Genomic DNA, 119,887 nt, shown 5'->3' on the forward strand with positions numbered 1-119,887 from the left:
GCTTGGGAAGTACGGTTCGGCAACGGACGGAGACGATCCCTGCCCGACGGCGGGCTCACGGGCTAGAAGGGGGAGACGGACAACTAAACAAGTAGACGGGCGGCAACCGCATCAGTAAAGAATCGTCAAGCGCTTACTAGGTGCCGGGCGCCGTACTGAGCGCCGGGGCGGACCCAGGCGTGGGACGCGGTCCCCGGCCCACACGGGGCTCACCGTCTCCATCCCCCTCCTGCTACCCTCCCCGCCCTGCCCCGTGCAGAGAAGCGGCCTAGCGGAAAGATCCCGGGGCTGGAAGTCAGGGGACCTGGGTTCATTCATTCATTCGATAGTATTTATTGAGCGCTTACTAGGTGCAGAGCACTGTACTAAGCACTTGGAATGTACAAATCGGTACCAGACAGAGACAGTCCCCGCCCTCTGACGGGCTTACGGTCTAATCGGGGGAGACGGACAGACAAGAACAATAGCAATAAAGAGAATCAAGGGGATAATTTTTATTTTACGCTATACGATAAGCCTGGCACCTAATAATACACGCTTACTATGTACTATGCGCTGGGGCGGAAAAAAGCAAATATCTAAGTACCTAGGAAGCGCTTCCAAATGCCATAATGATAATGATATCTGTGAGGTGCTTACTATCTGCCAGGCATTATCCTCAGCGCTAGGGTAGGATACAAGCTAATACTAATAATGATGGTATTTGTTCAACGCTTACTACGCGCCAGGCACTGCTCTAAGCACTGGGGCGGATACAAGTAAATCAGGGTGGACCCAGTCCCTCTCCCATTTGGGGCTCGCGGTCTTCATCCCCATTTTCCAGTCGAGGGAACGGAGGCCCAGAGGGGCGAAGCGACTTGCCCAGCGTCACCCAAGCTGACGGGAGGCAGAGCCGGGATTAGAACCCACGACGCCGGGCTCTTGCCACTAAGCCCCGCACCCGGCACACGGTCGGCGCTGGGCTGACGGCCCGACGGGGACCTTACCTTCTCGATGGAGCTGATGGTGACCCCGGCGGCACAGGACACCACGATGTGGCGTTCCTCGATGTCCCCGCCGATCTCGTCCAGGATGAAGGGGATGATGTGGGGCTTCACGGCCAGGAAGAGCACGTCGCTGTGCTGCACCGTCTCCTTGTTATTCGGGGTGAGGTTCACCCCCATTTTCTGCGGGAAGGGACCCCCCCCCCCGGAGAACTCAGAGAACATCCCCTCCGCCCCCACCGGGACGAGCCCCCTCCTCCAGGAGGCCGTCCCCGCTTCACGCTCGTTCCCCCGCCTTCGGTCGTTCACCCGAGCGCTTACGGGGCGCAGAGCGCTGTACGACGATATCACCGACGCGTTCCCTGCCCACGACGAGCTTACAGGGCACCGGGGTGGGCGCCTCCCAAGGACTCGGGACACTTCCGTACACTTCCGAGAAGCAGCGTGACCTAGTAGACGAAGCCCGGGGCCCGGCGCCGGAGCAGCCGGGTTCTCCTCCCGGCTCCGCCACTCGCCTGCTGCGTGACCTCGGGCCGGTCGCTTCCCTTCTCCCCTCCGAGGGAAACTGGGACCGCGAGCCCCAAGGCGGACGGGGACCGTGCCCGGCCCGATCTGCTGGTCTCCGCCCCAGCGCTCAGTACAGTGCCTGGCACCTCGTAAGCGCTTACCAGATACCACCGTTATCATTCTATTCGGCCGCATTTATCTGGCGCTTACTGTTTGCAGAGCACTGTACTAAACGCTTGCTTGAGAAAGTAGAGAAGCAGCGTGGCTTAGTGGAAAGAGCACGGGCTTGGGAGGCAGAGGTCGTGGGTTCTAATCCCAGCTCCGCCACTTGTCTGCTGTGTGACCTTGGGCAAGTCACTTCCCTTCCTCTGTGCCTCAGTTACCTCATCTGTAAAAATGGGGATTTAAAAAAAATGTGAGCCCACGTGGGACAATCTGATTCCCCTGTATCTCCCCCAGCGCTTAGAACAGTGCTCTGCGCATAGTAAGCGCTTAACAAATGCCATAATTATTATTAAGGAAGCAGCGTGGCTCAGTGGAAAGAGCCCGGGCTTGGGAGTCCGAGGTCATGGGTTCGAATGCCGGCTCCGCCACTTGTCAGCTGTGTGACTGCGGACGAGTCATTTAACTTCTCTGTGCCTCAGTTCCCTCATCTGTAAAACGGGGATTAAAACTGTGAGCCCCACCTGATCACCCTGTATCTACCCCGGCGCTTAGAACAGTATTCGGCACATAGTAAGCGCTTAACAAATACCACCGTTATTATCACAGTACAACGATGAAGAGTGGCAATCCCATATTTCCGATCTCTGCCTCGGTGCGGCCCCGTGGAAAGAGCACGGGCCTGGGAAACGGCAGACCTGGGTTCTACTCCCGACTTCACCTCCCACGCCCCCCGCCCCGAGAAGCGAAGGGACTCACCCAAGGTCACGTGGCAGACGGGCGGCAGGGCCGGGATTCGAACCGAGGACCCTTCTGCCTCCGAGGCCCGGGCTCTATCCGCCAGGCCTCGCTGCCTCTGTTTACTCAAACCGCTTTGGGCGGAGCAGAGTGACCCGCGAGCAGATCGGGGCCGGTGACCTGTCCTCCCGCTAACCTCCCGGCTGGTGGACTCTGCCCTTCGGGCTTTAGGAAGCCAAGCGACCCTCACAAACGCCGGTCCACCCAAGCCCCTCGGCGTCAAAACAGGCTTTCCTCCACCTCTCCCCACGCCTATTAATCAATCTATCCATTTATTTCGTAGAGTGCAGCGCTTTGCACCCAGGAAGGGCTCCGTAAATACGACTGAATTGCATATCTATTGAGCGCTTACTATGGGCGGGGCACAGGACTGAGCGGTCGGGAGAGTCCGATACGGCAAATAGGTAATTTATCCTATTTCGGCCCCGTTCTACTGATGTGGTAACTGAGGCGCGGAGAAGGGCAGTCAGTGGATTCACTCATAATAATGACGATAATAATAACGATGGTATTTGTTAAGCGCTTACTATGGGCCGGCCACTGTACTAAGCGCTGGGGTGGACACGAGCAGATGGGGTCGGACACGGTCGGAGGGAACCGAGGCCCAGCGAAGCGAAGCGACCTGCCCCAGGTCACACAACGGACAGGTGGTGGAGCGAGGATTAGAACCCAGGACCTTCCGATTCCCAGCCCCGGGCTCTATCCACTCCGCCACGCTGCTTCTCGATTCATTCACCCGATCGTCTTTACTGAGCGCTTACTGTGTGCAGAGCACTGTAGTAAGCGCCCGAACGCCACTGTAAAGACCCATCATCATCCTGGAAGGGACTGTTCCAGAAAAATCATCATCAACCTAGTAACGATGGTACTTGTTAAGCGCTTACTATGTGCCAAGCATTCCTCAAAGCGCTGGGGGAGATCCAAGTTAATTCAGATACCGTCTCTGCCAGTCAAGCGTAGTTATTGAGCGCTTACTGCGCGAGGAGGACTGTACTATACGCTCGGGAGAGTACGATATAACCATAAAGAGACGCGTTCCCTGCCCACGACGAGCCGACGGTCTAGAGGGGGAGACGGACGTCAACGGAAAATCAATCGATCGATCGATGAATCCATCACCTACCCGGAGAGCAGAGACCGTGGGTAGATCCATGTCAGGAGAGCTGGCTGTGATCTTGTGGGAGGCCAAGATGCCTAAAATAATAATAATTGTGGTACCTGTTAAGCGCTTATTAGGTGCCGGGCACTGTACTAAGCGCCGGGGTGGATGCAGACCCGGCTTGGGCAGGGCTTGTCTCTCTCTGCTGCCGAACTGTACCTTCCCAGCGCTTAGCACAGTGCTCTGCACCCGATAAGCGCTCAGTAAATCCGACTGAATGAACGAAAGTAAACTGCGCCCCGATTCTTTCCCATTCCCATCAAGGACGGCCGGTTCTCTTTCACAAGTCAGTCGATCGATTGATTCAATTCAGTCATATCTGTTGAGCGCTTACTATGTGCGGAGCACTCTACTGAGCGCTTGGAATGGTGTGGAATGGAAGGGTCGATGGTATTTATTGAGCGTTCGGTGTGTGCAGGGCACTGTACACCGTGAAGACCCACCACCATCCTAATGACAATAATAATAATAATGTTGATGGTATTTGTTAAAGGTTTACTATGTAATAATAATAACGATGACGGCATCTGTTAAGCGCTTACTATGTGCTGAGCGCTGTTCTAAGCGCCGGGCTAGATACAGGGTGATGGGGTTGTCCCACGTGGGGCTCACAGTCCTCATCCCCATTTTACAGATGAGGTAACCGAGGCCCAGAGAAGAGAAGCGGCTTCCCCCGGGGTCACACAGCAGACCCGGGGCGGAGCCGGGATTCGAACCCACGACCCCTGGCTCCCAAGCCCGGGCTCTTGCCGCTGAGCCACGCTGCTTGACCCTGTGCTAAGCACCGCTCTGGGTGCTGGGCCAGATACCAGGCCATCAGGTTGTCCCACGTGGGGCTCCTAGTCTTCATCCTCATTTTCCAGATGAGGTCACTGAGGCCCAGAGAGGTGACTTGTCCAAAGTCACACAGTTGACAAGTGGGGGGATTAGAACCCACGACCCCCGAGCCCCCCTGGGGGGTCTCCCCCCCACCCCCGTCGCCCCCCGAGGCCTACCTGCGGCCGTGAAGCCCCGGGCCAGGGCAAAGGCCAGTTGTCCGGCCCCGATGAAGCCGACGCTCATGATGCCCGCCGCTCTGCCCGGGCCACGGCTCGATCGATGGGGGCCCGGGAGGAGGCCGCCTCCGCTCCCTGCGCCTCTCCCGCCTTCACTTACCCGCTCTGGAAAATGGGGATGAAGACCCTCAGCCCCACGGCCGGCGGGGGCCCTGCCCACCCCCATTACCAAGGATCCACCCCGGCGCTCACCACAGGGCCTGGCACAATCTAAGCGCTGAGCAAATACCGTAAACAAAAAGGGGCTGGGGACAACCGGATCGGCTTCGATCTGCCCCGGCGTTCAGTACAGTGGCTGGCACATCGGTCAGCGCCAAAAAATTTCCATTAAAAGAAAGGGACCGGATCCAACCGGATCATCTTGGATCTCCCCCAGCGCTCAGTACAGCGCCTGGCACATTGGTCGGCGCCTAAAAAATTCCACGAAAAGAAAGGGACCGGGTCCAACCGGATCATCTTGGATCTCCCCCAGCGTTCAGTACAGCGCCCGGCCCATTGGTCAGCGCCTAAAAATTCCATTAAAAGAAAGGGATTGGGTCCAAACGGATCACCTGGGATCTCTCCCAGCGTTCAGTACAGTGCCTGGCCCGTTGGTCAGCGCCTAAAAAATCCCATTAAAAGAAAGGGACTGGGTCCAACCGGATTAGCCTGGATGTCCCCCCCAGCGCTCAGTACAGTGCTTGGCACGTTGTAAGCGCTTAAAAAAATCCCATGAAAAGCAAGGGACCGGGTCCGACTCGGATGTTTCCCCCAGCGCTCAGTACAGTGGCCGGCACGTTGTAAGCGCCCAAAGAACAGAAAGGCGCCGGGTCCGAGGGGACTAGCGTGGACGTGGCCCAGCGCTCCGCACAGCGCTCGGCACGTGGTGAGCGGGGACGAGGCGTTGCGGGGGTCCCCGCCTTACCGGGCTCCCGCGGGGATCGCGCGGCTCCGTGTGGCCCGGGCCCCTCCCCTCCCCCCGCCTCGGGCGCCGCGGCCCACGTGGGCTCGCCCCGCCCCCCCGCCGCCGCCTCGGCCAATGGGAGCCCGCGGCGCCGCGGACCGGCCAATCGGAGGGCGGCGTCCTCCCCCCGCCGCCCCCCCCCGCCCAGGGCGCTTGCATCATCCGCGCGGACGCCGCGCGGGCGGGGCCGGCAGACGGACGGACGGTCCTTCATTCATTCGTTCGTCTACTCATTCACTCACTCGCATTTACTGAGCGCCTAGTCACTCATTCACTCACTCCTATACGCCTATCTATGGGGCGTTTGTTCACTCATTCACGCGCATTTACTGAGCGCTTGTTCATTCATTCACCCGTCGTTATGGAATGCTTATTCATTCATTCGCTCCTATTTATCCAGCGCTTAGTCATTCACTCGTTCACTCGTACTCGTATTTGTGGAGCGCTCATTCATTCGTGTATTCCAGTTTATGGAGTGCCTATTCATTCATTCGTCTACTCGTATTTATCGAGCACTTATTCATTCACTCGTACTCATATTTATTGAGCACTCACTCATTCATTCATGTATTCCAATTTATTGACTGCCTATTCATTCATTCATTCATTCAGGTACTCGTATTTATCGAGTGCGTATTCATTCACTCATTCACTCGTACTCGTATTTATTGAGCATTCATTCATTCATTAATGTATTCCAATTTATTGACTGCTTTTCATTCATTCGTGTACTCGTATTTATTGAGAGCTTATTCATTCACTCATCATTCGTTCATTCATAATTACTGAGTGCTTATTCATTCAATCACCATTCCTTCACTCGTCTTTATTGAGCACTTCTTCATTCATTCATTCATAATTCATTCACTTGTATTTATTGAGGGCTTATTCATTCATTCAATTGTACTTGTTGAGTGCTCATTCATTCATTCACTTGTATTTACTGAGTGCTTAGTCATTCACTCACTCATTTATTGAGCACTCATTCATTCATTCATATTTCTTGAGAGCTCCTTCATTCATTTAATCATATTTATTGAGCACTTACTGTGCCCAGAGCACTGGACTAAGCGCTTGGAAAGTACAACTCGGCAATAGAGACACATTCCCTGCCCAGGACGAGCTGTCGGTCTTGAAGGGGGAGACGGACCTGAATAGAAGTCAATAAAATGACGGATGTGGACATAAGTGGTGTGGGGCTGGGAGCGGTGAGGAATGAAGGGAACAAGTCGGGGCAAAGCAGGAGGGAGCGGGAGAAGAGGAAAAGTGGGGTTTAGTCAGGGAAGGCCTCTAGGAGGAGGTGGGCCTTCAGGGAGGCTTTGAAGCGGGGAGGGGAGATTTATTGTCGTGGGATTTGAGGAGGGGCGGCCGAGGACGGATCCCTCAGCCCAACCCGGACCCCAAGACCCCAGACGTCAGTCATCACTCAGTCCATCCATCGGTCGATCGATCGGTCGTATTCACTGAGAGCCTCATTGAAGGCCCACCTCCTCCGAGAGGCCTTCCCTGACTAAGCCCCCCTTTCGTCTTCTCCCGCTCCCTTTGGTGTCACCCGGACTCGCTCCCTTCATTCATCTCCCCATCCCTGCCCCATTCTGCTTAGGTCCGAATCCATCATTTATTCATTATTTCTATTAATAATGATGTCTAATAATTAGACGTCTCCACGTCTAGACTGGAAGCTCACTGGGGGCAGGAAAGGTGTCTATTATCATACCGTCCTCTCCCAAGAGCTTAATTCAATGCTCTGCACATGGTAGGTCGGTTTATTGTTACATTGTTCTCTCCCGAGCGCTTAGTACACCCTTGATTGCCCACAGGGACCTTCAAGTCTAGAAGGGAAGAGAGACATTAATATAAAAAATGACGCTTATGTACATTAGAGCTGTGGGCACGAGGATGGGGTTAATAGTAAGTCAATCATTCATTGCCGAATTGGACACTCCAAGCGCCTAGTACAGTGCTCCGCACGTAGTAAGCGCTCAATAAATACGATTGAACTGAGCTCTTTCGAGCGACTCGAATATCTTGTTCCCGACGGGATCTCTGGGAGCCGGGGTCGGAGAGGGGCGAGGAGGGTCGGGGGAGCGGAGACCACCCCTCGCTCTTCTCTCTTCCTCTCAGTCCTACGTAGTCATCCTTGGGCTGAGGGAGCAAAGTGTCACTTTTTTAAAAAATGGTATTGGTTAAGTGCTTACTATGTGCCAGGCACTCTACTAAGCGCTGGGGTAGCTACAAGCTAATCAAATCGGACACATTCCCTGTCCCACATGGGGCTCACAGTCTTCATCCCCATTTCACAAAGGTGGGACCTGAGGCATGGATAATAATAATAATGATGATGGAATTTAAGCGCTTACTATGTGCCAAGCACTGTTCTACAAGGTGATCAGGTTGTCTCACGTGGGGTTCACAGTCTTCATCCCCATTTTACAGAGGGGGGGAACTGAGGCCCGGAGAAGTGAATTAGAACCCAGGTCCTCTGGCTCCCAGGTCCAAGCTCTTGCCACTAGGTGGTGCTGTTTCTCTCACTTTCAGTGCATTCAATTCCCCCAGCTCCCATCCTCTCCTTCCTGGAATTTACTGTACTGGCCGCCTCTCCCGACAGGATTTTAAACTCCTCCGGGGCAAGGATCCTATCTGCTGACTCAGTTGGACTCCCCCAGTAGACTTCAAACTCTTTGAGGCCAGGGATCCTGTCCACTCACTAAACTGTCCTCTCCCAAAGCGCTTAGTACAGTGCTCTGCACACGACTAGCGCTGCCTAAATACCATCGACGGAGCAGTTGCTTTCCTCTACCTCAGGCTAAGACCTCCCTCCCTCCCGAGTCGTTCCCCCAGCCTTTTTCCCCATGGTTTTTTTTTCTTTTTGGTATTTAAGCTCTTACTCTGTGCCAGCCACTGTACTAAGCGCTGGGATGGATATAAGCAAATCAAGTTGAACACAGTCCCTGTCCCCCGTGGGGCTCCCAGTCTTAACCCCCATTTTACAGAGGAGGTCACTGAGGCCCAAAGAAGTGAAGTGACTTACCCGAAGTACCCAGCAGACGTGGCGGAGCCAGGATTAAAACCCAAGACCTTCAGACTCCCAGGCCCGGGTTCTAGCCACGACGACATCCTGCTTTTCTAAGTGGAGTGACTCGACCAAGGTCACGCAGCAGACAAGTGGCGGAGCCGGGATCAGGACCTAGGTCTTCCGACTCCCAGCCCCGGGCTCTTGCCGCTAGGCCGTGCTGTCCCCCGCTGATATCCTGGGAGCAGGGGAGCTCGGACTTCTGGCTCCCCCCAGGAAAGGCGGGAATTCGGGGGCAGAGGTGACTTTTGGGAGAGAAAGACGGAGCCGGGTGGTGGGGGGAGAGGCCGAGAGGCAGCGTAAAATAAACACTTCCGCAGGATGAGGTTCGTTGGTTTGGTTTTTTTTTTCATTATTTAAAAAAAATAGGTTACAAAACAATATCATTCATCTTATATTTCTTGCTTATTTTCCTTTTTTAAAAAAATTAATAAAAAAGTCACTTTATAAAATAATAATAGAAAAGGAAAGGCTCGAGGGTGGCGCTGTCGGGGGCGGGGTGGGGAAAAGGCCGGCGGGAGGGGCTTCCGGTGGGATTAAGGGAATCCAGTGCTTTAAACTCCCCCAGAGAGAGGGAGGCTCTAGACTGCTCCCAAACGCTCAGTACAGTGCTCTGCACACAGGAAGCGCTCAATAAATACGACTGCCTGAATGAATGAATGATTGTAAGCTCGTCGTGGGCAGGGAACGGGTCTGTTTATTGTTCTACTGTCTTCTCCCAAGCGCTCGGTACAGTGCTCTGCACACGGGAAGCGCTCAATAAATACGATTGAGTGAACGAACGAATGGGGAGACGCAGGGGGAGACGGGCGGGCCTCGGCCCGGGCCGCTCCGGGGGGCAACGCGGGGGCCGGGGGAGGAAGGGGAAGGGTCGGGCAGGGGGCGGGTCGTCCCGGGAGGGGAGCGGAGCGGGGCGTCTCCGCTCAGCTCCCGCTGCTCAGCATCCCCAGCAGCTTGGCGGGCTCCAGCCCTTGCTGCTGCGCCATCTTCTGCACGTCGAAGCCCATGTGCAGCAGGAACTGGATCACGTTCATCTCCTGGCCCGTGAACTGGTCTCGCAGGGTGGGGCACGACGGGTTGCAGTGGGGCCAGGGGCAGCTGTCGATCAGGTGGATGGGGCAGCCTTTCACCGGGCCCTTGCCGTTCTTGTTGCCGTCGTGGAGGCTGCGGTCCCAGCAGTGCAGGGCACGGGGCAGCGAGGTGCCCTTCACCTGGATGTCCGTCCAGTGGCTGGCGGTGGCGGGGAGGGGGCGAGGCCGCCGAGTTAGTGGAATGAGGCGGGGCGGCAAGGCTGCCGAGGTAGCAGAGTAGGCGGGACGGCGAGAGAGCCAAGTTAAGAGAATGGGGCCGGGGGGCTCAAGGCCGCCGAGTGAGCGGAATGGGGCGGGGAGGGGGGGCAAGGTCGCCGAGTTGTGGGAGGTGGGGGGGGGGGCAAGCTGCCGAGTTAGCAGAATAAGCGGGGCGGCGAGAGCGCCGAGCTAGCGGAACGGGGCGGGGCTTCTTGGGGTGAGCCGGACCGTCCGCCGGCAGGAGTGGCTGAGCGCCCACGTGGGCGCCGTTCCACCGGGTGGGGCGATGGAGGAATGCTACTTGATAGCCCCTCGGGCAACCAGCGGGAACGGTTGGGCATCCCCCGTGGGCGCAGCCCTGCCGCGTCCCTATCGGTTGGCCGGCCGGACCGACCGCCGGCGGGACGGGCTGCGCGCCCACCACGGGCAGAACTGAGGTCCGGCCGACGGGTGGAAACGGGTAGACCCTCAGTTTGCCGCGTGGGGGCGGGCGGCGACGGAGAGAGATCCCCTTGGGGGTTGGGGTGGGGGACAGATGGGGGTCCCGCCCCCAAATCTGCGCCGCCCCGGCCAACAGTTGTTCGGGTCCCAGCTTCGCTAGGCTGGGACGCTTCTGCGTCTCCGAGCGTGGCTGAAAAGCCCCCCCACCGATCCGCCCCTCTTCACCCCAGCCCAATCCCCCTCGCCCCGCTCCCGTTCGAGACGTCGGGGACCCGGAGAAGGGAGGGAGGCCGAACGCCAGAGGCCCGATCCGGGAAGGATTCCCGGGAGAGAGACACTTACTTGTGGATGATGATCTCGTGGGAGAGGCAGGCTGGGGCAAAGCTGGCCCTGGGGGAGACGGACGGGGCGGTCAGCCGACCTCCCCCGGCGCCCCGCCCCCGCCTCCACGTCCCCACCCCCGTCCCGGCCCGGGGAGGGGGACGACGACACTCACACCACGTCCTTGAGCGTGTGTTGCAACTCCCGGCCCAGGTTCTGGATGTAATGCCACTGGCCCTCCAGCACCGGCTGACCCGTCAGGTGGACGTTGTCCACCGTCAGCTGGGCCTCGTCGAACAGCCACTGGACCACGAAGACCGGGCCTGCCGGGGACGGGGAAAGAGACGCAACTACTACGGCATTTCGCACACGTTTGCCGGCGCAAGTTGTATTGTCCTCTCCCGGGCACTCAGGAGCGGTGCTCCGCCCAGGGCGGGCGCTCGACAAATACGACCGAATGAGTGAACGAATGCCGCGTGACCTTGGGCGAGTCACTTGTGAACGAATGCCGCGTGACCTTGGGCCGGTCACTTCTCTGGGCCTCGGTTTCCTCATCTGTAAAATGGGGATGAAGACCGTGGGCCCCCTGGGGGACAGGGACGGTGTCCATCCTGATTTGTGTGTATTTCTTTACCTATTTATTATATTAATACTCATACGTTATATATTAATAGCATACGACATTATATATTGTCATATATTTATACGCCCACTATATTTCTTATTTATTTATATCACCGCCGTCAGTCTCCCCCTCTAGGCTGCGAGCTCACTGTGGGCGGGGAATGTGTCTGATTTTCTAATGCACTCTCCCAAGCGCTTAGTACGGTGCTCTGCACGCAGTCGGCGCTCAGTAAATCCGATCAATAATAATCCTAACAGAGTTGGTAGACACGTCCCCTGCCCACAATGACCCGACAGTCTAGAGGGGGAGACGGACGAAATATAATCTATGTTTAATCCCCATTTTACAGAGGAGGCAACTGAGGTAGAGAGAAGTGACCTGCCCAAGGTCACCCAGCAGACGAGTGGCAGGTCCTTCTGACTCCCAGGCCCGGGCTCTTTCCACTAGGCCGCACTGCCTCCCTGGGTCCCCCCCGTAAGCAGTTTATAATGTTCAATGCCCATCTGAGAGAGGGAGGTACAGAGAAGAGAGCAGACGAACGACGGAGCCGGGATTAGAACCCGGGTCCTCCTGACTCCCCAGCCGCACTCCTGCCCCGGGGGTTCCCCCCCCCCCCCCCGGCTGTGGTCTCCCCACTCACAGCGCAGGGTCGGGTAGATTTTGTATCCGAAGAAGCAGTTCCACTCTTCGCCCTCCTTGAAGCGCAGACGGCAGCGCTCGGGGACGATTCCGTTCCAGTACCTGGGAGGTCGGGAGCGGCGGGGCCGGATCAGGGGCTAACGACCATCGTCCGCCCGGGGCCCACCGTGGCGGAGAGGAGGGCCCGGGGTGCCCCCTTAAGCTCCCGCCCTCGGCTCCGGCTCCCGGGGGGAAGGCGGGATCGGTTTTCCCGGGATGGACCCGGGAAGGTGCGAGGGGAAAGGAGAGAGGGAGGAGGGGGACCCCGGAAGACTCGGTGGCCCCCGCCGTTTAGGCGCCGAGATGGAGGGGGCCCGGGTGGGTGGGCCCAGAGGATGCAGGGAGGCGGGCGGGGGCTACCTGATGCCGCGGCGGATGGCCTCGGTGGGGGCGCAGGTGATGGTGTCCACGCAGTCGGTGCGGCGGTACTGCTTGTTGTCCAGGAACCAGCCCGAGTCGGCCAGGCCTCGCACCTGGATCCCCGCGTAGCCCAGCCCCTCCAGCTGGTCGGCCACCTGGTCCACGTTGAGGAGGACGCCCGTGCCGCCGGCGCTGCGGGGGGGGGGGGAGTCGGGGCGGCGGCCGTGACCCCGGGGGCGGAGTCGCCCAGGGCCGCGGGGACCCGGTCGTCGGTCGGTCATGAAATCCTGGCGGTTCTTCTTCCCTAACGCCTCTGGGTTCCAGCCCTTCCCCTCCATTTTTCCACACCATCGTTCTGCACCTCTCTCCCCGCTCCTCCCAAACCTTCGATGGCTTCCCGTCGGTCTCCACGTCAAGCAGAAACTCCCAATCGGTGACTCGAAGGGACTCCGTCGGCCCTCTCCCTCCGATTTATCCGCTCTCTTCCCCCACCGCACCCCAGCTCGCGCTCTCGGTTCAACTCAAACCGACCTGCTCCCCGGGCTCCGGACTCGCCTCTTTCTTGCCGAGACCCTTCCTCATCCCCCTTTTACAGATGGGGTAACTGAGTCCCAGAGAGGTGAAGTCACTCGCCCAAGCTCACCCAGGCGACAGGTGGCAGAGCCGGGATTAGAGAAGCAGGGCGGCTCTGGTGGAAAAAGCCCGGGCTTGGGAGTCTGAGGACATGGGTTCTAATCCCGACTCCGCCACCTGTCAGCTGTGTGACTTTCGGCGAGTCTCTTCACTTCTCTGTGCCTCAGTTACCTCATCTGGAAAATAGGGATTAAGACCTTGAGCCTGATTAGCTCGAATCCACCCCCAGCGCTTAGAACAGGGCTTTCGACAGAGTAAACGCTCAACAAATGCCATCATCATTAGCACCCCGAGCCTTACGACTTGTGGGCCCGGGCTCTGTCCTCCAGGGCACGCAGTGCTCCGCACGCGGTGAGCGCTCGATAGTTTCGACCGAGGGACGGACCGATGAGGGCCGCGCTGCTTCCCCGTGCCCGCGCCTCACCTGCTCCCGGCCAACAGCAGCACCTTGGCGTTGCCGAGCCCTTTGCTCAGCAGTTCCTGCACCACCTCGCGGATGATCAGGGCGCCCATGAAGGCGTACTCATCTGGAAGGCAGACGAGAGCCGGCTCAATAGGTTCCGCTACACTGGCAGCTCCGCGCGGGCAGGGAACGAGTCTACCGACTATCGGGCCGTTATCTCCCAAGTGCTTAATGCAGCGCTCTGCACACAGGCTCTGAGCCTCTTGAGGGTGTGAATTGCATCTTCTAACTGTACCGTATTGGACTCGCCCCAGCGCTTAGCCCGGTGCTCCGCACACAGTGGACTGTAAGCTCCCTGAGGGCAGGGATTGCGTTATTCCTCCCGAGCGCTCAGTTCAGCGCTCTGCACCCAGTGGATGGTGAGCGTCTTCCAACTCTACTATATTGGACTCACCCCAAGTGCTTAGCCCAGTGTTCTGCACACAGTAGACTGTAAACTCCCCGAAGGAAGGGGCTACGTTTACCAATTCTACCGTACTGTCCTCTTCTAAGCACTCAGTACCGTGTGCCGCACACGGGAAACTGTAAGCTCCTCGAGGGCAGGGAATCACATCTCCAACTCTATTGTAATGTCTTCTCCCAAGTGTTTAGTGCAGCGTTCTGCCCAAGGTAAGCGCTCAGTAAATATGACCGACTGAACGATGGGGTGAAGGGGGAAAACAGGACGGACATAGGCCAGGGATTCTGGATTGAAGGGTAGGATGGAATTTCTTAGCTCTCTCTGGCCCTTCTTCTCCCCCCCCGCCCGCCTGAACCTGATAAATCCTCTCCTTGAGAGTCGGGGTCTCGGGTGTAGGAGGGTCCAGGGCTTGGAAGGGGGACGGGAAGGAAGGGAGGAAAGAAAGGATTCGGGGAGGGAAGGGGAAGGAAAGGAGTGGGGAGGGAAGGGGAGAGGAAGGACAGGGAGGGCAAAGGGGAGAGGAAAGGGAAGGAAAGGAGTCGGGAGGGGAAAGGGAAAGAAAGGAGTGGGAAAGGGAAAGGGAAAGGAGTCGGGGAAGGAGAGAGGAAGGGAAGGAAAGGAGTGGGAAGGGGAAAAAAAGGAGTGGGGAGGGAAGGAGGGAGGGAAAGGAATGGGGAGTGAAGGGGGAGGGAAAGGAATGGGGAGTGAAGGGGGAGGGAAGGAGAGAGGAAGGGAAGGGGAAAAAAGGGGAAAGGGAAGGAGTGGACAGATAGGGGAGAGGAGAGAAGGGGAGAGGAAAGAAAAGAAAGGAGTGGGGAAGGAAGGGGAGGTGGAGGGGAAAGGAAAGAAAGGAGTGGGGAAGGAAGGGGAGAAGAGGGAAGTGGAGGGGAAAGGGGAGGGAAGGAGTGGGGAGGGAAGGGGAAAGGAAGGAAGGGAAGGGGAAAAAAGGGGAAAGGGAAGGAGTGGGCAGAAAGGGGAGAGGAGAGAAGGGGAGGGGAAAGGAAAGAAAGGAATGGGGAAGGAAGGGGAAAGGAGGGAAGCGGAGAGGAAAGGGAAGGGAAGGAGTGGGGAGAGGAGGGAAAAAAGAGGAGAAGCGGTAGGGAGACGGAGGAGCAAACTCACTCGTCTCTGACTTGGAGGAGGCTCCACTCCAGACGTCGCTGGAACAGTACGGGATGAAGCTGCAACCGACAAGAGCCGGGGTGAGCCCGGCCGGGAACGCAGCCCCGGGGGGAGACCCCAGTCGTAACGGGGGAACTGGGTCAACGCTGCCTGGGTGCCAAGCACTATGCTAAGTGCTGGCGGGGAACCCACTACAATCAGCTCCCGCAGTCTGTCCCACATGGGGCCTGGGGTCTAAAGGGGAGGGAAGACAGGCACGGAATCCCCGGAGGAAGAGACTGAGGCCCAGAGAAGTCAAGTGACTTGTCCAAGGTCACCCAGCGGACAAGTGGCGGAGCTGGGATTAGAACCCGGGACCTCTGGCCTGCCCTCGGCTCTTAACTTAGCTCCCCCCTGTAGACTGCTTCTTGTGGACGGGGACCCCGTCTACCGCCTACATTAGAGGGAAGCGGGGATGGCTGAGTGGAAAAGGCCCGGGCCTGGGAGTCAGAGGATCTGGGTTCTATTCCCACCTCGGCTGCTTGCCCGCTGTATGACCTTGGGCAAGTCACTTCACCTGTACCTCAGTTTTCTCAACTGTAAAACAGGGATTCATTGCCCGAACTCCCTCTGCCTTAGACCGTGAGCCCCTTCCTCAGCGCGTCGAATAGTCCTTGACAGATACCATTATTTTGTGACTATTTTCCAAAGCACCTGGTACAGTGCTTTGCACACAGTAAGGGTCCTATAAATACCACTGATTGATCGATAGGGCCCCCCCGTCCAGCTGTTACATCTCCATCCCCAGTTTGTTTGTAATGGCATTTGTTAAGCGCTTACCACGTGCCGGGCTCTCTACTAAGCGCTGGAGTAGATACAAGGTAATCAGGTTGGATACAGTCCCTATCCCCATTTTATAGATGAGGGAACCGAGGCAGGGATCGTCTCTATCTATTGCCGAATTGTCCATTTCAAGCGCTTAGTACAGTGCTCTGCACACAGTAAGCGCTCAAGAAATACTATTGAAGGAATGAATGAACCCAAGTCCCTCTGACTCCCGGACCCGGGCTCTGACCACTCGACCACGCTGCCCCATCCCCGCCCCCGCGGCGGCCCCTCTGCTTTACACCATGTTGGCGTTCCACCAGTGGGGATTCTCTTCCGGTTGCGACGACAGGATCCCGGTCCCTGGAGGGGAAGGAGAGGGACAGAGAGGGATTGTCGGGAAGACGGGGGAGAGGAAGGAGGGCGTACACCGAGGGACACCTTCCCCGTCTACGTCCCGCCTGGACATCCTCTCCCAGCGCTTAGTACGGTGTGCCGCCCGAGACCGGCGCTCAGTGAATACCTTTCCATCGATCGTCTTTACTGAGCGCTGACTGTGCGCGGCGGAGCACCGGCTGAGCGCCGGGGAGAGGACGGTGTAACAACACAACAGACCCGTTCCCTGAATAACGGATCAATCCGTGGGATTAATCGTTATTAGAAATGATGTCTTTATTCATCTTAATCTCCGCCTCCCCCCTCTAGCTCATTACGGGCAGGGAATGTTTCTGCTAATTCTCTTGTACTGGACTCTTCCAAGGGCTTAGGACAGTGCTCCGCACGGAGCGAGTGCTCAATAGATCCCACAGTGACTCTCCTCCCTATCGAAAGCCCACCTCCTCCCAGCGGCCTCCCCGGACTGCACCCCCGTCTCCTCTTCTCCCGCTCCCTTCCGCGTCGCCCCGACTCGCTCCCTTTCTTCATCCCCCCCTCCCAGCCCCGCACCCCTTAGGTCCGGATCCGTCACTTTATTTATTTCTCTTAATGACCGTCTCCCCCACCGTAGCCCGTAAGTTCACTGTGGGCGGGGAACGGGTCTATTGATTGTTGCATTATCCTCTCCCGAGCGCTCAGTCCAGTGGTCTGCACACGGTAAGCGCTCGATGAATACAACTGAACGAATGCTCCACACGCAGCAAGAGCCCAATGAATGAGACTGTGAGCTCGTCGGGGGCCGAGAAAGGGTCCGTCGACTCTGTTGTACTGGACTCTCCCAATCGCTCCGTACGGCGCTCAGTGAATGACGCCGATGGATCGACCCGGGAGGGGGTCCGGGGAGCTTCCCAGCTTTGGACGGAGCGGGAACCGGGGGCGGAGGGAGGGAAGGGGCGTCCCGAAGGGAGCGCGAGGGACACGGCGGTGACGGAACGGGGAGGGGGCTCACCCGTGCGGGAGCGGGGCCAGTCCTTGGAGCTCATGAGGTGCCGCATGGTGTCGTAGCGGGAATCGCAGTTTTCCCGGTTGAAGCAGTACCAGCCGCCTGCAGCGGGTCGGGTCGGGTCAGCCCCGCGGCGGCCCGGCCCGGCCCACCGACCCCCGGACCCCGCAGCCCCTACCCACCTTCCAAGAAGAGGAGCCACCGCCGGCTGCCCTTGGACTCCTTGAGGTAGTAGCTGCGGGCGGGGTGGGGGGGACAGAAACAGAAGGGGACGGTGAGCGCCAGCGAAAAATACGACTGCATCGATGAATGAATGGATGAATGAATGAATGAATGACGGCCCCGGGCACTAAGGGGTTAGTCCACCTGTTGCCACGGCGGGGCCACTGGAAGCCACCAGGGGGCGCCACAGCCCCGCTGCCTTGCCCCCCCCCCCCCACCCCCAAAACCAGACCCGAAGGGAAGGAGGAGGAAGAGGAGGAAGAAGAGGAGGAAAAGGAGGGGGAAGAGAAGGAAGAATGGGAGGACGGCGAAGGAAGAAGGAGAGGGACAGGAAGGAGAGGTGGGAAGGAGGTGGGAAGAGGAGAAGGGAAGGAACCGAAGGTGGAAGAAGAGGAGGGAAAGGAGGGGGAAGAGAAGGAGTGGGAGGAGAAGGAGAAGCTCGGGGCAAGGAATCTTAAGCTTCGGGCAACGAGAGGAGGCCCTTTCCTCGGGTCAAGCGAGGGCGGGAAGAGAAATCAGAACAAGTCAGGTCCTTCTGCCTCCTTCATTCACACCTCGCTCACGTCAGGGGCCGGGGAGGGCCCCGAATGGACCCCTCAGAGAAATCGAGGCAGAGAGGGGCAGGGGGCTCGGTCACTCCCAGCCGGTCGGAGGCGCCCCCAGCCAGGCCGATGGGAGGAGGGAGGCCGGTCAGCTCCTTGTGGGTCGGGCTCGTGTCTACCAGCTGAGGTACCCGGACTCTCTCCAGCGCTCAGGCCGGCGCTCTGCCCGCAGCGAGCGCTCGAGAAACACCACGGATGGACCGAGCGATGGACTGAGGGAGAGACGGGAGCCCCGTGGGGCGGGCCGGGAAAGGCAGCCGCTCGGTCCCAAGAGACGCGGAGCCAACGGGTCCCGCCGCCGCGGTCCCCCCGGGGAGAGCGGAGGGAGACGGGATCTCTGCCCTCCCGCCGACACCCCAGGGCCCCAGAGGCCTTCCTTCGGGAAGGCCCAGTCCTGGCCACCCATGGGGGCTGCCTCCCGCCACGCCTCGTGCCCACCCCGGCCTCGTGCCTACCGGTGCCCACGGGGACCGGTTCCTTTGGCCGGGCAGGGGCGGGAGCCTCCAGCCGATCCGGCCCGGCCTCCCTCCCTCCCTCCCTCCGTCCGTCCGCCGGGGCCACCCGGGGAGTTGGAAGAGGCACCGGGGGTGTCCACGGGGAGGCTGCTTTCGCCTCGATGTTTCGGGCCCCTCCCAACCCGCGGGCTCCCCCGCGGACTCCTGCTGTGGCCCCGCCACCGACCTGTGTGTGAGGGGGTGTGTGGGGGGGCTGAAGGGTAGAAGGGTAGGGTGTCCCGCCGGGTACTGGGTTCTAGGGAGGAAGGGAAGCTGGAATGACGGACAGTAGGGAAGGAAGTGAAGTTGGGGGGATGGACAGTGGGGAAGGAAGCGAAGTTGGGGGGATGGACAGTGGGGAAGGAAGCGAAGTTGGGGGATGGAAGGCGGGGGAGGAAGAATTGGGGTGACGGAGAGCGGGGGAGGAAGAGGAGCTGGGGTGACGGAGGGTGGAGGAAAAGGTACTGGGGTGACGGAGGATGGAGAGAAAGAGGATTTAGGGTGACGGAGAGCAGGAGAGGAAGAGGAGTCGGGGGTGACGGAGGGCCGGGGAGGAAGAGGAGTCGGGGGTGACGGAGGTTGGGGAGGAAGAGGAGTCGGGGGTGACGGAGGGCCGGGGAGGAAGAGGAGTCGGGGGTGACGGAGAGCAGGGGAGGAAGGGGAGTCGGGGTGACGGAGGGTGGAGAAGAAGAAGAAGAGTCGGGGTGACGGAGAGCCGGGGAGGAAGGAGAAGAGTCAGGGTGGGAAGGGAGCGAGGAGGCCGTCCCTCGGCGGCGGGGGGCGAAGGCGGAGCGGGTCGGGGGGGTCCCGGGGGTCGGGGTCCGGGGGGTGGTCCCGACCCGGCGGGGCTGCCGTCGTTGCAGGTGACGGAGGCGTTGAGCAGAAGATGGAGGGTGAGGTCGGCGTCCAGCTTGTGGGCGGAGCAGGGGTAGAGGGAGCGGGCCAGGCTCTTGATCTGCGCCATGAAGCTGTCCATGTTCCCCTCCACCGCCGTGAAGTCCAGCGGGAAGCTCTCCAGCGGCCGGCCCGCCGCCTCGCCCGGGGGAGGCTCCGAGGCGGGAGTGGCGGGAGGAGGAGGCGGCGGCGGCGGGGGCGGCGGGGGCTCGGGGTCCCGGTCCGGGGAGCCCCGGCGCCGCCAGCTCTTCTTGCCCTCGCCGGCCGGGCCGCCGGCCAGCAGCAGCCCCAGCAGCAGCGGGCCGAGGAGGAGGAGGAGCGCCCGCACCGGCCCGGCCCCGGCCCCGGTCCCGGCCCCGCGCCCGCACATCCCCGCCCCGGCCAGGCCCGGCCCGGCCCGGCCCGGGGGGGCGGCCGGGATCCCCCCCCCTTCCCGCGCTCGGCCCCCTCCTCCTCCTCCTCCTCCTCCTCCTTGTCGTCGGTGCCCGCTCGCTCGCCCGCCCGCCCGCCCGCCCGGCGCTCGGGACCGGCCGGGGGCCGCTGCTTGGGGCCGAGGGCGGGGGGCGCGCAGAGGGTGCGCGCAGGGTGAGGGTCGGGCCCGGAGTGGGGAGGGAGCGGGAGCGTCCCCGGGGCCCCGCGTTACCTCCGACCACCGCGACGCCCAACGACGCCGCCCGGGGCCGGGGGCGGGGCCTCCTCCGGGGGCGGGGCTCGCCCGCTCGGCCCGTCTGTCCGTGTCTGTGTGTCTGTGTGTGTGTGTGTGTGCTGGGGGTGGGCAGGGTCCCGCCCAGCGGAGCTCGATGGAAAGAGCCCGACCTTGGGAGTCGTGGGTTCCAATCCCGCTCTGCCCCTTGGCAGAGCAGAAGCAGCGTGGCTCAGTGGGAAGAGCCCGGGCTTGGGAGTCGGAGGTCATGAGTTGGACTCCCAGCTCTGCCACTTGGCAGCTGGGTGACCGTGGGCGAGTCACTTCACTTCCTCTGGGCCTCAGTCACCTCATCTGGAAAATGGGGATTAACTGGGAGCCTCACGTGGGACCACCCGATGACCCTCTATCTACCCCAGCGCTTAGAACGGTGCTCGGCACATAGTAAGCGCTTAACGAACACCAACATTATTATTGGCAGCTGGGTGACTGTGGGCGAGTCAGTTCCCTGGGCCTCAGTCACCTCATCTGGAAAATGGGGATAAAGACCGAGCCTCAAGTGGGACAGCCCGATGACCCTGCATCGACCCCCGCGCTTAGAACAGTGCTGGGCACGTGGTGAGCGCTTAATGCCGACCTTAATGAGGTGTCTGTGTGTGCAGTTCCATTTCTTTACGTCGATGCTACCCTCTCTGCTCGTCTGGTTTTGTTGTCTGTCCTTTCCCCGGCCTCCCCCCCCTTCTAGGCCGCGAGCCCGGCGTGGGGCAGGGAGGGTCTCCGTCTGTTGCCCAGCTGGACTTTCCGAGCGCTTAGTCCAGTGCTCCGCACACAGGAAGCGCTCGAGAAATACCACTGAACGAACGAACGCCCCCGCGGCCGGAGGGGGCGCTCTCCGCTCCGCCAGGGGTCCGCCCCGAGGCCCCGCCCCCGAGCGCGAGGCCCTGACGCGAGGCCACGCCCCCGGGCGCGAGGCCACGCACGAGGCCCAGGCGCGAGGCCCTGACGCGAGGCCACGCCCCCGGGCGCGAGGCCACGCACGAGGCCCAGGCGCGAGGCCACGCCCCCGGGCGCGAGTCCGCGGGACCCCCCCAAAGGGAGCGGGGAAATAATAATAATAATAATAATGTTGGTATTTGTTAAGCGCTTACTATGTGCCGAGCACTGTTCTAAGCGCCGGGGTAGACACAGGGGAATCAGGTCGTCCCACGTGGGGCTCCCACTCTTCATCCCCATTTTCCAGATGAGGGAACTGAGGCCCAGAGAAGCGAAGTGACTCGCCCACGGTCACACAGCCGACAGGTGGCCGAGCCGGGATTCGAACCCACGACCTCTGACTCCAAAGCCCGGGCTCTTTCCACTGAGCCCCGCTGCTTCTCTGGGGGCTGAGTCAGGGAAGGCCTCTCAGAGGAGGAGTCGTCTCCCGACCGCTCAGCGCAGTGCTCTGCACACAGTAAGCGCTCAATCCATGGTATTAATTGATCATTGGCCCGGCCAAGGACTGACCAGGCCTTGTGTGGGAGAGGATGGCTTTCTGGGCCTCAGCTAGCTCATCTGTCACATGGGGATTAAAGGTGTGAGCCCCACGTGCGACACGGACCGTGTCCAACCTTGTATCTGTCCCAGCGCTTAGTACGGGGCCTGGGACATAGTTGATGCTTGGCTTCGTGGAAAGAGAATGGGGCTTGGGAGTCGGAGGTCATGGGTTCGCATCCCTGCCCTGCCTCTTAGCTGCGGGACTGTGGGCAAGTCCCTTCACTTGTCTGTGCCTCAGTGACCTCCTCTGTAAAATGGGGATGAAGACTGTGAGCCTCACGTGGGACCACCTGATTTCCCTGTATCTCCCCCAGCGCTTAGAACAGTGCTCTGCACATACTAACAGATACCAATATTAATGCTTAAGAGATACCATTAAAATTACAAAAAAGATGGTAAGGATCGGCAGATCGTTGAAATTTCAGCCCGGGGTACTTGACTCCTCCGGGCCTCAGTTCCGTCATCTGGAAAACGGGGATGCAGATCGTGAGCCCCCGGGGGGACAACCCGATGACCCTGTCTCTACCCCAGCGCTTAGGACGGTGGCAGACACATAGTAAGCGCTTAACAAATACGATCATTATTATCACGACTATTATTACCCCAGCGCTTAGAACAGCGGTTGCCGCAGAGCGAGCGCTTAACGAATACCAACGAATAGAAGGAATATTCTATTCAACGAATAGAACGAATAGAGAAGCAGCGTGGCTCAGTGGAAAGAGCCCGGGCTTTGGAGTCAGAGGTCGTGAGTTCGAATCCCGGCTCGGCCACCTGTCGGCTGTGTGACCGTGGGCGAGTCACTTCGCTTCTCTGGGCCTCAGTTCCCTCATCTGGAAAATGGGGATGAAGAGTGGGAGCCCCACGTGGGACGACCTGATTCCCCTGCGTCTACCCCGGCGCTTAGAACAGTGCTCGGCACATAGTAAGCGCTTAACAGATACCAACATTAGTAGTATTATTACCAAAGGTCTTATGAGGTCGTACGTCCCCCGGCGCGGAGAAGCTGCCATTCCCGGACGGTTGGGCGTCGGGGGGGCGGAGCCTGAAAGGTCATGACCCGAGGGGGGCGGGGCGCCGGCCAGCCCGGGATTGGGCGGGGCCGGCGGGGGCACGTGCGCCCCGCCCCGCCCCTCCCCTCCCGGCGCCTGTCGCTGTCCGTCCCGGAGTTGCCAATAAAGTTATTTGCGGGAGGGGGGAGGGAGGTCACGTGGGCGGAAGATGGCGGCCCGGGGCGGGAGCGGGGGCCCCGCCGTGTCAGTCCTGGCCCCGAACGGGAGGCGCCACACGGTGAAGGTGACGCCGGGGACGGTGTTACTGCAGGTGCGGCGGCCCGGGACCGGGAGGCCGGGGCGGGCCGGAGGCCTGACGGGAACCCCCGCGCCGGGCGGGGCCTCCATGGGGAGGGGGGGGGGCCTCACGGCGGTGGGCGGGGCTTCGCCTGTGGAGGGCCTCGCGGTGATTGGCGGGGCCTCCGTGGTGGGCGGGGCCTTACGGCGGTGGGCGGGGCTTCGCCTGTGGAGGGCCTCGCGGTGATTGGCGGGGCCTCCGTGGTGGGCGGGGCCTTACGGCGGTGGGCGGGGCTTCGCCTGTGGAGGGCCTCGCGGTGATTGGCGGGGCCTCCGTGGTGGGCGGGGCCTTACGGCGGTGGGCGGGGCTTCGCCTGTGGAGGGCCTCGCGGTGATTGGCGGGGCCTCCGTGGTGGGCGGGGCCTCCGTGGTGGGCGGGGCTTCGCCTGTGGAGGGCCTCGCGGTGATTGGCGGGGCCTCCGTGGCGGGCGGGGCCTCGGGCCGGCCAATGGGAGCGCGGGGGGAGGGGCGGGCGGGGCCTCTCACCTCCTCGTCGTCGCCCTCACGGCGAGGGTGGTATTCGCTAAGCGCTTACTACGTGCCAGCCACTGTACTGAGCGCTGGGGGAATATAGAAGCAGCGTGGCTCAGTGGAAAGAGCACGGGCTTTGGAGTCAGAGGTCATGAGTGCGAATCCCGGCTCGGCCACTTGTCGGCTGTGGGACTGTGGGCCAGTCACTTAACTTCTCTGTGCCTCAGTTCCCTCATCTGGAAAATGGGGACGAAGACTGTGAGCCCCACGTGGGACGATCTGATTCCCCTGTGTCTACCCCAGCGCTTAGAACAGTGCTCGGCACATAGTAAGCGCTTAACAAATACCAAATGCCAACATTATTATTATTAGAAGGTCCCCACCCCCCTGGGGCTCACCGCCTTCACCCCCATTTTGCAGCTGGGGGAAGTCCATTCATTCGGGCCTATTTCCTGAGCGCTTCCTATGTGCCCAGCACCGTCCGAAGCGCTCGGGCTCCGCGGTTCGGCAACAGAGGTGAAGTGAGGCGCCGAGCGGGGTGTGAGGAGACTCTCCCCAACGCTTAGAAGAGTGCTGTGCACGGGGCGGGGAAGTGACTTGCCCAAAGGGAATGTGAGGAGACTCTCCCCAGCGCTTAGAAGAGTGCTTTGCACGGGGCGGTGAAGCGACTTGCCCGAGGGGGATGAGAGCAGACTCTCCCAAGCGCTTGACAAATACCAAATAAATGGGGATGAAGACTGTGAGCCTCAGGTGGGACAACCTGAAGAGCTTGTATCTCCCCCAGCGCTTAGAACAGTGCTCGGCGCATAGCAGGCGCTCAGCGGATGCCAACATCATTATTATAATTATTTCTTCTTCACCCTGTCTCTCCAGGTCCTCGAAGACACGTGTCAGCGACAGGACTTGGATCCCGCCGAGTACGGCCTGAAGTGAGTCCGGCCGGGGTCCTGGGTGTGAATGGCGCCTTCTCTCCCCTCCCCCTACGGCGACGCCCCTCCACTCGACCCCTAGTTTTTACCGAGGGCCTTCTCTGGGCAGAGCGCTGTACTGAGCGCTCGGGAGCGGACGATAGTCCATCCTATTTACCGAGCGCTTCCCACGAGCGGGGCCCTGTACTACGGGCTTAGGAGAGGAGAAGCGGCGTGGTTCAGTGGCAAGAGTCCGGGCTTGGGAGTCAGAGAACCTGGGTTCTAATCCCGGCTCCGCATTCGTCTGCTGTGGGGCCTCGGGCGAGCCGCTTCGCTTCTCTGGGCCTCGGTGGCCTCGTCTGGAAAACGGGGATGAAGACCGCGACCCCCGTGTGGGACGGGGACCGTGTCCGACCTGATTAGCTTGGATCTCCCCCCAGCGCTTAGTACGGTGCCCGGCACGTACGAAGCGCTTAACGGATACCATTTGGAAAACAGAAAACATCGGCCGACTTCGGTAGGTTCTTGGCATGTCCGTTGCCTGAATGAACCAGTTGGTCACTTCAAACGCGTTTCCTCTCCTGCCCTTTAATTTATCTGATTTCACACTCATTTCCTTCCCTACCCTTTAATTTCTCTAATTTTCATGATTTTCTTTCCCCTCTCTTCCCCCCTCAAGCGTCTCTGGGTTTAAGAGACACCTTCCGATTCAGGCGTAGTGTCTGACAGTTGAGAAGCCCAATTCGTGGTTTGTTCGTGGTGATTCAAGCTTCTAATAATGGGCTTAAGTAATGTTTTTTTCTGACTGTACCGGCTTTAATGCATCCCGCCCCAGGACCCGAATTCCCAAGTTTCAGGGAAATTCCCTCAGTTTCACCCACCGTTGTCCTCATGCAAAATTTAGTTAATACTGTCCGTCTCTCCCTCTAGACCGTCAGCTCCTTGCGAGCCGGAAAGGTGTCTACCGACTCTGTATCTCAAAACGAACCACAAAATGATGGCGTTTGCTAAGCGCGTACTATAGGCCAAGCACCGTTCTAAGCGCCGGGGTAGATACGAGGTATTCAGGTTGTCCCGGTCTTAATCCCCATTTTACAGAGGAGGTCACTGAGTCACAGAGAACGATAATAATAATGACGATGGTGTTTGTTAAGCGCTTACTATGTGCCAGGCAGCGTTCGAAGCGCTGGGGGAGATCCGGGGTCATCGGGATGTCCCACCTGGGGCTCACGGTCTCAACCCCCATTCGACAGATGAGGGAACTGAGGCCCAGAGAAGTCCCGCGGCTGACGCGTGGCGGAGCCGGGATTAGAACCCACGACCTCTGACTCCCACGCCCGGGCTCTTGCCACTGAGCCCCGCCGCTTCTCCGAGCGCCTAACAAGTCCCAGAGAAAAAAGCAGAAGGGGGAGGGAGACCCGGGACAGAGCGGCGTGGGGCAGCAGCCGGCTTCGGTCTCCCTCCTAGGTTTCAGAGGAGCGTGCTCGACCTCTCGCTGCAGTGGAGGTTTGCCAACCTCCCCAACAATGCCAAGCTGGAGATGGTGCCAGTCCCCGGCGGTCGGGAAGGACCGGAAAGCCCGGTACGTACGTTTCTCTGGGGGTCCGGGGGTCCGGCCCCTCTGGCCCAGGCCGGGGCCGAAACGGGAGAACGCCGGAGCCAGGGCGAGCGCAGAAGGGGAGCGGGAGATGAGGAAAAGCGGGGGCTTAGTCGGGGAGGGGCCTCTCGGAGGAGTCGGGCCTTCAAAATAAGGCTTTGACGGAGGGGAGCGTCACCGTCGGGGGAGGTATCCAGTCCCCACTTGTCAGATGAGGAAACTGAGGCTCAGCGAAGCGACTCCCCCGAGGCCCCGCGGCAGAGAGATCCCGGGCCTGGGAGCCAGCCGCTCGTTTGGGCGAATCACTTCACTTCTCTGGGCCTCAGTTCCCTCATCTGTAAAATGAGGATGAAGACCCTGAGCCCCACGTGGGACGGGGACTGCGTCCGACCTGATTAGCTCGTGGCTACCTCAGCGCTCAGTACAGTGCCTGGCACACGGGTAGTGCTTAACGGATTCCGTGAAAAAAAGGCAGGAGGGAGCCAGCGCGAGAATCCAGGACTCTTGACTCTCAAGCCTGGGCTCGTTCCTTTATTATTATTGCTGATGATAATAACGACAGTCACTGTTAAGCGCTTACTATGTGCCGGGCACTCGACCAAGCGCTGGGGCGGATCCGGGTTTATCAGGTCGGGCACGGTCCCTGCCCCCCACGGGGCTCACGGTCTTCACCCCCATTTTACAGATGAGGAGTCCGAGGCCCAGAGAAGTGAAGCGACTCGCCCGAGGCCACGCAGCAGACAAGCGGCGGAGCCGGGATGAGAACCCAGGTCCTTCCGACTCCCAGGCCTGGGCTCGTTCCACTGTTCATTGCATTCGTTCATCCGATCGTATTTATTGAGCGCTTCCCGTGTGCCGAGCCCTGTACCGAGCGCTTGGAAAGTGCAGTTTGGGCAACAAGTAGAGACCATCCCCGCCCTCGGCGGGCTCGCAGTCTGGAAGGGGGGATATGAAAAGAGAGGGTGTGGGTGAGAGGTTGGCGGAGAGATGAACGAGAGCGAGGTAGAAGCGCTCGGTACAGCGCTCCGCACGCTAGGCCACACTGCTCTTCACGGGGCGCGCTGCTGGTCGACGCTAGCCCCGGGGCCCCGATCCTTGAGGATGGGGCTCGGGGGAGAGGGGTCTGGGGCGTCTTCTGGCGTTTCGGTCTGGTCTTTCCGCGGTGGGGTCTCTCTCCCCGGCCCGCCCCCGCCCGCCGCCGGTGACCCGTCCCGGCCTCTCCCCGCAGGTCCGGATCGCCCTGCAGCTGGACGACGGCACCAGGCTGCAAGACGCTTTCCCTTCCGGCCAGACCCTCTGGGAGCTCCTCCGACATTTTTCACCAACAAGGTGACTGTCTCCGGCACGGCTTCATTCAGGCGCCCGGCCCTCTCCTTCTCTCCTTCCCTCCTTCCCTCCTTCCCTCCCTCCTTCCTTCTGTCCCTTCCTCCTTCCTTCCCTCCCTCCTTCCTTCCCTCCTTCTTTCCCTCCTTCCTTTCCTCCTTCCTTCCCTTCTTCCTTCTCTCCTTCCTTCTTTCCCTCCTTCCCTCCCTCCTTCCCTCCCTCCTTCCTTCTCTCCTTCCTTCTTTCCCTCCTTCCCTCCCTCCTTCCTTCCCTCCCTCCCTCCTTCCGTCCCTTCCTCCTTCCTTCCCTCCTTCTTTCCCTCCTTCCTTTCCTCCTTCCCTCCTTCCTTCTCTCCTTCCTTCTTTCCCTCCTTCCTTCCCTCCTTCCCTCCCTCCTTCCCTCCCTCCTTCCTTCTTTCCCTCCTTCCTTCCCTCCTTCCTTCCCTCCCTCCTTCCCTCCCTCCTTCCTTCTCTCCTTCCTTCTTTCCCTCCTTCTTTCCGTCCTTCCTTCCCTCCTTCCTTCCCTCCCTCCTTCCCTCCCTCCTTCCTTCTCTCCTTCCTTCTTTCCCTCCTTTCTTCCCTCCCTCCCCTCCTTCTTTCCCTTCTTACTTCCCTCCCTTCTTTCCCTTCTTACTTCCCTCCTTCCTTCCTTCTTTCCCTCCTTTCTTCCCTCCCTCCTTCCTTCTTCTCTCCTTCCTTCCCTCCTACACTTCCTTCTTCGTATCAGGTTATTTTCATTTATGTTTTTTTAAACAGCATTTGTTAAGCATCTGCTGTGCATCGAGAACTGTTCTGAGCACTTAGAAATGAAGCAGGTCGGACCCAGCCTCCGCCTTGCCCAGGGCTCACGGTCCCAAGTTGGAGGGAAGAGGATTTAATCCTCATTTTTACAGCTGAAGGAACTCAGACACAGAGAACGGAAGTGACTCGTCCAGGGTCGCACAGCAGACGGGCGGTGGAGCCGGGATTGGAACCCAGGTCCCCGAATCCCAGGCGACTCTGCCCTGTCTGGATAGTCCAGCTGGCCATCCACCTGCCTCTGGCCAAGGAGTCTTTGTTTTCTTAACGGTATTGGTTCTGCGTCTGCTGAGTGCCAAGCACTGTACTGAGCACTGGGGTAGGCGCAAGCCGACCTTTGCTCGTCGGGCCAGAGTCTCTGACTCTTAAATGTGAGTTTTTCTCCGTGCGTCATCTCTCGGATCCTCTCTTTCCCGCCTACGCGCCCAGTTGCGTCTCTGCGGTCAAATCGGTGGCATTTATCGAGCCCTTTCTACGCGCAGAGCACTGTCCCGAGCGTTCGGGACGGTATCGATCGATCGGAGGTCTACCGGCTCAGCGGGGAGACGGGCGAGGGTCCGCCGCGGGGGGGGGGGGGGGGGGACGACGGCTGCCGTCCGGCGGGGCGGGCGGAGTCCAGCCTGCCCGCTGGGCTCCCGGACCCCCGTCTCGTCCGTCTCGCCACCGACCTCTCGCCCACGTCCCGCCTCCGGCCCGGAACGCCCCCGTATCCGGCAGGTCGCCGCGCTCCCCCGTCTCCTCCGAGAGGCCTTCCCTTTCCTCTTCTCCCTCTCCCTTCCGCTTCGCCCCGACTCGCTCCCGTCATCCGTCCCCCCGCTCCCCTCCCCGCCTAGGTCCTTATCGGTCGTCTCTTTCTATTGACGCCGATCTCCCCTTCTAGACCGGAAGCCCCCCGTGGGCGAGGGAAGGCGTCCGTTACGTTCCGTCGTCCTCTCCCAAGCGCTCGGCCCAGCGCCCCGCTTGCAGCCAGCGCTCAGTAAATACGACGGGCCGCCGGCCCGACCGCCCCCCCCGGAGCGCGGGAGGGGAAGCCCCCCCGATCCCCGCGGCCTTCGGGCCCGGCTCACCGGTCCCCCGAAGGGAGAGCGCCGCTAATTGGACGGCGGAAGGTCTGGAAGCGATCGTCGGCCGCCTCCGTCTCTCGCCCGCCCGCCCCCCCGCCCCCGGCCCCCAACAAGATGTTTCCAGACCCTCTCCCGTCCCCCTCCGTCCCCTCCAGAGCAGCAGCACATCAAAGCCAGAGCCGGCCCGTTTGATGTGTCTCGGGGCACGTAATGTATTATCACGAAGGAGGGAGGCCCCGCGACCGAGGAAAACAAGACCGTGCTTCTCCCGCTCTCTCTCTCTTTTTTTCTTTTGTTTTCTCTTCCCCTCCCGCTCCTTGGTCGTGACTCGCAGCTCGCGAAGGGGCACGGAAGGGCAGGGCGCGCTCCGTCGGGAAGGGGGCCGGCCCTTCCGACGGGTCAGTCCCGCGGTATCTGTGGAGCGCTCGTCGTGTGCGCGGCGCTGTACTGAGCGCCTGGGAGGGGACAGTAGCACAGAGCTGGGAGACACGTTGCGTCTTCCCGAGGAGCTTACTCCAGCCCAGAGGGGGAGACAGGCTTGGTTGTAAATACGGACGGGATGGAGCCGGACACAAGTGCTGCGGGAGGGTGAAGAGAGGGAGCGGGGAAGCAACGTGGCTTGGTGGAAAGCGCCCGGGCTTGGCGCTCACAGGTCGTGGGTTCTAATCCCGGCTCCTTGGATTTGCTCCCTCGGTAATGAATAATGCTGACGGTATCTGTTAAGCTCCTACTCTGTGCCAAGCACCGTTCTAAGCACCGGGGTAAAATGATAATGATAATGTCGGTATTTGTTAAGCGCTTACTATGTGCCGAGCACCGTTCTAAGCGCTGGGGTAGACACGGGAATCGGGCTGTCCCACGTGGGGCTCACAGTCTTAATCCCCATTTTACAGACGAGGGAACTGAGGCACCGAGAAGTGAAGCGACTCGCCCAAAGTCACACGGCTGACAGGTGGCCGAGCCGGGATTCGAACCCATGACCTCCGACCCCAAAGCCCGGGCTCCTTCCACTGAGCCACGCTGCTTCTCCGTTCACCGCGTCTCTTATGTTGTACTCTCCCAAGCTCTTAGTGATAATAATCAATAACTGTGGCCTTTAAGTGTTTACTATTCACTCATTCGGTAGTATCTATTGAGCGCTGACTATGTGCAGAGCACTGGACTAAGCGCTTGGAATGGACAGATCGGTAACAGAGACGGTCCCTGCCCTTTGACGGGCGCACGGTCTAATCGGGGGAGACGGACAGACGCGGACCATAGCGATACTAAGTGCCAGCCACTGTACTAAGCGCTGGGTTGGCCCCCGCCCCTGGCCCCCGCGGGCTCACGATCTTAATCCCAGCCCCGCCCGCGCTGCGTGACCTTGGGGGAGTCACTTCACTTCCCTGTGCCGTCGGTGACCTCATCTGGAAAACGGGGGTGGAGACGGCGAGCCCCACGGGGGACGGGGGGACGGCGTCCGACCCGACTCGCTTGTCTCCGCCGCGGCGCTCGGCACGGTCCCCGGCACCTGGTAAGCGCTTAAGAGATACCGGAATTACTATCCCCGTTTGACAGCTGAGGCCCAGAGAAGCGAGGTGACCTGCCCGAGGTCACACGCGGCGGACGGGTGGCGGAGCCGGCGTTCGAATCCCGGTCCTCCCGACTCCCGGGTCCGGACCGTAACCGTTAGGCCACGCTGCTTCTCTCGTACCGTGCTGCGCACCCGGTAAGCGCTCAGTAAGCGCCACTGATTGATTTGAGACCTGGGGATCTGATTCTTTTTAGATAATTTTTTTTACGGTATCCGTTAAGCACTCGCCGCGTGCCAGGCGCCGTGCCGAGCGCTGAGCCTGGTGGTTCGGACGCTCCGGTCAGTCAGTCGGTGGTATTTATTGAGCGCTCATTTGGGTCGGAGCGCCGTACTAAACGCCCGGGTGGGTGCACGGAGTCAGCAGCCTCCCCTTTCTAGACCGTGAGGCCGTTGTCGGGTCGGGATGGTCTCTGCCTGTTGCCGAATTGTACTTTGCAACCGCGTAGTACGGCGCTCCGCACGCAGGAAGCGCTCGGTAAATACCAGTGAATGAATGAATGAACGAATGACTCCCCGCCCGTAGGGAGTTCATGGTCTCCTGAATGTCGAGTGCTGCAGTAAGCACTTGGGCGAGCACTGTGGAGTTAGTAGACGTGGTTTCCGCTCTCAGGGAGCTGACAGCCTGCTGAGTGCGGAGAACTGTACTGAGCGCCACTTACCGGATGCCCGAACCCCGTCCTCGGGGAGCCGACGACCTGAGCGAGGAGACGGATGTTAAAATCGGTTAGGGGCGGGAGAGGCGGTGGAGTGTAAGGAGCCGGCGGGCTGGGGCGGGGGGGAGAATCGAAGCGATCGGGGGGAGCTTCTTCAGTGCCTGCCGCGTGCCTCGGGCGAGTCACTTCACCTCCCTGGGCCTCAGAGATGGGGAACAGCGTGGCCCGGCGGAAAGAGGCCGGGCCTGAGTGTTAGGGGACCCGGGTTCTGATCCCGGCCCCATCCCTTACCCTCTGTGGGAACTTGGGCACGTCGCTCCCTTTCTCCGAGACTCGGATGGGGGGACGGCGTGGCCCGTTGAAAAGAGCCCGGGCCTGAGGGTCGAAGGACCTGGATTCTAATCACGGTGACCTGGGCACGTGCCCGGTTCCCTCGCCTGGAAATCCCAGTTCTCCCTCTTAGATTGCGAGCCCCGGGTGGAACGGGGGTCGTGTCCCAGTTCCTGTAGGTGCCCCGGCGCTCGGCACGGAGTGAGTGCTCACCAGATATCACTTTTATCATCACGAGGGGCCTTCACCTCTTTTATCCAGCTCCTCGCCCAGCGTCTTGGAGAGCGTCTCGGCCGGTTGCAAGCGCCTGACCGAAAATGCTCCGAGAAACGGGGCTGGGGAAAGGGCCGAGCCGCCCTCCGCTCGTCTAACCCTCTGTGCCTCGGCCCAGAGCGCCCTGGCGATTTCGGGGGAGGACTCTCCTCGCCGCCCTCCGCGAAACCGGGTCGACGGCCTCCCCCTGCCCTCCCTCCGGAAGCCGAAGACCCGCGGCCGCCCCGGGGCCACCCGGGGCGTCCCCGTCCGAGCCGCGCGACCCTTCCCGTCCCCTAATCTTCTGCGTCGAGGAGGGGGAGACGGGTCCCCCCCCCCAAGGAGAGGCTTCCCCCTCCCTCCGACCCCCTCTTCCTGGCTGGTGGGTCTCGGGGAGCAGAGAACGGGCGCGGAGGAAGCCGCTCTTCCCGTTGGGAGCCCACCCGTCCCCCCCGCCCCGGACGGGCTTCCGAGAGGCCGGACCGTGATGGCGTTTTGTTTTTTGTTTCTTCTTCGTCTCCCCTCCTCCCAGAGAGCGTGTGGAGCAGCTGGGTGAATCCACTCCTGTCTGTGTTTACATGAGGACCGAGGTAGGTCAGTAAGAACCTGGCCCCTCTCCTCAACTACCCTCATTTTCCCTCCCCCGGCGTCCCTACTCTTTTTCCCTTCCCCTCCCGAGGCCCGCCAATAAAAACCCAACACCGTTTTCCAACCTGGAAAACTCACTCTCCCCTCAGCCCCGTCTCCCAAGGGGTCGAAGGGGAGGACTTTTGGTCTCTTCAAAGGGCTGTGTGTGTGTTCGGCGGGGAGGGGGGGCGGGGATCTGTCGCCGAATCTGCTGCCCCCCACACCCACCGAACCGCGCCGGGCTCGGCTGGAACAGCCCCGAGAAGTGCCCGGCCAGCGGCTCCCCGCGAACGCCGCTCGGTGCCCTGCCCTGCCCTGTCCTGTTTGTTTGCTCAACTTCTCTCAAAGCCCAACAGTCACAAAAGTGGTTACGTTTTAATAAATATTTGCTTTGCCCTGTGTTTTGATCTCTTTCAAAACCTTTTGCAGCGGGGAGGGTCTGTGGGTAACATTCTGTCCTGGCACTTGAAGGCACCTTAGCCGCTCTCCCTCCCTTTCGCCCTCCCCCCCTCCCTTTCACCTCCCTTCCTCTCCCTCCCTCCCTCTCCTCCTTCTTCTTTCCCTCTCCCTCTTCCTCATCCTCCCTCTCCCCCTTCCTTCCCTTTCCCTCTTTCTCCCTCTCCTTTCCCTCTCCCCCTTCTTCCCTTTCCTTCTTCCTCCCTTTCTCCCCCTCCCCTTCTTCCTCCCTCTCCTTCCTCCCTCTCCCTCCCTCCCTCCCTCTCTCCCTTCCCTTTCCTTCTTCCTCCATCTCCCTTTTCCTTCCCTCTCCCTCTCCGAAGTATTTTTTAGGGTTCATCCTCACACCCCAGTCCTTCCCAGCTCGTTGCTCCCACCCGTGCCCCTCACCGCAGCCCAGCAATCTCAACAGTTTTCCCGAATCGACCCCTGGAATGGGGAGCGGCCTGGTTTTTCTCCTACCCTGTGCAGAGCACTGCGCTCGTCGCTTAGGAGAGTCCAGTACGACAGAGTTGATGGACACGTTTCCCGCCCGCAGGGAACCCACGGTCTAGCGGGGGAGACGGCCATTAACCGACTGAGCGGTCGATCGATAAAGAGTTATCTATCGAGCGCTCGCTACCCGCGGAGCTCCGGACTTAAGCGCTTGGGAGAGTCCAGTACACAGAGGGGGTAGATACGTTCCCCGCCCTCAAGGAGCTTCCGATCTAGAGCGGGAGACAAGCCTGGGGACTGTAAGTTCGTCGGGGGCGGGGAATGTGTCCGCTTTTTGTCTCAGTGTACTCTCTCCAGCGTTCAGTACGGCGCTCTGCAGTCGGGGCTCAATAAATAGAGTCGAATGAAGGAAGGCCGGGGGGGGGGGCCATAAAGTCTGGACCTCTCTGTTCCCCTCCAGATGTCGGGAACGGCAGCCTTGCGGAAGACGACGTTGAAGTCCCTGGGCTTGACCTCAGGCAACGCTATCATCAGGTGGGAAGCAGAAAGCCCACCTTTTTGCCTTTTCTTTCCCTCCGGTCCTTCTGCCCTTCTCTCTTCTGCTGCTTTTCCTTTTTTTTTTTTTGACTTGGTCGACTCCAGCGGTCAATTTGTTTTGTTTCACCCTCCAGAAAAATGCGTTTCCAAAACGGGGAGGGGCAGAAAGTTCAAAGGCAGAGAAACATTGCGTCCTCCCGCCAGTGATTGCGTTTGCCTGTTTATCTGAAACTGGTACCCAGATGTATTTCCCACGGAGGCAGATGTTCGCACGGGCTCCCCGACTTGGCTAGCCGCCCCCGGGGGGGCAGGCGTATCGGGCGGGCGGAAGAACAGCGCGCTCCGGGGAGACTCCTTAAGCGCTTCCGTGAATTGGCTTTTCCAAAAGAAAGCGCTTCTTTCCCGTGTCCAACCCGATCTGCCTGTATCCATCCCGCTGCTTACCGCAGTGCTTGGCACAAAGTAAGCACTTAACAGATGCCGTAATTATAATTATCATTAAGGCTTCCCGCTCCTGGAAGTCCTGGAGCCGTCCCCGCGGCCTCGTCTTCTAGAGTCCGGTTTTCACGATGGCGCCTCCCGCCCTCGTCTTTTTTTATTTATTTATGATATTTGCTAAGCGATCATTAAGTGCCGGGCACCGTGCTAAGCGCCGGGCTCGGCCTGCCCAGATTTGTGAGCCTCGTTTGGATCCTCTTTTAGACCGGTTGTCGGGTCCCGAGGACCCGGGGGGGGCTTGAGGGACAGGCGGGGGGCGGCTTCGGGGCGGCCTCGGCTCCACCCGTCGAGGGAGAGGGGGAGCCCGGGGGGAGATCGGTGGGGGAAAGCCTGGTCCTCAGTTTCTCCACATCTGTAGAAGGAGAGGGTAAGAGGACCGGGAAAGGGGGTTCGTCGAAGAGTGGCGTGGCCCTCAGAGGCGGGACGAAGCGGAACCGGCGGCGGGGTGAAGGGGGCGAAGAAGCCGCCGTGTCGTCGGGGTCACTCACGCCGTCCCTCTCTCCCGAAAGGTTTACGCTGAAGAAAGGGGAGTCGCCGGAGGCGGGGGAACTCGTGGCTCCCGGGCCCGACCCCCGAGCCGCCGACAGCGCCGCGCCTCCCCGAGGTTCGGCGGGGCCGAGCCGCCCGGGCGAAGCAGCCGCCTCGGGGAACCCCCGGCCGGGCGGACTGGCGTCGGACGGCCGGACGCGGCCGGCCCCCGCCCCCTCGAGCCCTTTCTGTGGCGAGGGTCGGCGCCTCGGCGGACCGCCCGGTGCCACGGAGCCTCTGGAGGCCTCCGCCGCCAAGCAGCCCACCGTCCGATCCAGCCCCGGAGGCCCCTCCGAGCCAAAGAAGTCCAGGCCCGGGCGAGAAGAGCCCCCGGAGGCGGCTCAGGTGAGGGGGCGCGCCGGGATCCGGGGCCGGGGGCCGTCGCCGGGCCTCGGCGGGGGGGAGGTCGCCTCGGGAAGTCCCGCTTCCGGTTTCTAGGCCGCCCGGCGTCCCCGAGGAGATTGGGAGAGTCCAGACGAGGCCGCGCGAGGTCGGAAGCGCCGCCCGGCCTCGCCGGGGGAGGCGGGAAGAGCGACGTGGGCGGGAAGCTGCCGCGGCGAACGCAACAGCGAGAAGCCGTAGGGAGCCGCGGGGTCCGTCGGAGGGTTCCTCCGCCGCGGCGATAACCGTGGCGATGGTTCCGAGCTAACTGTGTTCCAAGCACTGGGGTGGAGACTCGTTTGGGGGGTTTTTTTGATATTTGTTAAGCTCTTACTACGTGCCAGGCACCGTACCGAGCGCCGGGCTAGGTACAGGTTAGTCGTCAGGTCGGACGCAGCCCCGCGGTCTTATTCCCCGTTTTGAAGAGGAGGGAACGGAGGCCCAGAGAAGCGAAGTGACCCGTCCAAGGTCACCCAGCAGACACGAGGCAGAGCCGGGCTGAGACCCCCTCCCCGCCCCCCCAGGTCCTCTGACTCCCAGGCCTGGACTGTAACCACTAGGAAGGAAGCAGCGTGGCTCAGCGGCAAGAGCCCGGGCTTGGGAGTCAGACGTCCTGGGTTCTAATCCCGCCTCCGCCACTCTTGGCAGCTGTGTGACCTTGGGCGTGTCACGTCACTTCCCTGGGCCTCGGCGACCTCATCTGGAAAATAGGGATGAAGACCGGGAGCCCCCCGTGGGACCGCCTGATGCCCTTGTATCTCCCCCAGCGCTTAGAACGGTGCTCGGCACATAGTAAGCGCTTAACAGATGCCAGCATTATCATTATTATATTTTGTTGTCCTCTCCCAAGCGCTTAGTATAGTGACCTCCAGGTAGCGTCCAGTAAGTACGACCGACCGACCTCCCGGGGGCCACGACAGTAGCCGCTCGAGAGCGTCCCGGAGGGCGAGGACCGAGTTGGCCCGTTAGGGACACGTCTCCGGGAAGCAACGGGGGCTAGTGGTTAGCGGCCGGCCCCGGGAGTCGGAGGAACCGGGTTCTAATCCCGGCTCGGCCTCTCGTCTGCCGGGTGACCTCGGACGAGTCACTTCACCTCCCCGTCACGTCTCGGTTTTCCTCATCTGCAAAGCGGGAACCCCATGTGGGAAGCAGCGGGGCCTAGCAGCTAGAGCCCGGGAGTCCGAAGGTCGAGGGTTCTAATCCCGGGCACGGCCACCCGTCCGCCGCGTGATCTCGGGCCGATCGCCTGACTCCTCCGGGCCTCGGTTCCCGCCTCGGGAAAATGGCGAGTGAGTCGGGGAGCCCCACGTGGGACGGGGACCGCGTCCGACCCGATCGGCCCCTATCCGCCCCCGGCGCTTAGGACGGGGCCTGGCACGCGGCGAATGTTTAGCAGATGCAACGACTCTCATTATGTGGGCCGAGGGCCGCCGTCCAACCTGATGAGCTTGGGTCTATTCAGGCTTGGCGCACGGTAAGCGCTTAACGAATACCACGATTATTATTATTATTATCAGTGGGGCAATCCCTGCCCCGGAGGCCAGAGCCGGGCTGCCTCCGTGCATCCGGTCTCCGGGAGCTTTTTCCAGGCTGGTTTTTGGCGATTCAAAGAATGGAGTTTCCAGGGATTCGGAGATATTGTGCGGTCGAAGAAGTCCCGGCGGGCCCGGAGGGGTCTCCCTGAAGTTCAGCCCGAACCTCTTTGAACTTCCATCTCGATCGCAGGCCTCGTGAGAAGCCCCCGGGCCTGACGGCTCCCGCGGAGGAGACCCCCGAAACCCGGTCCCTTGACGGCAGGGCCGGGAAGGAGGTTTCTAGGCCGAGCTTCCCACTTCTTGGAAAAATCCCTCTTTTTTAAAAAAAAAAAAATAGTATCTGTTAAGTGTTTACCGTGTACCGGAAGCGATGAGGCTTAGTGGAAAGAGCCCGGGCTTGGGAATCAGAGGACCTGGGTTCTCATCCCGACTCCAAAACGTAATAATGATGATGATATTTAAGTGCTTGCTATGTGCCAAGCCCTGTTTTAAGCGCTGGATAGATACGAGGCAATCAGGTGGTCCCACGGGGGCTCATCGTCTCATTCCCCATTTTCCAGATGAGGTCACTGAGGCCCATAGAAGTGAAAGGACTTGCCCAGGGTCGCGCGGCAGACAAGTGGCGGAGCCGGGATTAGGACCCACGACCTCTGACTCCCAGGCCCGGGCTCTGGCCGCTAGGCCATCCTGCTTCCCCGCTTCCTGGAGGTGACCATGGGCGAGTCACTTTACTTCTCCGGGCCTCAGTTCCCTCATCTATAAAATGGGGATGGAGACCACGAGCCCCGCGTGGGACAGGGCACGCGTCCAGCCCGATTCGCTGGTGTCCACCCCAGCGTTTAGTATAGTGCCCGGCGCATAGTAAACGCTTAACAAGTACCATAATTATCATCATCATCAGTGGGCAAATCACTTGACACTTTCTGGGCCTCAGTTTCTTCATCTATAAAATGGGGATTAAGCACTCCCCCCGGGCCCTCGGACTGTACCCTCCGCGTGGAACAGGGACCGTGTCCGATTCGACCGTGCTGTTTCCCAGCGCTGAGCGCGGTGCTCGGCACATAAGGAGCGCTCGACAGATAGCACTGATTTTAGTACTATTAACTGTGATCTTTATTTATTCCGTCGACTTCTCGTCCTCCCTAAGAGGTCAATGGCGCAGGGGAATGTAAAATCCTTCTCGAAAGGCAGGTGCCCTTCAACCGTCCTGAGAAGAATAAATAGTTGAGGGGGGTGAAGGCGGACAGGGTCGGGAGCGACCTCGCCAGGGTGACCGAATGATGATAACAGCGATGACGATCGCGATCCGTGGCATCCGTCAGGCGCTCGCTATGTGCCGGCCACCGTTCCGAGCGCCGGGGGGGGGGGGGGTCGAAGCAAGTCGGGTCCCACGTGGGGCTCGCAGCCTTCATCCCCATTTTACGGAGGAAGGAACCGAGGCCCCGGGAGGTAAAGCGACTCGCCCGAGGTCACGCAGCGGACAAGATCCGAGGCCCAGGTGCGGGTTCTGCCAAGGGGGAGGGGGAGGAAGGGTGCCGGAGACCGCGGCCCGCGGAGGCTTTGATCCGCGGAGCGTGCCGTCGATGAATTAGAGAGATTTTCCCTCCCCCCGCGGAACCCCTCCGTCGTCTCTCCCCGCCCCCGCCCCCCCCCCCGTCACCGCCGACGGCGGCGAGCCCCAGAGGACGGGCTTTCCCGGCCACCGCGCTCGTCTGTTCTGCGTCCCGGGTTCGGTCCTCGGGGGAGCGGGGCGGGGGAGGGAAGGAGGAACAAGACGTTTTTTTTCTTTCCCTCTTGGAAACATCAAAGGCTACACTTTGGTAATCAAAAAGAGAAAAGTTTCCAAGTTTCCCCATTAATGTCTTGCCTGTGTGTGGTTTTTGGATCGGAATGAAGAGACGGGATAAAATAGGGGCAGGTCCTCGGGCTGGGCCGGGGCGGGGGATCCAGGAGGGTTCGCAGGCCCCGGGGGGCTTTGATGTCAAGGCGGTAATCATCAGAAGGCCGTCTCTTTTACGGGGGAGCCCGGACTCCGCGGATGGGGGGTCCGGGGGGTGGGGTCGGGGGGGGGGGGGCGGGGTGGCCGTTGGCCCGTGCCACCCCGGCCCCGGGCTTTGAAGTTCAAGAAGACGAGTCAGGGAAGGCACCTCCCTTCCGCCCGGGGTCCCCCCGCTCCTCGGTTCGGCGACCCCGGACGGATCCCGCCTCCCCGCCCCTCCCCTTCCCCCGCCCCCCGTCTGTGATCAAAGGGGCAGGGGGGAGTTGGGGGGGGAGGGGGGTCCTCCCCGTGAGAGGAGGCGGGGGGGCCGCCGTCTCCCAGCCGCGTGACCTCGGACGAGTCACTTGGCCTCCCCGGGCCTCGGTTCCCTCCTCTGGAAAGCGGGACCGGGAGCCCCGCGGGGGACTTGCGGCCGACCTCACTGGCCTTCTCTCTCCCGAGCCGCTCAGCGCGGCGCCTGGCACGTAATAAGCACCTAAGCACCCCGGCTGTCATCAGGGCAGGAATCAGCCGTCCCCTGGCTTGCGCCTGGTGTTCCCGACCTCCTTTTTTCCTTTCTTCCTTTTCTTCAACGGCACCTGGCGCGGTGCGAATCCTCGCCCCCTCCTTACCTCGCCTCGCAACGCTCCTCCTCCGACCCGGCCCGCGCACCTGGCCCCCCGATGCCAGCCTGCCCGCCGACCCCCGGCCCCCGGCCCGCCTCGGGCCCGCAACGTCCTCCCTGCTCAAATCCCACCGACGACGACCCTCCCCGCCTTCCGGGCCTCCTTCAGAGGAGGAGGCCCACCTCCTCCGAGAGGCCTTCCCCGACTGCACCCTCCTCTCCTCTTCTCCCCCTCCCTTCCGCGTGGCCCCGACTTCCGGGACAGGGCAGACACGTTCCCCGCCCACGGCGAGCCGACAGTCTAGACGGGCACGGGGTGGTAGAGATGCTTTTCCTGCGGGGGGAGGTCCCTTCTCGTTTGCGTCTGGGGGGCCGTCGGGGGTCTCCGAAGCGTCCGCCTTGCAGCCGATCTCAGGTCCGGGGTAGGTGATGGTGACGGTGGCGTCGAGGCGCCCTCCCTGCGCCGAACGTCGGGCCGAGCCCAGTGGGAGGGGCGATCGGGTGCCGTCGGGTCGGGCGGAGTCCCGGTACCACCCGGGGCTCGAGGGAGAGGAAACCAGAGAGCGGTGCGGGAAGGGGTGGCTACCCCCGGGCCCGTTTCCCGGAACGCCTCGTGCGTTCCACCCGTGATACTGATAACTGTGGTATTTTTTAAGCGCTTCCTGTGCGCCGGGCCCTGTCCCAAGCGCCGCGGTGGGTAGGGGCAAATCGGGTCGGACACGGTCCCGGCCCCACCCGGGGCTCACGGTCTCGATCTGCATTTTAAGGGTGAGGTAACTGAGGTCCGGAGAAGTGAAACGACTCGCCCCAGGTCACGCAGCAGGCAAGGGGCAGAGCCAGGATTAGAACTCACCACGTTCTGGCTCCCAGGCCCGGGCTCGAGGCGCCACGCCGTGCTGCTTCTCACCTGTCCGCCCCTCTCCCGGCTGCTGATCTCTAGACCCCCGGGGCTGCCTTAATAATAATACTACTAATAATAATGACGATGCCGATTATAGCTTTTGATAATGGTATACTCGGTGCCACGCTCTGTACTAAGCGCCGGAATGGATACAAGATCATCAGGCCTCTCCGGGGGTTCACCATGGAAGTCGGAGGAAGGACAGGGATTGAATCCCCATTTTGCAGATGAGAAGATTGAGGCCCAGAGAAGTGGTGACTTCGTCAGGCCCTTACTGTGAGCTAGGCACTCTCCTAAGCGCTGGGGTCGTTAGGGGTTCTTCAGGTTGGACACAGACCCTGTCCCACGTGGGGCCCCTGGTCGTAAACCCCGTTTTCCAGATGGGACAGCCGAGGCACGGAGAAGCGACTCGCCCAGGCTCACCCGGCAGACGAGCGGCGGAGCCGGGATGAGAAACAGAGCTAGAGCCCGGGCCCGGGAGTCAGAAGGATCTGGGTTCCAACCCCAGCTCCGCCGCACGTCTGCCGCGCGACCTCGGGCAAGTCGCTTCACTTCTCTGGGCCTCAGTCCCCTCATCTGGGAAAGGGGGATGGAGACTGCGAGCCCCGCGTGGGACGGGGACCGGGCCAACCTGCTGAACTCGGATCTCCCCCCGCCCTCGGCGCTTAGAACGGTGCTCGGGACACGCTGAGCGCTTAACCAGTACCGTCGTTACGAACTCGTTCATTCATGCATTCAATAGTATTTATTGAGCACTTACTATGTGCAGAGCACTGGACCGAGCGCCCGGAATGGACAGATCGGTAACAGACAGAGACGGTCCCTGCCCTCTGACGGGCTCGCAGGCGTACGGCGGCAGACCCGTGGCGGAGCCGGGACTGGAACCCAGGTCCTTCCGACTCCCAGGCCCGTCTCAGCGCGTGAGAAGTCGCGAGGCCCGGTGGAAAGAGCTTGGGCCTGGGGACCTGGGTCCTGATCCCGGCTCCGTCTCTGGCCCGCTGGGTGACCTCGGACGAGTCGCTTCGCTTCTCCGGGCCTCAGCTTCCTCCCGAATAAACAGGGGGATCGGACACCTCTGCTCCGCAGGGAACGCACCTCCCGGCTCGGTTGCACCGGACTCTCCCGAGGGCTGACGGGCTGCGGCCGGGTGAGCCAAGCACTGCGCTAGGCGCTGGGGACGGCACAAGGCGAGCAGATCGGACAGCGGTCTCCTCCCCACCTTAAAAGGGGGGGGGGGGGGTGTCCAGAAGATGATGAGATGATATCGGTCATTTGTAACGATAACTCATTCGTTCCTCCAGTCGTATCTGTTGAGCGCTGACTGCGTGCAGAGCGCTGTACTGAGCGCTTGACAAGTTCAGTAACGGAATGCTAAAGCCCCGGAGTAGACGGAAGACAGATTGGACGCGGTCCCTGTCCCACAGGGATTTCAAAGCCTTCCCAAAGGTATTTATTGAGCTCTTAGCGTGTGCAGAGCGCTGTACTAAACTCGGGTCCACCGAGTCTCAGCTTGTAGTTAGGCCGGGCTGCCGCCCTCCGTCCCTTCTCCCCTCCTTCCTTCCCGCCCTCCCAGCCTCCCTCCTCTCCGGTCGGCGGCGGAGGGAGGGAGGAGGGGGGGAGGCACCGCCGTCGGCCCGGCGGGCGTCCGTCTCTGATCCGACCGCCGGGGCTCCGAGCCCGCCCGGGTCCGCCACGGGGTCCTGCTCCGGCGCGGCTGCCGAGGGGGCGGGGGACTAGGACGCTCCTAGTTGGCCCGTCGCATCCGGAGTCACAGCACGCAGGACAGACGTCGACCTCGGGCCCGGGTTCGGGCCCGGCCCCGGGTTCGCGCGTTCACTCTCTCGTTGGGTCGTATTTATTAAGCGCGGACTGCGTGCCGAGCGCTGGGCCATGCGCTCGGGAACGGACAGTGCAACGCGAAACAGCTCCCGGTCTGAAGCGGGGAGACGGCCGTCGATACAGAGAAATAAAATGACAGATGTGGGCAGAGGCGGTGCGGGGCCGGGAGGGAGGGGAAGAGCAAAGGGAGCGGGTCAGGGGGCGGTGACGTGCCCTGAACGCTTCTGTAGAAAGATGATCCGGGCAGCGGCGTGCAGGATGGACTCCTCCGGGACGATTCTCCCCCTCCCCCCCCCCCCCCCGCGATGAGCTCATCCGAAGCCTTTGATTCCGTCCCCACGTGCCCGCTCCCCCCCCCCCGGGACCCCACCCCCTCTCTGCCGGCCACGTGTGCCAGCCCGCCGCGGAGAGGCCCCAAGATGCCACCCGGCCCCCCGGCCCCGGCTAAGTCGGGGCGGCCTCGGCCCCCCCCCCGTCACGTCAGCGATTGATTCGAAAGCTTCCAGCCCCGCGGAGCCGGCCGGGGGCGGGGGCGGGAGAGCACGGGACGCGCGTCTGATTCCCTCTTCCTAAAAACAACTTTCAGAGCCCAGCCTAGGTAAACACGCACACGCACAAACACACACACACACGAGAGAGAGAGAGAGAAAACGCTGGCGCTTCTCAAGTTGAGGTTGCCCCTGGATAGGCCGAGGGAATTTTTTGGTCCGTGCGTCATCCCGGCCTGGAAAATAACTCTTCAGAAAACGAAACCCTAACGGGGCCGGTAAAAGCCACTTGCGACATAAATGCGAGTCCGTCCGTAGCCGCGTGCACTTTCGGAGGCGGTCGGGCGTCCCCCCGGCTCTCCGTTCCACCCGCCGCCGTCCCGCGGTTCCCGTCTGTGGATCCGGGAGCCCTTCCCTCCTTCCCTCCCTCCCTCTCTCCTTCCTCACCCTCCTTCCCGCCCTCACACCCTCCCCCCTCCCTCCTTCCTTCCGTGCCTCCCTTCCTTCTTTCCGCCCTCACACCTCTCTCCCTCCCTCCTTTACCCTTCTCCTTCCTTACCTTCCTCCTCCCCATCCTCACACTCGCCCCCCCTCCCTCGTTACCGCCCTCCTTTCGTACTTCTTCCCTCCTTCCCTTCTTCCTTCCCTCCTTCCTTCTCTCCCTTCCTCCCTCCTTTCTTCGCTCCTCCCTTCTTCCCTCCCTCCCTTCTTTCTTTCCTCCCTTCTCCTTCATTCCCTCCTTTCCTCCCTCCCTCCTCTCGCTCCTTCCTTCCCTCCCTCCCTCCCTCCCTCGCGACACCCCAGTTGTCCCCAGTTGCTCTCACCCTGCCCGACACAAAGAGACCGGTGCTTTGTGGGGTGACAGATCCCCCTTCCTCACCCCCAGACGGTGACGGCGAGAGCAGTGGAAGCTAAACGGGGAGGCCCCCTCAACCTGCCCTTCCTCCTCCCGAAAGCGGCGGCCGTTATTATCGCGGCAGCTGGTCGGCGCTCACCGTAGGCACCGGGCTCCGTAATAAGCGCTAAGGGGGATACGAGCAAATCAGGTCGGGCCCGGTCCCTGCTCCCCCCGTGGGGCTTGCCGTCTCGATCCCCGTTTTCCAGAGGGGGGAACCGAGGCCCAGAGAAGCGGAGTGGCTTGCCCAAGGGACGCGGGGAAAGCCTCGGAGCTCGGGTCTCGTCTATAAACTCGTCTACCTACTCTCCCAGGCGCTTAGCACGGGGCTCTGCGTCGGGCGAACGTTCAGTGAAATAACCTCCTGTCGCTTACGGGTCGGAGACGACTCGACAGCGTAAGGGAAGGCAAGATGGACCGTCCGTACGATGTCAGACGCGAGATTTCCGGGCGGAGCCGACGCGGCTCCGTGCAGGTGTTCTTGAATCGGTTCTTTGTGTGCCTGGGGGTGACCTTACTGTGCGTCAAACACCGTTCTAAGCGCTGGGGGGGGGGTTGGAGCCAGTTCTAATTGCGGCATTGGTTTAGTGTTTCCACTGTGCCCCTCCCTCCCGGCTGCCCGGGCCTGTAGGACCAAGCGGGGCAGGCCACCGTAATAATAAGAGTAATAATAATATCGATTGTGGGTTTCTGTCAAGCCCTCATTATGTGCCGAGCACTGCACTAAGCGCTGGGGTAGACACACCACCATCAGGCTCACGGTCTCCAAGTAATAAGAAAATAAAAACGGTATTCGTTAAGCGGTCACGGTGCGTCCGGGGTGGATGGAGGCGGATCGGGTTGGACACGGTCCCCGTCCCACCCGGGGCCGACGGTCTTCGGCCCCGTTTTCCAGGTGAGATAACCGAGGCCCAGAGAAGTAAAGCGACTTGCCCGAGGTCACCCAGCAGACGAGGGGCGGAGGCGGGACGCCTCCCGGGCCCCCCTCCCCCCCCCCGGGGCAGCCGCCGTCACCCGCCCCCCTCCCCGCCCCGCCGGGACCGGGCGGCCGGCGAAGGAACGGCAAATCAGAACCAGATTATCCTCCCGAGTAAACAAGCCCAGCGCCCGGCTCCCGGAGCCCGGCCAGGCCGGGCACCGCCCCTCGCCGCCCTCCTGCCGGTGCCTCCCCCGGCGGCCCCCGGGATCCCGCAGGTGGGGCCCGGGGTCTCGCCCCCCGCCCGCCTCCGGCCCCTCGGTGGCCCCGGTCGGACTGGGGAAGCTCGCTCCCCCCCGTTGGGTCTCTCAGAGTCCGACCCCCTCCCCCGGCTCCGGAAGCCACGCGCTCGGGTCCGAATGATGATAACCGTGGCATTCGTTAAGCGCTCACTATGCGCCGGGCACCGTACTGAGCGCTGGGGGGGGCGGTCGGACACGGTCCCCGTCCCCGCCGGGGGCTCACAGTCTCAATCCCCGTTCGGCGGGCCAGGCGACGGAGGCCCAGAGAAGTAAAGTGACCTGCCCGAGGTCACCCGGCAGATAGGCGGCGGAGCCGGGACGCCACGCGTCCGCTGCGGTTGAGTGCATTGGATGAAGCGACGGAGGCGGGATTAGAACCCAGGTCCCTCTGACCGCCTGGGCTCTAACCGCCAGACGTGGTCGTGGGTTCCGAACCCCGCCCCGCCACTCGGCAGCCGGGTGGCTCTGGGCGAGTCACCGTGTCCGACCCATCCGGCTTGTAGCCACCCCGGCGCCTAGTACGGTGCCTGGCACCGGGTAAACGCGCAGCGAATGCCATCGGTATTATTAATTATCGCTATTATTTCCTCGAGCTGGGCGGGAGGGCGCGGTCCCCCCTTCGTTTCCCCTCCCCGCCCCCGCCTCAGAACCGGCCTTCTCCAAGGCGAAGGAACGTAGCGGAGAGAACCCGGGCCTGGGAGTCGGAAGGTCACGGGTTCTAATCCCGGCTCCGCCTGCCGCGTGACCCGAGGCGAGTCCCTTCACTCCTCCGGGCCTCGGTTCCCTCATCTGTCAAACGGGGATGGAGACCGCGAGCCCCACGGGGGACGGGGACCGCGTCCCACCCGATTTGCCTGTATCCATCCCGGCGCCTGGTACGTAGTAAGCGGGTGACGAATGCCATCGTTTGTTACGGCGCCCCGGTCCCTGGAGTCGGCCGAAGGCGGGCGGTCGTCCGGCGCGCCCCGCGCCCCCGCCCGGCTCCCCCGGCCGGGGAAAGCCGCAGTCGGGCCCGCTCACCCTCTAGTTAGGCCAGGCCCCGGCGGGCTCCCGGGAAGCCGCCGCGCTGGCCCCGCCCCCGCCACCTCACCCGGCTGAACTTTGGGAAATTACCCGGTGGGCCCGCTGCGCCTAGTAATTTGCCCGCTCTCTGCTGCCGGGCGGGAGCGCCTCCCCCCTCTCTCTCTCCTCCCGTGTGCCCGGAGACGGCGGGCGGCCCGCCCGCCGTCACCCCGGTTTTCGCCCGAGCTCTAATTTGCCCCCTCCGCCCCGTGGAGCGACTCCCCCCGCCGTGGTGCCCCGGCGGGCGGAGGGAGCTGGCGGCCCCGGCCCGCCGCCGCCGCCAAGAGGGATGGCGCCCGGGGGACACCTCCCTCGGCCTCTCCGGAACGCTTAGTTCGGGGCTCTGCACACGGTAGACTCTTAGCTGTTTCGGCTCTGCACACAGTAGATCGTCACCTCCTCGAGGGCCGGGATCGAGTCTACCGATTCCCCTGTCCCCTCCCGAGCGTTCAGCCCGGCGGTCGGCACGCGGTTGGCGCTCGGTAGATAGCCGGGATGGATCGGCGAGACGGGACCGGAGCGGCGCCTCCGGGCCCCTTCCGGTCCCCTCTTCCCCCCCGGGGGTTTGGCGTTCTTGAGCCCTCCCCGGGGCCGGCCTCTAGACCGTGAGCTCTCTGCGGGCGGGGACCGTGTCCGCCGCAGTGTGTCGCGCTCTCCCGAACGCTCGGCACAGTGGCCCGCGCGCCGGAGGCGCTCGGTAAAGTCACCGGACGGGGGTGGGTGGACGGATGGATGGCGGCGGTCCCTGAGCGGTGGCCGGCTTCTGTCCCTCTTTCCCGCGGCCCGCCGCAGGCCGTGGAGCGAGAGGCGGTCGTGTGCCACCCGGATCTGGAGGAGTCGCCGCGGGCCCCGCCGGCCGAGCCGCCCGACGAATTCTTCGAGGTCACCGTGGACGACGTGAGGAAGCGCCTGGCCCAGCTCAAGAGTGAGAGGTGGGTGGCCCCCCCCCCCCCCCCGGGCTCCCTCTTCCCTCCCTCCCCGCTTCCCGGAAAGCACCGGGCCGCTGAGGCCCCGACGAAGGACTGTGGACGCGAGGAGTGTGTGGGGCTGGGAGGGCCGGGTGGACCTTTGGGGAGAGCCCCCCGGCCCCCCAAAAGAAACGATGGTATCCGTTAAGCGCCGCTCCGGGCACTGAGGTCGATACCGGCTCGTCAGGTCGGACGCGGTCCCTGGCCCGCGTGGGGCTCACGCTCCCATCCCCGTTTTCCAGCTGAGGGAACCGAGTCCCAGAGAAATGAAGAGACTGGCCCAGGGTCACCCGGCAGAGCCGGGATTAGAACCCAGCTCCTTCAGACCTCCAGGCCCGGGCTCCGTCCCCTCGGCCACGCTGCTTTCCCGTTCTCCTTCCCGCTCAGGCCGCCGGCCCCCAAGTGGGACGGGGACGGTCGGCGTCCGGGCCGGCGGCGCTGTAACTCCCCCGGCGTTTCGCACAGCGCTCGGCACCCAGGGAGGGCTCGGGGCCTTCCGCCGTGATCAGCGTCCCCCTCCCCGCCCCCAGCCCGACTAGGGAGAGCAAGCCGGAGTTCTCCTCGGAAGGCGGGGATGGACGGCGGGGAGAGTTGGCGGCGGCGGGCGGGCCGTGGGGCCCGGACCCCGCTCGGGACCGTCCGCCCCGCGACCCCTGACATCCGGTCCCTGCAGGAAGCGCCTGGAGGAAGCCCCCTTGCTGACCAAGTCTTTCCGAGAAGCCCAGGAGAAGAAGAAGCTGGAACGCTACCCCAAGGTTAGCGCGTGGCCCCGGGGACCCGTCCCGGGCTCCGGCCGGGTCGGGGAATCCCGCCGGGACGAGGCCGTCCGTTTCCGGGGAACCCCGGCCGCCCGCCGGCCCCCCGGGGTAGAACTCGGGAATCGGGGGGCCCCGGGGGACCGGGCGGGCCGACCCTCCCGTGACCGGAATCGGGGGCCCCCTAGGCGTCGGGCCGAGAGGCTCCCCCGCGCGACCCCCCCCCCCGTCCGTCCGCCTCTGGCTTAGGTGGTGCTGAGAGTCCGGTTTCCCGACCGCTACATCCTGCAGGGCTTCTTCCGCCCAAACGAAACAGGTGAGGCCGGGACCGGTGGCGGCGGCGTTCCCGGAGGATCCGGCCGAGGCGGGGGTTGCCGGGCCCGGAGGGGCCTCGGGAGAAGCGGGGAGTCGGGCCCGCCGAGCCCTCGGCCGGCCGGGGAGGGTCGGGCGCCAGCGGGTCCCCCGGGGGAGGGCGGTCCCCTCGGCCGCCCCTCCCCCGCCCCCCGGCTCCCCTCCGCGGTGGCGGCAAGGGGCCGGAGGGTTCCCGGCTCCCCCGCCGGCCCCCTGCCCCGGTTCGGAAGCCACGCGCCCTCGGTGGCGTGGGAGCCCCGGGCAGCTCGGCTAAGGTGGCGGGACGCCTGGGCCGTCCCGCCTGAGGCCCGAGGGCTCCCCGGCCCCCCCCCCCCCCCAGCAGCTGAGGCCCCGGAGGCGGCGGCGGAGAGAGCTATAAATAACCGTGGGGGATTAAACCCCAGGGCCCAGTGGGCCGGAGGTGGAGGGGCCGGGGAGGCGGGTACCGAATCAACTGGGGGTCATTTCGATCGGGCGACCCCAGGAAAAGCAGGGGAAGGAAACGGGGGAGGCCAGTGAGCGCTCAGTAAATGCGATGGAGTCGAATCGAACCGAAAAGTGGCGGAAGAGGGACCGTCGGCTGGCCGCGTCCCACCCCGGTATTCCGGGGTTGGCCGCAAACCGCGCCCCCGCCGCCCCGGGCAACCTCGCCCCGGCAGTGGGGACGACGGCCCAAATCCGGGGGTCCGGGATCGATTCATATTAACGTCCGTCTCCCCCTCGAGATCGGAGGCTCCTTGCGGGCAGGGAACCCGTCAACCAACTGCGTCGTACTGGGCCGTCCTCCGCAACCAGCCGGCGCTCAATAAATTCCCCATCGGTTGATGGGGGATCGGCGGGGGAGGGAGGCGTGCCTGGACCCCGGGTGCGAGGCGGGAGTCAGACCCCGGGGTGGGGCGGGAGGTGGGGGGCGGGCGTCGTTTCCGTCCGCCGGGGTCGGGCCCACGCGGCCGGCACCCGGTCTGAGGTAGCGGGCCCTGGCCCGGGTTCTCCCCGTGACGTCCGGCGCTCCGGAGGGGGATCGAGCGTCCCTGGCCGGCGGGAGGTGAGCGGGATCGAATTCCCGCGTGGGATCCGGAGAGGAAGCGGCGGCACCCGGAGCCGCTCTCCGTTTAACCCCGTCTCTCCCTCCCCGTTGCGCAGTGGGGGACCTGCGGGACTTTGTGAAGCAGCACCTGGGTAACCCGGACCTGCCCTTCTACCTGTGTGAGTCCCTCCCCCAAGACCCCCCCCCGCCGCCACCCGCCGGCTCGGCGCGCCCCCTCCGGATCCGCCGGCTCCCCTGGCCGGGCATCGTTCTGGGGCGCGGGGCCCTGGGGGAGGGGGAGGTCGGGGCCCCGAGTCCCTCCCGTCCCACCCGGGAACGCCGGGCAAGCGGACGTCGCCCCCCTCGCCGCCGACCCCTTCCCCCGGGCCCCTCCGGGCGGCCCGGGACCCCGCCGCTCCCCCCCGTTGCCCGAGGCTCGCCCCCGGACGCCGTCGCTGACCGGCCACCTCTCCCGCAGTCGTCGCCCCTCCGAAGACCGTCCTGAACGACGACGCCGAGACCCTCTTCCAGGTACGGTGCCGCCCGCCCGCCCCAAGGGGACCTCGGGCGGGGGGGGGGGGGTCTCCGAGGGCACGCCTCTCATACTTCGAGGCGGGGAGAGGGCCCAGGGAGTTGCGTTCCACCGGCCGCTCGGCCCGGGGGCTCCCCGGCATCGGGGGGGGGGGGGGGCGGGCGGTGGTGGTCTCGGGAGGACGGCGGAAGCCCCCTCCCCTCCCGCTCCCGTCCGCTGACCGCCCGCTTCCGGCTTCCCCGTGGAAAGCGGGGGCGGGCGGGACGGGGCTCCCCAGCCGGGCACGGGGAGGGGCGGCGCGAGGCGAGGCCCCGCGAACCGAGGGAAAGGGCATCTGGGGTCGAGTCAAGCCTCCGAGAGGCAGGTTGGACGGAAGAAGGGATCGGGGCCTCCCCGAGGTTGTTTTTCATGGAACTTTCCAAAACCTCGGACTTCCCGGCCAGGCGGGCCGGGCCTCGGGCGGGCAGGTCCCGGGTCCCGCAGCCTCCGCGCCCGCTCCGGGGGGCTCCGGGGGGAGGCCGACGCCCATCGGGGAGGACGGGCGTCGAGCGGGCCGGCGTGGCGATCCGTCGTACTCTCCCGACCGCTCGGTACGGTAGCCCGCACACGGGACCCGGCGAGCGCTCGGTAAATACGATGGACCGACCGGCTGGCGCGGGCCCCGGGGCGAACCCGACTCCAACTGGGGCCGGAGACCACCCGGGCTGCTCGGACGCCATCCCCCTGCCCCCCCGGCTCCGGGCTCAGCTCGACGCGGGGGTTGGCGGGTGGTCCCTCGCGACCGTCCCCCCCACCTCTGACCGCCTGTCCCTACCCGCGGGGGCCAGCTGGGCACTGGCTGGTCACCCTTAGCGGGGGAGGGGACAGCAGACCCTCCCCCCCCACCCCCATCCCCCCCCCCACAGTGTCCCTCGGGCTAGAGCAGCCGGCTTAATGGCTTCCTCTTCAAAGCCACTTCAGATATTTTAATTAATAGCAGATGGGGGGGAGGGGGGGACGCCCTTTAAAGCGACAGGCTAAGGCTCTGCCTGCGGGCCTTTGAACCCGAAAACCCCCAGAGCCTGGGCGTGGGGGAAAAGGAGGGCGGGTGCCACGCGGGTGCGCCCCGGCTGGCGGGAAGGAGGGCAGGAGAGCACCCTCCGAGGTCTGAGGAGGGCGGCGTCGGTGGAAATAAGTTGGGAGGGGGCTGTTGGCAGCGGACCCCGCCCCCGGCTCCCTGCCCGGTCCGAGACCCGGGCCTTCGCCGCCCCCCTCCCGCCCGTCGGCCTGTTGATAAACATTTGATCTGAAAGGCGCACCAAACCCCGGCTCGGACTGGAGCCCCCCGCCCCCCGCCCCCCGCATACGCTTCCAATTAGGAGGCTCCGACCGGCGGAGCCCTTGGGGCGCGCCCCCCCCCCCCCCCAACATCCCGCCGCCCCGTCTGCCGCCGCCCCGTCCCGCCCGGGCCCGGCTGATGCCGGGTGACACGCGGCCCCGGCTACCGGCGGCCGGCTCCTTTCATCCGGCGGGCCGGGGCGGCCTCTGCCAGCGACGGAGGCCGCCCCGACCTCCGCGGAGCCGCCGAAGGAGGCTTTCTTCCGTTCCCCGCGGGAGAGCGGGCCCGGGGGCTTTCATGTTGCCCTGCCCTCCCCCCCGCCCCTACCCGCCGCGGTCCTGTTAGCGTTGGCCCGCCTCCGCCGGGGAGGAGGAGGAGGCCGGGAGTCACCTGGCTCCGGCCTCTCTGGCTCACGGGCGAGGATCCGGGGAGGTCCGCCGCCCTCTCCCTCCCGCCCGCCCCGGGAAGAGCCTCCGAGGGCTTCCCTCCTCTCCACGTCGGCCACGGAGCCCCTGGACCCTCCTCCCATCTCCCATCCTCATCCTCCTCTCGTCCTTCGCGGTCCCCCTTCCCGGGCCCGCCCCCGGGACGCCCGGCCTCCCGGGGCCCCCGGAGCGGGCGGGCCCGGGCCCCGCGAAGCAGCCGTGGCTTAGCGGCAAGAGCACGGACCCGGGGGGGGGTCGGAGGACGTGGGTTCCCATCCCGGCTCCGCCGCCTGTCTGCTGCCTGACCTCGGGCGAGCCACTTCACTTCACTGACCTCATCTGGAAAACGGGGATTAAAACCGTGAGCCCCACGAGGGACGACCCGACGACCCCGTATCTACCCTAGCGCTTCCAACGGCGCTTGGAACGTAGTAAGCCACTATTTACCCCGGTGCTTGACACGTAGTAAGCGCTCAACGAATACCGTCGTCGTTATCGTCGTTATTCCTGTCGCGAGGTGGAGGCGGGCATCCTGGCATCCCGCAGGCCGGGAACCGGAGTCCGGCCGCCCGAAGTGACCTCAAGGGGGTCATTCCGGGCTGAGGGACTGGGCCTCTCTGGTCCGACCCAACGGGGCCTTTCTCCAGAAGCGTTTGAGCTCTCGCCGGGCGACGCCGCGGTTGCCTCGGGCGACTCGGACTCCCCGTCCTCTCGCGGGGCCGGGGCGAGGGTCACCCCGACCGCACCTCCTGGGGACCCTCGGCCGGGCGGGGGCACCCCGGAGGACAGAGGCGGGTTTCCGGCCCGGGACTCCGGTTGGATTCCTCTCACATTCATCCGGTTGTGTTCGTTGAGCGCTTACTGCGTGCACCGTACGAAGCGGTTGGGAGAGTTCGCTGTAACGGTAAACAGGCACGTTCCCTGGCCCGGGCCAGGACGGAGTCGGGGAGACCCCACACCTGATCCCGGCCTGGAATCCGCCGTTCCGGGTGGGCGCCCCGTGGCTCCTCCTCCTCCTCGTTTTCCCCCTCCCTCCGCCTGACGTCAGGTGGAATTCATGAAACCCCAAGGAACCTGGGACCTTTGAAATTGGATGTGATGCTAATAACGTTCCCCCCGGGCCAGGGAAGCCTTTCACTGGAATGTCGAAGCACGGTCCCCGACCTGATTTCCTTGCTGTTGCCTCTGAATCCCGTTTTGAGAGAGAGAGAGAGAAAAAGAAAGGCCGTCCTCAGGTCCGTCTGTCAAGCGGCCTTCACGCCGGACCTCCCTGGTCCTTTCTTTTTTTTTATGGTAATTTGTTAAGCGCTTACTATGTTCCAGGCACTGTTCTAAGCCCGAGGTAGATACAAGGGAATCAGGTTGAACTCAATCCCTATCCCACACGGGGCTCACACTGTCAATCCCCATTTTAGAGGTGAGGGAACTGGCGCGCAGAGAAGTGAAGTGACTGGCCCAGGATCCCACGTCAGAGGAGTGGCGGAGCCGGGATTCGAACCCAGGTCCTCCCGACGCCCCGGGCCCTAGCCGCTAGCCCCTCTCCCCCGTCCCGACCCCCGGAAGGCCGAGATCGGTGGCAGCCGGAGCGCGGCACGGGGCCCGGCGGCCAGGCGGGGCGGGCCGAGCCCCGTCGGGGAACCCCCCCTCCCGCCCGCCCGCCCCGCGGCCATTTCCTCCCGGCCGGGTTGCCATTTTGGGCGACGGGGCTCCGGCTCCCTGGCAGGCCCGAGGGGTAATGAGAACCAGATTGGGCGGCCGCGAGGCGGATGACGCGGAGGGCCGTGAGAAAGCGCGCCTGTTCCCGGGCCCGGGATCCCGTCAGGCGTTGGGAAGGCGACTCTAGAGGAGAGACACCCCGTGGAATCTCAGAGAGGGAGCCGGAGACGGGCGCGGGGGGCATCTGGAAGCGAGAGGGGCAGGCGTCTCCCCGGCCGGGCGGGGGCACGGGATGGGCTCCGCGCGGCCTCCGGGGCCCGAGGTCCTCCCCGGGGTGGCGACCGGCCCTCGCCTTCCCTCGCGACCCCTCGGCCGCCTCTCTGCTCGATCCCCCCCCCCCCCCCCCGTCGGCCCCCAGCTCCCCGCCTCCCCTCGTGCTCTCCGCTTCAGACCAGACAGCCGAGGCCCGGCGGCCCCCGGCCCCCCCGCGGGCCCGCGCTGTCATCCCCGGAGCTTTTGATCCGCTGGCTCGGCCGTGGCATTTTCAAAGCGAGCGCGTCGCCCTTGTTTGTGTAAGAGCCGGGGGGGCCGGCGGCCGGGATCTCGGCACTGAGGCGCCCGGGCCTTTGAAGCCCCGGTTCCCTTATTCCGCTTTGAACCTTCCCTCCGTCCGTCCTTCCGCCCGCCCGTCGGTCCGTCGCGCCCCTCGGACCCGTGGCGCTGGGAGCCGCCTCAGACGGAAAGAATGTCGCCGGGCCCGGCAGCTGCCCGGCCCCGCCCCCCCCCGGACGGCTGAGGAGAACGCCTCTCCTCGTCCATCTCCTCAGAGTCGCCTCCACCCGGCCCGACCCCCGGGAGGCCCCGACCCCCCCCCGGCCCCGGGGTCCCTCTCGGCCGGGCCGGAGGGAGGGGGGCGGGCCCGGGCCGGCCGCCGGGCTTCCGGCCGGTCGATCCCCGCGGGCTTCTTGGGCACCCGCGGCGGGCGGCGGCCGGGGTCTCCCGACCCGAGGGCGCCCAGGAGGGCAAGCCTCTTGGCCCCGCGCTTGAGGCGGGGAGACCGGAAGCTCGTCGTGGGCAGGGAACGTGTCCGTTCTTCTTACCTTGGACCCCTCCCGAGCTCCCGGGCCCCGGCTCCCTGCTCCTGAGGTCAACCCCGACCCCACCCCCTCGGGAGCCCGGAGCCAGCCAGCGGGCTACCGGGTCCGGGGACCGCTCGCCGCCCGGACCCCCGCCCGGCCCAAGTGCCGTCGGGGAAGGACACGGAGGTGAAGCAGCGAGGCCTCTGCGGAAGGGTCACCGGGCCGGGAGTCAGAAGGTCGTGGGCTCTCCTCCCGGCTCCGCCGCCCGTCTGCCGGGTGACCCCGGATCAAGTCGCCTCGCCCCTCTGGGCCACAGTTCCCTCCTCTGTGAAACGGGGATTCAGACCGTGAGCCCCACGGGGGACGGGGACCGTGGCCGACGCGATCCGCTCGGATCCGCCCCGGCGCCTAGTACGGCGCCTGGCCCGTAGTGAGCGCCTAACGAATGCCACCATCACGATTCAAGCTGATCGGGTCAGCCGGATTACTAGTCGAGCTAACCCCGGCCCGCGCGGGGCTCCGGGTGGAATTGGAAGAGAGAGGAGGGACGGAATCGTCCGGAAGAGGCGGGGACTGGCTTAGTGAACCAGGGTTAATAATGACGACGACGACGGTGTTTGTTAAGCGCTTACTACGTGCCAGGCACCGTACCGAGCGCCGGGGTGGACGCGGTCCCCGTCCCACGCGGGGCCCCCGGTCTCAAGCCCCATTTTCCAGATGAGGTGACCGAGGCCCAGAGAAGCGGAGCGGCCCGCCCAAGGCGGCGGAGCCGGGGTGGGAAGCCCCGCCCCGCCGACGCTCGGGCCCGGGCTCCACCCGCCGCGCCGGGCGGCTCCCCCGCGTCGAGGGAGCTGTGTGCGCGAGGCCTCTCGGGGGACCGGGACGGAGGCCGCCGCCCGGGCCCCGGCGGGTCGCCCCCGTCACCGGCCCAGGATGGATCGCTCGTCTGAGGCAGATGGCACGGTGACCGCCCTCTCGGGCCCCCCGACCCGTGACTCCCTCCCGTCTCGTCTCTCCCCATCTGTGTGTGTCCCCCTCCTCCTCCTCCTCCTCCCCCCACGGGCCCTGCCGTGAATTTTCGGTGACCCCTCGGGGCCATTTCCACATAACGGCTTTGATGTGCGTGCCCAGAGCGTGATTGACGGGGGGGGGGGGGGGGGGGGAAGTTTTAGTGGCGGCTACGGGAAATGAAGAGCAAAGGGCCCGGCTTTGAACTAAAGGGCTTTGAGGCGGGGGAGATGCTGTGCCGAGTTATCTCCCCCAGAATGTTAATTATTCACCGAGGTAATTGGGCGGGCCCGGGGAGGAGGTTATTAAAAAATTCCAACACTCACACGCTCCGAGACCCGTCCCCCTCCCGCCGGTCGCAGCTGGCACGAGGAGGAGGCCGGGGGACGGGCGGCCCGGGGTCACCTCGGGGGCGACGGATGGCCCTCGGATTCCCCGCTTCCGGGGGGGGGGGGGACTCGCTCCTCGGGGCCGTCGACGGCACCGTGGACCGTACTTACCGAGCGCTTCCCGAGTGCGGAGCACTGTGCCAGGCGCTTAGGGGAGCACGATCCCGTTCCTCCCGGGACCCGACGGCGCAGCGGTGGTCCCCGGCTTCGTTCGCCCAGCCGCCCCCCCCGCCCCCTTCGGCCCTCCCCAGCGTGGCGGAGTGGCCGGAGCCCGGGCCTGCGGGTCGAAGGGTCCCGGGTTCTAATCCGGCCTCCGCCACCCGTCCGCCGTGTGAGCCCGGGCAAGTCGCGTCGCTCCCCCGCCCCTCGGTTCCCTCGTCTGTCGAACGCCCAGAGTAAGCACTTAACAAGTACCACAGTTATCATCATCATCCCCCCACAGGCCAACCTTTTCCCCGCTGCCCTCGTACACTTCGGGACCCGACAGCCGACAGGTGAGTGGCGGCCCTCGGCCGGCTTGAGCTCGGGACCCCTGACCCCCCCTCGTCGCCCCGGCCACGGGATCGGCCCCAGGAAGGCCGACCCGAGCGCTCGGCGCAGGGCACGCGGTAGGTGCTCGATGAGTAAGATCGAATGAATGAAAAGCCCCCAGCGAGGGGGAGATTCCTAGCCGGGAAGGAGGGAAGTCGCTTGGCCTCCTGGAGAGATCCCAGGTCCGTGAGGGAGAGGACCTGGCTCTGATACCGGTCGTGGGACCTCGTGCGGGTCATTTCCCTTCTCTGGGCCTCAGTTTCCCCATCTGTAAACTAACAGTATGGTGTTCGAGCGCTCGGTGTGGGCCAGGCACCGTACTGAGCGCTGAGATGGATACAAGCAAATCGGGTTGGATAGAGTCCCTGTCCCACACGGGGCCCCACGGTCTTAATCCCCATTTTCCGGATGAGGTCACTGAGGCCCAGAGAGGTGAGGCGACATGCGCGGGGGTCCCCCAGCGGACGGGGGGGGCGGAGCCGGGATTAGAACCCGGATCCTTCCGCCCCCCCCCCCCCAGGCCCCGGGCTCTAGCCGCTAGGCCACTCGGCTCCTGGGGAATTCAACACCCGTACTCCCTCCCGGTTAAGACCGTGAGCCCCTTGTGGGCCGGGGACCGTGTCCGACCCGATGGTCCGGTGTCTTCACCGGCGCTCAGTACAGTGCCTGGCCCCTAGCAGGCGCGGATCCGGTACCACGATGGATTTGTTACTGTCGTTTTGGTTATTGCGTTGGCTTGCGGCCAGGCTCCAGGCCCCGCTCGCCCTTAGAGGCCGTTATCGGGCCCGCGGGCCCGCTCAGCTTCCGGGAACGGGCCGGCCCGCGGCGGGGGGGGGGGGGGGCAGGAGACCCGAGGTCCCGCTCACCCGCCCGGCCGGGGCCCGGCTTCCTCTTCCTCCCAGATTTCTACCTGGAGGCCCAGCTGCTGGAGGCGTCGGTGGCCCCGTCGTCCGCCGACCTGTTGGCGGCGAGGTGAGTCGCCGCAGCCGAGGGGGTCGACGGGAGGGCCCGGTTGTCCGGTCAAACCCGTCCCCTCTCCCCCCCGGTCAGGTCCACGTCCCGGGCCCCGTCGCCGGCCGGGCCCCCGGCCCGGCCCCCAGAGGCGGGCGAGGGGACGTCCGCGGGGCCGCCCGACGCCCCCGAGCCGGCCCCGGGGGCCGCCCCGGCCCCGGGGGCCGCCCCGCCCTCGAGGAGGAACCCGGGCAAAGTGCCCAAGTGGCTGAAGCTGCCGACAGGTACCCGCGGCGGGGGGGCGGGGAGGGACGGCGGGGTGTCGCCGCGGGCACGCCCGGGAGCGACGGCCGCCCGCCTCGACGCCTAACTCCGGCTCCGTTTGTTTGGCTTCCAGCCGGGAAGAGGTGAGAGCCGGGCGGGAGAGGAACCGCCGACTTCCGTCGGCGGGCCCGGAGCTGGGAATAAAGGCTCAGCGCTCTCCCCCGCACCCGCCGCTCACGAGCACTTCGAGTCTCCCTCCTACCGTTCGCGCCCCGCGGCCCCCCTCGGGTAGGCGGACCGCGGCGGTGGGGGGATCCCCCCCCCACGCACCCCTGGCCCCACAGGCCTGGGTCCCGGGAGGGTCTCGCCCCTCACCGCCCCGTCTTGCCCGCTTAATAAGAGCGCGGGGATCCCTTCGCGGCGGGGGCGGGCTGCCTTGCTTTCCATTACCGTTATTAATTAGCCTCGTTCATTATCCCTCCCCTGATGAGAACAAAACTCCAAAGAAAAGAGGCTTTCCTGTGATCTTCTGGGCGCTTCCTTGGCCTGGGACGGGGGGGCAGAGAGGGGCTGACCTCGGTGGGGAGGCCGCCTCCCTTGCCCTCGGATCCCTGCCCGTCCCGTTCCCGAGGCCGGGGGTGCTGGGGGCATCTCCGTGCCGGGGTCCGGGGGGCACCTCCCTACCCAAGGCCGGGGGGGCATCTCCGCGCCCGATGCCAGGGGTCCGGGGGCACCTCCGTAAAAGCCGAGGGGGGGGGGTGTGCCCCCTACCCCACCAGTCCCCTCGCCGGCCGCCGACCGACAGCGGCGCGGGAACCCCTCCGCCCCCCACCGCCGCCCTCCCCCCTCCCGGGAACAAAAGCCCAGCGGAGATTTGTACCATCTGAATGAACTTCAAAGTGGCAGGCTTCCTGGCACTTGTCATTGTCTCCCAACAGCAGCTAGCATTTCCCTTCAGGTCTAATTACTTCCAAACGCTCCACCGTGATGCTTTGAAGCCAAAAAAAAAAAAACAAACAACACAACAAAACCCAAAACAAAACCAAAAAACCCCAGCCGGGATGAACCGAGCGGGAGGGAGCCTCGGGGAGGGGACGGAAGAGAAAGGTAGCGAGGAGAGGGAAAGTGAAAGAGGAGAGCGCGGACCCCGGCGTCTGAGATTTTCTGTTATTTTCTGAACGACGGCCAAACGCCCACGTAAATAGCAATTATCTTCATAAAGCGGCCTCCTCGTCCGTCTCCCCCACCCCCCCCAACGAATCCCCAGGCCCCACGCGAGGAGAAACATTGGGAGATTAAACGGGAAGCGAAAGAGAAACGGACCCCCCCCCGGAGCAGGCTGACAGAACTCCTGTCGGGAGGTTTGTTCCGTTCATTTGGAGTCCTTGGAGCCGGGTGGGGCTGCAGCTGCTTGCCCTCAGTCTGAATTTCTTCCCCCCTGCGGCCCCGGGGGCTAGCGTAGACCCCGGGCCCGGACCCCGAGAAGCACCCGCCGGTCGCCCGTCGCCTCCGAACCGGGGGCTGGGGGTCCCTGACCCGGGGAGGGGGACCCGAGCGGCGAGTCCGACGGGAGCCGGGCCGGTCTCAGTCCCCGCCCCTCCCCACCTCACCGGCCGTTCCCGGGGGAAGAAGGAAGCTCGTACCCTTGGGAGCTGAGAGGTTGCTTGGGAATGTTTCCTCTCCCTTTCCCATCTCTGCCTGGCGATCCATCTATTTTTTTTTTTGACGGTATTTAAGCGCTCACTACGGGCCAGGCACCGTTCCGGGCGCCGGGGTAGACGCGGGATCGTCGGGTCGGGCACGGTCCCGTGGGAGGCTCGTACTCTGCATCCCCATTTTACAGATGAGGGAACCGAGGCCCGGAGAAATGACTTGCCTGAGGTCAACGGGCAGACAGGTGGCGGAGCCGGGATCAGAACCCAGGTCCTTCCGAGTCCCAGGCCCGGGCTCTACCCGCTAGGCCATGCTGCTTCTCGATCCCAGTCCTTACTGTGTGCAGAGCACTGTACTAAGCGCAAGGTGGAGTATAATAATTACGGTATTTAAGCGCTTACTACGTGCCAAGCGCTCTTCTAAGCCCTGGGATAGTTACAAGGCTCCCTCTGTGCCGTGGAAGTAATCGCCGCGGTCTCCGTTAGGTGCTTACTATGTCCAGGACACCGTCCTGAGCGCCGGGGCACGTGCGAGAAGCGGCGTGGCTCAGTGGAAAGAGCACGGGCTTGGGAGTCAGAGGTCCTGGGTTCGAATCCCGGCTCTGCCGCTCGTCAGCTGTGTGGCCGTGGGCGAGTCACTTGACTTCTCTGGGCCTCAGTTACCTCATCTCCGAGGCCCGGAGAAGCGAGGCGACTTGCCCAGGGTCCCACGGCGGGCACGGGGCGGAGGCCGGATTCGAACCCAGGTCCCCCGATTTAGGAGTGGGATTTATTGAGCACTTACCGTGTGCACAGCACCGTACCTCCATCTCCGCCAACCTCTCACCCGCACCCTCTCTTTTCGTATCCCCGCTTCTGGTCTCTGTTGCCCGACTGTACTCTCCAAGGGTTTAGTGCGGTGCCCCGCCCACAGTGAGCGCTCGATAAGTACGGCTGAGCGAAATATCCGACAGTCCATCACTCTCCCCCCTCTCAAAGCCTTACTGAAGTCCCATCCCCTCCAAGAGGCCTTCCCTGACTAAGCTTGGGTTTCCTCTTCTCCCGCCCCCCTTAGCACAGTGCTCCGCACACAGCAGGCGCTCGATAGATGCCATCGGACGGATAACGTTTTCCGGGAGGGCGGGGCAGGTGCCCACGTGCGGCGGGTTTTCCTATTTCACGGGTCCTGAGGGAGCCTGGCGTAGCGGACGGAGGCCGGGCCTGCGAGTGCGAAGGTCCTGGGTTCTAACCGGGTGGCCTTGGGTAAGTCGCTTCACTTGTCTCGGCCCCGATTCCCTCATCTGGCAAATAGGGATCGCGAGCGTGAACCCCGTGCGAGACGGGGACTGCGTCCAACCTGACTACCGTGTATCCACCCCAGTGCTCGGCACCTAGTGAGCGCTTAAGAAGTAGTATTACCCCGTCAGGGGTGGGCAGCTGGGCCTGGCGAGGCTTGAGAGAAGATGGGGGAGCGGAGGGGTGTGGTGGTCGTCTAGAGGGGTGGGAGCGCCCGAATAAGCCTTTGAAGCAACTTGCGTTTGGGTGATCGGAGGCAGCGAGGCGGAGAAACGGCGCGGCTCAGTGGCAAGCACCCGGGCTCGGGAGTCAGAGGTCGTGGGTTCTAATCCCGCCTCCGCCACTCGGCAGCTGGGTGACTTTGGGCGAGTCACTGCCCTGGGCCTCGGTTCCCTCCTCTGTAAAATGGGGATGAAGACTGGGCCCCCCCCCACCTGGGATAACCTGATAACCTTGAATCTCCCCCAGTGCTTAGAACGGTGCTTGGCACGGAATAAGTGCTGAACGAACACCATCACTGTTAGTATCATTTGGATTTATTGTGAGAAGAGATTTCTAGCCCGGGCCCAAGGCTTCTGGGGGTCCGAGCGTCCACGGCGGCTCTGAGGGGCGGCGGGGACGGAGGGCACCGGCCTCTCCGGGGGCAGGGCCCGTTCCCCGGAGAGCGGGACGGGGCGGCCTCTCTCCGCTCGGGAAGGCCGGCCCTTCTCCCGTCTCCGTTCCGCTCGCTCCGGCCTTTCCCGACTTGCTCGTTCACGGTGGAGGGACGGCGGTTCCCGCCGCCCCTCGTCCCGGAGCGGAGGAGAAGCAGGGAATCGGAGGCCGGGGTTCCGTCCCGCTCCCGGTCGGGAGCGCGGGAGGCCGAGGGGCGGGGGCCGGGGAGGTGGGGCGCGGCGTCCGGTCCGTCCCCCGACGGCCGGTCCTTCCGCCTGCCATCCCCTGGCTGGGCCCCTCTAGAAGTCGAGAAGCTACGAGGGCGGAAGAGGGCCGGTATTCGGATTCGGCCCCGACGCGCGGCCGGCGGGTGGGGGAGGGCAGCCCCGAGGGGGCCCGGCCTCCCGCCGCCCACCCCGGCCCGCCGGGTCCCCGTGCGGGTGTCGGCGTCGGGGGGCCGAGGGCATACGTACCAACTGGGGCAGCACCTTCTCCACGTGCTCCACGTCCACGGCGCTCAGGTCCTCGGCCTGCGCCTGCCTCACCCCCCGCGCGGCCGCCTCTGTCGGTCGTCGCCCGTCCGCCCCCCCCGCCGGGGGAGAGAGAAGAGAGGGGTCGGGGGGGTCCGCCGGGTCGGGGGCGAGGGGGACGGGACCGGGCGGAGGGCGGGGAGCGGCCTGGAAGGCGGGGTGGGGGAAGACGGGGGGCTTCTGGACGAGGAGGTTGGGGGCGGGGGGCATCGCGGAGAGAGGGCGGCCAACGGGGGGCGGCTCCCACACTGACCTCGCACGAAGATCTTCAGGAACTCCGCCAGGAGCAGCAAGGCGTCTCCGCTCACTGGGAGGAGACACGGAGACGGTCCGAGAGACGCAGAGAGACGGGGGGGGGGGGGGACTCCGGTTACCCCAGGAACCCCCAGCCGCCCCCAGACACCCAAGGCTTTTTCTTTCATGGCATCTGCTAGGCGTTTACTACGTTCCGGGTACCGTATTAAGCACTGGGGTAGATCCAGGCTAATCAGGTTGGAAACAGTCCCCGCTCCACGCGGGGCTCACGGTTTTAATCCCCATTTAACAGATGAGGGGACGGAGGCCCAGAGGAGCCACATCACTCACCCGGGGTCATAGGGCGGCAGACCGGTGGCGGGGCCGGGATTAGAACCCGGGTCGTTCCGACTCCCAGGCCCGTCTCAGCGCGTGAGAAGTCGCGAGGCCCGGTGGAAAGAGCTTGGGCCTGGGGACCTGGGTCCTGATCCCGGCTCCGTCTCTGGCCCGCTGGGTGACCTCGGACGAGTCGCTTCGCTTCTCCGGGCCTCAGCTTCCTCCCGAATAAACGGGGAATCAGACACCTCTGCTCCGCAGGGAACGTACCTCCCGGCTCGGTTGTACCGGACTCTCCCAAGCGCCTAGTACAGCGCTCTGCACACCCTAAGAGCTCAATAAATACCTTTGATTGAGAAGGCTTTGAAGTCCCTGTGGGACAGGGACTGTGTCTGATCTGACTGTCTTTCATCTACTCCAGGGCTTTAGCATTTAATTCCGTTATTGAACTTGTTAAGCGCTCAGTACAGCGCTCTGCACACAGTAAGCGCTCAACAGATACGACGGAAGGAACGAATGAGTTATCGTTACAAATGACCGATATCATCTCATCATCTTCTGGCCCGCGGATGGGGCGGAGACCGCTGTCCGATCTGCTCGCCCTGTGCCATCCCCAGCGCCTAGCGCAGTGCTTGGCTCCCCCGGGCGAAGCCCGTTAGCCCTCCCCGGGGGTCGGGGGAGAGGTAGGAGAGAATCACCTTTCGTCTTGTCGTCTTTAAAGCGGAGATGCATCAGCTGGCTCACCAGCTCCTTCGGGAAGAAAAGATGAAGGGAAGGGTTGGATAATCAACCCGAGGAACGTACTGAGCGCTTCCTGTGTGCGGGGCACTGGACGGGACAATCGAACAATAACAGACATTCCCTCCCCGCGGCGGGTTGGCCAGCCGGGTGGAGGCGTCCAAGACGGGTCCGGACAGACGCCACATCCGAGGACGTGAGGGGAGTCGCCCCGCCCCGGGCCCCCGAGCCCTCCCGGACCGGAAACTTCTTGATCTGGTCTATGAGCCCGGCCTCGCCCAAAGGCAGAGCGCGGCGCTCAGGACCCAGGAGCGCTCAATAAATCCGGAGCGAGTGAGTAGTTTGGACGGCAGGCCCGGAGGACTGAAGTCTAGTCTCCAGGTGCCACCTGCTGGCAGTGAATTACCGTCCTCGGTAGGCGCTCACCCCGCGCGGAGCGCTCTTCTAAGCGCCGGGGTAGGTACAGATTCATCGAGTTGGACACAGTCCCTGTCCCGCGTGGGACTCGCGGTTTCAATCCCCATTTTCTTATAGCTGAGGCCACTGAGGCCCAGAGAGGTGACTTACCCGAGGTCACCCGGCAGACAAGTGGCGGGGCCGGGATTAGAACCCACGACCTTCCGACTCCCAGGCCCCGGCTCTAGCCACCGGGCCCCCAGACGAGCCAGGGCTCCGGGGGTGGGGACGGTGGTACGGAAGGCAGTCGGACGCCGGGCGCTGTTTTGATTTTTTAACGGTTTCTGTTAAGCACGATGTTCGCGCGATCGTATTGAATGGGCGCTAACCGTAGGCAGGGCACTGGTCTGAACGCTTGGGAGAGTCCGATACAAGGATAAACTGGCACATGCCCTGCCCGCGACGAGCTTACAGTCCAGAGGCGGGGGCGACAGGCGTCGGTACAAGGGTGGCTCAGTGGAAAGAGCCCGGGCTTCGGAGTCAGAGGTCATGGGTTCGACTCCCGGCTCTGCCACTCGTCAGCTGTGTGACTGTGGGCCAGTCACTTCTCTGTGCCTCAGTCACCTCATCTGGAAAATGGGGATGAAGACTGTGAGCCTCACGTGGGACAACCCGATTGCCCTGTATAATAATAATAATTATAATAATGTTGGTATTTGTTAAGCGCTTACTATATGCCTAGCACTGTTCTAAGCGCTGGGATAGACACAGGGGAATCAGGTCGTCCCACGTGGGGCTCACAGTCTTAATCCCCATTTTACAGAGGAGGTAACTGAGGCACCGAGAAGTTAAGTGACTTGCCCAAAGTCACACAGCTGACACGGGGCCGAGCCGGGATCTGAACCCATGACCTCTTTCTCCAAAGCCCGTGCTCGTTCCACTGAGCCACGCTGCTTCTCATCTCCCCCAGCGCTTAGAACGGCGCTGTGCACGTAGTAAGCGCTTAACGAATACCGACGTTATTGTTGTTATTATTACAAATAAATAACAGATGTGGACATACGAGTGGTGCGGGGCTGGGAAGGGCCGGGGGGGATGAAGAAAGGGAGCGAGTCAAGCGAATGGGAGACGAGGGGCGGCTTGACCGGGCTGAGATAGGCAAGTTAATCAGGTTGGACCCGGTCCCTGCCCCCGGCGGGGCTCACAGTCTTCCTCCCCGTTTTCCAGATGAGGAAACCGAGGCCCAGAGAAACGAATCGCCGCCGCACCCGCCCTGCGGGCCTCGGCCTTTCGGGGATGCGGAGGAGTCCCCGGTCCAGCCGACGCCCGGTTCAGAATCCAGAAACCGAGTCGCTGTGGAACGAGGACCGAGTCCGACCTGTTCACCTTCGGTCGACCCCGGTGCTCACGGCAATACTTGGTACGCCAGCGCGGCAGCCGTCGACGGTCTGAAGGCGAGAAGCCGGGCGGCCCGGTGGGTAGAGCCCGGGCCCGGGAGGCACAGGACCTGGCCTGCCGGGTGGCCTTGGGTAAGTCCTTTCCCTTCCTCTGGGCCTCAGTTCCCTCCTCTGTAAAATGGGGGTGAAGACCGGGAGCCCCGTGTGGGACGGGGACTGCGGCCCACCTGATTAAAGTCCTTCGACCCCAGCGCTTCGAACGGTGCTTCACACATAGTGAGCGCTTAAAGAGTCTCAGAATTATGATCAGTATTAAATCCTCCCTCGATTAGGCCTGTGCTTAAAATCTTAATTAAGACTGTACAGTGCTCCGCACACAGTAGGCGCTCAATGAACAGGAAGAAACATGAATGACGGTGAGCCCCATGTGGGACGGGGGCTGGGTCCGACATCATCACCTTGTATCTCCCCCAGCGCTTAGAACAGTGCTTGGCACAGAATAAGCGCTTAATAAATATTATTATCATGGGGGACAACCTGATTAATTTTTATCCCCCCACCCCGCCCCGGGGCTGCCAGTTCGTGGGCAGGGAATGTGTGTCGGTTGTCCTATTGCCCTCTCCCGAGCGCTCAGTCCAGTGCTCCGCACACAGCAGGCGCTCAATAAACAGTGCTTGGCGCACGGTAGGCGCTTAACAAATAGTCCAATTATCATTACTGGAGTAAGCGCCCAAGGAATGACAGCAGCAGGATGAAGTTGGTTAGAGTCGGTGTCTCTTCCGACAGGTCCCGGCGCCTCCTCTTTCATTCGTCCGTTCCCTCGGGGCTATTTACTGAGCGCCCGCTGTGTGCAAAGCACTGGGCTAAGCCCTCCGGACGGTCGCCGCCCCCCCCCCCCTTTTACCTTCTTGAAGGCCGGGCCTCCCTCGTCCATCGCCGCCTCGCCTCGGCGCCCGTCCCCTCCCCGAAGCTCGCGCCGCTGCCGCGCTCGGCCAATCAGAGGGCGGGGCGCGTCCGCACTGCCTTCTGGGATTTGTAGTCCGTCCCCCCCCCCCCCCAGCGCCCCGGGAAGATGGCGGGCCGGGTGCGCACGCGCGCGTCTCAACTGCCTCCTGGGATGGGGAGTCGGGTCCCCCTCCCCTGCCTGCCCGCACTGCCTTCTGGGATGTGTAGTCCCGCCCGCCCGTCCGCACTGCCTTCTGGGATGTGTAGTCCTCCGCGCCCGGGAAGGCGGAGGGGTCGCCGCGCTTGCGCCCGCGGTGCCTTCTGGGATTTGTAGTCCGCCGCCTCTTCTGACCCGGGAGCCTCCCCCCCCCCCCCCCCGGGCCTCTTCCTGGTTACGGCGGCGGAGGATTCCGGGACGGCCCGGCGTCCACCCACGGACCGGTAATGACAACACGAACCGTGCTTTGGGTGAAGCGGTGAGAGAGAAACAGGGCTCCAAAACCCCTTTTTCCTGATGAGGAAACCGAGGCTCCGAGGATGATAATCACTGTGGGATTCGGTATGGCATTTATTAAGCGCTTACTATGTGCCAGGCACTGTACTAAGCGCCGGGGTGCTTACAAGCAAATAAGGTAGGACACGGTCCCCGTCCCGCACGGGGCTCACGGTCTTCATCCCCGTTTTCCAGATGAGGTCACTGAGGCCCAGAAGAGTGAATAATAATAATAATAATGTTGGTATTTGTTAAGCGCTTACACTGTGTGCGGAGCACTGATCTAAGCGCCGGGGGGGATACAGGGTCATCGGGTGGTCCCACGGGAGGCTCACGGTCTTCATCCCCATTTGACAGACGAGGGAACCGAGGCCCAGAGAAGTGAAGTGACTCGCCCACAGCCACACAGCTGCCAAGTGGCAGAGTCGGGATTGGAACCCATGACCTCTGACCCCCAAGCCCGGGCTCTAGCCCCCCGAGCCCCACTGCTGCGGACCGAAAAGCGCCGAGGGGCTGGGAGGGGGAGGGTGAAGAGAGGGAGCGGGAGAAGAGGAGAGGAGGGTGCAGTCCGGGAAGGCCTCTCGGAGGAGGTGGGCTTTGGGTAGGGCTTCGAAGGGGGCACAGCGTGACGGTTTGGCGGATCCGAGGAGGGAGGGGCCTTCCGGGCCGGAGGCGGGACGTGGGCCGGGGGTCGGCGGCGAGACGAGGCCCGGCGAGAAGGTCGGCGGCGGCGCCGGCGGAGCCGAGGCTGCCAACGGATACGCCAGTTATCGCTGTTGTTATTACCGATACGTTTGATTGATTGCTTGATCGACAGACCTCTGAGACCTGGCAGCTTGGGACCCTCCGGTCTCCGTCCGCGGGAGCCCGTGGCCGCCGAGGACCGCGGGGGCGACGCTTCCCCCGGGCCGATGGAGGAGCCGAGCCGCTCGTACGCGCGGCTCTGTAAGGAGAGCGGGGCCGAGCCCCAGGAGGCCGTCCTCCGCCAGCTGGACGACGGGCGCGGCCGGCTCAATCTGGCCACCCAGAGCCTCTCCGTGGCCACCTGCGAGGCCCTGGGGAGACTCCTGCGGCACGAGGTCCCGATCGCCGAGATCTCGCTGAGCGACTGCATGCTGAGCGAAGAGGGTGGGTGCCGTGGGGTCGCCCGAACGCCGCTCCCGGGATCCCGGTTTCTAAAGACCGGAAGCTCGGCGCGGGCAGGGGACGTGCCGGTTCGGTCTCAGGTCGGACTCTCCCGAGCCCTGAGTACGGTGCCGCGCACGCGGCAGGCGCTCGGTAGATACCGTGGAGTGAATGGACGAAGAGCCCAGGAGCCCTTGGGGCCGGGGACGGAGAGAACCGAGACCACCGCCGAGAGGCGGCGAGGCCTAGTCGCCAGGCACCCTACCGCGCGGCTGGGGGAGACGATAATAATAATAATGTCGGTATTTGTTACTATGTGCGGAGCACCGTTCTAAGCGCTGGGGGAGACACAGGGCGATCGGGTCGTCCCACGGGAGGCTCACAGTCCTGATCCCCATTTTTCAGATGAGGTCACTGAGGCACAGAGAAGTGAAGTGACTCGCCCACAGCCACCCAGCTGACAGGTGGCAGGGTCGGGATTCGAACGCATGACCTCTGACTCCCAAACCGGTGCTCTTTCCGCTGAGCCGCGTTGCCTATGCTAAATAGCGTGGTACTCGGTAAGCGCTTACTCTCTGCCGAGTCCCGTTCTAAGCGCTGGGGTGGATACAGGTTAATCAGGCGGGACGCAGTCCCCGGCCCACGTGGGGCGCCCAGTCTTCATCCCCATCTCGCAGATGAGGGAACCGAGGCCCAGAGAAGTGACGCGACTTGCCCGGGGTCACCCGGCAGACAAGTGGCCGAGCTGGGATCATTCATTCATTGGATGGCATTTATTGAGCGCTTACTGTGGGCAGAGCGCTGTCCTGAGCGCTTGGGAAGTACAGTTCGGCAACAGAGAGAGACGATCCGTGCCCGCAACGGGCTCAGAGTCTAGAAGGGGCGGCGGGATTAGAACCCAGGGCTTTCTGACTCCCGGGTCCGGGCTCTATCCACTAGCCCGCGCTGCTTCCCGGCCCCAGGCCCGAGGGGACCAACGAACCGAGACCCCGATTGGTCCCCCCCATCCCGCCCACGTCCCCCAGGGAACCCCGGCCCTCTCTTCTTGCAGGCGCGAAGCTGCTACTCTACGGACTGTGCTCCAACACGACGGTCCGGTCTCTGGATCTGAAGGTGAGCCGGGCCCAAACCGCGGGGGGGGGGGGGACCGAGGCCCAGAGGGGTAAAGTGACCTCCCCGAGGCCACACAGCAGACGAGGGGCAGAGCCGGGGTTAGAACCCAGGCCCCGACGCTTCCCACCCCTATCGGCGGTATGGATTGAGCGCTCGCCAGGTGCGGGGCACTGAATACGCGCCCGGGGGGAGTCCGGTGGGTCCCGTCCCTCGCCGCGAGGGGATTCCGGTCCCCGGTGGGGGAGGCAGAAAGCCCGACGGGTTCCGGATCTAGGAGGAGGACGACCGTCGCGACGGCCCCCCGGCTCGGCCGTGCCCCTGCGGGAGAGGGGGTCGAGGCGGGCAGCCCCCCGCCGCGGCGACCTCTCACGCTCCTCCGTGTCCGGCTCAGGGCAACAACCTGCGGGCCGTGGGAGCCGAGGCCCTGGGCAGACTCCTCCGACAGAACGGGTCCATCCAGAGGTAATCGAGAATAATAGTAACGAGGGAGTTTGTTAAGCGCTTACTACGTGCCAACCGCTGTTCTAAGCGCCGGGATAGGTACAGGATCATCAGGTTGTCCCACGTGGGGCTCGTCGTCTTCATCCCCATTTTGCAGATGGGGTAACTGAGGCACAGAGAAGTTAAATGACTTGCCCAGAGTCACAGAGCTCTGTCAGAGCGCTGTACTAAGCGATCAGGAGAGGACAACAGGGGATTGTCTTTGTAGTTGTACTTTCCCGAGTGCTTAGTACAGGGCTCCGCACAGGGTAAGCACTTAATAAATACAATTCGAGTGGAAAATAAAAAAATAGCACCTTCAAGGAGCTTCCAGCCTGCTGCCCTGTGGAGAGCACTGGACTAAACACTTGGGAGCGTATACAGGCAAGTTGATAGACGGGTCTGCTGTGTGACCTTGGGCAAGTCACTTCCCTTCTCTGGGCCTCAGTTGGCCCAGCTGTAAAATGGGGATTAAGAGCGTGAGCCCCGTGGGGGACAGGGACTGCGTCCAACCTGATTAACTCACTTGTACCCCACTGCTTAGAACGGTGCTTGGCACAGAGTGTCCGCTTACCAAGCAATAATAAGAATAATAATGATGGTATTTGTTAAGCGCGCACCCTGTGCCAAGCACCGTTTTAAGACCGGGGGAGATAAAAGGTCATCAGGTTGCCCCGGGTGGAGCTTCCGGTTACCGTAATAATGACAATAACACGATCCCTGCCTTCAAAGAGCTTCCAGTCTACTTCATCCAGTCGTACTTATTAAGCGCCTACCGTGTGCGGAGCGCTGTACCGAGCGCTCGGCAAGTACAGTTCGGCAACAGAGCTCCCGGTCTCAAGCCCCATTTTCCAGATACGGAGACCGAGGCCCGGAGGAGCGAAGCGACCGGCCCAGGGCCCCCCAGCGGACGGGTGGCGGGGCCGGGAGCCGGACCCACGACCTTCTGACCCCCAGGCCCCGGGCTCTGCGTGCGGAACGCTGCCCCGAGCGCTCGGGGGGAGTCGGAGGGAGGAAGGGGCCGGGCTCCCCCCGCCTCACGGGCCGCTGGTCTGTCAGCCTGACTCTAGAGTGGAACAACCTGGGGACGTGGGAAGAAGGTTTCTCCGCGTTGTGTGCGGGTCTGGGGGTCAACCCCGCCCTGCGGCGGCTGGACCTCCGAAATAACCAGATCGATCACAGGGGAGCGGAGGAGCTGGCCGCCGCCCTCAGGGCCAATTCCCGGCTGCAGGAGCTCGGTGAGCTTCTCTTTTCCCCTCTTCTCCGTCCCATCGGTCGTGTCTTTGGAGCGCTCACCGGGGGCGGAGGGCTGGATTAAGCGCCCGGGAGAGGGCTGTGCCGGCCGCCGTTCTAGGCGCTGGGGTAGACGGACGGTAATCGGGTTGTCCCCCGTGGGGCTCGCGGCCTTCGTCCCCATTTTAACGGTTGAGGGAACCGAGGCCCAGAGAAGCGAGATGACCCGCCCAGAGTCACCCAGCGGGCAGGTGGCGGAGCCGGGACTAGAACCCGGGCCCGGGCCGTAGCCGCTAAGCCGCGTAGGAGCGCCGTCCCAACTCCCTCCCCCCCCCGACTCTCCAGAGGGCAGAGAGGAGGTGAGGGGGAACGCGGTCGTCCGTCGGACCCCGCCGAGGGCGACGGGAACGCGAGGCCCCGGGTCTTTCATTCATTCAGTCGTATCTGTTGAGCGCGTACCGTGTGCAGAGCGCTGTACTAAGCGCTTGACGTGACGTCTCCCCCCCCCAGATCTGCGCTGGAACAACGTGGGCCTCCTGGGCGGGCGGGCACTCGCTCGCTGCCTGCCCGCCAACCGGACCCTGCGCCGGCTGGAGCTCGCCGGAAACAACGTCCCCGGTGACGTCCTGGCAGCCCTGGGTGAGGACGGAGGCCCCGGGCACCCCCACGGCGACCCCGAACCCCCAGCGCAGCAGCCCCGACCCTCGGGGCGCCCGACGGAGGGCCCCTCCGTCCTTCCCTCCGCCCGCCTCTGTCTCTCTCTGTCTCTGCGAGCGGGTAGAAAGCGTTGGGGAGAGGGATTTGTCATCTGATATTTTTTTTTTAGGGTATTTGTTAAGCGCTTGCAAGGTGCGGCGGAACCGGGATTAGATCCCAGGTCCTTCTGAGCCCCAGGCCCGTCTAGCCGTGAGAAGGCAGAGTTGGGTGGCGAGAGGGAATCGTCATCTTATTTTTTTATGGAATTCAGTAAGCGCCTATTATGTGCCAGACACTGTAACGAGCACCGGGGTGGATACAAGCTAATCAGGCGGGACACGGTCCATGTCCCACGTGGGGCTCACAGGCTTCATCCCCATTTTCCAGACGAGGGAACTGACGGAAAGTGACTCGGCCAGGGTCACACGGGAGACGGGCAGCGGAGCCGGGGTTAGAACCCAGATCCCTCTGAATCCCGGGCCCGGAATGTACTTCTTCTCTCTGAGAACAAACGCGAGGAGGACAGAAACGTCGCTAACGTCGCAAGGTCGGGTGGGATTTCTCCATACGAGCGTTACCAAAACTAAGCAACGCAGCCTAGTGGGTAGAGCCGGGGCCTGTCAGGCAGAAGGACATGGGTTCTAATCCCGGCTCCACCACCATGGGTTCCAATCCCGGCCCCACCACTTGTCGGCTGGGTGACCTCGGGCGACTCACCTCACTTCTCTGGACCTCAGTTCCTTCATCCGGAAAATGGGGATTAAGTCCGTGAGCCCCAGGTGGGACGGGGACTGTGTCCAACCTGGTTATAGCTCATGTTTAGGCCTGCGCTTAATACGGCACCTGGGACATGGTGAGTCCTTTAACGGATACGTTTTTCTTTAAAAAAAGGCAAAGACAGGCTCTGCTTAGCCAGCACGCCCCAGGCCAACGTGGTTACCCCGTATCTTCCCCAGGGCCTGGCACGCAGTGGGAACGTAACAGATCCCGTTAAAAAAAAATAAGACGACACTTCCTTCTCCCCATCCCACTCTACCCGCTCGTAGAGGCTCATAGAGACCGAGTGTCATTACTGTTAATATCACGTGACTCCCATCCTCTCGGGTTGCCCTCCGGCCCCTCGGGCTATCCAGTGCGGCGACCCCTCTTGCCCCCCTCCGCCACCCAAAAGCCTCCAGGACACGGTCTCCCCCCCGCCCCCCGCGACCCGCTCGACTCCGGCCCTCCGAGGTCGGGCCCCGCGCGGTCCGCCCGCCGGCCTCCGGGACCCGTCCCGGGAGGCGACGGCGGCTGGCGGATCGGGGCGCGGGGAGGCGGCCGACGGCCCGGCCCGGGGGCACACTCCTGGCTCCCCGCCGGGCGGGCCCCGCCGCCCGATCCGCCCCGGCCACCGCCGCCGTTCTCCCCCGGCAGCACAAGCCACCGGGCACAACGAGGACCGGCAGGGGGCCTTGCGTGAGAAGCAGATTCGCACCCGGGTCCTCAGCAGAGAGGTGCGCAGCCTCAAGGAGGAGAAGGCCAAGCAGGTGAGCAGACGACCCCCGCCCCGACGTCCCCCAGAAGCCGGTCGCCTCGCGGGGGTGCCCGTCCCCACCCCGGCCAACCCTGAACCCCTTTCTGCTCAAGCCTCTAATGATAATAACTGTGGTATCTGTGAAGCGCTTACTACGTGCCAGGCGCTGAACTGAGCGCTGGGGTGGAGACAAGCAGATCGGGTTGGACACCGTCCCCGTCCCCCGTGGGGCTCCCAGCCTCGATCCCCATTTTACCGATGAGGGACCTGAGGCCCAGAGAAGTGAAGTGACTTGCCCAGGGTCACACGGCAGACTCGCGGCAGAGCCGGGACTAGAACCCAGGTCCTTCCGACTCCCAGGCCCGGGCTCTGTCCATTTCGCCACGCTCTCCTTCCCCGCTGCCGTAACCCTGAGCCGGTGATCTGCCTGCACCTCCTCCTTCTCGTCGTCCTCCTCCTCCTCCTCATCTTCCTTCTCCTCGTCTTCCTCCTTTTCCTCCTCCTTGTCTTCCTCCTTTTTCTCCTCCTCGCCTTCCTCCTTCTCCTCCTCCTCCTCATCTTCCTCCTCCTCCTCCTCTTCCTCCTCCTCCTACTCATCATCTTCCTCCTCCTCATCTTCCTCCTCCTCATCTTCCTCCTCCTCCTCCTCCTCTTTGTCTTCCTCCTCATCTTCCTCCTCCTCCTCGTTGTCTTCCTCCTCCTCCTCGTTGTCTTCCTCCTCCTCCTCCTCTTCCTCCTCCTCCTCTTCCTCCTCTGTCTTCCTCCTCCTCCTCCTCCTCCCTTCCCCAGCCTGCCCAGGCCCTGACGATGTTCTCGTGCCTTTCACCCCCAGTTCCTGGACTTGATGGAGACGATTGACAAGCAGAGGGATGAACTAGGCAGGAGCAACAGGTCAGACGGAGCGGGCGCAGCCGGGAATTGGGGTGGCTGCTTCCCGGGCACCCCCGGGGATGGGTCCTGGGCTCACCCAGCTCCTCCTCCTTTCCTTTTCTTCCTCCTCCTCCTCCTCCTGCTCCTCTCCCCAGGTCCTGGGCAGGGCGCGTGGACCAGCTACAGGAGGCCCTGAACGAGCGACACTCCATCACCAACTCTCTCAAGGCCAAGTAAGAAGAGTCACGATGATAATGATCGCGGTATCCGTTAGGCGCTCTCTATGCGCCAGGCTCTGTACTAAGCACCGGGGTCGATACAGGGTATTCGGGTTGGACGCGGGCCCCGTCCCACGTGAGGCTCCCAGCTTTCACCCCCATTTTACGGGTGAGGGAACTGAGGCCCCGAGAAGCGAGGTGACCCGCCCGAACTAAGGAGGGGAGGCCGGGCACGGCCTCCGCCCGCCGAGCCGGTGCCGATCCCGCCCCTTCGGGGCGGTAACTGTGGGGTGCCCCTGTGCCGGGCTCTCTACTAAGCTCACAGTCTCAATCCCCATTTTACAGACGGGGTCAGCGAGGCCCAGAGAAGCTTAGTGGCAGGCCCAAGGTCACCCAGCAGACGAGCGGCGGAGCCCCGGGATTAGAACCCGCATCCTCTGACTCCCGAGCCCGGGCTGCGTATTAAGCACATCCCTCAGCCGCCCCCCCCCCCGTCCGTACAGAGGCGGGGAACCGGTCAACGCCCCGTCTTCCCGCCGCAGATTGCAGATGAGCGAGGCCGCCCTGACCCTGTCGGAGCAGAAGCTGCGGGACCTGGGGGACTTACTGAGCGCCTCCAAGCGGGACCAGGCGAGCCTTTCGGAGCGGCACTCCCAGGAGCTGAAGCTGGAGCGGCAGGTGGGCGGAGGCCGAGGCCCCGGCCGGGGAGGGGAACCACCTTAGGGGCGGAGAGGTCCGGCCTGGGGAACTTACCGAGCACCACCGAGCGGGAACAGACGAGCCTCTCTGACCGGCACCAGGGAGGGGGGAGCTATCGGAACAATAACTGCCGCATCTGTAAAGCGCTTACTACGTGCCAGACGCTGTACTGAGCGCTGGGGTAGGTACAAGCTAATCAGGGTGGACGCGGTCCCCATCCCCATTTGACAGAGGAGGGAACTGAGGCCCAGAGAAGGGAAGTGACTTACCCAGGGTCACCCAGCGGACAGGCGGCGGAGCCGGGGTTAGAACCCACGGCCTCTGACTCCCAGGCCCGGGCTCTAGCCACTCGGCTACGCCGCTTCTCTCCCGGAGGGGTCGGGAGGTCGGGGCCGGGGAACTTACCGAGCACCAGCAAGTGAGCCTCTCTGAGCGGCGGCCCCGGGAGCTGAGGCCCGAGCGGCGGGTGGGCGGAGCCCGCGGCCTGGGGGCGCCGGGTGGGGGGGGGGGGCCGGACCGTTGGACGGGGGGCCACGAAGCTGGGGGGCGGGAGGCCCAGGATCGCGCCCCGGCCGGGTGCGTGGCCTAGCGGCGAGAGCCCGGGCCCGGGAGCCAGAGGACGTGGGTTCTCATCCCGGCTCCGCCGCTGGTCTGCCGCGTGACCTTGGACAAGTCACTTCGCTTCTGGGCCTCAGTGACCTCATCTGGAAAATGGGGATTAAGGCTGCGAGGCCTCCGTGGGACAGGGACTGTGTCCTACCTGATTTAACTCGGTATCTACCCTAGTGCTTAGAACAGCGTAGGCGCCTAACAGATACCTTCATCATTATCGTCCCACCTTCCTCCAAGGGGGCGGCCGAACGGGAATCAAGACTCCTCCAGGACTTGGCAGCGGCCAGTGAAAAAAATCTGCTTCTCAGGAACCAGGTAAGGGGACTGGGGGCGGTGGGGCAACCCCGGGCGGCCTGGAAGCCGGGGGACCTGGGTTCTAATCCGAGCATTTCCACCTGCCTGCCACTTTGCTTCCTCCAGCCCTCAGTGTCCTCCTCTGTAAAATGGGGGCGATGCCTCTTTTTCCCTCTTACTGGGAACGCGGGCCCCGTGTGGGCCGACGGGGACCGTGTCCGACCTGATTCATCTCGCCTCCACGCCAGCGCTCAGTACGGAGCTTGGCGCACAGTCAACGCGTTATTGTTGGTTCATTCAGTCGTACCTATTGAGCGCTTACTGCGTACAAAGCACTGGACGATAAACAGGCACAGTCCCTGCCCACAGCGGGCTTCCAGTCTAGATGGGGAGGCAGACGTTAATATAGATAAATAAATTACGGGTATGTATTTATCGTTGTTATGATGATGATGATCAGGGCAGGGTCCAGGAGGCAGGTACTTCCCCAGGCCTGGAACCGGGGCCTCGATTACCGGGTGGGCTGTAGGCGGCGCGTCGGAGCCGGGCCGGGGTCTCTGTCCTCCCCCTCCCCGGCGCCGCCGCCCAACCCCCCGGGCTCGGACTTTCCAGGTGGACGAGCTGGAGGGAAGGAGCAAAGCCCAGCAGGACCTGCTGTTCCAGACCAAGGAGGAACTGACCCACACCACGGCCAACCTGAAGCTACGGCTGGCCCAGGCCCAGGGTGCGAGCCGGGCCGGCCGGGGCCGGAATCGGTGCCGGGGAGGGGGCGTCGAGGCCCGGGCCGTCCGGACCCCTGGTTACCGACCGGTAGTCGGTCTGTTTATCGGGCGCTTACCGTGTGCAGAGCACTGGACAAGCCCTTGGGAGAGGACAGCAGAGCAGACACATTCCCCGTCCGCAACCAGCTGACGGTGAAGAGGGGGTTCTGAGTTTCGAGGGGAGGTGGGGGGCGACCACCGGAAGGCCGGCCCGGGACCCTGAGGAGCGAGCGGAAGAGCGAGACTCTGTCATCCTGCTTCCGCTTCCGGGAGAAGCAGCGCGGCTCGGGGAGAGAGCCCGGGCTTGGGAGTCGGAGGTCGTGGGATCAGATCCCGGCTCCTCCGCTCGTCAGCCGTCTGACTCTGGGCGGGTCCCCTAACTTCTCTGGGCCTCACTGACCTCGTCTGGAAAATGGGGATCAGGACAGTGAGCCCCACCTGATGACCTTGTATCTACCCCCGCGCTGAGAACGGTGCTTGGCACACAGTGAGTTCTTATCAAACACCGTCATCGTTATTATTATCATCTTCTGGGCCTCCAGAGCACCTGGAAGCGGAGAAGAAGAGATTCAAGCAGGGCCTGGAGGAGTCGGAGAGCTTGAGGCTGAAGGAGGTGAGAGGTTGTCTTCGGTCGCCCCGCGGCCTTTGTTAGTAATAATAATCGCGGCGTCGGTTAAGCGCTTACTGTGTGCCGGGCACTGGGCTGGATCCGAGCAGATCGGGTTGGACCCGGTCTCCGTCCCACTTGGGGCTCACCGTCTTCATCCCCATTTTACGGATGAGGGAACCGGGGCCCAGACAAGCGAAGCGACGTGACTAAGCAAGTCCCAGCAGATAAACGGCGGAGCCGGGATGAGAATCCAGGTCTTTCTGGCTCTCGGGCCCGGGCTCTCGGGCCGCGCTGCTTCCGAACCAGACTTACAGTGGGGCCGACCCACGCCCATAAGCCTTAATCTAGCGCCTCGGGCCGCGCTCTGCCAATTCTACCTGCCGTTGTGATTCTTAAAGTCACGTGGGACGTCTCTGGTGACCCCAGAGCCAGCGCGGGCAGCCGGCAAGTTTCTCGTACAGGGCCCGCCCCCCCCCCCCCCCCCCAGACTCTAAGCTCGTTACGGGCAGGGAACGTGTCTGTTTATCGTTATAGCGTCCTCTCCCAAGCGCTCAGTCCAGCGCTCTGCACACAGTAAATGCCCAATAACTGACCGTTCCATACGTCGGCTCGGGCAGGTGGCTCAAGTGACCCGTCAGATGGAGGAGGCCGAGCGGGCCCTGCAGGAGAGGGTCCAGAGGCTGGAGGCCGTGAGGATCTCCCTGGAGGAGGTGAGGACGCGTCCCCTTCGGGGCACTCACCGCCCCGTCCCCGCATCTGGTCTGCCCGCCAGCGACGGGGGGCAGGCGTGGGCGACCGTTGGAAGCGGGAGGGGGACGGGATGGGCCGGGCCGAAACCTCCCCCCCCCCGGGGTCTAAGCAGGAGCTGAGCGGCGCCAGAGCAGCGCTGATGACCGAGAGGGGCCGGGCGGAGGAGGAGCTGGTGAAGGCCAGAAACCAAGCCCGTCTGGAGGAGGTACTCCCGGGTAGGGAGGGAGGTTGGGGCGGGAACATCGGGGATCCTGGGGGGCTGGGGGTGGGACCGGGGTGGGGCCGGGCCTGGGGGAAATGGCCTTTCCCGGGGCCGTCCCCCAGTCAGTCAGTCGATCGTATTTATTGAGCCCTTACTGTGTGCGGAGCACCGTACTACACGCCTGGGAAAAGACGGGAGAGCAATAAACGGGACACGTTCCCTGCCCACGGCGAGCTTATAGTCTAGAGGGGGAGATTAATAGAAAGAAACGATGGATGTGGACGTAAGAGGTGTGGGGCTGGGACGGGGGTTGAATAAAGGGAGCGAGTCAGGGCGACGCAGAAGGGAGCGGGAGAAGCGGAGAGGAGGGTGCAGTCAGGGAAGGCCTCTTGGAGGAGATGGGCTTTCGATAAGGCTTTGAAGGAGGGGAGAGTCACTGTCGGATCGGAGGAGGGAGGGCGTTCCGGGCCAGAGGCAGGACGTGGGCGAGAGCGGGCGGCGAGAGAGACGAGACGGAGGTCCGGCGTGGCGGCGAGCGTTAGAGGAGCGGAGCGTGCGGGCCGGGTTGGAGTAGGAGAGGGGCGAGGGGAGGTGGGAGGGGGCGAGGTCTCCCGGCGGAGGGATGGCGTCTCCGGCTCCTGGGACCGCCCCCTCACCCGCTCCCGCGTCTCTCCGCGGGCAGCAACAGCGACTGGCTCACCTGGAGGAGAAGCTGCGGCTCCTCGGCGAGGCCCGGGATCAGGCCCAGGCCTGCTGCCTCCAACAGAAACAGGCTCTGGACCAGGCCCGGGCCCAGGCCCGCCACCTCGGCCTGCAGGAGGACAGCTGGAAGCGTCGGCTCGACCTGCTGCAGCAGGTACTCGGGCGGGGGCCCCCCGTCCCTCCACCTCACCCCGCAGCCCGACCGGGAGCCCCCCCAGCATCCCCCCGCTCACGACCCCGCCCTCCCGCCCCGGCCGTAGGAGCTGAGCGACAAGGAGCGGGAGAAGGTGGCCGAGGTGAACAAGGCGCGGGTTGAGCTGCAGGAGCAGATCGGGCACCTGCAGGCCGAGCGTGCGACGCGGGAAGGGTTGAAGGAGAAGATCGCCGCCCTGGAGCGGCAGCTGAAAGGTCCGGTCCGCGCCCCCTCCCTTCCCTCCATCCCCCCTCCCCTCGGGGGTCCCCCGGCTCCCACTCCACTCCCAGGAAATGGCGGTATTTGTCAAGCGCTTACTCCGTGCCGGGCGCTGTACTAAGCGCGGGGGCGGCTACGAGCAGATCGGGTTGGACACGGTCCCCGTCCCACGTAGGGCTCGCCGTCTCAATCCCCATTGTACGGATGAGGGAACTGAGGCCCAGAGAAGCCAAGTGACCCGCCTGAGTAGGCAGGGGCCCGGTCCTGGGCGCCAGAGGACATGGATTCCAACCCTGGCTCCACCATGTCTCCTGTGTGACCTTGGAGAAGTCACTTCACTTCGCGGCGCTTGATAAATGACCACAATTATTATTTTTATTATCTCTGGGCCTTGGTTTCCTCATTCACGTGACAGGGATTAAGCACCTGCCCTCCTTCGTGGAGTATAAGCCCCGTGCGGGAAAGGGACGGCCTCTGATCTGATTAACACGGGCTTGGGAGTCGTGAGGACCTGGGTTCTAATCCCGGCTCCACCCCTTGCCGGCCGTGTGAATCTGGGCGAGTCACTTCACTTCTCTGGGCCTCAGTTACCTCCTCTGTAAAACGGGAATTAAGACCGTGAGCCCACGCGGGACGGGAACCGACGGTCTAGTTATCTCGTATCTCCCCCGGCGCTTAGTCCAGTGTCTGGACCGTAGTAAGCTCTCAACAAACTCCATTAACAAAAAAGATTATCGTCGCCGGCGGTCCGTTTAGCCCTTCTCCACGCCAGAAGTCCCGTGGCGACGAGGATCCCTCCGGCTCCCCGGGCCAGAACTGCGTGGCTCCGAACGCGGCTGGCGACTCTGTCGTATCGCCCTCTCCCAAGTGCCTGGTACAGTGCTCTGCGCACAGAGAGCGCTCGCTAAATGCGATCGACCGATTAAGGGAGAAGCCGCCCTCACTCTGAGCTTCTCCTTGCCCTACAGTGATGTCAGACAGCCACCGCGAAGCGCTGCTGGACCGAGAAAGTGAGAGCGTTTCCCTCCGGGAGAAACTCCGGCTGAAGGAGGCAGAGTTCTCCAGGCTGCGGGAAGAGGAGGCCCAGAGAGCCAGACTCCTGCACACCGCCGTCATGGCTTACGTGCAGGGGTCTCCCCTCGGGGTCCTCGGCCCCCGAAGGTGACGGGCTCCTACAGCGAGAGAGGGAGCTCGGGGCAACGGGGCGGGAGGCGGCGACGGCCCGCCCTCCTCCCCGAAGCGTCTCGGTCTCCCGTCCGGGGCCCGTCCTAGTGCCGACGACGGGAGTGGGAGGGGGTTTCGGAAACCTCTCTGGTCAGGAGGTTTGGGGGGGGGGGCTGCCGAGGGGAAACCGACTGCGCCGGCTCGCCCGCCGTCCGGATCCCCCCGATAGGCGGGGGGGGAGATGTGCGGTTTGGAAAGGAAGCCCTGAATTGTAACGGGGCGAGGGGGATCTCGGATTTCCAGCGGTTGACCAGGTGGACTGCCGAGGCTTATCGGCAGGGGGTCCCAGCCGGTAGCACTCCCACGCCCGGGCAAGCGGCCGCGAGCCGACGCCGGCGGGACCCCCCGAGGGCCGGCACGGGCGGGCGAGCCGTAGCCCCGCCGATGTGGAAGCCCCGCTGCCCCCGGGGGAGTTAGCGTGCTCCCCTCCTGGACCTGCTAGTTGTCGGCCAAACCCAGAGAATTATGTGCCTTAAAGCAGATCAGTGGAAAAAACAACCAACCAACCAAAGAGCAGAGCTCACAAAAGCTCGGGTAAAACTCAGCACTCCCACGGGCCTGGGAGACCGGACGGGGGGTGGTGTTTTGGGGCTGGGGGGACTGGGGGACGGGGGGGTGGAGGTTAACGTCTTGGGACGTCGCGGACATTTTGTACTTCGGCGTGGCCTCCGACCGATTCGAGTTCTGCTTATCGTCCAATACGGAACTTTTGCGTTTTGTGCTAGATCGAGGATTCGCAAACACGGCTTATCGAAAGGGGGGGTCTCCTAATAATAATAATAAGAATCATGGTACTTGTTAAACGCTTCCTGTGTGCCCGGCGCCGTTCTAAGCGCTGGGATAGATCCAAATTCATCAGGTTGGACGCCGTCCCTGCCCCACGAGGGGCTCACAGTCTTCATCCCTGTTTCCCAAACGAGGGAACTGAAGCCCAGAGAAACGAAGCGACGCGCCCGAGGGCATCCGGCGGAGGAGCCGGGATTAGAGCCCGGGTCCTTCCGACTCCCGGGCGCTATCCACTAAGCCACGGTTCTTCCTCTCGCCGCTCTTTTGCCCGACGCTTTCTCGCCCCGTGCTTCTGCCCCGGGGAGTAACCCTCGGCAGGCACGTCCCGCCCACCCCGTCCCGCTGCCGTGGTCGGGCCACGGAGCGACGGAGCCACGTCGGGACGCCCGCTCCGGACGCGTCCGGGCTTGTCGAGGGTGACCCAGAAGGAGCCGGGGCGGGCTCCTCGACCTCTGGGGGTCACACGACCCGCCCTCCCGGCTCTCTGCAAATACCTCACGTCAGGTTCCGATTCGGGTCCAACCAGGCCCCAGGTGGTGATGAAAATTTCCAGGAGCGCACTGCTTTTTTGGGGTGGGAGCTAACGATGCTCACGGGTGACGACGTGCAGGAGCCGGGGAAGAGAGGGCGGAGGCTGGGGTGGGTTTAGGGGGAGTCCGTCGTGGCTCTGAGAGCCCCCTCAGCCCACCCCGCAACAATCTCTTTAGTCTCCTCGCGCGTGGATTTCCCACCAGGGAACGTCTGCCCCCACTACTGTGTTTTGCTCTCCCAAGCGCTTTGCACGCAAGTAAGCGCTCGGGTAGATACTAGCAGGGCTATTGACTCAATGCTCGCTCTGCGTCGAGAACTGTACCGAGCGCCGGTGTAGGGCCAAGTTAATCAGGTCGGATACGGTGAGGAAACCGAGGCCCGGCGAAGCTACTCGCTTCTCAGCAGGCAAGCGGTTTCTTTGATTCGTCTGTCGAGTGGTTACCGTGCGCAATGCAGCTAGAAAAAGAACATCGATTCTTTTGAAACGTGTCGTCGGAGAAGGATTTTGAGAATACCACGGGCGGCCCGGAAAACAAACAAAATGGATTTCAGAGCAAATTAAACCAAAGTGGCCTTTGGAAAGCCAAAGGGCTCGACTTGGATTAGCGTATTTTGGACACGTAATGAGGACCGATTCTCTGGAGAAGACGCTAATGCTAGGACAAGTCGAGGGGAAAAGTGGAAGGGGCAGCCCGGCAGCGGGGCGGGGATAGAAACCATAAACCGTAAATCCTTCGGGTTGCGGATTATGGCAGAGGACGGGACGTTCTGGAGGAAACACAATCGTGGGGATCCTCTCCGTTGCCGAATTGTACTTTCCAAGCACTCGGTACGGTGCCCCGCGCACATGAAGGCGATCGAGTGACCGAACGAACAAATCATCAAGTGGCGGAGGGGATTCGACCCCAGGACCCTGTGATTCGTGGTGGGCGGGGACCTGCCTACCGGCTCCGCTGTACTGGACTCTCCCGAGCGCTTACTACAGTGCTCTGCTCACAGTAAGCGCTCAATAAATAGGGTTGATTGATTGCGTCCGCACCATCCACTCCGGCGGGAGGGGGCGGGGCTTCGGGCGGCCGCCCCGCTCGGCTGTCTCCGTCGGAGGCGCTCGGCTGTCTCCGTCCGGGTCGCTCGGCTGTCTCCGTCGGAAGCGCTCGGCTATCTCCGTCGGGGACGCTCGGCTATCTCCGTGGGCGGCGCTCGGCTGTCTCCGTCGGGAGCGCTCGGCTATCTCCGTCGGCGGCGCTCGGCTTTCTCCGTCGGGGCGGCTCGGCTATCTCCGGCCGCTCGGCATCCCGGTCCCCGCCGTGGCTGCGGCGCTGGGGCTTTTCACTGCGGCTGCGACCCCCGGCTCCCGCCCGCCGGTGCCCGCGCCCCGCTGCCCATGCAGGCCATCAAGTGCGTGGTGGTCGGCGACGGGTGAGTGCCGGGGGGGGGGGGGGGCCCAACCGGGGGATGCCCGGCGCGGGGGGGGGGGCGGGGCGGGGGCGAGGCCGGCATCGGGGTGGGGGTCGGCGGAGGGTCAAGAGGGGAGCTGACCCCCCCCATCGTCTCCCGCAGAGCCGTGGGGAAGACGTGCCTGCTCATCAGCTACACCACCAATGCCTTCCCCGGAGAATACATCCCCACCGTGTGAGCAGCCCCCCGGGGAGGGGGGGAGGGGTGGGGGTCCCGGGCGGGGGAGGGAGGGGGGCCGGTCCTGAACCCCCTCCCTCCTCCCCGCCCCCCCCCGCCCCCCCGCAGCTTCGACAACTACTCGGCCAACGTGATGGTGGACGGGAAGCCCGTGAACCTGGGCCTGTGGGACACGGCCGGACAGGAAGACTATGACCGGCTGCGGCCCCTCTCCTACCCCCAGACGGTACGTGAGGCCCGGGGGGGCTCTGGCGGGGGGGGGCGGGCCGAGGGCAGCCCCGCTCCCCCCTCCGTCCGGCCGGCGCCTCTCAGGGCCTCGGTCCCCTCCTCCGGATGACGGGGATGGAGACTCTCGGGCCCACGTGGGGATTCGCCCGCGTCCACCCCGGCGCTCGGGCCGGGGCCCGGCCCACACGGCGATGCCATCACCGTCAGGTTGCGCTCGCCCGACCGCTCGGCCCCCGCCGGGCCGTCGGGACTCCCGCTCGGACGCGTGACCTCCTGCCCGAGGCCTCCTCCCGCTCCCCGCTGCGTCGTCCCGACTCGCTCCCTTTCTTCTCCTCCCCCCCACCCAACCCCACGGCCCTCGTGTCCACCTCCGCCATTTATTTAGATGTCCGTCTCCCCCTCTAGAGCATAAGCTCGCCGTGGGCAGCGAACGTGTCCGCTTTACCGTCACCCTGTCCTCCCCCAAGCGCTTAGTGCGGCGCCCCGCACGCGGTAGGCGCTCCGTAACGGCGACCGGTTGAACGAACCCCTCCCTCTGCCCCCAGGATGTCTTCCTGATCTGCTTCTCCCTGGTGAGCCCGGCCTCCTTCGAGAACGTCCGCGCCAAGGTAGCCGCGGCTCCGGGCGGGGACCCGGACCCCGCCGGTGGGCGGCCGGGGGTGGGGGGGGCGGAGAGGAGGAGGAGGAGGAGGAGGAGGAGGGAAGACGGCCCGGAGGCTCAGCGGCCCTGGCCCTCTCTCTCTCTCCCAGTGGTACCCGGAAGTGCGGCACCACTGCCCCAACACGCCCATCATCCTCGTGGGCACCAAGCTAGACCTGCGGGACGACAAGGACGCCATCGAGCGGCTGCGGGACAAGAAGCTGGCCCCCATCACCTACCCCCAGGGCCTGGCCATGGCAAGGGAGATCGGTGAGTCGGTCGCAGGGGGGAGGACGGGGCGGGGGGCTCCGGACCCCCCTCCCTCCCGGCCCTGACTCCGGCCCGCGTCCCCCAGGCTCCGTCAAGTACCTGGAGTGCTCGGCCCTGACGCAGAGGGGGCTGAAGACGGTGTTCGACGAGGCCATCCGGGCCGTGCTGTGCCCCCCGCCCGTCAAGAAGCCCGGCAAGAAGTGCACCGTCTTCTGAGGGTCCCGAGCCCGGGGAGCGGCGGGGGGAGGGGCCCGGGGGGCCCGGAGCCAGCCCGGGGTCGGGGGGGGGAGCGGGGCCGCCCCGCCGGCCGGCCTGGGGAGCGGGGCCGGGTTTGGTGTCGTCGTCGAGGTTTTTGATTTCCCTTCAGTCGTGCTGTGACGGGGAGGAGGGCTAGCGGGGGCGGGGGGGGGGAGGTGGGGAGGAGGAGGGAGGTCCGGCCCAGCCCCGCCCCGGGGTTCAGGGGGTGGAGCAGCATGGGGATGGGACGGAGCGCGCAGGCTCGGGGGGGAAGGGAGGGGAGAGGGGGGGTCAGCGCTTGCCCGGACCCCCCCACCCGCGGGGACACGGGAGTCCGGGCCCCCCGGCCAGGCAGGAGGGAGCGGGGTCTCCCTCGACTTTTGGGCGGGGCGGGGGTGGGCGGGTGGGGGTGGGGGGGGCTTGTGAAAGATCGGGGGAAGGGGACGAGGCCAGGGCCCAGCCCGGGCGAGGGGCCGGAAGGGGCGCGGGGCGGGAGGGGGCGGCGTGGCCGGCTCAGTCCAAAGTGGCCCAGGCCGGGGTGATCACTTCTTATTTTATACAATAAACATTCTCCATCCGGCCCGGCCCCCGCCATTCTTCCCCCCCGACCCCCCGCCGCCCCTCTTCTCCCTCCGGCCCGGCCGCGGCGCGACGGACCCACGGGCCCCCGCCCTAACCCAGCAGGAAGCCCCCCTCCACCAGGATGCCCGAGCCGGTGGTCATGGCGGCCTTGTCGCTCAGCAGGAACAGGATGCCGTTCACCACGTCCTCCACCTCTGCAATCGATCGATCGATCGGTGTTATTCGTTGGGCGTCTCACCGTGTGCAGAGCACTGTACCGAGGGCTCGGGAGAGTCGGACGCGACGGAGTCGGCGGCCAGGTAGGGTGGGGGCCGTCGTCGGAGGGGTCGCCGGTCCCGTCGCCCGCCCCCCCGGCCGTCCCGACCACCCGCCGCCGGGTGCCCCCCGCTCACCGGCAAACTTGCCCAGGGGGATCCGGTCCAGCACGGGCCCCGCCTTCCGGGGGTCGCTCCAGTTGGCCCGGCCCATGGCCGTCATCACCACCGTGGGGTTCACCGTGTTCACCCGGATCTGGGCCGGAGGGGGACGGCCGGTCACCCCCCGTCGCCCCGCCCCCGCCCAGAGCCCGGCGTCCGGCCTCCCGCGTCCCCCCCCGCCCCGGGTCTCACCTGGTGGGGCCCCAGTTCCAGCGCCATCACTTTAGTCAGCCCGTCCAGCGCGCTTTTGGTGGAGCCTGGGGAGGGCGGGAGGGGGGCGGAACGGTCAGGGGGCCGGGCGGAAGGGGCGGGGGGGGGTCTCCGGAGAGACGCGGGCCGGGGGCACTCACAGTAGACGGCGTGGTCCCGCACGGCGCAGCGGGACGCCTGACTGGAGACGTTGACGATGGCGCCGGGAGCCCCCCGGGCCACCATCCCCCGGGCGACGATCTGGAACGAGAGGGGGTGGGCTCCTGGAGACCCCGGCCGGCGGGAACCTGCAGAAGGCCGCGGGGACCCCAGAGGAGCCGCTCCTCTTCCCCGCCCCGCGAGACACCCCCCCCCCCCCCCGCGCCCTCACCTGGGACACCTGTAGGACGGACCGCAGGTTCACCTCGAAGGACCTGGATGCGGACACAGGGTCGGTGGGGAGGGAGAGCAGCCCCGGGGGGCACGGGTGCCGACTTTCCGTCCGATGGGAATCGGGGGGAGTTGACGGGGGGAGAGGCGGCGGTTTTCGAGGAGTTAGCGGGGGAGAGAGACCCCCGTTTTAAAGGCCGGACGGCCGGCACGAGGGAAGCTCAGTCCGGCCCCCAGCACCTCCACCGGTGCCCGGATGGGAAACCCCGGCCCTCCCCCAAGCCGGAGCCCCTGGACCCCACGGACCGGGCCGCCGCTCATCCGGCGCTCGGCACCAACGCCGTCGTCATTTTCCCCGCGGCGGCAGACGGGGACGTCGGCCGGGGCGACCTCCGAGCCGCCCCCGGCCGGGACGGCCCGCCCCCCCCCCGGCCCCTCCGGCTCACGTGTCGAAGGCCTCCTTGGTCACGTCCAGGAAAGGCTGCAGCAGGGCCACGCCCGCGTTGTTGACCAGCAGGTCCACGGGGCCGACGTCGGCCAGCGCCTTCTCCGTGGCCTCCCAGCTGCCCAGGTCCACGCACACCGTCTCTATGCCGGGGCACTGCCGGGGACAGGGGCGGAACCCCGACCCCTTGGGTGGGCACGGGATCCCGCCGCCCCGCGGCCGGACGGGGCGCCCCCCGCCGCCCCCGGGGCCGGGCCGCGAGGACGGGGAGACGCGGGGACCCCGGAGATGGGTCGGCTCCCGTGGATTCCCGGGGGGGAGGGGCGGGGCCCAGGGGAAAGAGTCTGGGCCCGGGAGTCGGAGGCCCGGGGTTCCCGTCCCCGCCCCGCCAACCGCCTGCCGGGCGACCCCGGGCGGGCCGCGTCCGTCCATCCGGTCGTATCTATCGCGCGCTTGCCGCGTGCGGAGCCCGGCGCCTCTCTGCGCCCCGGTCTCCTCGGCTGTGAAATGGGGATCCGGGACCCGTCCTCCCTCCTACTTAGACCGCGAACCCCGGGTGGGCCGGGGACCGCGTCCGACCCCACGGACCCGCGTCTACCCGGGCGCCCGGCACGTAGCGCCGGCGCCTCGCGTAGACCGCGGGAACCCCCCCGGGCCCCAAACACGGTACAGAATCGTGGGGGCTCGGGGCCGGGGGCGGCCGTACGGATCGCCGAAAGGCATCCCGTCGATGCGATCTTATTTATGGGGCGCTCACGGCGCGCGAGGCACCGTAGTAAGCGCTGAGGGTTCGCTACGCGGCAGGCCCCGGGGTAGAGACCCCATACTCCGAGCGGGGCCCACGGTCTAAGAGGGTGGGAGACGAAGCGGCGTTAAACCTCCTTCCACGGGTCGGGACCCAAGCAGGGAGAGGTGAAGCGATTTGGCCGAGGTCACCCAGCGGGCCGGGACGGGATCGCGGCCTCGGTCTCCCGACTCCCAGCCCCACCCCCCGGGAGGGAGGGGGGGAGGAAAGGGATCGAAGGGCGGGTCCGGTGCGGGGGTCAGAGGTCACGATTCCGGGCCCCCCGCCTCCCCCCCGTCTGGGCGGGGGTCCGGGCGGCGGGTTACCTCCCGGGCCAGGCTGGCCAGGTCCTCCGCGGTCCGGCTGACGGCCACCACCTGGGCCCCCGCACCGCACAGCGCCTTGACCGCGGCCCGCCCGATGCCTGCGGGCGGAGCGGGTTACGGCGCGGCGGAGGCGGCTTCGGCCGGCCCCCTCCCCGGCCGGCCCGGACGCCGTCCGGTCAGCCCCCTCCCCAGATGCCCCTCCTCCCCGCCGCCGGCTTCCCGGGCCCGACCCCCGTGCGTCCGGGCCCCTCCTCGACCCTTGCTTCGCCTGACGGCCCGTCCGGCCCGGCCCTCTGCGACCGGCCGCCTCCCCACCCCCGGCTTCCCCTGACCCTGACCGGCCCCCTCCCCGCATCCCGCTCCAGCCGACCCCCACCCCCGGCTTCCGCCGACCCCGTCCGGCCGGCCCCCTCCCCAACTCCCGCTTCCCCCGGGGCCCCCCGGGGCCCCCCGGGGCCGGGGCGGCGTCCGGCCCGGCGGGCTCCGCGGGCCCACCTTTTCCGGCGCCGGTGACCAGGGCCCGGCGGCCCGCGAAGCTCAGCTCCATCCCGCCGCCCGCTCCGACCCCGCCGCCAACTCGGAGCGCCCGCCCGTCCGTCCGTCCGCCGGGGGCGGGAGGGGGGCGGGCCCGGAGGGGCCAATGGGAAGCCCGCTTCCCCTCGGGGGCGGAGCTATGCAAATGAGGGACCCTCTCGGGCGGGGGAGGCGGGCGCCGGCGTCGACGATCGGCTGGGAGGGAGGCGACTTGAGCGGGTCGCGTGACCTCCCCTCCTCGCGGCGAGGCCCCGCCCGCGGGAGGGGAGGCCCCGCCCACCCGGCCGGCGCCGGCGCGCTGAGGGCGGAGCGGGGGGGGGGAGGGGCGGGTCGTGCTCTCGCGAGAGCGGCGAGGTGGCGCGGCCGGGGCCCGGGGAGGGGCGGGGCCCGGGGAGGGGCGGCCCCCCGGCCCCCCGAGAGGCCCCGCACGCACACCCAACCCGGCCCCCGACCTGCGGCCGCCCCATATTGTCTTTAGGAAGCCCTTCCTCTGTCCCCGGATAGGGCCAGAAAATGATATTTTTCTCCGCGAAGCCCTCACTATGTGCCAAGCGCCGGGCCGAGGTAGATTCGGTGCGGTGGGACCCGGGTCGGGCCCCAGGTCGGACCCCAGCTCGGACCCCGGCTGGTAATCTTTCCTCTGTGAAGCGCTTACCGTGTGCCGAGCACCGGGCTGAGGTAGCTACGGAGCAGTCAGACCCGAGCCGGGCCCCCAAATAGGGCCAGCTGGTAATATTTTCTCTGTGAAGCGCTTACCGTGTGCCGAGCACCGAGATGAGGTAGCTACGGAGCAGTCGGGCCCGATCCGGGCCCCAGATGGGGCCATCTAGTAATTAATATTTTGTGATTTAGGTGCTTAGTAGGGTGCTCTGCCCCTAGTAAGCGCTCAATAAATACTACTGAATGAATAATATCGCGCCAAGCACCATCCTGAGCCCGGGGCTAGATGCGAGTTCGTCGTGTCGGACGAAGTCCCGTGGGGCTCCTCCGTCTAAGGGGGAAGGAGAAGGGCTATCGAACCCCCATTTTACAGATGAGAAAACCGAGGCACAGAGAAGCGGCTTGCCCGGCGTCACCCGGCAGCCAAGTGATGGAGTCAGGAGACCCGGAACCCGGTCCTCTTTCTCGAGTCCGGAGGGGCCGGGGCCCTGCGATCCGCTTCCGGGCCCGGTGGGGGTGAACCCGAGTCCGGGGGTCCCTGCGAGGAAGCGGGGCGTTCAGACGGAGCCCCCTCGTCTCTTCACGACGCCCCTTCGCTCCGGTCAGGAGGCGGCACCCCCAAGTCAGGGTGGCCACCACAACAGAGCAGGAGGCACGGAGGCCGTCGCCAGGCGAGGGATGATGAGCGGGGGGGAGGCGGGAGTGGAGGGGAGACAGGCTGGAAACCAATCATCATCATCATCATCATCATCATGGTGGGATTTGTTAAGCGCTTACCTACGCGTCAAGCCCTCTTCCAGGCGCCGAAGTAACGAGATGATGATGATCCTTCGATCGGATTGATTGAACGCTTACTGTGTGCAGAGCGTCGGGACGTGGTCGCCGCCCCACCCGGACCTCGCGGTCTGAGCAGAAGGGAGAACAGGGATTTTTATCCCCATTCGACAGAAGCTGAGGCCCAGAGAGGTGAAGTGATTTCCCCGAGATCACACAGCACGGAAGTGTCAGCACCGGGATTGGAACCCAGGGCTCTCGAGTCCCAGGCTGGTGGTCTTTCCACTAGGCCGTGAACCTGGGGGAGATTTCGGGGGGGGGGGGGTCCCTCGGGAGCCAGGCTGGGTTCCGATCTGGGAGGGAGGGCTGAGGGGAACCAAACCTAATTTTCTGGAGATTTTTATGGTACCTGGGATGTTTTTATAACAGTACCCAAAGACGCTCTCTTTCTCTCTCTCTGTCTCTTTTTCTCTCCCCCTTCCTCTCTCCTTCCGCCTCCCTCCAATACTGGCCCTGCTCTCTGATCCCAACAGAATAGTAATAATGATAATAATTAATAGTTATGGTATTTGTTAAGCACTTACTATGTGCCAAGCACATAGTGAGCCCTGGGGTGGTCAAAAGGATATCAGGTTGTCCCATGCTCACAGTTTGAGAAGCAGCGTGGCTCAGTGGAAAGAGCACGGGCTTGGGAGTCAGAGGTCGTGAGTTTGAATCCCAGCTCTGCCGCTTGTCAGCCGTGTGACTGTGGGCGAGTGACTTAACTTCTCTGTGCCTCAGTTACCTCATCTGTCAAATGGGGATTAACCGCGAGCGAGCCTCACGTGGGACGACCCGATTACCCTGTATCTACCCCAGCGCTTAGAACAGTGCTCGGCACATAGTAAGCGCTTAACAAATACCAACGTTATTATTTTAGTTCCCATTTTGCAGATGAGGTCACTGAGGCCCGGAGAAGTGAAGTGCTCTCCTAGGATCTTGGCTCCCGGGGCCCCTTTCTCGGAAGAGCTTCGTTCATTCATTCATTCGATGGTATTTCTTAAGCGCTTACCGGGAGCACTGTACCGAGCGCTTGGGAAACTACAATATTTCTCCGCTCCGCTCACGGAAAGGGGGAGCCCGGTTTCTCGTAGACCTTCCCCTGAGCTCGGTCCGAGCTTCGATACCGGCCCTCCTCCCCCCCAGAGACGGATGGGCGAGTTCCTCCGTTAATCGATACCCAGGTATCGGGTCGAGGACCGACCCGAGTTTGCCGATCCACCACGAGCCTCTAGATTGCGAGCTCGCCGCGGGCAGGGAGGTTTCTTTCCAACTCTCTTGTAGTAGACTCTCGGTCGCTTAGCACAGCACTCTGCCCCGAGAAGCAGCGTGGCCTAGTGAGGCGAAAGAGCACGGGCCGGGGAGGCAGAGGACCTGGGTTCTGATCCCCGTTCCGTCACTCGTCGGCTGTGTGACCTGGGGCGAGTCCCTTCGCTTCTCTGGGCCTCAGTTCCCTCACCTGGAAAGTGGGGATTAAAGCCGTGAGCCCCACGTGGGACAGGGACCGTGTCCAAACCGATTATCTGGTCTCCACCCCGGCCCTCAGTACGGAGCCTGGCACGTAGTAAGCGCTTAACAAATGCCATTCGAAAAGAAATAAAGTTCGCGCTCAACAAATACTATCGACTGATCGACTGGCTGAGCCTAGCCGCCCCGGCTCCCGGAATCCTCTCCGCTCACGCTAAAGCGGGGTCCACCCACTGACCCCTCTCCGTGGTGGTCGAGCACCTCGCCACTCTTTACGTGAGCTTGGAGAGCCGAAGTGCTGCGTGACTTATGTAAGGAGGCAGAAAGATATTTCGTGGCTCAGTTGAAAGAGCAGGGGCTTAGGAGTCGGCGGTCATGGGTTCGAATCCCGGCTCTGCCACCTGTCAGCTGTGTGACTTTGGGCAAGTCACTTGTCTTCTCGGTGCCTCAGTGACCTCATCTGTAAAATGGGGATTAAGTCTGTGCGCCCCAAGTGGGACGACCTGATTCCCCTGTATCTACCCCAGCGCTTAGAACAGTGCTCGGCACATAGTAAGCGCTTAACAAATGCCAACATTATTATATTTGAGTGGGTGTTGGATGAGGGGCCGGGGGGCGGGGAAAGGCATGGGGGTTGGGGGGGTGAAGAAATCCACAAAATCCAGAATCCACCACCCCCTATCCCATGGAGTCCGGTGGCGGGACGACGGGTTCTCCCGTTACCAGATGCCGAATCCACCGAGAGGTTGTGGGGATCACGTTTTTTGCGTTTGTGTTTTCTGCCGGAACAGTGGCCGGTTGGGTGACGGCGGGGGGGGTGGGGACGTAGAGGTCGGCCGCCGGCAGGAGCCGCGACGCTTGAGAAAAACACCTTTTTCACATTGGAGTGAGTGTGTCGGCGTCTCTGGAGAAGGGCATTTTAGGGGGGAAGATCTCTGGGGGCCCTTGACCATCGGAGATTTAGATTCACCGTCCGAACGACGGCAAAGGCCGGGACGCTTTGTCCGGGCCGTTAAACCTGGGGGCTGTCGGGTCTGGGGGACTCGTCTACGAAGCTGAACTTTTGTGTGTGTGTAACTCTGGATCAGCTGAGGACAGCAGGGCGCTCAGTCAGGGAGCCAGCCCTCCCATTTCACTTTAAATATTTATTTGGTTTAGGAGCAGGGGCAGGAGGGGGTAGCTGCCCTTTGGACCGCAGGATTCCCTGGCCGGACAGATCCGGGCGTCCTCCGTGTCAGGCCCGGGGTCTAAGGTTCAGGGCAGCTGGCTGCCGGAGACACGGGACGGGGGGGTGGGTCCGGCTCAGCTGAGCCCCACCTGTCTGGGGGGGTGGGCTCGCCGAGTGCTGGAGGGAAAAGCGGCAGAATCCCGGATCGGGATGCCGGCCTCCCGGACCGGAGCGGGCCTCGGCCTCCCCGCGGGGCTGGGTCCCGCCCTTCCCCCTCCCCCGGCGGGCAAGGCCAAGCGGCAGGGGTTGCCCCTCACAGGTCCTGCCGGGGGCTGACCGGAAGCCGCGGCCGGCTCGGCGGGAGGGGGTGACCGGGCCCTAGAACGGCGAGGGAGGGGCCGGGCTTCGACGTACCAGGGGAGGATTCCAGCCCTGGAACCGCCCCCCCTCGGCCCCTCCCACCCCCCACGGTTGCCCCTTCGCCCCGGCCCCCTCAGCGGGGCAGAAGAGGGTCCCGGGTCCCCCCAGAGGTCACGCTTCCCGGGGCCCGGATGCGTCCGGGCCAGGGCCGGCCACTTGGAGATTCGGACGGAGCCGGGAGAACCTCCGGGCCCAGCGGAGAGGAGGGCTGGGGGGAGACCCCTTCGGTCACCCTCCAGCCGGGCGCCTCAGGTCGAAGTCCCCCGCCGCTTGGAGGAGGGACACCAGGAGGTGTCCGGATAGAGCAGGCAGTGGACGGACTTGAACCTGGGGAAGAGGGCGAGAGGACGGGCAGGGGCTGTTAGGCCGGGAGGGTCCGTCTCCCGCCCCCCCGGCCGCCTCGACCTCCCCCGCCTCACCGCGTAGGGTCCTGCTGCAGGCTAAAGGCCCCGACGACGCTGACCACGTTGTGGCGATTCTCGTTCCCGCCGTAGCTCAGGGTGACCTGGCGGGAGAGGGCGGGCGCTCAGGGAGAAGCGGAGGCCGGGGGCGAGACCCCCCTCCCCCAGAGAGCCCACCGGTGGGGTCCCGGATTCCATCTGCCCCGCTCCGGGCGGCCTGGGCCGCTCGGGGGGCAGGAGCCGGGGGCAGTCCCGCCTCCGGCCGGGCCCGGCGGCTAGAGCCCGGGCCTGGGAGTCGGAGGGTCGCGGGTTCTAATCCCGGCTCCGCCGCCTGCCCGCTGGGTGACCACGGGCAAGTCACTTCTCTGGGCCTCAGTGACCTCATCTGTCAAATGGGGATCAAGGCTGCGAGCCCCACGTGGGACGGGGACTGGGTCCAACCCATCTATCGCTTCGCTGGGCCTCGGTTCCCTCATCTGTAAAATGGGGACAAAGACTGTCAGCCCCACATGGGGCAACCTGCTTACCCCGTGTCTACCCCGGCGCTTAGAACAGTGCTTGGGACAGAGTAAGCGTTCAACAAAATACCACGGTGATTGTTGCCTTGGGGCAAGCAGGGTGCCGGCCCGGGGCCGAATGGCCGAATGGGCCGTCCCCCGGAACCTGCTTCTGTCCACCTTGGCGATATTGGGCGAGTCGCTTCACTGTGCCTCAGTTCCCTCATCTGTAAAATGGGCATTCAGGCAGCGAACCCCACGTGGGAGAGGGACTGGATCCAACCCAATCAGCTCGAATAGTAATCATCATCGTGGTATCTGGAGAGCGCTCACTACGTACCGGGCACCGTACTAAGCGCTCGGGCGGATACAAGCAGATCGGGTGGACGCGGTCCCCGTCCCACGTGGGGGCTGCCAGTCTTAATCCAGATGAGGTCGCTGAGGCCCAGAGAAGTGAAGTGACTTGCCCGGGGTCACCCGGCAGAGGCGCGGCGGAGCCGCGATCGGAACCCGCGACCTTCTGACTCCCAGGCCCCGGCCTCTGGCCGCTACTCATTCCTTGGTTCGGTCGTATTTATGGAGCGCTGACTGGGTGCGAGGCACTGCCCTAAGCGCTGGGGAGGGTACACTGTAACAACAAAGAGACACATTCCGCCGCCCAGGCCCCGAGTTCGTTTGCCGGTTTACCTGCGCGAGCAGGGTGCGGGGAGGCAGCCGCTGCAGGTTCTCCAGGTGGGAATGGAAGAGGGGGCTGTGGCGGAGCCGGACCCCCAGCAGCCCCTCCACGATGTAGCCCACCGTGCAGTCGTCCGGCAGGCGGACTTTCTCGGCCGTGCTGATGAAGTTACCCAGGCTGCGGAGGCGGGGGGCGGGCGCGGGCGGTTCGGAACGGCTCCCGCCCGGTCCCCCCCCCCGCCCTCACCCCGCTCTCGGAGGCCCCCGGAGAGGGCCGGGGGCAGACCCCCGAGGGGCGGCGGGACTCACCCGGCCCAGGGGCTCATCTTGAGGGCGAGTCCTCTGCTCAGGCAGAATCCGGCCCCGCCCGTGGCAAACCAGAACTGGACCTTCTTCTGGGAACCAAGCGGGGACCCCGGGGGGCCGGTGAGCGCCAGGGAGGGACGGAGCCCCCCGGCAAGGGTCCGTCCGGACCGGGGGACCCCCCCCCTCCGACCGCTTCCCACCCGGGAGGGGGCCTGACGCCTCGCTGCTCTCCTACTACAAGCGGGCCCGGACGCTTCGGTCCTCTAATGCCAACCTCCTCGCTGCACCTCACCGCCGACCCCTCGTCCACGTCCCGCCTGTGGCCTGCAAACGCCCTCCTTCCTCGAACCCCTCGGACAATCCTCTCCCCCCTGCTTCGAAACCTTATCGAAGGCCCACCTCCTCCCGGAGGCCCTCCGTGACCGAGCCCCCCCTTCCTCTTCTCGCCCTCCCTTCCGCGTCGCCCCGACGCGCTCTCTTTCTCCACCCCCCTCACCCAGCCCCAGAGCGCGGACGTCCCTGTCATTTCTTTCTATTCCTGTCAGTCTCCCCCTTCTAGGCCGTCGGCTCGTCGCGGGCAGGGAACGTGTCCGTGTACTGTCGTACTGTCCTCTCCCAAGCGCTCGGTACAGCGCTCCGCGCGTAGCAGGCTCCCCCTCCCCCGTGCCGGGGCACTCACGGCGCCGTCGCCCTGGAGGCGGTCGGCGGCCTCGATGGGGTGGTCCAGGCTGGGGCGGCCCAAGTACACGTCCTGGCTGGGCGAGAAGGCCGACAGCAGGCGCAGGAGGCCGCGGGGGTTCACGTAGTTGTCGTCGTCCACGTGGCAGAACCACCTGCCGGGCAAGGGGACGGGGTCCTTAGGGGCGGGCAAGGGGCTTCGGGGGGGTCCCTCCCACCGCCCCCCGCCGCCCCAACCTACTTCCGGCCCGACTCGATGAACTTGTCGTACTCCACGGACATCTTGCAGCAGAGGGCCTGGCGCGTGTGGACGGCAGAGCAGTTGGTGTTGATGACGTGGTCCCCTGCCAAGATGCCAGGGAACGGGGGGCGGTGGGCACGGGGGGGGGGGGGTTATGGCAACACCCACTGGGGGCAGCACACACTGTACTGAGCGCTGAGGAAACCTCCCTTGATGATGATGATGAGGAGGACGGTGGTGGTGACGGTGACGCCTGTTAAACACTTCCCTGCACCCTATCAGATCAGTCGAATTTATTGAGCGCTTACCGTGAGCAGAGCACTGAGCAGAGCGCTCGGGAGAGTCCGGCAGAACGACAGAAGACATTCCCTGCCCACAACGAGCTGACGGTCTAGAGTATTATTATTAAAAGAGGGTACAGATAATAAAATCAAAAAACAGATGAGGAAAGGGGGGGCTAAGCAACAGGGTAGCTACAGGGTGAGCAGGCCAGAAAGAGCAGCTGGGTGACCCTAGACAAGTCACTTCACCTCTCTGGGCTTCATCTGTGAAATGAGGATTTAGACTGTGAGCCCCGCGTAAGCCAGGGAATATCTCCGAGCTAATTAACTTGTCCCTCGTCCGGCGCTCGGTATAGCGCGTGGCACGTAATGATGGTATTTGTTGAGCACTCACTATGTGCCAAGCACCGTTCTAAGCGCCGGGGTAGGCACAAGTCCATCGGGTTGGACACGGTCCCCGTCCAGCATGGGGCTCCCGCCTTCGGTCCCCATTTTCCAGATGAGGGAACCGAGGCCCAGAGAAGTGAAGCGACTCGCCCAAGGGCAGGGTGCGGACAGGTGGCGGAGCCGGGATTAGAACCCAGGTCCCTCTGAGGCCCGGGCTCGCTCCATTAAGCCGGCCGATAAGCCCGGGCCTCGAAGCCGACCTGGGAGGAGGTCTCCCTCGGTTTTAGCGGGGCGGAGCGGTGGGACCGGGGAGCCAACGGAGCGTTTGGAGGAGGAGGAGGTGGGGCAAGCGGTGCTTCGCTAAGCGCTCTGCGCACAGTAAGCGCTCGATAAATACGGTCGAATGAAGACGATCGGGCGGCAGCGGGTGGGCTGTGCCGGTGCGGGGGAGAGGCTGGAGGCGGGGAGGCCGGTCGGGCGTCGGGGTGGGGTGGGCGTGTTTCAAGCGAGGAGCACCGGGAGGGGAGGGGAGAGAGCACCAGGTGCTCCCAGCCTGGAAGCCGACGGACGAACAGAGGGGAGTGGCTGCCATTTTCTTTTACTTATATCGACGTCCCTCTCCCCCCACCTCGTGACATCGAGCTCGTTGTGGGCAGGGCTCCTCCCTGCTTATTGCTGGACTCTACTCTCCCTAGCGCTCGGCACAGCGCCCAGCACACGCTGAGCGCTCAATAAATACGATTCATTTAATACAATTCGTCTGTGAAATGGGGGCCGAGAGTGGGAGCGCCACGTGGGACAACCTGCTGACCCTCTGTAATGACGACGGTATTTGCTAAGCGCTTATGCCGAAGTTATTCTATCGAGTGAGTGAGCGAAGGAATGAGAGGGAAGCCCAGTCCTGGGGGGGGGGGGGGGGCGAGAGCCAATGAGGTAGGTCCGGGGTGGGGGGGGAGGAGAAGGGGGCAAGGATGGGGTCGGGGTCTCCCCGACACCCCCAAGCTTCATTTCGGGGCCCCGCTCGTCCGTACGGCCGAAGCGCCGTCCTCCCGAGGGAAGGAAACCAGACGGCTCCATCGCTCCTCCGCTGCGGGTGAATCCGGGGGGCCCCCGGGAGGGCGGAGGGGACCCCCCCCGACCCCGGGCTGACCGGCCACCACCGGGACCGGACACTCACCCGCTCGGAGCCGCAGGCGCCCGTCCTCCCCGTCCGTGAAGATGAAGGTCTGGGGGAGGAAGAGGAGGGACGGCTCGGCCCGGCCCGGAACGCCCTTCCTCCCCAAATCCCACAGGCGGTGACTCTCCCAAGGCCCCACTGAAGGCCCGCCTCCTCCGAGAGGCCCTCCCCGACCGAACCCCCCTTTCCTCGCCTCCCGCTCCCTTCTGCGGCGTCACCCCGCCTTTCTCCGTCCCCCCTCTGGTCCCCACACCGGTCAGGTCCGGATCTGTCATTTATTCATTTCTATTCCCCTCCGTCACCCCCCTCTAGACCGTCAGCTCGTTGCGGGCAGGGATTTCCGCGTCGTCGTCTTCGTCGTCGTCGTCGTCGCCCGAGCGTTCAGTCCAGCGTTCCTTCCGCGCTCGGGACCGAATGAACTGGCCGAGCGAACGTCGGGGCGTGCGACGCGACCGTTATATCGTCGGAGCGTCCTCCTCCCGACTGCCGAGTCCAGCGCTCCGCACAAAGTAAGCGCTCCCTAAATCCGACCGACCGGCCGAAGTGGAGTTGGGGTGCGGGGTCTGGGCCGACCTGCTCCTGAGCTCGGGAGATCCAGGTTTGGAAGAGCAGGTCGAGGCGCGACCGATGGTACTTCTTGGTGGTCTTCACGGCGATGAAGATCTCCCCGGGGTCCAGCCTCTCCCTCCCGGGGGCTCCCGAGGGGGCTCCCCGCAGCGGGGCGGCCGGCGGCCCGGGGGTCCGGGCCCGCTCCCGGTCGGGGTCCCCGGGGTCCGGCAGAGGGGCGGGGGTCCGGCAGAGGGGCCCGCGGGGCAGGGGGACGCGGGGGGCGGCCTGGGGGTCCCGGAGCCGGGGCAGCAGCAGCAGGAGCAGGAGGGCGCCCAGGGCCGCCGCCACCAGGAAGCGGGGCCGGCTCATCCTGCGGCCCCCCGGGCCCTGCCCATCGCGCCCCGGGGACCCCCGACCCTCCGAGGCAGGCCTGGGCGCAGGCGAGGCCGGGGAGCCGGCTCTGGGGGGCCCGAGGGGGGCGTTGGGGAGCCCCCCTCCCCAATTAAGAGTGGGGGCAGCCCAGATTGGGGAGCGGAGCCCGGAGCGCCCGGGGGGGGCAGGGGGGATTTGGGGGGGCCCCCGAATTAGGCGTGGGCGCAGCCGAGGTCGGGGAGCGGAGTCCGGCGCTCCTGGGGGGCAGTGGGGAGTTGGGGGGGCGGCCCGAAAGAAGCGTGGGCGCAGGCGAGGTCGGGGAGTGGAGTCCGGCGCGCCTCGGGGAGGCAGCGGGGTGTTGGGGGAGCCCCCCCCCCCCAAATCAAGGCGGGCCCGGCCGAGGTGGGGGAGGGGAGCCCGGCGCGCGCAAGGGGGGGGATTTGGGCCCCCCCCGATCAAGCGTGGGCGCGGCAGGCAGCCGGGCCCCCCCCCTCCCTCCCTTCGTGCCTCGGTTTCCCCCCGGCCGGGGGCCGGAGGTCCTCGGGGCCCGGGCTCCCCGCAGATGGCAGGCGGGAGGGGGCGCTGCCGCCGGCGGCCGGAAGGGGGCGCCCGCCCCGCCCCCGACCCGGAAGTGAACGGCCGCCACCGCCGCACCGCCCCGCGGGGGGAGGGGCAGGGGAAGGAAGGCAGGAAGGCAGGAAGGCAGGAAGGCAGGAAGGCAGGGAGGGAGGAAAGAAGGAAAGAAGGAAAGAAAGATGCCGCTGCCCGTCCAGGTCTTTAACTTGCAGGTAAAGAGGCGGGGGCGGGCCTGACCCCTGACCCCCCCCGGGGAAGCCGCCCGTGGGACGGCAACAAGGGCAGTATACTATATATATAATATATATATAAAATCTAATGAAGAGCGCTTACTAGGTGGCGGGCAGTCCGCCTCCCTCCCTCCCTCCCTCCCTCCGTCCGTCCGTCCCCCCTTTGCCAGGGGAGCGACGACATTTGTCCGGGGCCGCAGGGCAGACGGGGACGGGCCCGGGATTAGAACCCGCGAGCCCCCCCCGCCCCCCGGCCTCGTCGTCGTCGTCGTCGTCGTCGTCGTCACGGCCCGCCGCCCGCTCTCTGCCGACCCCCGCTCTGAACGCTGGGGAGGATCTCATCTGTAAAATGGGGATTAACTGGGAGCCTCCCATGGGACAACCTGATCACCCTGTGTCTCCCCCGGCGCTTAGAACGGTGCTCGGCACGTAGTAAGCGCTTAGCACCTGCCAACGTTAATGAGGTGCGGCCCGGGCCCCGGCCCCCGTGCGGCTCACGGCTTTCATCTCCATTTTCCAGATGAGGGAACTGAGGCCCGGGGAAGGGATGGGACCCGCCCGGGGTCACCCGGCGGAGCGGTGGCGGAGCCGGGATTAGAACCCAAGCCCTCCGGGCCCTTGCCCGCGGGCCGTGCCGCTTCTCCGTCACCATCCCCGCCGGTCGGTGAAGCCCTCGCCCTGTGCCAAGCACTGTACTAAGCGTAGCGGGCGTGCGGGCTCATTTTTTGTTGCGATGGAAGCTGTTTTTTCTAGCGATATTAAACGCTATCTACGTGCCGGGCACTGTTCTGAGCGCCGAGGTAGATCCCAGCAGGTCAAGTTGGATCCGGCCCCTGCCCCACGCGGGGCTCGCAGTCCCCGTCCCCGTTTTACGGATGAGGGAACCGAGGGCCAGAGAGGTGAAGAGCCTCGCCCCGGATGCCACGGCGCACCTAGGGTGGAACCGGGGTTCGAATCCGGGTCCTCCGACTCCCCGGCCCCGGACGCTATTCGCCGGGCCCCGCCGTCACGCACGGTGCCGAGAGCCGAAGGGCTGCGGGGCGGTCAGAGCGGAAACCCTTCCCGCCCCACGCGCCTCTCCCGCCCTAAAAGGGACACGGACTAGGTATCGGGTCCCCATTTTCCAGGTGAGGAGACCGAGACCCAGAGGTGATCTGCCCGGGGTCCCTCGGCCGGCAGAGTCGGCGTACCGGACCGCTCGGAGCACGGGCCCGGGGGTCCGGGGGTCGTGGGTTCTGATCCCGGCTCGGCCACCCGGCTGCTGGGTGACCTTGGGCAAGTCACTTCGTTTCTCTGGGCCTCGGTGACCTCACCCGGAAAAGGGGGATGGAGACCGAGAGCCCCGGGTGGGACAGGGACTGCGTCCCACCCGATTTGCTTGGGTTCCCTCTCGGCGCTTAATCCAGAGTCTGGCCCGTAGTAAGCGCTGAGAAACTACCACCATTCATTATTATTACGGCTCCGTCCCAGGTCCCCCGACTCCCCGGAGTCCCGTTCCTTCCTCCCATCGTGCCCCGGCCCTGCCCCCGAGGCCCGTCTGCCGTCTGCCCTCCGGGTGGGAGCCCGCCGGGGCCGGGACCCGGGGGGGGGGCGTCCGAGGGGCAGCCGGCGCCCGCCGCTCACTCCGTTTCTCCCGTCGGCGGGCCGGGGCCCGCGGGGGGTCGGGTCGGGCCGAGGGAGAGGCCGACCGAGGTGGTGGCGGAGGCAGGACCCCCACTCCCCATCCCTCCCGCGTCCCCCCTCCCCCAGAGCGGTAGGTCAGAGCTCGTCCTCCCTCCCGGGCACGGCCGGCGACTTCCGTCCGTCCGACCCCCGGGGGTGACGGGGCCGCTGGGCGTCGCAGGGGGCGGTGGAGCCCATGCAGATCGACGTGGACCCGCAGGAGGACCAGCAGAACGCGCCCGACGTCAGCTACGTGGTGGAGAACCCCACTCTGGTACGGGGCGCGCGGGAGGAGGGCCGGGGGGCGCCCGGGTGGCTCCCCCTTCCCCGGGACCCGGACCAGTTCCCCCCACTTCCCCTCTTGCGAACGGCGGTAGTCGAGTCCGCCGATGGGTTCGGTGCTGTTTAGCGAGCGCTTAATGTGCACGGGTACTAAGCGCCTGGGAGAATCCAGTGGGGGTTGGTAGAGACGATCCCGGCCCTCAGGGAGCTTCCAGTCTTACGGGAGGCAGGCGCGAAAGTTACGGGGAAAAGGGATCCGGCCCGGAGACGCGTACGTCGGCGCGGCCAGGGTCGGGGAGAGAAGATAGGGTGAGGGGGACGAGGGCTGAGTCCGGGAGGGCTCCGCGGAGGAGGCGGGATCTCAGCGGGGCCTCGGAGACGGGGCGCGTGACGGGCGAGAGCGAGGGGCGGGAAGTAGGCATCGGAGGGGCGGAGGGTGTGGGTCGGGTGGCGCCGGGGGAGAAGGGAGGGTAGGTCGGGGGGAGCCAGCCGGCCGCGGGCCTCGGTTCCCGCGGGAAGGCTTTCTGGCGGACGGGCGAGCGTCGGAGCCCACCGAAGGGGGGGGACACGCGGCCGGCGGGGCGAAGGGAGGGCCGGGAGGGGCCGGAGGCCGACGCTGTAGTCGAGCGGGGGTCGCCCGAGGCGCCTGATCTGCGTGGGTCCGGTTTGGAGGGAGAAGCGGGGAGGGAAGGCCGGAGATGAGGGGATGGGACGGACGACGTCCGGTAAGCCGGGGGGCGTGCGGGTTTGAGAGAGAGAGAGATGACGCCCGGCTCCGCCCTCCCAGGACCTGGAGCAGTACGCGTCCAGCTACAGCGGGCTCATGCGCATCGAACGGCTGCAGTTCATCGCCGACCACTGCCCGCAGCTGCGGCTGGAGGCCCTGAAGATGGCGTTGTCCTTCGTGCAGAGGACCTTCAACGTGGACGTCTACGAGGAGATCCACCGCAAACTGACCGAGGCCGGCAGGTGGGGCCGGGCCCCGCGGGACGCCGGCGGGGGGACGGGGCCCGGCCCGGCGGCGGGGCCCTGACGGCGGGGGGCTTCCTCCCCAGGGAGCTGCAGAACGTGCCCGACGCCGTCCCCGAGGCGGGCGTGGAGCCCCCGCCCCTGGACACGGCCTGGGTGGAGGCCACCCGCAAGAAGGCCCTGCTCAAGCTGGAGAAGCTGGACACGGACCTGAAGAACTACAAGGGGAACTCCATCAAGGAGAGCATCCGGTGGGGGCCGGGGCCGGGGCCGCGGCCGGGCGGGGGGGCACCCCCGGGGGGGAGCCGGGCCTGACCGCCCCACCTCGGCCCCGCAGGCGGGGCCACGACGACCTGGGCGACCATTACCTGGACTGCGGCGACCTGAGCAACGCCCTCAAGTGCTACTCGCGGGCCCGGGACTACTGCACCAGCGCCAAGCACGTCATCAACATGTGTCTCAACGTCATCAAGGTGCGGCCCGGGGAGGGGAGCGGGGCGGGGGTCGCCCGCGGCGCGCGGAGCGTGCGGGAGAGGGGCCGCGCGGTCTGGGGCGGGAGCGGCGTACGACCCCTGCTCTCGGGGAGCTCCCGTTGGAGAGAGACGTGGTGGAGGGAGGAGGAGGAGGAAGGTGACTGTGGAGTAGGGCGTGCTCAGGCGTTCCGGAGCGGGGAGCCGCCGCCCCCACCCCTCGGCACCTTTCAAGCCAGTGGGGTCGGGGGCGACCGTCCCCTTCCGCCCCGGCTCCCCGGAACCCCGAGGGCACTCGGCGGTGCCCGGGCTCAGGGGGGGGTCTTCTCTCTCCCCCCCGCCCCCGCAGGTCAGCGTCTACCTGCAGAACTGGTCCCACGTGCTCAGCTACGTCAGCAAAGCCGAGTCCACCCCCGAGATCGCCGAGGTAACGGGCCGGGCCGGGGAGGCCGGCGGGGCCGGGGGGCCGGGGGGTCCTCACTCCCACGCCGGCACTTTGTCCCCCACAGCAGCGAGGGGAGCGCGACAGCCAGACGCAGGCGATTCTCACCAAACTCAAGTGTGCGGCAGGTAAGGGGCCCGCTTCACCATATGTCCGCCGGACGACTCGGGGCAAGTCGCTTCACTTCTCCGGACCTCAGTTCCCTCATCTGGAAAATGGGGCTTGAGACTGGGGACCCCCGTGGGGGACAGGGGCTGGATCCAACCCGACTTGCTTGGATCCACCCCAGCGCTTAGTACCGTGCCCGGCGTGTAGTGGGCGCTTAACAGATTCCACAGTTGTTATCGTTATTATATTATTACCGAACACGTGCAACTTTTCCTTCATCCCCGAGCAACCCCCCCCCGCATCTCCTGGAGCGGCTGCTTGGTTCCCCGGGGGACAAAATGCCCGCCGCCCCCCTCCTCTCCTCCGCCCCAGCCCTCTTGTAGCCAGGGGCTCGGCCGCGCTGGAGAGCCGGCGCGCCCCCCTTCTGTCCGTCGCGGCCCGGGCCGATCATCCGCCGCCCCCGCTGTCCCCCCGGCCCAGGTCTGGCGGAGCTGGCGGCTCGCAAGTACAAGCAGGCGGCCAAGTGCTTCCTCCTGGCCTCGTTCGATCACTGCGACTTCCCCGAGGTGAGTCGCCTCCCTCCTCCCGGCGCCGGCCGACCGAGGGGCGGAGACGCCCCTCGTCCTCTTCCTCCGGGGGCGTCCCCCCGGCCCTGAGCCGTCTGTTCCCGTCCAGCTCCTGTCCCCCAGCAACGTGGCCGTGTACGGCGGCCTCTGCGCCCTGGCCACCTTCGACCGGCAGGAGCTGCAGCGCAACGTCATCTCCAGCAGGTGGGCCGGGGGGCGGGGGCGGGGTGGTCTGCCGGGGGGGGGGAGGGACAGGAGGGGGGGGTCCGCAGCGGGGGGGGGGTGGGGATGCTGAGGGGCCGCTGCGGGCAGCTCCTTCAAGCTGTTCCTGGAGCTGGAGCCGCAGGTGCGGGACGTCATCTTCAAGTTCTACGAGTCCAAGTACGCTTCCTGCCTCAAGATGCTGGACGAGATGAAGGTAGAAGGGATGGGGGAGGGTCTCGGGGTGTGGGGGGGAGATCCCTTCACCCGCCCGGGGAAGCGGGGGCCGGCCTCTGATGGCACTCGCCTCCCCCCGGCCCAGGACAACCTGCTGCTGGACATGTACCTGGCCCCTCACGTCCGCACCTTGTACACGCAGATTCGCAACCGCGCCCTCATCCAGGTGAGTGGCCGGGCGGGGGATGGGGAAGGGGGTGGGCAAGGGGCCGGAGCCCGACCCCCGCGCCCGTCCAGTATTTCAGCCCGTACGTGTCGGCGGACATGTGGAAGATGGCCACGGCCTTCAACACCTCGGTGGGCGCCCTGGAGGACGAGCTGACCCAGCTGATCCTGGAGGGGCTCATCAACGCCCGCATCGACTCCCACAGCAAGGTCAGGCCCCGGCCCGCCCCCCGCCCCGCGGCCCCCTCCCGCTGACCCCCTCCCGCTGACCCGCCCCCGCCGCCCCCCCCCCCCCCCCCGTCCCCGCCAGATCCTCTACGCCCGCGACGTGGACCAGCGCAGCACCACCTTCGAGAAGTCGCTGCTGATGGGCAAGGAGTTCCAGCGCCGGGCCAAGGCCATGATCCTCAGGGCCGCCGTGCTGCGCAACCAGATCCACGTCAAGGTAGGGGCGGGCGGCGGGCGGGGAGGCCGGGGCGGCCTCCGGGAGGCCGGGCCTGAGCGCTCCCCCCCCCCCCCCCGCCTCCGTCTCATTCCAGTCCCCGCCCCGAGAAGGCAGCCAGGGCGAGCTCACGCCCGCCAACAGCCAGTCGCGGATGAGCACCAACATGTGAGGCGGCCCCGGGCCCCGGGCCCGTGCGTCCCCGTCCCCCCCACCGCCCCCCCGGCCCGCTCGGTTTGCCGGCGGAGCCACCGCCTCTCATCGAACCAGCCCGTCTTCGCCCGCCCTCGAGGCCGGGGGGCGGGCGGGGGGAGGAGGTCGGTAACGGGAGCCCGAATCTTTATCGCATTAAAGAGCAGAGAGTGGAAACCGAGCCGCCGCCCTTCCTCTCCTCCTTCCTTCCCTCTCGGCCGGGCGGTTTCCCCTCTCCCGGGCCCCAGCAGGCCAGGCTGTGCTGTAAAAGATCTATTTATTTCTGGCTAAAACAGGCAGGGGGGAGCGGAGGGGCGCGACGGCAGACCGGGCGGCCCCGGGGCCTCGTCCCCGCCCGCCTTTCCTTCCGAGGTCGGCGACGGGAGATTTCCCTGAGTAAGAGGCGTTTCCTTAAATGAGATCGTCCCGGCTGGGGCGGGCGGCCCGTCAGCCCACGGCCTCTGGGAGTCCGGCGGGCCCCTCGGGCGGACCCGCCTCCCTCCGCTGCTGGAGCTCCTGGGGTCGGGCCCGGCCGCCCTTCCACGCGTGCGACTTCTCCGATTTGGTCTTAAAGAGGAGCCCGTGACCTGTGTGGCGGGAGAGGGGAACGGGTGAGGGGCCCGGCCCCTCGGCCGAGCAGGCGGCGGGGGGGCGGGGCGGGTCTCACCCGGACAGTCGGCTGTCTCCTTGAAGGCTCTCTTCTTGCAGCAGCCCCGGCACAGGTTGAACACGCACTTGTTGCCCTGCAAACGGGGGAGCCCGTCACCGAGGCGAGGCCGGGGCTGCGGGGATCCCTCCCAGCCCCAGAGGCGAGGGGGTCACACGTCTCCCCTCGCCGGGGTCGCCCCCGGGGATGGGCCTGGGGGACGGCGGCGAGACCTACCTTGGGGTTTCCACACTGATCACACTTTGCGTATTTCGCTGGACAAAGGGAGGGAGAGAGAGAAAGCGGCGTTTTATTTGGGTTGAGCGTTCGCCCGGAGCCGGTGGGCGACCGGCGGGCCCGGGAAGACCACCTCCACCCCGGGGGTCGGCGGGGGCTGGCAGAAGCCCCCGGGGCCGCCGGTTCCGCCTCGCCCGCGGGAGCCGCCTTCCTCGTGGGATTTCCTTCCGTCAGGACAAGCCGGGGGGGGGGGGGGGGGGGGGCCGGGGGGGAAGCCCAACCGGGGCAGGTGACTCCCGGCCTCGGCCTCCGGCCCTCCCGGGGCGAGACGAGCGTCCCTTTCTCCCAGCCCGGAGTCGAGAGTGGGAGGAGGAGGGGGCCGGGAAGCCCGCCGTGGGGTGGGTTCCGGGGACCGGAAGGGCTTACGTTTGAGGGAGGGGTCGAAGTTCTTGCTGGGATTCCTCAGCTTTTTCTTCTGCTTGTTCTTGGAGAGCGGGTTTGCGTGGCTGCCTCCCTGCGCCGGCTCCTCCTCCTCCTCCTCCTCCTCTTCCTCCAGGGCCCGTTTCCCTGGCTGGCTGCCGTTCTCCTTGCTCCCCTCCTTGGGCCTGGAGAGGAAAGGGGGGCGGAGGGAGGGGGTCTCAGCAGGGGCCGGCCCCGCGCAGCCAGGGGATCAGGGCCCCGGCGGGCGGGGAGGGGCGGCTCACCCGGGTCGGACGTAGGGCTGGCAGATCCAGTGGAAGAAGGGCAGTCCCCCGGGGGGCCTCGAGCCTTCTTGCTGAAGGGCCATCTCCTCCTGCGGGGCGGGGCCGACCGCTGCTGATGCCTCCCCCCCGGCCCCCCGAGACCGGCCGGCACGCGGGCGGGGGGACGGGGCGGGTACCTGGCAGCGGAGCTTGAGCTCGCGGCTGACGTCGGCCAGCCCCTCCAGGGTCTTGACCTTGGCCAGCTCCTCCCGCAGCCGGCGGTGCACCTGCAGCCTGAAAACACCCACGGATGCCGCCCGGCTGCGGGAACCCCCCGCCCCCCGCCGACACGCCGCCCCGCCCCGCCCCCCGGCACGCCGCCCCGGGGCGGACACTGACGTGTGATGCCACAGCTTGAAGAGGTGCGCCCGGACGGAGGCCAGGGGGCAGGGGTGGCGCCGCACGAGGTCCAGGTATTCCTCCGCCACCTCCCAGACGGCCGGGTTGCGCCCCTCGAACAGGGCGGGGTTGTGCAGGTTGCCCTCTGCGTCGGAGGCGGGGGGAGAGACGGGCGTCGGGGTGGGAAGCGAGGCGGGGCGGGGGGCCGCCGGGAGCGGCCGGAGCCGGGGTGGGGCGGGGGGCGGGACGGACACCTACCCGCGCTCATGACGCCGTGGGCCCCGGTCTCCCGGATGCAGCGTTCCACGTCGCCCAGGTACTGGATGTTCCCGTTGGCGAACACGGGGATGCCCACCGCCTTCCTGACGGGGGAGAAGGCGGGCCGGGCGTTGGGCTCGGCGGTCCCCCGGCGGGGCCCGGGGCGGGGCCGAGGGGGCCCCCGAGCCCGCCCCTCGCACTCACCGCACGGCCTTGATGTGCTCCCACGAGGCCACGCCCGTCAGGGGCCCCTTCTGCTCCTTGGTGCGGCCGTGCACGGTCAGCAGCTAGGGCACAGATAGTAACCACCAGGTATTTATTAAGCGCTTGCTATGTGCCGAGGCCTGTACTAAGCGCCGGGGTGGACACAAGGGCCGAGTACTAAGCGCCGGGGAAGCAGCCTGACTCAGTGGCCAGAGCCCGGGCTTGGGAGTCAGAGCCGTGTGACTTGGGTCGAGTCGCTTCGCTTCTCTGGGCCTCGGCGACCTCATCTGGAAAACGGGGATGAAGACCGTGAGCCCCACGGTCGGAGAGCTGCCCCGACCCCGGGCAGGCCGCCGGTGCCACAGACATCCGGGCCGCCTCCCGGCGGGCTTAGCGGCCTCCGGGTCGGCACCATTGGGGCGAGGCTGGGAGCGGGGGGGAGGGGGGAGTTCCCAGCCTGGAACTCCCAGGAGTGGGGAAAGAGAGGAAGAGAGGGATACCCCCGGAGGTGCCGCCCGCCTGGGGCCTGCTGCCAGCCCAACCCCGGCTTCCTCACCTGGCAGCCGGCCCTCTCCAGCAGCTGGGCGTATTTCACCGTCTTGGCGATTTCTGGGAAGACACGGATTTTGCAGGTGATGGGAACGGAGAGCTTCTCGTGCGCCAGCAGGACTGGGAAGGGGAAGAGAAGGGGCACGGTTTCAAACCCGGGGAGCCCGAAGCCGAGCCGTGGCCGGACCCCTGCGGGAAACCCTCACCTCAGTTTAACACCCCGCCCCTCTTCCTTCGCCGCCGTTTCCGCCCCCAGATCCTCCCACGAACGGATAATAATAATAATTACGGTATTTTATGGTAATTACGGTATGGTAGGGTATTAGCGAAGCAGCGCGGCTCAGGGGAAAGAGCACGGGCTTGGGAGTCGGAGATCATGGGTTCGAATCCCGGCTCTGCCACTTGTCAGCTGGGTGACTGTGGGCAAGTCGCTTCTCTGTGCCTCAGTGACCTCATCTGTAAAATGGGGATTAACACTGTGAGCCCCACGTGGGACAACCTGATTCCCCTGTGTCTACCCCAGCGCTCAGAACAGTGCTCGGCACATAGTAAGCGCTTAACAAATACCAACATTATTATTAACATTATTACTGTGAGCCTCACGTGGAACAACCTGATAGCCCTGTATGTCCCCCAGCGCTTAGAACAGTGCTCTGCATATAGTAAGCGCTTAACAAATACCAACATTAGTATTATTATTACTATTTAAGCGCTTACTGCGCGCCAGGCACCGTACTAAGCGTCGGGGTGGATGCAAGCAAATGGGGTCGGCCCGGTCCTTTGTTCCGCGTGGGGCTCACGGTCTCAATCCCCACTTTCCGGACGAGGTGACGGAGGCCCGGAGAAGCACAGTGACTTGCCCAAGGTCACCCAGCGGACAAGTGGCGGGGCCGGGATTAGAACCCACGACCTTCTGCCTCCGAGCCACTCCGCCACGCCGCTGCTCTATCGGAAGCCTCGGCGATCCCCTGTGCCCGGCCCTTCCGTCCGAGCTGGAGCCGTCCCTCCCCTCGCCCGCCCGGGCCCGGGAAGTGCCGGGATGCGGCGGGGGGAGGGGACCGCGGCTTCCCGACCTCTCAACTTACTCATCCTCTGCAGCAGATCCCACTCTTCCTGTAAGAAGGCTCCGTAGTGACCTGGGGAACGACGAGGAACGGCAGTTAATCGATCGGCGGCACCGACCGAGCGCTTACTGTGTGCAGAGCACGATACTGAGCACTCGGGAGAGTAAGATGTGGCAGAATTAGCCGACACGCTCCCTGCCTACAATGAGCTTGCGGTCGAGAGACGGGCGTTAATGTGAACAGTTTATAACACTGAAGGATATGTATCTGGTCAACACTTACTATGCGCCGAGCACTGCTCTAAGCACTGGGGTAGATACGGGGTAATCAGGTTGTCCCACGTGAGGCTCACGGTCTTACTCCCCATTTTACGGAGGAGGTCACTGAGGCACAGAGAAGCGAAGCGGCTGGCCCGAGATCACCCAGCAGGCAAACGGCGGAGCCGGGATCAGAACCCAGGTCCTCTGAGTCCCCGGCCCGGGCTCTTCTCCCGCTAGGCCCCCAACCTGGGCACGGCAAAAGCGGGCGAGCACCGGGGGGAACCTCTCTCCACCTCCCCTCCCCAAAAACCTGGCAGACCTCCTTCCCCGCCTCCCGCAACCTCCCAGTCCTGGCTTCGACGTCCTCCGCCGATCCGCCCCGCGCCCGAGCCACCCCCGAACGGCCCCCATCTGGAGCCCCTCTCCGTCCACCGGTGGCAAAGGACTTCCCCTCTTCTAATAATCACCAATGGGGTACTTGTTAAGCGCTTACTCTGTGCCAAGCACTAAGGGCCTGGGAGTCGAAAGGCCCCGGGTTCTAGTTCCCCGCTCTGCCCCTTGTCGGCTGTGTGATGTTGGGCGGGTCTCTTCTCTGGGCCTCAGTGACCTCCTCGGGAAAATGGGGATCGGGACTGTCCCCAACTCCATGAGACCGTAAGCTCGTCGTGGGCGGGGAGCGTCACGGTTCGTCGTGTCGTACTTTCCCAAGCGCTCAGCACAGCGCTCCGCACACAGTAAGCGCTCAATAAATATGACTCAATAAATGAATGAATTTGGGTCGTCTGTCCATGCTCTCCTGCAGGTTTCTAGCTGGCCCGGGGCCCTCTTGGCTCACTGGATGAGCGCCTTTTCCCGCTGTCCGTCTTCCCTTTGAGAAAGGAAGCTCCCTGAGGAGGGGAACTAGGTGTCTTTCCGTCTGTAAATCCTCTACACCTCCCTAAGGCCCGGCCCGAGCGGATGCTCGGTTGGTTCTGCTGGGCAATGATGATAAAAAGTAATAAAAAATACTTGTGGTATTTGTTAAATGTGTACTTTGTGCCAGGCTGTGTACTAAAGCGCTGGGGGAGACACAAGCAAATCGGGTTTGGACCCAGTCCCCGTTCCACACGGGGCTCACGGTCTTAATCCCCATTTTCCAGGTGAGGGAACTGAGGCGTAGAGACCGCCGACTCCGAAGGTCAACCACCCAAGGCACCCCACTGTGCTATCAATCTTAAGTCTTTATCGAGCGCTTACTGCGTGCAGAGCGCTGTGCTATGCGCTTGGGGGGGGGGGGTCCAATGAAACAGAGGTGGTAGACACGTTCCCCGCCCCTAAGGATCTTACGGTCTAGAGGCGCTGCTAATCTTCTTCGACCTCTCAGCCGTTTCGGACCACCCCTTCCCTCGGAAGCGTTATCCAATCTCGACTTGGCCGACACGGTCCTCGCCCTGTTCTCCTCCCGTCTCCGTCTCTGCGGCGGGCTCCTCCTCTGCCCTCCACCCCCCATGGTGTGTGTGTGTGGGGAGTCCCTCGGGGCTCAGTCCGGGGTCCCCTTCTACTCTCCATCTACGCCCACGCCCTTCCCAAATCTCCCTCTCGATCCCTTCCCTCTCGGCCGGCTCCCATTTCCTCTCGCATCCAGGCCATCTCTACCGGGGTGTCCCGCTGGCAGCTCCGGTTCGACCCATCCAATCCCCAACTCCTCCTCCTCCTCCCTCCCAAATCCCCTCCTCTCCTCACCGGTGACCGCAACTCCTGACACCCGTATCTCCTTTCGACCCCCCATCCGGTCCCGGTCCCCCAAATCCCATCCGTCCTTTCTTCCTAACATCTCCGGAATCTGCCCCCTCCCACTCATCCCAACGGCCGGTCCGAGCGCTCTTTCCTTTTTGAATTCTGGCATTTGTTAAGCGCTTACTCTAGGGCAGGCCCTCTACTAAGAGCTGGGGTCAGATACCGGCTAATCGGATGGGACCCGGTCCCCGTCCCGCGTGGGGCTCACGGTCCCCGTTTTACGGATGAGGGAACGGAGGCCCAAGGAAATGACGTGACCCGCCCAAGGCGGCCCAGCCGACAAGCGGAGGAGCCGGGGTGAGATTCCCAGGTCCTTCCGGGTTCTATCCACTAGGACCCGCCGTTTCTCCTTGTCTCCTCCCGCTCTCAACGCCGCGACCGCCCAGATCCTTTCTTTAAAACTACCGTTCCGCGCGCGGCCCTCCGCTCCTCGGGTACCGGGGACCCGATACCGTCCGTTCTGTGCCCTGGGTGTTGAATCCCCGGGGGCAGATGAGGAGACCGAGGCCCACGGGAGTCGAGTGGGTGGCCCGAGGTTCCACAACGGGCAAGAGGGGAGACCGCACCCACGGCCCTCCGAGTTGGTCCCTCGCCCACCAGACCCGAGCGCTTTCAACTGACATGGAAAAGACCCCAGAGGCGGTTTTCTGCCTCCCGAGCTCTTGGAAAACTGCCCTCTCCCAGTTCCCCTCCTCCGTTTTGCCCCCACGCTCCCGAAGGTGGAGCTGGCACCTCCGACCGGGGGTCGGAGACCCCCTCCGAGAAAGCCCCAGCCCGGCCCGGAAAGGGCTACGCTAAGCTGCGATCGCTCAGGCGTGGCCCGGGCCCGGAGCCGGGAGCCCTGGGCTCGCATCGCGGCTCCGCCGCTTGCCCGCCGCGGGACCCTGGGCCGCTCACTCGACTCCCCCGGGCCTCAGTCTCCCCACCTGCCCCCCGGGGGTTCAACACCCGCTCTCCCTCTCCCTCCGACTGTGAGCCCCGGGCGGGGACTGTGCGGTGCCCGTCTCCCACCGTGGTCCGGCTGGGGCCTCACCTCTCTTGGCGATCATTTGAGGGCAGCCCAAATTCAAGTCTATGGCGTCACAGTGATCCTGAGCCAGCAGAGCGGCCTTTACAAACACTTCCGGGTCGTTGGCGCAGAACTGCAAGACAGGCGAGGGCCGGGTGAGGCCCGGAGCGCAGCGGCCGGTCCGGCCCGGGCCCGGCCGGGAGGGAGGACGGGGGGAGGCCGAGCGGGTCCGGCCTGGGGGCCCCTTCTCCCCGCACGGGTCAGCCCGAGCCCGGCGGGACCTCTCCACCACGAGACCTGGGTTCTGACCCCGGCTCCGCCGCTGGTCTGCTGGGTCACCTCGGGCAAGTCGCTTCTCTGGGCCTCGGTGGCCTCCTCTGGAAAATGGGGATCGAGACCGTGGGCCCCACGTGGGACGGGAACTGCGTCCAACCCCGTTTGCTTGGATCCGCCCCAGCGCTCAGAACAGTGCTCGACACGTAGTAAGCGCTTAACGGATTCACTCCATCGTCATCACCCCTGGAGATCCCCGGGGCCCGAGAAGATGGTCCGCTCTTTCCACTAAGCCACGCTGCTTCTCTGATCATCGACTGATTGATCGATTGAGAGAAAAAGACCGTGAGCCCCACGTGGGACGGGGACTCTATCCAACCTGATGAGCTGCTTGAGAAGCAGCACGGCCTAACAGAGAATCCGGGCCAGGGAGTCAGAAAGACCTGGATTCTAATCCCGGCCCCGGCACTGTTCTGCTGTGACACCTCGGGCAAGGCACTTCACTTCTCTGGGCCTCAGTTCTCTCACCTGGAAAATGGGGATTGAGATCGGGAGCCCCGTGGGGGACGGGGTCTGTGCCCAACCTGATCACTGGGTGTTTAGCGTTCAGAACGGTGCTCGGCAGAGAAGCGCTTAGGAGATACCCTAAGAGGACAACGAAAACGATGTAAAAAGCCCGAGCCCAACAGGTCCGGTTGTCGGGGGGCTCTTCGGTGGGGCCACCCGGGGTCGTCCCAATAATGGGCATCTGTAAGCACTTGCTATGTGCCACAGACACTGTACTGAGCGCCGGGGTGGATCCAAGCAAACGGGGCTGGCCCAGTTTTTGGCCAACATGGGGCTCGCTCTCTCCATCCCCATTTTCCAGAGGAGGTCACCGAGGCCCAGGGAAGCGAAACGACTCGCCCGAGGCCACGCAGAACCCGCGACCCCCCGACCGCCGGGCCCGGTGGTACCTGCACGATGAGGGGCCGGTCCTCGGGGCAGACGTCGCAGTAGAGGTTCTCCTTGCGGTAGTTGGCGTCGCGGACGAAGACCTGGGCGTGGAGCATGGGGGTGTAGCAGAGCTGGGCCCCGTGGCGGCGGCTGAGGAGCCTCCAGGCCAGCTCGCTCTGGTCCACCATGGGGGCCACCACGTGCCGGGCCCCGCGCAGGCCGAGGCGCCAGAACTCCAATCCCTCCAGCTTGGCCATCTTCTCCGCTCTGGTCCAACGAGGGCAGGGGGCGGGAGACCCTCCGTCAGCGGGACGGAGCCCCCGCGGCCAGGGGGTCGGCGGGTCTCCCGCCTCCGTTCCGCGGGGCTCTCCCGGGCGCTCGGAGGGTACCGTCGATGGACCGATCACCCAGAGGGCCGCCCCGCCCTGCCTCACGGGGACGGTGGCGCTCGCACATCCGATCGTATTTATCGACCACTTGCTGTGCACGAAGCGCCGTACCAAGCGCTTGAGAGAGGAAAACTCAACCAGAAACAGACCCGTTCCCCGCCCAGAACGAGAGTCACGAGGGTACAAGATACCACAGGGATTACTATTACATCCATCGATGGTATTCAGTGAGCTCTTTCTATGCGCGGGACACTGTACCAATTCCACAAAGGGGCTTCCACTGCCGTGCCTTTCGTTTCGAAAGCTACCTTCCCGGGGGTTTTGAGAAGAGTCTCCGAGCCTTTCCTCAACTGTCGTCCCTAGAGCCAAAGCGACTCACTTCATGCCGGGTACTGTGCTGAGCGCTGGGGTCGGTACAAATTCATCGGGTCAGACACGATCCCCGTCCCCCACGGGGCCCACGGTAATGCCAACCTTCTCGCTGGGCCTCGATCTCGCCGCCGACCCCTCGCCCTCATCCTGCCTCGGGCCTGGAACGCCCTCCCTCCTCAAATTCATTCATTCGTTCATTCAATCGTATGTGCCGAGCGCTTACTGCGTGCGGGGCACCGGACTAAGCGCTTGGGAGAGGGCGACAGAGCAACAGACACGTTCCCTACCCGCGACGAGCTCAAATCCGACGACTCCCCCCCGACTTCGAAGACTTATCTATCGAGGGCCCGTCTCCTCCAAGAAGCCTTCCCGGACTAAGCCCCCCTTTCCTCTTCCCCCACTCCCTTCTGCGTCACCCCGACTCGCTCCCTTTATTGCTCCCAGCCCCACATCCCTTATATTCACACCTGTCATTTATTTATTTCCATTCCTGTCTCCGTCTAGACTGGCAGCTCGTTGTGGGCAGGGCCCGTGTCTTTCTGCGGCTCTACTGTCCTCTCCCAAGAGCTTTTACAGCTGAGGAAACAGAGGCCCAGAGAAGTGTAGTGACTTGCCCTAGGTCACACAGCAGGTAAGTGGTGGAGCTGGGATTTCTAGACTCCTCTTGTGGGGGCGTGACTGAAATGCTGCCAAACTGTGCCCCCTTTTCCCACGTTATCAAAGGCGCCCGTCCCCGTCTCTGGAACAAGAGCCCCATTTATCATCGGCCTTACAACGGAGCGGGTTTCTAACCGTGGGGATCTTTAGGAACGATTCCATTTACCCCTAACTTTCATCTGGAAAACATGGATTAACGGCGAGCTCCGTGTGGGACGGGAAGTGGGTTCGACCCTATTAGCTTGTATCTACCCCAGCGCTTAGAACAGTGCCTGGCGCTTAAATATCATTCCTTCCCCTCCCCTCAGCACTGTGCTCATTTGTATATATTTTTTATTACCCTATTTATTTTGTTAATGAGGTGTCCATCCCCTTCATTCTACTTATCGTGATTATGTCGTCTTGTTTTTGTCCGTCTGTCTCCCCCGATTAGACCGTAAGCCCGTCACTGGGCAGGGGACTGTCTCTATCTGCTGCCGAACTGTCCACTCCAAGCGCTTAGTACGGTGCTCTGCACACAGTAAGCGCTCAATAAATACTATTGAATGAATATATAAAAAGAAATATATTTTCACGTCTGTCTCCCCTGCTAGACCGTAAGCCCCTGGAAGACAGGGATTGTGTCTACCGCCTCTACTCTATTAGAGTCCCCCACGTTCGGCCCAGAGTATGCGTCGATTAATACCCCTGGCCGATCATACTTGTAAACCACTAACTCCAGGTTCCTCGCTCGCCACTCCTCTCTGAAGAGCCCGGGAGTCGGAAGGATCCCTTCTCTCCTTCGATCGTATCTGTCGAGCGCTCGCCGTGCGCGGAGCACTGGACTAAGAGCTCGGGCGAGGACCATACGACATCCCCCGCCCGCGACGCGCTGACGGTCTAAAGGGGGTGGGGACGGACGTTACTGGAAATAAATCAATGACACGAGGGGCGTGGGGCTGGGAGGGAGGAAGAACAAAGCTGTCGAGCGCTCAGAACAGTGCTCGGCACATAGGAAGCGCCCAACACACGCCATCATCAACAAAGGGAGCGAGGCGGGGCGACGCAGAAGGGAGTTGGGATAAGGGGAAAGGCGGGAGGCGTAGTCGGGGAAGGCCTCTTGGAGGAGAGGGGCCTTCACTTAGAGAAGCAGCGTGGCTCAGTGGAAAGAGCCCGGGCTTGGGAGTCGGAGGTCGTGGGTTCTAATCCCGGGCCCGCCGCTCGTCAGCTGTGTGATTTGGGGGGAGTCGCTTTACTTCTCTGTGCCTCAGGTCCCTCATCTGGAAAATGGGGCTTGACCGTGAGCCTCGCGTGGGACCACCTGATTGCCCCGTCTCTCCCCCAGCGCTTAGAACAGTGCTCTGCACATAGCGAGCGCTTAACAAATGCCAACATTACGATCTGAAGGGGCGGGAGAGTCAAAGGATCCGGGTGAGTGAGTGAGGCGTACCGATTAAGCGCTTAGGGGGTGCAGAGCACTGTACTAAACGCTTGCGGGAGGACGATCGACTCCAAACGACCCACTCCCTGCCCACAACGAGCTCAAGGCCTAGAGCGGGGCCAGGCCTTAAACTGTTCACTCGTTCCATCGGAGTCATTGAGCGCTTACCGTGTGCGGAGCCCTGTACTAAACGCTGGGGCGAGGGGGCCACGACGAGTCGGTCCGGTCCCGGCCGAGCCCCTGGTGCCCGCTTCGGGTGTGTGGGCCTCGGGTCTCCTCCTCCGTCGGAGGGGCTTCGAGTCCCCCCCCGTGGGGGTCGGGCCCGCGTCCGGTCTGAGTCCGGTCTGAGGGTGGCGGGGCTTAGCCCGGAGTGGGCACCGGTGCTCGCCCCTCGCCCCGCCGCTCGTCTGCTGCGGGACCCCGGGCCGGGCGCTCGCCGTCTCTGGGCCTCAGTTCCCTCCTCTGGAAAAGGGGGGGTGAGGGCCGTCAGCCCCACGCGGGGCAACCCGGCCACCTGGGCTCCACCCCAGCGCTTGGCACCGTGCTGGGCACCCAGGAAGCGCCTCGCCAACGCCTTTATTATTCTTTTCGAAAGAAAGGGGACCCCGCTTAGGGGAGGCTGCGGGGGCTCCCTTGGGTCCTCACCCCGCCGCCGCCGCCGCCGCCGCTTACCTGGCGCCCGGCCTCGGGCGAGTCACTTCCCTGCTCCGGGCCTCGGTTTCCTCATCTGGAAAATGGGGAGCGCGGGCCAGGGCAGGCCGCGGGCCGCCCCCCGCCCCCTGCCGCCCCCCCGCACGTGGGCCCCGCGGAGCGCAGCGCAGCGTTCAGCGCAGCGGCGGGCACGTGGTGAGCGGTTTAGGAGAAGGGCCCCCGCCGGGCCCCGGGCCATCGCGCGGACCCTGCCCTCGGCCGGCCGCACGGGGGCGCCACCCCCCCCCCCGCCCGGCCCGGCCCGGCCCGGCCCGCCTCGGCTCCCGGCGGCCCCCGCGCCGCCAACCGCCCCTCCTCCCATCCCGGCGGCCCCCGCGCCAGCCGAGGAGCCGTCGATCCCGGCAGCCTCCGCGCCTCCCGCCGCCATCGGTTCTCCTCCTGCCCCTCGCCCGCTGTGGCCCACTCGTTTAGACCGAGAGCCCGTCTTCGGGCAGGGACGGGCCCTGTCTGTTACCTGACTGTCCTTTCCCGAGCGCCCGGGACGGCGCCCCGCACGTAGTAAGCGCTCAGTAAATAAGGCCGAATGAAGGGATGAAGCCGGGGCCAGGCGCTCCACGGCTCTGGGCCTCAGTTTCCTCCCCCGGAGAACGGGGATTCAGTCCCTCTTCTCCTTCCCCCCTAGGCTGGGAACCCCCTTCGGGGACGGGGGTCTGGCTCTAATAATAAGGATGGTATCTGTTAAGCGCTTACTGTGGGCCAGTGTTCCAAGCGCTGGGGGAGATACCAGGTGAGGCCCCGCGGGGCTCACGATCTTCCCCATTTTCCAGATGAGGTCACCGAGGCCCAGAGAATAATAACAACGTTGGCATTTATTAAGCTCTTGCTAGGTGCAGAGCACTGTTCTAAGCCCTGTAGATCCAGCATCATCAGGTTGTCCCACGTGAGGCTCACAGTCTTCCTCCCCATTTTCCAGATGAGGTCACTGAGGCCCAGTGAAGTGACTTGCCCAGTCACACGGCTGACAAGTGGCAGAGCCTGGATTCGAACCCACGACCTCTGACTCCCAAGCCCGGGCTCTTTCCACCGAGCCACGCTGCTCCTCGAGTGAAGTGACATGCCCGAGGTCACACAGCGGACGAGCGGCGGAGCCGAGACGAGAACCCTCTTCCGCTGACTCCCGAACCGGCGCACTTTCCACTAAGCCACGCTGCTTCTCTCATCCCGGTTGTATTTATTGAGCACTTACTGTGTGCAAAGCACCGTACTAAGCGCTTGGGGATGTACAATACAACAAAAAATGGGCGCATTCCCTGCCCACAATGAGCTTACAGCCCGGGGGGGGGCGGGGGGAGACAGACATTAGTATAAATTACAGATACGTGCAGAAGTGCTCTGGACTCGAGCCAGCCCCCGCACTTTATTAATTCAATCAATTAATCCGTGGTATTTCTCGAGCACTGACCGCAGAGCACTGGAATAAGCACATGGGAGTGGGCAGTAAAACAGAGTATCTGTAATGTATTTACCTCAATTAATGTCTTTCTCTTCCTCTAGACTGGGAGCTCATTGCGGGAGAAGGGGTCTGTCTACTATAAAATAGCGTACTCTCCCAAGCGCTTAGTACAGTGTTCTGCATACGGTAAGCACTCAAGAGCTACGACCGAATGAACAGAAATGTTCCCGGCCCGGGAGCTTCCAGTCTAGGGGGGAGGCAGACATTAAAATAAATAGGGGGAATGGCAGAGGGTGAGGATATCAACCTCAAAACGGGAGGGGGTACAGCTCCAAGTCACATGGGCGATGCAGAGAAAGGGTGAATAAATGGCAATTCCAGCACAGCGTCTAGCCCCTAATACACACTTATTGAATACCGTTCTTATCGCGGTGATGATGTGGGAGCACGGTGTGGAACGGGCTAGATCCAACCTGACATTGTAACTTCTTCAGCGCTTATACCGCTTCTTGGTTGAGAAAGGGGAACATCCCGAGGAACTAAAGAGGCTTGGTGGGCTGGGAAGGAAGGGAGCTCCGTGGGGGGGGGGGGGCTTTCTGGACCGCTCTCCGCTACAGTGCCTGGCACATAAATACTGCTGGTATTTGTTAGACGCCTGCTCTGTACCAGGCACTGTACTAAGCGGTGGGGTGGATACAAGCAAATTGGGTTGGATACAGTCCCTGTCCCAGATGGGGCTCACAAAGTAAGAAAGTGTTTAACATCATAAATAACGGTGGTATTTGTTAAGCAGGTGCCGGGTGACCAGGAACTCCGTTCTTAAGTACGCAGATGGGATATTTGGCCCAAATGGGGTTCCCAGGCTAAGAGGGGAGCGAGATAGCGAAGAAGCGAGAGTCGGTGGAGAGGTCTTCGGAGAAAATGGGGTCAAACACGCTCGCTTGAATTCCCGTTTCAAGAAACCACAGTTTCTTTTCTCTCTCCCCAGCTTGCGCTGAGCTAGGGGCTCCTTACGCGTGCGTTTCAGAACTGGAAAATCGGTTTTCCTTCGCTGCCTATTCATCCATTACGCTCCCACGGCCCGGGGTGGTCTTCGAAACCACCGATCCCAAATAAACCTGCTCGTTTCTCAAACGCCTCGACGTTGGTCGTTCGGTTGTCGGCGATGCGACGTTTGGACCGATCTGGACGTGGTAGCTAGGACCCGATTTGGAAACGGGTCAGACCATCACTTATTCGAGACGGACCAGCGGCTATCAAACAGTGGTATTTATTGAACGCTGCAGAGCACTGGGAGAGTACAATACACCAGAGTTCCCCGCCCACAACGAGCTTCCAGCCTAGAAAGGGAAAAGCGAGCTAGGGAGGGAGGAGAATGTCTTGCTAGTCGCTGGGGATCTGACGGGAAGGGAGTCAGAGGACCTGGGTTCCAGTCCCACCTCTGCCACTTGTCCGCTGGGTGACCTTGGGTAAGTCGCTTCAGTTTTCTGGGGCTCGGTTTCATTATCTGTAGATTGGGGATGTTCTTCCCCACGTGGGACGGGGACTGGGTGCCACTTATCTTCTATCTCCCCCCCCCACTGCTTAGTACGCCGCTCCTGAGACACTGAAATCCTCCCCGGCCCGCCAGGATCTCTCCCTGTAGACCGTAAGCTCGTTGCGGGCGCGTCACGTCTCTGTTCTATCGTTCTCTCCCAAGCGCTTAGTACAGTGCTCTGCAGGGAGTAAGCGCTCTGTAAACAGGACGGATCGACCCTGCTGGGGCCGAGGGAGGGAGAGGACGGACTCAGGGTGGGTGCCGGGGGGGGGAAGGGGACAGGCGGCGGGATGGGATGCGGGAGCCCGGCCCAGTGTCTAGCACGTAATACACACATATTGAATACCATTCTTCTCATGGGGATGATGTGGGAGCACAGTGTGCAACGGGGGCTGGATCCAGGGTCTCTGCTGCCGGGGCCCGCCCGGGGCCAGCCGAGGGGAGGCGAGGACAGACGGGAGTGGGCCGGAAAGGGTGCCAGAGACGGAGGACGTGGCCCCGCCTGCTTTGGACACGTAGGTCGGCATACGTGCGGAGGACTCCGAGGGGTGAGCCGAGAAGACCTCCCCCCCCCGCCCCCCCCCCCCCTCCAGGCTTTGGGGTCGGAGAGCAGGAATGGAGACGGGACCGGGCCGGCCGGCGTTCAAACCGTCGCGGGGACCCGGCCTGAGCCCGAAGTAGAAGGGGAAGTGGGGAGGCAGGACGGCAGTGAGAGGACGACCCCTCTCGCCCCCAGCCCCGACTCCGCCCGGGAAACAAAAAGGTCCAGGAGCCCGGAGAACGGTGGGGTAGGGTGGGAGCGAAGAGGGGGAGAGAAACCAGACGGACCACCAAGCCAGACATCACCTGTGGTTTAATATCGGGAGGGAGTTGGGGGGGGGGGGGGGGGGGGGGGCGGGGGCGGGAAAAATCGAGAGCAGCACTTCGACCGGGTGGGTGTACGAAGGATTCCCCCCACCCCCTTCCCCCTCAGGATGGGAAGGTAATTCCTTCCTTTTAACCTCTGGACAATTACGCTGGAATTTCAAAACTCAAGCAACAGCAGTCTGAATTACGTGTCTCTTAAAAAAAAAAAAAAAAATAGTAATAACGACACCCCCAAAACAACAGTCTTGTTCCCCAGCGGCGATCCGCAGGAGGGGCCGGAGTTCGGAGCCGCGTGGCCAGCGG

At 64.3% G+C, this 119,887-nt stretch overlaps 10 protein-coding genes and 1 long non-coding RNA gene across 18 annotated transcripts in view; 5 read left to right on the forward strand and 6 right to left on the reverse strand.

Moving 5' to 3' along the window:
- PYCR1 (pyrroline-5-carboxylate reductase 1) overlaps positions 1-5,617 on the reverse strand; it is a 9,800-nt gene extending 4,183 nt beyond the window's left edge. Inside the window, exons 1-4 of one of the 3 annotated variants that reach the window (XM_029057022.1) lie at positions 5,569-5,617; positions 4,605-4,769; positions 3,574-3,644; positions 987-1,166 (exon numbers count right to left, since the gene is read on the reverse strand). In XM_029057022.1, the coding sequence (XP_028912855.1) occupies positions 987-1,166; positions 3,574-3,644; positions 4,605-4,671 (318 nt within the window). In that variant the 5' untranslated portion in view covers positions 4,672-4,769; positions 5,569-5,617. Of the gene's footprint in view, positions 1-986; positions 1,167-2,411; positions 2,457-3,573; positions 3,645-4,604; positions 4,770-5,215; positions 5,318-5,568 lie in introns of those variants that run through there. The other 2 variants (XM_029057023.2, XM_029057024.2) reach the window with 2 other exon arrangements.
- Positions 5,618-9,518: 3,901 nt separating this feature from the next.
- Positions 9,519-22,592, reverse strand: NOTUM (notum, palmitoleoyl-protein carboxylesterase). Its single transcript, XM_039911012.1, has 12 exons — positions 22,567-22,592; positions 19,352-19,726; positions 17,377-17,429; positions 17,201-17,296; positions 16,119-16,179; positions 15,013-15,071; positions 13,452-13,554; positions 12,395-12,586; positions 11,997-12,097; positions 10,907-11,054; positions 10,753-10,800; positions 9,519-9,910 (listed from the first exon to the last, which is right to left on the reverse strand). Exons 1-12 carry the CDS (start codon positions 22,590-22,592, stop codon positions 9,604-9,606), a joined length of 1,569 nt encoding a protein of 522 aa, XP_039766946.1. The 3' UTR covers positions 9,519-9,603.
- A 186-nt stretch (positions 22,593-22,778) lies between these two features.
- On the forward strand, positions 22,779-58,061 carry ASPSCR1 (ASPSCR1 tether for SLC2A4, UBX domain containing). Its single transcript, XM_029057034.2, has 16 exons — positions 22,779-22,902; positions 24,273-24,328; positions 25,775-25,889; positions 27,133-27,233; positions 32,429-32,486; positions 33,875-33,948; positions 34,959-35,322; positions 46,692-46,831; positions 47,541-47,622; positions 47,872-47,938; positions 49,117-49,179; positions 49,479-49,531; positions 55,850-55,901; positions 56,841-56,910; positions 56,989-57,173; positions 57,287-58,061. Exons 1-16 carry the CDS (start codon positions 22,801-22,803, stop codon positions 57,298-57,300), a joined length of 1,596 nt encoding a protein of 531 aa, XP_028912867.1. The 5' UTR covers positions 22,779-22,800; the 3' UTR covers positions 57,301-58,061.
- Positions 58,062-60,594: 2,533 nt separating this feature from the next.
- On the reverse strand, positions 60,595-65,368 carry CENPX (centromere protein X). Its single transcript, XM_029057033.2, has 5 exons — positions 65,270-65,368; positions 62,533-62,584; positions 61,518-61,571; positions 61,208-61,296; positions 60,595-61,048 (listed from the first exon to the last, which is right to left on the reverse strand). The coding sequence occupies exons 1-5, from the start codon at positions 65,297-65,299 to the stop codon at positions 61,034-61,036; spliced, it is 240 nt and encodes a 79-aa protein (XP_028912866.1). The 5' UTR covers positions 65,300-65,368; the 3' UTR covers positions 60,595-61,033.
- Positions 64,203-80,111, forward strand: LRRC45 (leucine rich repeat containing 45). 4 transcript variants are annotated; one of them, XM_029057030.1, is made up of 18 exons: positions 64,203-64,388; positions 66,621-66,931; positions 67,980-68,041; positions 68,433-68,503; positions 69,581-69,759; positions 70,265-70,393; positions 71,864-71,976; positions 72,796-72,854; positions 72,989-73,066; positions 73,594-73,729; positions 74,600-74,677; positions 75,269-75,380; positions 75,960-76,030; positions 76,645-76,737; positions 76,890-76,982; positions 77,662-77,835; positions 77,942-78,089; positions 79,062-80,111. In XM_029057030.1, exons 2-18 carry the CDS (start codon positions 66,715-66,717, stop codon positions 79,256-79,258), a joined length of 2,010 nt encoding a protein of 669 aa, XP_028912863.1. In that variant the 5' UTR covers positions 64,203-64,388; positions 66,621-66,714; the 3' UTR covers positions 79,259-80,111. The 4 variants fall into 4 exon arrangements, with proteins under 4 accessions (XP_028912863.1, XP_028912861.1, XP_028912862.1 ...); XM_029057028.1 differs by lacking the exon at positions 64,203-64,388 and adding an exon at positions 65,676-65,751; XM_029057029.1 differs by lacking the exon at positions 64,203-64,388 and adding an exon at positions 65,704-65,778.
- Positions 80,112-81,854: 1,743 nt separating this feature from the next.
- On the forward strand, positions 81,855-83,680 carry RAC3 (Rac family small GTPase 3). The gene is made up of 6 exons (XM_029056753.2): positions 81,855-82,053; positions 82,195-82,266; positions 82,378-82,495; positions 83,043-83,105; positions 83,248-83,407; positions 83,493-83,680. The coding sequence occupies exons 1-6, from the start codon at positions 82,019-82,021 to the stop codon at positions 83,621-83,623; spliced, it is 579 nt and encodes a 192-aa protein (XP_028912586.1). The 5' UTR covers positions 81,855-82,018; the 3' UTR covers positions 83,624-83,680.
- A 498-nt stretch (positions 83,681-84,178) lies between these two features.
- Positions 84,179-87,377, reverse strand: DCXR (dicarbonyl and L-xylulose reductase). The gene is made up of 8 exons (XM_029056754.2): positions 87,272-87,377; positions 86,777-86,874; positions 85,668-85,822; positions 85,223-85,265; positions 84,993-85,092; positions 84,835-84,899; positions 84,619-84,736; positions 84,179-84,420 (listed from the first exon to the last, which is right to left on the reverse strand). Exons 1-8 carry the CDS (start codon positions 87,321-87,323, stop codon positions 84,317-84,319), a joined length of 735 nt encoding a protein of 244 aa, XP_028912587.1. The 5' UTR covers positions 87,324-87,377; the 3' UTR covers positions 84,179-84,316.
- A 4,003-nt stretch (positions 87,378-91,380) lies between these two features.
- On the reverse strand, positions 91,381-97,399 carry RFNG (RFNG O-fucosylpeptide 3-beta-N-acetylglucosaminyltransferase). The gene is made up of 8 exons (XM_029056749.1): positions 97,055-97,399; positions 96,482-96,530; positions 94,637-94,739; positions 94,397-94,550; positions 93,721-93,806; positions 93,424-93,589; positions 92,258-92,343; positions 91,381-92,165 (listed from the first exon to the last, which is right to left on the reverse strand). Exons 1-8 carry the CDS (start codon positions 97,397-97,399, stop codon positions 92,087-92,089), a joined length of 1,068 nt encoding a protein of 355 aa, XP_028912582.1. The 3' UTR covers positions 91,381-92,086.
- On the forward strand, positions 96,874-104,016 carry GPS1 (G protein pathway suppressor 1). 3 transcript variants are annotated; one of them, XM_029056811.1, is made up of 14 exons: positions 96,874-96,990; positions 100,052-100,144; positions 100,940-101,121; positions 101,208-101,372; positions 101,459-101,594; positions 101,941-102,018; positions 102,101-102,161; positions 102,622-102,707; positions 102,817-102,911; positions 103,020-103,125; positions 103,231-103,311; positions 103,383-103,520; positions 103,621-103,755; positions 103,850-104,016. In XM_029056811.1, exons 2-14 carry the CDS (start codon positions 100,067-100,069, stop codon positions 103,922-103,924), a joined length of 1,416 nt encoding a protein of 471 aa, XP_028912644.1. In that variant the 5' UTR covers positions 96,874-96,990; positions 100,052-100,066; the 3' UTR covers positions 103,925-104,016. The 3 variants fall into 3 exon arrangements, with proteins under 3 accessions (XP_028912644.1, XP_028912642.1, XP_028912643.1); XM_029056809.1 differs by lacking the exon at positions 96,874-96,990 and adding an exon at positions 98,110-98,190; XM_029056810.1 differs by lacking the exon at positions 96,874-96,990 and adding an exon at positions 98,110-98,190 and having other exon boundaries at positions 102,104-102,161.
- A 186-nt stretch (positions 104,017-104,202) lies between these two features.
- DUS1L (dihydrouridine synthase 1 like) lies at positions 104,203-115,525 on the reverse strand. The gene is made up of 14 exons (XM_029056812.1): positions 115,245-115,525; positions 112,259-112,505; positions 111,054-111,162; positions 108,006-108,056; positions 106,928-107,040; positions 106,372-106,454; positions 106,168-106,271; positions 105,910-106,054; positions 105,708-105,804; positions 105,532-105,620; positions 105,254-105,432; positions 104,828-104,865; positions 104,612-104,687; positions 104,203-104,531 (listed from the first exon to the last, which is right to left on the reverse strand). The coding sequence occupies exons 2-14, from the start codon at positions 112,493-112,495 to the stop codon at positions 104,392-104,394; spliced, it is 1,461 nt and encodes a 486-aa protein (XP_028912645.1). The 5' UTR covers positions 112,496-112,505; positions 115,245-115,525; the 3' UTR covers positions 104,203-104,391.
- Positions 115,526-117,039: 1,514 nt separating this feature from the next.
- LOC114808852 lies at positions 117,040-118,314 on the forward strand. Its single transcript, XR_003756616.1, has 2 exons — positions 117,040-117,366; positions 117,974-118,314. It is a non-coding gene; the product is annotated as an uncharacterized LOC114808852 (long non-coding RNA).
- The last annotated feature ends 1,573 nt before the right edge of the window (positions 118,315-119,887 follow it).

Source organism: Ornithorhynchus anatinus, unplaced genomic scaffold (assembly GCF_004115215.2).
Source record: "Ornithorhynchus anatinus isolate Pmale09 unplaced genomic scaffold, mOrnAna1.pri.v4 scaffold_264_arrow_ctg1, whole genome shotgun sequence".
NCBI classification, from domain to species: Eukaryota; Metazoa; Chordata; class Mammalia; order Monotremata; family Ornithorhynchidae; genus Ornithorhynchus; species Ornithorhynchus anatinus.

Bases quoted from the DNA above. Each gene is read 5' to 3' on its own strand.
- NOTUM (XM_039911012.1), bottom strand. From the start codon at position 22,592: ATGGCAGCTTCTCCGCGCCGGGGGAC. The intron at 19,727-22,566 runs GTACGACCTCAT...GCCGGTGCGGGC, and splicing joins GCTTCTCCGCGCCGGGGGAC to GCTCCTCCTCCTCCTCGGCC. The intron at 10,801-10,906 runs GTGAGTGTCGTC...CGTCTCCCCCAG, and splicing joins CACACGCTCAAGGACGTGGT to GGCCAGCTTTGCCCCAGCCT.
- GPS1 (XM_029056809.1), top strand. From the start codon at position 98,158: ATGCCGCTGCCCGTCCAGGTCTTTAACTTGCAG. The intron at 98,191-100,051 runs GTAAAGAGGCGG...TGGGCGTCGCAG, and splicing joins TCCAGGTCTTTAACTTGCAG to GGGGCGGTGGAGCCCATGCA. The intron at 100,145-100,939 runs GTACGGGGCGCG...CCGCCCTCCCAG, and splicing joins TGGTGGAGAACCCCACTCTG to GACCTGGAGCAGTACGCGTC.
- DUS1L (XM_029056812.1), bottom strand. From the start codon at position 112,495: ATGGCCAAGCTGGAGGGATTGGAGTTCTGGCGCCTCGGCCTGCGCGGG. The intron at 105,621-105,707 runs GTACCCGCCCCG...CCCGCCCCGCAG, and splicing joins AGCTCAAGCTCCGCTGCCAG to GAGGAGATGGCCCTTCAGCA. The intron at 104,688-104,827 runs GTAGGTCTCGCC...CCCCGTTTGCAG, and splicing joins ATCAGTGTGGAAACCCCAAG to GGCAACAAGTGCGTGTTCAA.
- DCXR (XM_029056754.2), bottom strand. From the start codon at position 87,323: ATGGAGCTGAGCTTCGCGGGCCGCCGGGCCCTGGTCACCGGCGCCGGA. The intron at 85,823-86,776 runs GTAACCCGCCGC...TGTCCCCGGCAG, and splicing joins TGGCCAGCCTGGCCCGGGAG to TGCCCCGGCATAGAGACGGT. The intron at 84,421-84,618 runs GTGAGCGGGGGG...GATCGATTGCAG, and splicing joins CCCCCTGGGCAAGTTTGCCG to AGGTGGAGGACGTGGTGAAC.
- RFNG (XM_029056749.1), bottom strand. From the start codon at position 97,399: ATGAGCCGGCCCCGCTTCCTGGTGGCGGCGGCCCTGGGCGCCCTCCTG. The intron at 93,807-94,396 runs GTGAGTGCCCCG...CTTGGTTCCCAG, and splicing joins GCCTCCAGGGCGACGGCGCC to AAGAAGGTCCAGTTCTGGTT. The intron at 92,166-92,257 runs GTGAGGCGGGGG...CCTCTTCCCCAG, and splicing joins CTGCAGCAGGACCCTACGCG to GTTCAAGTCCGTCCACTGCC.
- LRRC45 (XM_029057030.1), top strand. From the start codon at position 66,715: ATGGAGGAGCCGAGCCGCTCGTACGCGCGGCTCTGTAAGGAGAGCGGG. The intron at 70,394-71,863 runs GTGAGGACGGAG...CTCCCCCGGCAG, and splicing joins TGACGTCCTGGCAGCCCTGG to CACAAGCCACCGGGCACAAC. The intron at 77,836-77,941 runs GTACTCGGGCGG...CCCCGGCCGTAG, and splicing joins GGCTCGACCTGCTGCAGCAG to GAGCTGAGCGACAAGGAGCG.
- CENPX (XM_029057033.2), bottom strand. From the start codon at position 65,299: ATGGACGAGGGAGGCCCGGCCTTCAAGAAG. The intron at 62,585-65,269 runs GTAAAAGGGGGG...TTCTTCCCGAAG, and splicing joins GAGGCCCGGCCTTCAAGAAG to GAGCTGGTGAGCCAGCTGAT. The intron at 61,297-61,517 runs GTCAGTGTGGGA...GACGACCGACAG, and splicing joins CCTGAAGATCTTCGTGCGAG to AGGCGGCCGCGCGGGGGGTG.
- RAC3 (XM_029056753.2), top strand. From the start codon at position 82,019: ATGCAGGCCATCAAGTGCGTGGTGGTCGGCGACGG. The intron at 82,054-82,194 runs GTGAGTGCCGGG...CGTCTCCCGCAG, and splicing joins TGCGTGGTGGTCGGCGACGG to AGCCGTGGGGAAGACGTGCC. The intron at 83,106-83,247 runs GTAGCCGCGGCT...TCTCTCTCCCAG, and splicing joins TCGAGAACGTCCGCGCCAAG to TGGTACCCGGAAGTGCGGCA.
- ASPSCR1 (XM_029057034.2), top strand. From the start codon at position 22,801: ATGGCGGCCCGGGGCGGGAGCGGGGGCCCCGCCGTGTCAGTCCTGGCC. The intron at 47,939-49,116 runs GTGAGGCCGGGA...CCCGTTGCGCAG, and splicing joins CTTCCGCCCAAACGAAACAG to TGGGGGACCTGCGGGACTTT. The intron at 49,180-49,478 runs GTGAGTCCCTCC...CCTCTCCCGCAG, and splicing joins GGACCTGCCCTTCTACCTGT to TCGTCGCCCCTCCGAAGACC.